This window comes from Anabrus simplex, chromosome 1, assembly GCF_040414725.1.
Source record: "Anabrus simplex isolate iqAnaSimp1 chromosome 1, ASM4041472v1, whole genome shotgun sequence".
NCBI classification, from domain to species: Eukaryota; Metazoa; Arthropoda; class Insecta; order Orthoptera; family Tettigoniidae; genus Anabrus; species Anabrus simplex.
The window spans coordinates 1243778524-1243922702 of NC_090265.1; the positions used below are offsets into that span (position 1 = coordinate 1243778524).

The following is a 144179-nucleotide window of genomic DNA, read 5'->3' on the forward strand; positions in this document are numbered from 1 at the left end:
CTTGTGATAAAAATTGTGACGGACAATCACAAAACGCCTTCATGTTTAGACATTTTGGACAACCTCAGATATTCAGACGATAATATTCCAATCGAACTAGAAACAGGAAATCAAATCCTAACTTGCGGGTACTAGGTTCGTGTTGTTGAAGAGAGGATGGAGTGTGACATTTGTGTCAGCAGCATCTCACTGCCTAGAACTTCGACACCTCTAAATGGAACTGATTATACATCAGGACAGTGGAGGAGTTCGATACCCAAAACCTAGTTTTGTTGCTCTGGTGAAGCATCTCCAGGAGTTCGTTTAAACTGATGTGCCCTATTGTCGAAGTCCTTCAAGCGTATGAGCGTAATACGAGGACTTGCGACGTCTTCCCTTTCAGAATACCGGGCGAGTTGGCCGTGCGGTTAGGAGCGCGCAGCTATGAGCTTGCACCCGGAAGGTAGTGGGTTCGAACCCCACGGTCGGCAGCTCTGAAGTTGGTTTTCCGTGGTTTCCCATTTTCACACCAGGCAAATCCTGGGCTGTACCTTAATTAAGGCCACGGCCGCTTCCTTACCATTCCTAGGCCTTTACTATCCCATCATCGCCATAAGACCCATCTGTATCGGTGCGACGTAAAACAAATATTTTTAAAAAACTTTCAGAATGTGTTTTATTACAGTGTGAGGTCAAAGAACATCACCAAAATGTTAGTGATATTATCTTAACCAAGTTCGTAAGACCTCTATTATTTGATATTGCGTTAGCAAGAACACAAAAAGTACGGTACCACTCCAAGCCTTCGTCCAGGAAAATCTTTAAATTGTGCATGAAGAGGCCAACTGCGACTTCGTGCAGGTAATATTGCCGATATTTAATATTACTGGTGTAATTTACGAGCTTCAGTGAACATATGACCATACTGCATAGTGTTTTGTATGCTGTCGTCATTAGAATAAGCTTAGACCATTGTGCGTCTATGTCTGCCATCTAGCGGAGAAATTTTGTTGCAGCGTAGTCGCAAAAAGGCTCGCATAGAGCAGGCAGTATAGGAGGATCGAGACGGCGGTGCAGAACACATTCGTGCTGCACGTATTTACGTATCTGCATCACAGATGGTGCTAGTAGTTCCTCGGAATCGATTCCAGAATCGGGTACCCGATTCCCCAGGCCAAGACCGACTACAATATATCAGACCTTAATGTTACTATCGATTGGGAGGAAAATGGCGACTTCGTGGGCGAGCTTTTGAGACATGTGGTTGGTTCATATCTGTGTTTACATTCTGTTAAAGAGTGTTATTTAGATCCAGTTATTGAATTATAAAGTATATGTTAGGTAAAATAGTAATCTATAACGGTTTATCAGTATGGTGTTTTGCTAGAAGTTTATTTTATGGTATTTTTAATGTATAATAGTGTTTATATTGCCGTGCTGTAACATAGCACAAAATGGGTCGTTCCTGCTGCGTTCGTGGTTGTAGATCTAATTATACCGTTGCTGAAGCTTTTAAATTCCCTGAAGATAGATCTCGACAGGAGAAATGAATAAGGAATATTCACCGGGAAAATTTGGAAGTCAAAGACCAAACTATCGTAGGCTATGTGTGTAACCAAAATTTGTGGTTAGGGAAGACCTCTTTCCAACCGATAATGGTGAGCCTATTCGTTTTTGTTTTCTTATTCAGTCGGAGTAATTTCATGTAAGTTGACGATAAGTATTAGTTTCTATGTAGAATATAAGTGTGTGAGTGTATTTATATGGGTCAGTGGTCACTAAGATCTGTAATTATACGCAGTCATGTGAGAATATGTTTGTTTTGATCGTGTTGTGAACCAGATTTAAATCGAACTATGGCAATGGCTCTCATACATCTATTCTTAAGTTCGCTAAGGAATGAAACATTAAGAGAGAAGTGAATCAGGAACATACATCGTGAATATTTCTACAAAACAGTAGTGTGCATATGTCATCAGACAGTAAGTCTGAGATTAGGGAAAACTATTTTTCTAATGGTGGACCTATTCGTATTCCTCTACAAAAAAAATCATTTAAATAGTGATAATTGATATAGTGTGTATGTGCTTCAAAGTGTCGTGTGATTTAGATGCAATTGTATTTTGAAAGTATCTGTGCTTGCCTGCGGGAACATTTGGCTAGATCTTGGTGTATAACAAAACTTATAGTGTGACAGATGGAGCAATCTGTATACTGTTACACAGAAGAAATAGTGACTTGCAGGGATAGTGGTGGTGGTGATTATTGTTTTAAGAGGAAGTACAACTAGGCAACCATCCTCTATATAACACTATCACAGAGAAAGAATGGAAGGGGTCCGACACTTCGAAAAATGAAGGTATCGGCCGAAGGAAGACAAGGGGCACGAAGGGCATGAAAATGAAAGACTCCCTAGGAATCCATACGTAATACCGTTGGGGTCTGAAAAGAACAAGTGTTGGCCAAGGGAGGTCGGATAGGATAGATGAAAGTGAGGAGCCTGGCACAAGTAAGTGGACGCAATGCAAGGACTCAGCTGAGGGCCTCGTGGTTGCCAACCCACGCTCCAAAGTTCAGAGCCCCTGGGGCCCCTTTTTAGTCGCCTCTTACAATAAGCAGGGGATACCGTGGGTGTTATTCTACCGCCCCCACCCACAGGGGGACTTGCAGGGATTAGCTTTGTTTGTAACTCAGGGGTTTTATTATACCAATACCTTCCGATTCATGCTGTGGATATCTGTTATCTAGCAGTCTACACCAAATTGTAGCTCGTCCATGTAGGTTAAAGACATCATTGTTTAGAGTCAATAGAGTTGTTTTACTCATGTTCTTCAATGGGGAAAATCCTATTATATTTTTCGTGTCTGAACGCTTCATTGCTAAGTTTACCATCATGGTTGGAAGTGCTACTATATCATATGTCAACATACGATTTAAGAGTTTCCAGTAAGGAAGGCTTAACATCACCGGGGCTGTTCATTGAGCTGGCGTAATCATTTCGGGTGTACTTCATTTTCATCGAGTGCTGAACATTAGAAATTGTCCACCACTTCGAAACTAAGGCAACACGTTATGTTTCATAGTTCTTATGAGAGTGAATAAATTGAGGAATTTCGAACCTTAAATTATTTTTAAACATTCCAAATGATGTTATAAATATCATTTTAACAGTTTTATAATGTATTTCCATCTATCCAGCGAAGTGTAATCTAAGAGAAAACGTTATTTGACTAAGTGAAATTTCGAAATAATCAGCTTGTTGTTCTCTTTTGCTGTGGGGTTGTCCATCTATTCTAGCACAATATGTGTGATTCTAGTTGTTTATATATGATGAGTACTTGCTCGCGAAGCGTTTCATCGGTGCAACAGTGATTTTCCCTATGATGTTACATTTATCATGTTAAATTATCTACCACCGTTCACAAAATATGTACGTGATCCTTTCGTAATTTCTGGCTGATTGAACCAGATATTGTGTAGCTCTTTCAATGGTGTCAACACAATAATTTAATGTGACGCCGGGCTGAGTGGCTCAGACGGTTGAAGCTCTGGCCTTCTGACCCCAACTTGGCGGGTTTGATTCCGGCTCAGTCCGGTAGTATTTGAAGGTGCTCAAATACGTCAGCCTCGTGTCGGTAAATTTACTGGCAGGTAAAACAACTCCTGCGGCACTAAATTCCGACATCTCTGAAAATCGTGAGTTGGTTTATCGTCGAAATGAAGTTATTGCGTGCTACCCTAACCTTCATCAGTCGGCAGCTACTGCGCCCACGACGTCCACCATATTGGTTTTGATATTACGGTCTGATATATTGTAGTCGGTCTTGCCCAGGCATATGGAATCGACTCTTCGCGATTCCAGCCGCAACCCATCACTACCTTACAGTAAAGTTCTGATACAGGTTACTACAGTACTGATAACGCGGCGCGGTCGCCCCGCTGTGAATGACGACATGCATAAAAACTAATGTCCAATCACACCTGACTACGGGCACGGGGCCGCGACTCACTACGAACAAATACAGTAGAGACAATACGCAACACTGAGCGAGATATCGAGGGACAGCTATTGGAGCTCTCTCTAGCGAGTAGACCTTACAACTACTGATTCTGTCATAAGAGCACGTGTATTTGTGTGTGAAGTTTTTGGTGTTATTTATGCCTTTTCAGTGAGTTGACATAATTAAATAGTAGCGTGTGTCATTCGTTGATATCTCCTCTCAACATGAGGGGAAAGGTATGTGCTGTGTTTGGCTGCAGTAACTATGAAGTAGAGAAGAATGCGCGGTCATTCTTTCGCTTAGCTCGTTACAAGAAAATGTAAGTAATATTGTGTTTGTATATATATTCTTCCAGTGACAAAGAGATTTTTATAGTACTTCATAAAGTTCTGACCTGCTCGATCCATATTTTAACTGGCTTAAAATAGAATACGCCTATTTTATTGTATAGTGCAGCAGTTAACCTTCAATACCGATGTGTTGTAGATGTGATCTGTGGGTTTTGAAATGTCACAGAAGTGATTTGGATAAGGTGTACAAGAAAGAAGAGACGTTACGCTTATATAAGAATTATAAGATCTGTTCAGATGATTTCCAGGCCAGCGAGTTTAGAAATCCTCGACTATACAGCCAAGTGTATGTTACATTTTTACTCTAATTGTGCGTAAATATTCCTCAAAGCATCACTATCGACAACATTTTCATATTTTTCTTTCTTTTATCCCTCTTGTCAGATTAAAGCCGGGATTTTATAGATTTTCTTTCTGTTAGTAGGCTTCATGTTAAGAGGAAAGTTGTCCAGCTTTCAGTGGCGGCGCGTGACTTTCATCACTGGGGGTTCAAAAGAAGAAAAAATTGCCTTCCCCCCCCCCAACCTCTCCTCTCCCCATCTCCGCCAGCTTCTCTTCCGTCGTGGGCCGTAACCTCCTAAACTAAGATGACATTTCTAGAAATATGATCAAATACGAAAGGAGCAGAAAATACGGTAGGCCTACATGCCGAGTTTTACCACATGCAAAATAAGAAATAACTGCTTCATTGAAGTCCACAGAGTCTCGAACAAAGTTCCTTTCAATTGACAACATAGCAAGAGCAATAAGTCTATCCTCGGTTATTGTGCTGCGCTAGAAAGTCTTTATTCTCTTCAGGGTAGAGAAACACCTTTCTGCTTCCGGTGTCATGGGAATAGTAACAACTATATTTAAAAGTTTTCATTGGTATTACCTTGCCGCTATTCTTTGCCTCAATGATTTTTGAGTTAAGTTTCTCTCCAAATAGTAATTATTCCAAAGAAGGCAAATTAATAGGTGTTTAGTAAGTAATGATATATTTGGGACAAGATATTAATTGGAATTTGACAGTTTAATGTGGCTTTTGGTAGTAACGATGCTTTTCAACACTAGCGCTAGTTACGTGCACTATTCTCTGTTGCCTAGTCAAATTCCCGTAAGGCCAACAGATGGCAGGCACATACCCCAACCCCAACAACACGACTAGCTAGTCTTGAGACAGTGGCCTATTGCGCATGCGTAAAGAACAGAGATCCGTTTCTGCGATATCCTGGTCTTGCCTTAGTGCTGGCTTTCGTCCCCCCGCACCTCGCCGCTCCCTTCGCCTATGTACGGACGGAGAGATCGCTTTGCAAGGGGGTTCATTCCAGACAAGTATCCAGCCACAGACCTTGCGCAGCTCACATGAATTGAAAGCCAGTACGAGCATATTACGGATAGAGGGATTTAGCAAGAGCTTCGAGATTGACAAGGGAGTTATGAAAATTACGTAGTTGATTACAATTTGATATAAACTGGAGGTTCATTGCTCCATTGCGCTATACCAGAAACCGCCACTGCCAGCTTTTAAAAGGTTAATTCATTGCATCATGTGTATAAGGAATGTGCCGATATTTTTATTGACAAGTGTCTTAATGTGATGATACCCTGTTTTTTAAATGAGAAAAAATACAAATCTAACCGTAAAAGTTCAGGCAGGAATGCTAAAGCAAAAAAGTGATGCATAAATGAAAGATCAAGCCATTTCACAGCAGTCCATTTCACATCTTGTTTATGTCTAATTTCAGTCTTTAAATAATAACCTTTTAAATAATTCTTAATTCATTTATCCAGAATTGCTTTAGCAACTTCGAAGTTAATATCTCAATAACACTTTATTTCTAGACGTAATTTATTTATCCATTTTCGTCTATGCATTTCCAATGATATTTGAATTTAGCCCGATTTTTTCAGGTCAAGTCACCAGGAGCGCCACAGTCGATTTGTCTCCCATTTTAGCAAGGCTAATCCGTAAGTGTCGCGTATTGTCTCTACTGTATTTGCTACGAACTCCCCGCTCAAAGATTTCTTCACGCGCGGCTACTTTCCGTCCCCGCGTCATCTGAAAGATTCTATTTGAACAAGCAGTTCTTATTTTAGGCGGTCCCGCGGCTAAGCGCGCTAAACCCGCGCCGTCTGAAAGGCTTTAAGATACAGTCTGACACGTCGGTATATGCCGCTTGAAAAAGTGCTCAGACAGGTGGACAGAGTGGTGAACGAGAGATATTTCACCTCACAAACTCTTCGCACTTCCAGAATTTGCATTTTCTGTTTTGCCACTCCCTTATTCGAATGCTTGTTGTGAAAGAATATTCAGAATATTCAGCAAAATTAATCTCTGTAAAGTCAAAAACAGGAATAACGTCTACGGTTACTGTAATAGAGGCTTGCTGGGCAGTCAGTGTGTTCGAGTCAGCCGAACGTGTAAAAATTTCAAACCGTCCGAAAACATGCTCAGAAAGATTACTACGGTAGAGTTGTATAGTAATCAACCAGCAAGCTCAAGTACCGGACTGTGAATGTGCCTAGAGCTTCCATGGAAGAAGAAGATGATAATGACGATTTCCAGCTATGAGGTAAGGTACTTCAGTGACTTTGTATCTAATGTTGACTACGGTACTTCTTGCTAGTTGTTTTACGTCACACCGACACAGATAGGTCTCACGGCGACGATGGGACAGGAAAGGGCTAGGAGTGGGAAGGAAGCGGCCGTGGCCTTAATTAAGGTACAGCCCCAGCATTTACCTGGTGTGAAAATGGGAAACCACGGAAAACCATTTTCAGGGCTGCCGACAGTGGGGTTCGAACCTACTATCTACTGGATACTGGCCGCACTTAAGCGAGCTCGGTGGTACTTCTTGACAAATTACTCAATCCTTGAGTACCGGCAATCTATATACAATTTATTTTCGTATCCTTGATATTGTTTCTTACATATTGGTACAGTGATATAATTATTTTCCATCATAACCTGTATAAATATGCTGTTGCGGCAGTGGGACACCTACAGTAATAGCTATCGTGTTGAAGGGTAATCCGCGGAACGTACAGTTTTACGTGCGACACGAAGCAGAGGTGAATCAATCAATCAATACTCCACTTTTCGGAAATCTCATATTATTAACCAAGAATTGAACCAGTCAGCTTCCTGAGTATCAAGCTGCTGCGTAAGTGAGCTGTTGCGTCTGTAAAGAGACTTAGGCCCCATTCACAACGCAAACGTAACCGTAAACTTAACGACGTAACGTAACCGTAAAATTAACGTAAAATTTGAGGTATTCACAATGGAGGAACGTAAAGAGTACACAGCAGCCAATCAAAACACTGCCATGTTATTTAGCACGGAAGTTTTGGGCTATCTCGCAGTTTTATACTTTAATAATGGGTGAAATAACGAGTCCACATCAAATTATACTTTAATACCTCGATGGAATCAAACAACGTGGTAGTGGAATTCATATTACTTCAAACACCTCTTGCTTTGCTTCTGGGAGCTGTGTGCATGAGAAGGCGAACTAAAGCAACGGTGCAGAAAATGGGTTCATCCATTGAATCAAAGAAGGTTATCTCAGGGCGATTTCGGTAATCTACTGTAAGAAATGACCCTCATCAATTCGTTTTGTACATGTGGACGAAACCTGAGCTATTTGACACTGTCTTACGATTTGATTCCCCTTTTCTAATAAAAAGAAGTGTAAGGTCTCCTGTGCCCCTAGCTATCACACCCCGATGAGATGTTTGTATCTATTTGTTTGGATGATATCGTTTTCGTAAACTAGTAGTCCGTCATAATATTAAGAAATATACAGGGACACTGTTTTATCTATGAGAGGGAATGTCTCTCGTCCGTTCGCCAGCTCTGCGAGCATGCCTCCCGCCATTTACCGTCATATTTCATTGCTACAGGATATTTATTTCCATGTATTATTTTTCGGTACAGCGTCTTTGTAATTCTTTTTCCCTTTTATCCTACATACACACAAAGATTCTTTTGAAATAGAATTATAAGTATTTCATCGAAAGAAGTCATTATATCGTGCACAAAATACAATGTTTACATCTGCTCTGATTGGCTGGTTCTTAAAGCTAACGTAAAATTAACCGCAAGAGTTTGGAGTTTGCAATCCCTTAATTTTACGGACTCGCTGTTAAGTTTACGTCGGCGCATTGTGAATGGTTCCATTAGATAACATAGCCGCTAACTTCTAAGTTAACGTTAATTTTAAGTTTGCGTTACGTTACGTTTGCATTGTGATTGAGGCTTTATAGTGAATATTTTAATGGTCAGATATTGGCAACGCTGCCAATATGTCATGTTGAGTACAGTTGGCAACGCAGTACATCATTAAATATAGTGATGGGCTAGCGACGGAATCGAGTAGAATCGAGTAATGTGCTCTTAGAATCGGTATTACTCGACTCCAGACTCGAGTCCAAGCATACTGGTGTCGCTATCTGTGGACATGCCTTAGAACTAAAATCTACTGTACTGGAGTGCACGGCATTCAGGGTCACCCGCAGAATATTTTTGTGGTGTGGAGTGCAATATGTTTGCTGCTGATGATTGATGTTGTTCAGTCATCGGTCGTCAATAATTCGATTGTTATGATTATTATTATCATCATCATAGGCACTAAAGGTTGTGACTTACTAACAAACTGTCAGCTGTTTAGCTAGAACAGAATGACGTTCTGTCCGCTGATTTGCTGCGTGAACGTACGTCACATTCTGGACGCCTCATCTTAATACCCGACATTATATCTGCCGAAAGTATGATGTACATATAAACTGCTGTAATTCACCTGTTCCCCCGGACGATTGTAGGCTTTGGCGCGGTTAGCAATAGGCTATGGTTACAAGAAATCTGTCATACTACCGATCATATTAGCACATCTACGCCCGTGTATGCATAATGGCCACATGAGATATAATTTACCAGTAGCGAAGCAATACAATGTGTGCAGAAATACAGTCTATAGTCTACAAATAGCACATGTTTCAATTACACTAATTACATCATACATACCGTGACAGGGATTTGAAATAATAATAATAATAATAATAATAATAATAATAATAATAATAATAATAATAATAATAATAATAATAATAATGTTATAACTTTTACGTCCAAGTACGTACATTTGTATGGTTTTCGGGGATGCCGAGGTACCGCATTTAGTCCCCCGGGAGATTTTTTACGTCCCAATAATTCTACCGACACTAGGTTGACGTATTTGAGCACCTTCAAATACTACCGGAATAAACCAGTATCGAACCGGCCACGTTGGGCTATGAAGGCCAGATAAGCTATATTATCAATATTAGAATAGATGGCATATTCAGTGAAGTGTGTGCGAGACGCCGTAAACGGATATTTTCATATCTTATTATGCGTATTAAGTGGCATTATTATCGTTCTCAAGTAATTATCAAATTTAGGTTATTCCTTTTGCGCATTCATTCAGTTTTTTCATATCGTACCGCGCTGTCGCAATCCCATAAACCCTCAGCGACCGCTTGTACGCATGCTTCATCCATCTACGAGCCGGCGAGTGAGCGAACGTGTGACGTCATGCTATCATCGAGCCTTCGCAAGCGAAGCGAGTCCGAGCCTGGACTCGAAAGAATCGAGTACCGCGATTCCAGGCATCACTCGCGCACATCACTAATTAAATACGATCATTTCTCTTATATGATCCTTGAATACGATAAAGCGGTTGATTTCATTTTCGCACCACATTCATCTGGTGTTGAAGAGCAATCTGTTGTTAAAGGTTTAAGGTGTTATGTTAGCATAGGTTACATCACGCCACGCTGTTGAAATGGTGCATTGTAAAGAAGTTACCTTAAAGTTTACAATCATGTCTCCAATTGGGGACCTGTATTTAACTGTGTGTCGGAAAGGATTGCATTCTCTGGAACATACCACCAACGTTGCAGAAACTTTTACTCCAGACATGAGGTTAGCGAAGAAGAATTCAGTTGAAAATATCTCTCAGCGGCGGAGAAAGTAATTGTTAAATCATACCTGTATTTCCCGGACCACGGCCTACAAGCCCGGAAAATACGCCATTAATAGTAGGCCTAAACATTGTTACTTCAAAACCTTTACCAAAATTCAATCGAAAGTGAATGTTAATTTTCCCTTTTCCACCAAGTGATCATCAGTATGTTTTTCATTTTGCTTTCTACATTTCCATTTGAAAAAAACAGTCCATGAATTGCAACATATCTCTGGGTAGGCCTAAACATCCTCCAGCACATCTTTTCAGCACAGTGCATCAAGTTAACGACTCATCCCACAACTCCAACTGGGTAAATCTACTAATTGTGTCCGGCTCCATGGCTAAATGGTTAGCGTGCTGGCCTTTGGTCACAGGCTTCCCGGGTTCGATTTCCGACAGGGTCGGGAATTTTAACCATCATTGGTTAATTTCCCTGGCACGGGGGCTGGGTGTATGTGTTGTCTTCATCATCATTTCATCCTCATCACGACGCGCAGGTTGCCTAAGGCCGTCAAATCAAAAGACCTGCACCTGGCGAGCCGAATCTGCCCTGGGATCTCCCGGCACTAAAAGCCATACGCCATTTCATTTATTAATTGTGACTGAGACCTGAGTCCTACTGTACTTCAAAATAATTAATGATCATTTGCAGCCAATAGCATTATTAATGATACAGATATACGGGTATTCCTCTATACAAAACTTTGTTAGCGTGTGCCCTATCTTTTCACGCCTTATATCTATTACATGCTACACCACAAAACTTGCACATGCAGTCTAGTCCAGGGTTGTGGAATTCATGTACTGCCAGTCGGGTCAAGAGATGGCGCAGCTCATAGTTAAGCTTCTTCCAGTCTTCTGTGGTCGTGGCATCAGTACTGTAGAAGTCTAGCCAAATTGCAGTTTTCTTCCATCACAGTTCGTTTAGCACTTTGTCGTAGCTTGATGTAGAAGGCAGAGGCAGCTTCAGACAAAGCTCCTCTAGAGGAGTGGTTCCCTTGTTAGCTCATATACTGTAAGTGAAGGCACGTACTTACAAAGGCCAGTTGCTCTTTTTGAGGTCTTACAAAGGCCAGTTGCTCTTTTTGAGGTATGCTGCTTTCACTTTCTCTAGTTTCCTCAGGCTGTTGACATAAAGATGTTCCCATACGAGTTCTAGGTCGTATGTAGCTGTTGGTACCGGTAATACTTCTTTATGGAAGAGTTTTACCGCTGCTGCCACATATATCTTTGATATCTTGTACCGACTGATGGTGGTGAGGGGTTATAGTTACAAAATGATGATAGAACATAATGAAGGTGCTTGTGCATGTACAAGTGTTATTATAAGGTCACTGATAAAAGTGAATTACTTTGATACTCAGATTGGAGTAATGCTACATTACAAAATCTTACATAAAATACAAAACAAGAACAATATGATCAAGGTCAACAGTTTTACAGTTACTTTATTTATTTATTTATTTATTTATTTATTTATTTATTTATTTATTTATTTATTTAGGCTATTTATTTATTTCATATGGCAAAAATAAGGATACACAGGAAACATAGGCCTACAATAAACTCATATAAATATTTACATGTCAGGCTGTAGGTAAAATTTGGTTTGCTAAAATACAGTGTCCGGTGTACGCAGCCAGATCACTACTTCTTCAGTGCCACTATGTATTTCTTGGATAGATCCATGGAACCTTCTTGGACAGTCCATAGCGACGTGCTGGATGGTCCGAGGCACGTTATCGCAGTCACACAGTGGACTCGTAGTTTTTCCCCATTTGAAGAGCCAGAATTTACATCTTCCATGATTTGTCCTGATTCTGTTTGAAGATGTCCATTCCTTTCTCGATAAGTTGAAACCAGGCAGAGCTCTGCATGGATTATTGATTAAACCCAGGTGGTCGGGTTTGATGAATTCCATTCTTCACGCCAGGCTTGATCAGCATCGAAATGTGAGTTGATGAGCTCACCAAGCTTCCATAATGGGTTCCTGGATTTCAACCTCTGTCGTGTCTGAAGTTTGCAGTCCTGATGTAAGGGCAATTGAGGATCACTGCGACTTTTCTGCCATTCCATTTGCAGAGCTGCTTCTCTTCGTATGTGAGGGGGATGGATGTTGGATAACACTGGCAGCCATTTCAGAGGTGTTGATTTGATGGTGCCTGATATTGTCCTCATTGTGTCATTCAACTGCTTGGCTGCTGGACCTTAAGCTCTGCTTTACGGATATCCCAGGAAATAGAGGATACATTACACTTCAACCTGTATCATGGTACATAATTTTTGTCTAAATGGTTCTCAGAACCAAACAACATCGGTAAAAAACATCGGCCCCTCTTTGAATATACTCCAATTAAATATTGAGGGTATAAGCCTATCTAAAAGTGACTACCTTTTAAAAGTTTTACAGTGGCTTCTTAGAAAATAGATTCGAGATCCATTGGTTTTCCAGTTATGTCTCTGTAAATGTTCAAAAGAGCCAACCCATTAAGTCGACTTTCACTTGTTTGTCAATTTTTTCTTTACTTTCTTTTGTAAAAATGATGGTGGTGGGGGGATCTTCTTTTGGTCCCTATCCATTCCAGATGTCGGCAACCACCTTGGCTGTGTCTTCTCTGTTGTGAGCTGTCTGGAGTAATCTTGATTTATCAGTTTCATTTTCCGTATTGACCGTTATCGTAAGTTATATTGATATATATGTTGATTCCCATAGGGAATCGGAAACATTTGTCCCGAGTGAGTAAATTTATAATACCAATATAAATGGTCTGTTATTGGACATTATAAATTTTCCAGCTAACTCATTCTTGGTTGCCAGCGTTTCGCCCTCGTGTGCTAGGGTGGGCTCATCAGTTGGTACCTAGCACACCTACCAATACGCTGGCTAGTGCATATCGTGGAGGCCACTGCGTAGGCTACATGCAGCCACCGGCAGTGCCAATGCACTAGAGACTTCGTCTCATTACCAAAAATTGATGCCTGCTTGGCCATCAGATGATATATATGTTGATTCCCATAGGGAATCTGAAACATTTGTCCCGAATGAGTAAATTTATAATACCAATATAAATGGTCCGTTATTGGACATTATAAATCTTCCAGCTAACTCATTCTGTATGTAGCTGCATGTAGCCTACGCAGTGGCGTCCACGATATGCACTAGCCAGCGTATTGGTAGGTGTGCTAGGTACCAACTGATGAGCCCACCCTAGCACACGAGGGCGAAACGCTGGCAATCAAGAATGAGTTAGCTGGAAAATTTATAATATCCAATAACGGACCATTTATATTGGTATTATAAATTTACTCATTTGGGACAAATGTTTCAGATTCCCTATGGGAATCAACATATATATCATCTGATGGCCAAGCAGGCATCAATTTTTGGTAATGAGACGAAGTCTCTAGTGCATTGGCACTGCCGGTGGCTGCATGTAGCCTACGCAGTGGCCTCCACGATATGCACTAGCTAGCGTATTGGTAGGTGTGCTAGGTACCAACTGATGAGCCCACCCTAGCACACGATGGCGAAACGCTGGCAACCAAGAATGAGTTAGCTGGAAAATTTATAATGTCCAATAACGGACCATTTATATTGGTATTATCGTAAGTTATAGACGAGAAAGGTTCCACCTTGTCACGCCAGGCAGCCAAAGCTAGCGCATCACAACCACAATAGCAATCACACACATCGGCATTTGTAGACCAGAGAAGACCCACCTTCCTGCGTTTGACACTCACAGAAAAGAAATTACATTCAATACTCTAGCCATATTCAACCACAGCTGCACACATCTACCTCAGACAATACATCAGACTTGTTATTAATGATTGATAAGTCAACCATAAACTAATGAATAAGCATAACATACAGCAGAAAGAAGAGCACCACTTACAAAAAACATAGACATTTTCCATATCATATTGAAGAAAATCAACGAATGCAAGACCGGAAACTTACTCTAAAAAATTGTTTCCTATTTATTGTAACGGATCTTACATGAATCTGCACATTTTAAGATGACATTCTACATGTAGGCCTACTATATATATTTTTAAGAGTGTTTATGTAACTATACTTTTAATAATAGTCCATTTATATGATTTTCACATCATATTGAAGAAAATCAACGTACGTTAGACGAAAACTTATTCCAACAAAAATGTTTCCTATTTATTTATTGTAACGGATTTTACTTGAACTGTATATTTTAAGACAACATTTTACATGTATCACATATATTTTAAAAAAAGTGTTTACGTAATTGTACTTTTAATAACAGCCCATTTACCTGATTTTAGGCCTAAAAAGTTCACCTACATATTTTAGATTGTACATAGTCGAATTTACCCTGAAGTATGCTCAATTAGAAGTAAGATATATCCTATCATGACTATTATTATGGACAAGGCAAATCAACTAATTTGGTTTATGTGAAGGTAACGGTGTACAGCTGAGGACGACTACATGTAAAGAGTCGAAACCGGTACTGTAGATATTTGTATAAATAAATTTGTATTGAAAAGGTGGAACCTTTCTCGTCTATAACTTACTGTCTGGAGTAACTCTGCCGATGACATGAGAGTCCAGTCTCTGGGTTTTTTTAGCCAGGAGATTCGTCTCCTGCCAACCCCTCTCTTTCCAGGTATGTTTCCTTGCAGGATTTCTTACAGTAGATGGTACCTGCTTCTGTTTTTCATGATATGACCAAGGTATTGTAGCTTTCTCGTTTTTACAATGGTCAGTTATCGTTTCTCTTCCCTCGAAGGATCTGTGCATTTGTGACACGTTCTGTCCATGACACTCTTAGCATCCTTCGGTATAGTCACATCTCACGGTATAGTCACATCTCAGAGGCCTCTAATGTTTTACTGAGCGACTTAGTTAAAGTCCATGTTTCAACACCATAATAGAGAATGGAAAATACATAGCAGCGAAGGAGTCTCATTTTTGTAACTAGTGTTAAGTCGTGACTTTTAGAACAGTTCTCCCATTTTGTTGAACACAGTCCTTGCTTTTCCAGTGCAGGACTTTACTTCAACCGAATTATCCCATTGATCATTAACGATGGTGCCAAGATAAGTGTATTTCCGGACTCGTTCAACAGGTTTATGGTCAATTACTAGATGACGTGCAGGGATAAAGTTTTTATTTATGACCATAACTTTGGTTTTCTTTATATTAATGTCAAGACCGTATTCATGGCTAGTGAATGCTACTCTTTCAATGAAATATTGTAAACTTTCTAAACTATCTGCAAAAATTACAGTGTCATCTGCATATCAAATGTTGTTTATCCATTGTCCATTTAATAGCACTCCCATTTCTATATCATCCAGTGCTTCCCTGAAGATATAATCTGAATAGATGTTAAATGGCAATGGAGACATTATACGACCCTGTCGTTCACCCCGTTGGATATGTACGTCTTCCATATTTTGCTGTCCAAGTCTTAACAGAAGCAGTCTGATTCCAGTATAAGTTGACAATGATTCTTAAATCCTTATCATCTTGACCAATACTTCTTAATATTTCAATCATCTTGTGATGTTGCACTCTATCAAAGGGATAGTAATTCCTCCTGGCTATGTCCCTGACTTCTTGAATAGTCTTATCTATGATATGTTGGTTAAAAATATTTGATAGCGGGTGAGTTGGCCAGCGGTCAGGGACATGCGGCTGTGAGCTTGCATCCGGGAGATAGTGGGTTCGAATCCCACTGTTTTGGTAGCCCTGAAGGTGGTTTTCGATGGTTTCCCATTTTCACACCAGGCAAAATGCTGAGGATGTACCTTAATTAAGGCCACGACCGCTTCCTTCCAACTCCTAGGCCTTTCCTATCGCATCGTCGCCATAAGACCTATCTGTCCGACGTAAAGCAACTATTATTATTTATAAATTTCATTTTCCGTATTGACAGACTCAAAGTATAGATAAGCAACTAGGAAAAAAAAAATTGATAGGGATGAAGAACTGTTGTCTAACCAATTTTCATCCAAAGATGAAAAATAAAAAATAAAATAAAAAAGAAAGCATATAAATACTTCCATAAATTCTACAAATTGAACCCATAAATTCCAGTGTGCGAACACGGGGAAAGGAAATACTTCTGCTGGAAGATTTGGATAACTTTCCCTGAGAAAATTCATAAAGCACCTTTCATTCTTCTTGGATGGAAGAGAGCCATTTTCAGTTTAGATACAAAATGGTTTAGTTCTGACATTTCTTAAATACCACCTCCATCTAAGTTTACCTCATACGCAAAACATTGAAAGTGCATAAGATGGTCGCCAATTATAGTCTTCAGTGTTTTAAGGCATGTCCCCACATATTGAGCTGAATTTGGTGCCAAACCAAGTACATTTTCATCATCATCCTAAACCATCTCCAGTTTCCCGGGTGTGGTATATGAGCCTCCATCTCATCCTGTACTTGTACCATTCTTCCTCCACCAATTTGTCCCAATCATGACCTCTCGGCACTACATCGTTCTTAACTAAATCTATCGATTTCCTTCATGGCCTTCCCACGGGTCATCTTCTTTCTACTTTTCTGTCAAATTCCTTCCTTGCAGTTCTGTTTACTGGCATCCTCTTCATTTGACCAAACCACTTCAGTCTTGATATCTGAATCTTATTGAGGAGAGAATCATCTATTCCTACTTCTCTAATTTTCTCATTCCTAATCTTGTCTTTCCTGGTTTTCTGGATCATAGTGCGAAGGAATTTCATTTCAGCTGCCGGAAGTTTGGAATTATCTCTATTGGTCAGTGTTGTGGTTTTGAGACTGTATGTAAGAATTGGTGTATAATAGGACTTGTACAGTGTCATTTTTGTTTTCATGGGTATTTGCTCATCCCACAGCAGGTGTCTTACCTGGTGGTAAAATTGTGTTGCCTTATTGATTCGATTGTTCACCTCATGTTTTGCTAGGTTGTCATTTGATATAACGCTACCCAAGTATTTGGAAACGCTGTCCAGTTGGGCTTCATTTAACATGACTATTGGTTCTGCTCCTTCCCCATACACTTTCATCACCACCGTGTTGGTCCTGCTGATGTTTAAACCATATTTCTTAAACTCCTCATTCCAGCTTTGCATTCTCTCTCCCAATTCCTAATGGAAAAATACTGGGAGAAGAACAAGCCTTTATTTCTAATATTTTTGGACATTGAAAAAGCATACGACATTGTACCAAGGGAAAGAATTTGGCAATGCATGAAAGAACTTCAAGTGCGAGACAGCCTCATAGACAAAGTGAAAATGTTGTATAATGGGAACAGAAGCTGTATTCAAGTAGGATGTGGTTTGTCGGACTGGTTTGAAACAAAGAGAGGAGTGCAGCAGGGCAGCTCATTGTCGCAACTTCTATTTATTATTGTGATGGATGTAGTAATGAAATCCATTAAAAGGAAAGAACATGGAGATATCAAAGCCTTCACATTTACAGATGATGTTACATTTTCATATGAGATATATTCATTCAAAGTGTCAGCGATTGCCCTGCTATGAGTAGTACCATTTGATTTGTCAAGAAAGCTACAACTACCCAGAAATACATCTTGGTTTGCTTTGTTACACATTGCTGAGAATGAAACCACAAAGAGGCAACTTCCATGCCTGTCTGAAGTCTGCAACTACTGCATAACAGTGGATTTTCTTCTAGGCACTCCTTAGTCTCAGCTTTTATTCGATCTCCACAGTGAGGTACCGGTACATACCGTATTCCTGTTGCATTCAGATGTCTCGGATCTTCCGATCCTGGCATGTATGTGAACACATAATTGAAATAAATTGGCTAAAATGACTTAAGCACAAGATCTCTACCATGCTACAACAATTAATATTGGTCAGTTAATATGGTTTTATGTTACCTGACACCCCTAAATTAAATTTTTTAGTTTTCAGACATTTTATACGTACATATACACATACATCTTCATTATAGACTTCCATGCCTTTCAGCGTTCAGTCTGTAAGCCTCTGAAGTTAGTAAATACCTTCACAATCTTCTACTTTAACTATCTCTGTAGCCTTGTTTAGTTCCATACCTCATATCTTTAAATCATCAGATACTGAGTCTGGCCATTGTCGTCTTGGTCCCCTCTATACTTACCATCCACGACTGAGTCAATTATTCACCTAGACATCCTCTTCCATTCTCTTCAGATGACCCCCACTACCGAAGCTGGTTTATGCATACAGCTTCATCAACAGAGTTCATTCCTAACTTAGCCTTTATATCCTCATTTTGAGCACCCTCATGCCATTCTTCCCATCTATCATTTTTTTTGCTATATTCATACCTGTTACTTCTAACTTACAAATAAGATACCCATAGTCCAACCCAGCTTTCACCCTTGTGAGTTACTGCGATGTTGGTCTAAAAACAGAACGGTGTAAAGATAGTTTCGTCCAGGAGCTGACTTCTTACTTACAGAATACTGTTGATCACAGCTGTGAGCTCACTGCAGTGTTCTGCCTAGGACCTTTGCTGGTTTTGCAGACCACCCGGCTGACATAACCTAGATATATGCTAGGTACATACATATTTGAATCATAGGGTGGTCCGAATTCAAACTTAAATACCAAAAAACTGCTTATTTAAATGATAAATCGTCATCATTGTCGGCATAACATCGATTACATCGGAGTTTAAATGTTTAGCTTGACTGTCATGTAGTTTCTTTTGCAGGCGGTGTCTGGATTAGCGAGGAATCACATGCGAGAGCTTGATTCTGCGTGACGTCACAAAGCCGTATTGCACTCCACAGCAACAGAGTAGCAAGGCCCTGTGTTACATGATTGTGAATGAGCAGTAGAACACTAGAAGTTCAAAATACTCTGTTACATCTTGTTCAGGATAATACCACTAAAATAGTTCAATTTTGATGTTAATGTTTACCTGTCTGATATTATTGTTAATGCCATAAGGGGAATAAATTGGAATTGTATCATACTCATTTTCTACGTAGTATTCCCCGTCCGGCTACTGACAAACATTTCTAGCGAAAACACTGTCACTGCATTAGCTTTGCTGCACCTTGATTCAATCTAACTATAGGCTATTACCATTCTGGGTGAATACACATCCTAAATACTTGAAATTATCTACCTGATCCAGTTTCCAAAATATTAGATTCATTCAATCCATCACCACTGATGTGCATTTAGGGCAGTCACCCAGGTGGCAGATTCCTTATCAGTTGTTTACCTAGTCTTTTCTTAAATAATTGCAAAGAATTTGGAGATTTATTGAACATCTCCCTTGGCAAATTATTCCAATCACTAACTCCTCTTCCTATAAACGAATATTTGCCCCAATTTTCCCTCTTAAATTCCAACTTTATCTTCATATTGTTATCTTTTCTACTTTTATAAACATCCCTCAGACTTATTCGTCTACTAATGTCATTCCATGCCATCTCTCCACTGACAACTCTGAACATACCACTTACTCTAAAATAAGACGAGGTTTTCCATCTTTTCAATACAATTCTAATCACACTTTGCGATTAAATTACATAATCAAAAAATTGGCAGTACGTTTTGGACAGGTAAACATTATGATATAGATGTTGATTCCCATAGGGAATCTGAAATATTTGTCCTGAATGAGTAAATTTATAATTCCAACTAGCTGATGTACCCGTGCTTCGCTACGGGATTTTCAAAAAGACTGACTTTGTGGTTTTCCTAACTGAAGTCAACATCAGAGAGAGAGAGAGAGAGAGAGAGTCATCTCTGTAAAGGCAATGAAGGCCCTGGGAGGGGTGGAAGGTAAAGGCTTCCACCATCCTTAACCTCGGCACTTGGTGGGGTAGAGTGGTTAGCTCTACGCCTGGCTGCCTTTGCCCACAGGAATTAGCCTGGTACTCATTTGTGATGTAGGCTGAGTGAACCTTAGGACCATGTGCACCTCCGGAAGTGGAAATGTTTCTTAGATTTTACGACTTCTTGACGGGGATTCGAACCCACGTCCTTCCGGGCGAACCGAGTATGCCTTTACCCCCTCGGCCAGGAAATATAGGTCATTACAAAAACGTCAGTAGGAATGTAGCAACTAAAAGCAATGTTGTCATATAAAATACTCGATTAAATAAAAAACGGAACATTTTCTCACTTTTAACGAACAGTACTACGGTGCCAATCTAACAGTCCAGAGTTTCACAGCTGGAATGACCAGGCCGCAGACAGCAGTGAATACTTCTCTGCCATTATTCCGTGAAATATGCACACTGATCATTCCAATAAGTGCCTCAGAGTAGGGATTGAATAGCTCGAATGCTATGATGAACCAGTGTGTTACATACCGGTAGTCTCAGATGAACCAGAGGAATGGCATCCTAAAGAAGAAAGTTATCTAACTCCCCAGCTACTTCCCACAAATATTCAGGCAGGCTGTTACACTCGGTACGACCGGGCGATTTGGCCGTGTGGTTAGGGGTGCGCAGCTGTGAGCTTGCATCTGGGAGATAGTGGATTCGAACCTCAATGTCGGCAGCCCTGAAGATGGTATTCAGTAGTTTCCCATTTTCACACCAGACAAATGTTGGGGCTGTAGGCTACCTTAATTGAGGCCAAGGTCGCTACCTATCCCATCGTCGCCATAAGACCAATCTGTTTCGGTGCGATGTAAAGCAAATTTTAAAAAAACTCGGCCCGCAGCAGTAATCCTATATATCGGAGATGAGTGCCAACAGAAGACACAAAGCACATCACAACAAGCAATGGTCAATGAAATGTTATTGTTGATCAATTTTATAAGCTTTCTCTATTATAGCCCTTCACATTTAGTTTTCTTTCGAGTCTGCGATATTAGGGCGTCTTATAACATTATTTATAGCGTAGACTGTAGTTTCTCATTCTCCGACTTTACATACCGATTTTTATTAAGTTTCGTTTACCTATTTTCTCGTGACTTTGCCCTGATATGGACTTAGTAACAAAAATCAAATTTCATGAATCTCTGTGATCATCGCCGGGATGGTAACAATGTATAAGACATAAATGATCGGAAATTTAATACTATATAACTTTAGTTATGTAGTATTTGATACAATCACTAATAACATAAATATTTGAGAATACAATTTTAGGCCTACCCCTAAATTACCATTTCACTCAGCGTGAATAAAATTATTTATGGCCTAGATTATAGCGAACTATTCCCCAACTTTGTATACCGATTTTCATGAAGATGGGACCGCTAATAACATAAATATTTTAGACTTAAATTTTAGGCCTTTCCCTAAGCTACCGTTTATAGCCTATTATTTATTATTTATAGCCTAGATTGTAGGGACTTGTTCCCTGACTTTGCCTACTGATTTTAATTACAATACGGCCACTAATAACATAAATATTTGAAAATTACATTTTAGGTCTTCCCCTAAACTACCATTTCACTCAGTGTGAATAAAATTATTTATGGCCTAGATTGTAGCGACTAATTACTCGACTTTGCATACCAATTTTCATGAAATTCTCTTCAGCCGTTTTCTCGTGATGCGTGTACATACAAACAGACAGAAATTACGGAAAAGTAAAAAGTGCATTTCCTTGTTACTGTGGACATGACCGATACAGAAATGCAATTTTTTTCAAATTCTGAGCTATGTACAGACAAAACTCTTATTTTATATATATAGATATAAATGGTCCGTTATTGGACATTATAAATTTTCCACCCAACTCATTCCTAGTTGCCAGCGTTTTGCCCTCGTGTGCTAGGTTGGGCTTGAACTATTTTAGTGTTGTTATCACGAACAAGACTTAACAGAGTATTTTGAACTTCTAGTGCTATAGTGCTCGTTCATAATCATGTAAACACCAGGGTTTACCACACAGTTGGTGTGGAGTGTGGTGGTGGTGATTATTTTAAGAGGAAGTACAATAAGCAACCCTCCTCTATTAACATTAATCAGAGTGAAAAATGAAGTGTTTTCCGAGTTGCTGAGAGCAAGAAACAGATCGCCCTGATGACAGCTGACATCCAGTGAGGATATGGTGAGAAGAAGAAGAAGAAGAAAAATGAAGGGGTCTGACACTTCGAGAAATCAAGGTATTGGCTAAAGAATAACAAGGGTCACTCAGGACGTGAAAGTGAAGATAGATGAAAGTGAGGAGCCTGGCACGAGTGGAAGCAATGCCAGGACTCAGCTAAGGCCCCGTGGTCGCCAACCCACGCTCCCAAGTAAAGAGCCCCTGGGACCCATTTTAATTGCCTCTTATGACAGGCAGGGGATACTGTGGGTATTATTTTACAGCGCCGACCTACAGGGGTAGATGCCACTGTGTTAGCGACGTCGTGCAGAATTTAGTGCTCACGTGCAATTCCATGCTAATTTCCCCTTAAGCTTTGCTTTTGTTTTTTTGCATACCTTCAATTGCTGCTTCCACAAATGTCTGTCTTAAATTGTCCCACTCTTCTTCTCCTCTTCGTATTTCTGTGTTAGGCAACTTCTTTTTTATACAATCTTGGAATGCCATTCTTTTATCCTCCTGCTCCAATTCCCAAATCCTGATCTTTGGTTTCTTCTTCAATACAATTTTAGGGATTTTTTCTTGTTTTAGTTCCACAATTAATAATCTATGGTCGCCCTCCATACTTTCACTGGGGATTATCTTCGTATTCATGACATATCTTCCCGATTCTCTGTCTGTTACCGTATTATAAAATCAATGAATGTTCCATACTGTCCATCCCAACTATATCAGCTAATCTTATGGCTATTCCTCTTCATAAACAATGTGTTCTTTATCATCAGGTTATTTCTGATACAAAAGTCCAACAGTTTCTCTCCATCTTCATTTCTATTGCCATACCCATGTGGGCCAAGGTGGTGGTGGTGGTGGTGATTATTGTTTTAAGAGGAAGTACAACTAGGCAACCATCCTCTATATAACACTAATCAGAGGGGAAAAATGGAAGGGATCCGACACTTCGAAAAATGAAGATATCGGCTGTAGGAAGACAAGGGCCACGAAGGGCGTGAAAAGGAAAGACTCCCTAGCCCTCGCAAACCTAATAGCGTCGGGGTCGGAAAAGAACAAGTGTTGACCAAGTGAGGTCGGATAGGATAGATGAAAGTGAGGAGCCTGGCACAAGTAAGTGGAAGCAATGCCAGGACTCAGCTGTGGGCCCCGTGGTCGCCAACCCACGCTCCAAAGTTTAGAGCCCCTGGGGCCCCTTTTAGTCGCCTCTTACGACAGGCAGTGGATACCATGGGTGTTATTGTACCGCCTCCACCCACAGGGGTTGTGGGCCAAGAACATTCTCATATCCCATTCTATCAGTTCCCACATGATCATTCAGATCTCCCGTTATCATGTTCCCATCTCCAACAATATGCGTTTCCAATTTATTGAGGAACTCTTCTTTCGTTACAGTTCACAATCACGCTATCTCCAGTTCACTTGTAGGCGCCGTCATATGCTATCAGATATGTTCATTAGGGTACAAGGAAGGAGTAGAGGTGCGAAAATACTAGGTTTTTGTACTATTACCTGCCATATTGAACACTGAAGAGGACACTATATAGGATTGGTAGAGTACATGGCGACAATGTTTACTTGGTGATTGGGGGGGGGGTGATAACGTCATACCTGATGTCACAGGCTATAAGAGAGAGACAGGGAATTAATATCCATAAACTAAGTCCGAATTTTTGCTACCGCGCATGCGCCACCAATGTAATTATTCCACATTTCACCGTGAACAAGAAAAATAAACACACATAAACAGTACATGTGGTACACCGTGAGAATGTGACGTCAGTCAGGCCTGCCAATTCTTCCTCGCAGGGGGGGGGAGGGGGGTGTAACGCGGTCCCGATGAGCGTGAGTTCATCTAAATAAGTACATACCTATGGCACATAATGGAATATTGAAACTAATGCATACCCATGGCGTAAAACACTTGTGAATAGTGTAAGTAAAAATATTTGGGAAACAGTTTTCTTCCACGCTACATCCTGCCTGTGGAGCATACAACTATACTATCTTCTATATTTCCTTGTTTACATGTATGTGCATTATTATAGTTCTTTCATTTACATACTCAACTTCAGCTATTGGTTCAACATTCTGGTTCACTACAAATTCCACTCCATTTCCTTTCTCTTTACTGTTATTCATCCAGTACAAGGTGTCACTATTGCCTGCCTCACTGGGTGCTCTCGCTGGGATCAGCCAGTCGCCATCTTGGCTTCGTGCTTGTATCACTAAGATTCTTCGTTCACATACACCTATAGTTTCATACTTATAGTAGGGCCCACGAGAGTTGAAGTCTGACAGGTGAGCGGCGAAAGCTGTAACTACGAAGTACGCTGCGTTGTCATAGTTACCTCCATTTGCAGCCTACCACCCTTTCAGACAGGCTGAGTGTTTAATAAAACAGGTAGGCCTAGGCCTAATACAATTCATTTACCCTTGACCGGTTCCTAAGCTAGTGTTAATAATTCCAGCATTTAAGACAGAACACGACATTATCGATATATATAAATGATTTCATAATCACTAACAAAATCATCAGTTTCTGACAATAACCTCAACAAATGCACATGTTAATCACAGAATAGAACAATACTACCCGCATTGATAGTTTTTTATTATTTAACTCGGATTGTTAACGGTACCTGTACAATTCAGGAATAAACTACTGTATAATAAACACAATAGGAAGACGATACTTCATCGAGAAAAGAAATCAGTCAGAATATGAACGACAAAAGTGACTGAGAGCAAGCCAATCCACGTGATTATAGCGTCCTAAAATGTTGCAACTCTGTTATCGTTGCCATAGCAACAGGCCATTTTCGAGCAGCGTTAGTCCACTTTTTCTCGCTGGTGGCGCTAAACGTCAGACTTCAACTCTCGTGGGCCGTACTGTACATTTGCATCAGTGTGGTGTGGATTTCTTTTACAGTTACTTAATAAATTCATTGTACTCTGTCAAACTTTGGTATGTGTACGACTATAAAATAGACTACAGCACAGCGAAAAGTTTGTACGTATAGGGAATATGTTTTCTGAACCAAACGTCTAATGGGCTAAGGCTTCACAAGCCTTAAACACTTTTTATGAAATTCATAGAGGGGCGCTAACAATACGACATTGCTGAGGTTATGGATCTCCACATTGTTTAAAATAAATATTGTCAACAAAGAACTCAATCCAAGAAACAGTTAAACATCCCTACAATCAGAAGAAAATTCAAGCTATCCCATCAGTGACAGATACTAGTCCGACACATTGCACACCCTCGACATTGTCAGACATGTATGCTAGGCCTATACAGACAGTGATTCAGATTGAACTGTACCAAATTCTTGGTATTTAACAATGTTATTGATTTAAATTAACCTACTCTTGGTCTTTTCAAAGCCATGATGTTTTTTATTTCATAATAGGCCAACAAAAATTATTTGTATTGAACTTTGCTAAATTTTTGAGCCTTACACTGATTTAACTGAACAGTAATTTTGTTTTCTTACAGTATAGGACTACATACTTCTAATTTTTCATACTGTAATACCTTCTATTGTATTTCATAAACACAAAATGTTCATTTTTGTATGTTAAAAATAGTTTTTATTTATACCCCCTTGTTTAAACCAGGGTTTTAAAAATGACCTTGATAATCTGGCATATCTGATAATTTGGCATTGGCAGACCCCTAAGCATGCTAGATTATCGCGGTCCTACTGTACTTCATTCCTGATTTTTTTCTTTCGAGTACTTTGATTCGTTCTAATGAATCTCATTTTAGTGATGGACAACAGTATGGGGCTGACATATCTCGGCCAGGTTACCCTGGTGACAGTGATGAGGACGTGCAGCTCTGGACTCGGTTTGCTTTTAGTAAGCATTTTCTTATATTTGTAGAAAGGAGTAACCATCCTCTGATATTACTCATAGACTACTAAAACAGGTAGACATCAACATTTTATAATAAATAGAACACCACATAAAAATATAGGAAAGCAATTAAAAACATTAAAAGGAATATGAAGCATAGCAATTAAACGGGGGGAAAACTCATGATATTGATATGATATGATATTGAACACAGCTGTGAAACATAAGCTGGTGCATAAATGCAATACATATGAACGTTGTTTCTTTATTAATGGCAATTATGAACTACAACCTGTACAAAAAAGATATCTATGTGAGATGTCTATATTACCTCAGTATAGTCCCAACATAGTGTAGAACCCATTGCTAGTGATGAGGAAGAAGTTCTATCCCTGTAACAGTGCCTGTTCTCTGGATGGTGTGAATAGTGGTACATCATCTGCAAAACTTCAGGTTTCTAAGTGGATGCCATAAAGTGGTGCCTTCATCTTTGGTATCAAATTATCAAAATTGCTGAGGCTTAAGCCCAGGGTGTATGAAGAATGATGGAGTACTCCCAGCCCCATCAAGCTTATAAACCAGTCACTAGTTGCATGATATTCACCTGGGCATTGTCCTGCAAAATGAAGGGAGGCATCTGCAGAAACTGTCATCGCTTCTTGTACAATGCTGGTCACAGGTGATGTTCCAAAAATGAATAGTAATACGGTTCTTCAGGTTCGGTATCTGTTAAGATGTCCGGCCCCGCAATGTAGGGGCCAACGCGTCTGCCTGTCACCCGGCGGCCCCGAGTTTGATTCCCGGCCGGTTCAGGGGTTTTTAATTGTAAATGATTAATATCCCTGGCCTGGGGACTGCGTGTTTGTGTCGTCCTTAATGTTCCTTTCCTCACATTCCACACTTTACACTTCCGCCATTTCCAAATACACGCAGGTTCACAACATATGGTGCAAAGTAGGGCAAAAGATCTTCTTAGGTTGATGCCCCGAATAAATAGCATTAAAAAAAAATCTGTTAAGATAATTCCATCGCAGCCGTACACCAGAATTATCATCACCTCATTTCTGAGGTTCTTTGCACTTTTGACTTTCGTGTGGGCCCGTAATGATGCCATTAATTTAATTGGCGTTTCACTATGGGTCTGTGTGGTTGGAAAATTGTCTTGTCCATAGTTATGATATGACATAGGGTAACTTCCTTTTAATCGTAGCATTCCAGGTGGGTTTGCGCAGCGTCGTCTCGTTACCATTTCTGCAATTTGATTAAATAGTGGAGGAACGTGGACGCGGAATGCCAGCTTGACTAGTCGTATTCAGGCATCTACCAGCAGACAAAAGCATCATGCTACATAAAGTGAAGCAAGTGCTGATAGAGAGCTTGGTGAAGCAAGCTGTCCAGGATGTGCTGTGTAGCAAGGACATCCTGAACACCCTTGCTAACCTAGTGCAAGAGTAAGTGACAAAGATAGTAGTGGAACAATTTCAGAAGTCTATGGACATTAATACAAAGGTAATTGAAGATTTACGGAATGCTCTCAAAGATAGGGACAAAGACTAGAGTCCCAATTATAGGAAAAAACTGACGATTTGGAACAGTACACAAGGTGCCACTGCTTGCGACTGTTCGATGTAGGTGAGTCCGCGCACGGGAACACGAATGACAAAATTTTAAATATTGCTGTGGAAATTGGGGTTGATCTCTGTCTAGAAGATATTGATAGGTCACATGGAGTACGGGAAAGAGAAGGTGGTCATCTGAGACCAATAATAGTGAAGTTTGTGTCCTATCGGAAGAGGAATGCACTGTTCATGAACAAGAAAAGATTGAAGGGCACGAACAAAACTATCCATGAAGATCTCACTCCCCTGAGACTACAGCTCCTCCAGGAGGGAGTTTCAAAGTACGGTGTGAAAAATATGTGGTCGAAGGACAGGACAGTGATAATGAAACGAGGTGGCAGAAAAATTCAGATCACAAATCACCAAGAACTAAACAACATCAGTAAGCCATAAGCCTAAGCTAAAACTAGTTGAAAACTATTGGGTCGATGCATAAGTTTGTGCGGTTCTTATATTTCATTTTTTATTTCATTGTATTTTACTGTCCCTGTCACGCACTAAATCACAATTACTCAGTGATGTATTCACCTTCACTCTCTGTGACCTGCCAACGTTCAGGTAGCGGTTGAGTGCCTCGCTTGTAGAATTGTTTTGGTTTTGACTGGAAGAAATCTGTTAGTCATCGGTCAAGAGAAGTTTCGTCAGGAAACACTTGCCCCTGAATGTGGTTAGAAAGAGAATGGAAAAGATGGTAATCTGAGGGGGCAAGGTCAGGGAATATGGAGGATAAGGAAGAGGTTCCCGGCCAAGGTCAGCAATCACACCTTTGGTCAATTGCGCTGTATGCAGACGAGCATTATCATGGAACAATAAGACTGGTTGTTCTCTTTGTCTTTTGTTGTCAATAGCAATGGCAAGCCATCTTAGCTGGTCACTATACACAGCAGAGATATTCGTTATGTTTTTTGGAAGAAGTTGATGGTGAAGAGTGCCATCTTTGTTCCACCAAACACACAACATGATTTTCTGTGGACGGGCACTATCGGGCCCAGGGAGTTTCTTTTTTTGATGTGCTGAGCCACTCTTTCCTCTTATTCATGTTGATGTACAGGCACCATTTCTCGTCACCGGTAACAGTGTTCGAAAGGAATGCTTCATGCCTATCACAAGCCAACCGGTGCCGGGCAAGCAATGATGAACAGATGGTTACTTGATTTTTTGTTACTGTCACTTAGCACATGTGGTACCCATATACCCAATATCTGTACCTTACCCATTGAATGCAAATGGCTTGTAATAGTTGACTGATCACTAGGGCCTGGATGTTGATGACATGTCATCTTTTTACTGAGCTGTCTAAAACAATGCTGAAGCACATATAAACTCTGGCCGGGCTACCCCATCTTCACATAAGTCATTTTTATTTTGCGACTTTTTGCATTTTTTACTACTTTTCCATTTTAAGAGCATTTTTTAAGCTTGGTAGATTTTTTGGGTTACATTTTAGAGAAATCGTCCGTTTAAGGTCATTTTTTTCCGATTTAGTCATGTCGCAGCTTTATATGAGGGAGTTACGTCTCTCAGATTTAAGGACAAGCTCAGTATTGCTATTAGTAGTAAAGTATATATCTTGGATGCATAAGGTTATGGGAGTAGGTATACAGATACTCTTGTTTTCGTCCCAAACCAGTTATTAGCAGAATGGAATGTTACCTGCTCTGTTGACGAAGTTCAGCTGTGGCGAGGTAGAAAGGGGAAGGGGTGGATATTCTTGTCTCAGTTCCGAATGATTCACGACAAGAGATATTACAGTGAGTCACCTTAATATTCGGACACCATATGACATGTGACAATCTGAACATTATATTTGTATTTTTTGATACATACAGAAAATAAAGTTTGACAGTACAAAACCCTAATGTTTCCAATATGATTACATAATAATACAAGTGTCTCAGAACAAAAATGACATGTAGATAAAAAATAAGTCATCACTTTATCACATAACAAATCCACTTTAATATTCGGACACAAGAATCATAATGATGGTTATGAATTTCATGTTTTTGGTCCGTATTGAACTGAGAATAATGTATAAGTAATAATAATAATAACGTAAATGTTTCCACCTTTTCAATACAATATATTCACAAAATTACAAAATTATACGGTACTAGTTTCGACCCATCTAGGGGTCATCATCAGCCGTATTGGAGCAAAGATCAAAGATAATATTGTCTTAGGATTTCGCCACAAATGATCTTTGCTCCAATACGGCTGATGATGACCCCTAGATGGGTCGAAACTAGTACCGTATAATTTTGTAATTTTGTGAATATATTGTATTGAAAAGGTGGAAACATTTACGTTATTATTATTACTTATACATTAGAATCATAATGACCGGAACTGTAGCGTAACATGGAACTCAAATCAATCTAGTACTTGGTGGCATTGCCACGGATTTCTGTCTTTGTGGCATAGAACAAACTAAATTTTCCGTGTCCTTAGGGCTCATATTAGCCCATTCTTGTATCAGTTTTCGTTGCAGTTTCTTCTTTGACGATATTCTGGAATTCTTCACTCCCTTGTCAAGTTCACTCCATAAATTCTCAATGGGATTGAGATCCGGGATCTGGAGTGAAGTTTCAAGCACCTTTACGCAGTTCAACAACAGCCACATTCGGACATTCTACGCTTTATGCTTGAGATCATTATCTTGACAGAAATGAAAAATGTCCCTTATCCCAAGCTTTGTTTCACTTTGGTGTACATTCTGCTTCAGGATGGCTAGATACTGTTTATGGTCCATTGTATGTTCAATAAATGACATTTCACCTACTCCAGCAGACGAAATGCACGCCTGTACCATTGCATTCCCGCGTTCATGTTTGACAGTTGGTTGCAAATGTTTCGGTTTTAATTCGTCATTTGGTTTGCACCAAGCCATTCTCCTCCCACCCGATCCATAAATATTAAATTTGCTCTCATCACAAAATAACACATGTTTCCAGCATTCTGTGTCCTTGTGTACATATTGCAAGGCAAACTTCAGTTTTTTGCCTTCGGTTCATTTCACTGATAAATGGCTTTTTCCTAGACACCCTCCCGTTAAATCTGGTCTTTGTAAGAGTCCTGCGCACTGTTTCAGGGTGCACGGGTTTACCAGCATCCTCTTCTGATTCCCGTGCAAGTTGTGGCACATTCAGTTTAGGATCGTTCCCTATTTTTCTTAAGAGAAGTCTGTCTCCAGGATCAGTTCGCTCTTTCAGTTGACCCGTTTTGCGGTATAGAAGCAATCCTGTCCCCTGCTTTAAATCGCCGTACAATGTCATTGGCAGTACTTTTACTCCTACACAACATTTGTGCAATATCTCTGCAACTACACCCCTTTGCATCGTGGAAAATAACCAATTGGCGCTGTTCAAACGTGTTTCTGCAGTACAGTTCAGGGAAACTTATCTTACTCCTTACATTTCTCCCTTGCCGCAATTGGGTAAGGTAATCACATGCAAATGGAGTAACGACGACATGTCCGAATAATAAAGTGATGTGTAGTATCTCATGATTTCCTTTCCTATTACTATCAGAACACTTCACCAATTCGCCTGACATTTAATTTTGTTGTGATACGTGGGGTATATACTCATGAATTGTTGGACGTGTGTTTGTTGTATACACATTTGTTTGCGAACGCTGTAACCGTACAACAGGGTTACAGATTCCATTCATTATTTATTATTATTATTATTATTATTATTATTATTATTATTATTATTATTATTATTATTATTATGAACCCGGTTCATGAGATTTTATATTCTGTTTCTCATCATTTAGACTGTAATAATTAGGTATCACGTATATTATTGTATTTAATCATAGGTTAAGTGAATTTTGTTTGTAATAAGTGAGATTTGTTGGTTTCATATAGTCATGCTGTGGCTTGTAACTCTGGCCAGATGAGCTGGCATAGTATTTTGCAATCGAGGCTATGTTTAACTAACAATGTAATGTGCAAGTAGGTTTCCCGGTGACGCATGCAGCATAGTCATCTGTAATCCGCTTGGGCACGCTTAGACGACATATGACTGATGACATCAGTGCGTGGGCACGTGATTGCAACCAAGTGTCTGTATTCGCCAGCTACTGTATGTTGAGGTGGAAGGGATGACCCGAGAGTAGGGAGATGAGTCGTCATCGCGAGGTTATAAAAGTCGATGCAACGGTGGTGAGAGGTACCAGATCATATCATATATGAATCAGATGGATCAAATGGTAGAAGTGAAGGAAGAGTGATGGTCAGTGGTTTTAGGGTAGTGGTCAGAGCTAAGAGTTGTGTTTGAAGAGGTTTTGGAATCATTGAGGAGGTCTACAAGTGGTAGTTGGATTGGAGTAGAGACTGGTACTATGCTGATAGTGAAACATCATTTACTTGTGAGGATGGACTTCACAAGGTGTTTCAATAATATTTTCCAATTTCTTACGATCTATTGAGTGGGCATACCGTAATTACATTGGAGCTTCCTCACGCGTACATAGTATGTAGGTCAACTCCTTGTTACATAAGAAGATAACAGCAGACTGCTCCCGACTTCAGCTCATAGGTTTTTCCAGGAATTTCAAGTTCATCAGCGGTATATGCAGACATCGTGTAATTAAAGTATCAGACATGTTATGTATTCATAACACGAAGAATGTAATCAGTGGCGATATCACATTTCACTTCAAGTTCATGCCAATAGCTTTCTTTGTTTAGATTAAATTTTCTTTTTAAATGTTATCGCAAATCTTACTGTATATATTTTTTTGTTAAATTAAAATACGTCAATGCTTGTTCATTGTGACGTAAATTATAGTCATAAACTCAGTTTTATTTTAACTATAATAAGTGATTCTAGTTCCATGTACAATCCTCAATTGTGGAAATGCAACCGTAATCTAATATTGTCCTGATCCATATCCCTGTATATTGCCAGATGTGTGAGTTTATCACCGCATGCCTTGAGATAATTGATATAAGAGGTATGCTCTACCAAATTTTGTTGTTTTTTCTTAAAAAGCAACTGGCGCTCAAACAAATGTTATGTATATTGTGTGAAGGAGATGGAGGTATAAGAGTAGTGGTAGGAGTAGCCACAACACGTTATGTCAGGAAACATTCCATTATCTGTGTTGTCCGAAGGTGACCCACTGTAGTTCGTTGCCGCTTTCAAAATGCCTTAAATAAAACCGAGTGTAGTATCTGAATTTGGTGACAATGTGTTTTCTACCAATGGAAGCATATTGTTTTGCAAACTGTATGGAACTAAAGTAGCTGCTGAAAGATTTACTGTAACGCAACATATCGGTCGCGATAAACACATTTGTGCTCTTCAGCGCGTTTCAAATAAACCTGCAACTCAGCGCTTACTGCCTTCAGTTGCTTCGACTTCCGGCAAGTCCTCACAGTTCAGTAAGAATTGTGTGATGTATTTGTATCTGCAAATATTCTGCTTTATAAACTCAACAGCCCGAAATTACGTGGATTTTTGGAAAGCATACGACTTTATGTAAGAATTATTTGCTGCAGTGTTACGAAGACACATTAAATATAATAAGATCTGAAACTCGCAGGAAGAAGATATGGGTGTCAATCAACGAAACTTCAGGTGCTATGCGACGTTATATAGCCAACGTTGTAATCGGAACTTTAGAAGTGCATACACCAAAGTGCAAAGACCAATTATTCTACCATATCAAAACTGTTTGATATTGCTATGTTTCTCCTGTGGTGTGAGGGCATCAAACATGATGACGTACTTTTTAACTGATGCTGCATCGTATATGGTACGAGCAGCTAATTCATTGAAGGCACTCTATTCTAAAATGGTGCATGTTATATGCCTTGCCCATGGACTGCACATTGTTTGTGAAGAAGTAAGGGCTCTTTACCCCAGTGTAGACAGGCTCATAGCAAACGTTAAGAAAGTTTTCTTAAAAGCACCCTCGTGAGTCGCACATTTCAGAGCTGAAGCTCCAGACATTGCATTACCTGCACAACCTATCATAACACGCTGGGGCACGTGGTTAAACGTGTGTATGTATTATTGCAAAAACTTCAAGTTAGTTAAGGAAATAGTGCAGAGTTTTGACAGTGAAGAAGCTGCAGCAATAAAAATTGCCCAGGACGTGCTATCTGAAACAAACATTGAAGGTAGTTTGGCATGCATAAAATCAAATTTCACCTTATTGACAGCAACAATCACATCGTTGGAGAAAATGGGCGAGGAAATGGTTGATTCCATTTCCTTAATCACCTGGGTGAAAACTAGTCGTAACAACAATCGTGGCAAAATTGCTGCGGGTATTGCATCAAAACTGAAAAAAAGTGCTGGACAAAAACACTGGTTATAAAACATTATGAAAAATCTCAGACATTCTTTCTGGTGAAAACTACTGCATGGATGGGATTGAGGAGGATTTAGCAGCAAACAACCTTCCTTACTTCAAGTATGCTCTGATCACATCAGTTGATGTTGAACACAGCTTTTCAAGATAAAAACTTATTGGCTGATAACTGCAGATCATTTACATTTGACATCAGAATGACATTCGTAGTGCAGTGCAACTCAGACTAAAGTGAACATAAACCTTTTGTTAAGTGCTAGAAATCTATTTTGATTAACTTTTCAGTTTGAGCTTAAGATGTCATTTTTGAAATATTGGTGAGTTTATTATTATAAGATCATTTTCTCCATTTTATAGTGTATTTTTTGAATTTTTAGATCATTTATTAAAGTCACTTTTAAACATTTTAAGGGCATTTTAAAAACTTTTTTACGGCTTCAACATCTGGGCCCTACTGATCACATTAGAAAACTTGTGTCATTTCCCGCATTATTTGACGAGGATTCTCATCAGGCAACTCATTCAAGCGATTTTCGTCAAAATCTGAAGGTCTTCCGGAACGTGGATATTCAGACAAGTCAAACCGTCCTGCTCGAAAGTGGGAAAACCATTTTTATGCTGTTGTTTCAACAGTTGCTTCATTCCCGTGCACTTCACAAATTGTTATTGCAGCTCCTGCTGCATTGGATCCTCAGTTAAACTCAAAGAGTAAAATGTGTCAGAAATGCATGCTTTTCTCAACTTGATATTCCATTTCCATTTATCTGAAATATACACAAATAATACGTTCACAATCAAGAAAATCTGTGTTTCACAACACGCAAACTCCAAACTCAGTTAAAACAATGGAATAACGATAAGCAGTCCCTTCACACCGCATTGTTGCCAACCCTAAAGAATACTGCACGACTAACTTATGCATCGACCCAATATAATTCATTAGGAATACTGACTAGAACTTGTAAATATTTGTTAAATTTTATTGATAACTTAGATTAGGCTCAACCAAATTCCCAGGAACTAGTTCATTTAGTATTTAGAAACTGTCAAGTTGGCATTTCTTAAGTTAAAGGGAAAAAAAAGTCTCTAATTACATTCTGAAAATCTCCCCTCCTCAAATGCAGCCTGGTCAAATTTCAACCTCCCCTTCCCAAATCACTGGTAACTGCCCCAACGACATTCCTCCTGTACCTCAAGGCTACGTGCAGGTGGGTTGAACACACAGAGCCTACTTTCCCATTTCACTGAATTCTTAGAAATTTCTTTAACAACAACTTCTATGAACACACAGAGCCTACTTTCCCATTTCACTGAATTCTTAGAAATTTCTCTAACAACAATTTCCATGCCATATTAATATCAGAGTCCTGGTTACAAGCTGATAAGAAATCATAGAGTAGGAAAAAATGGGGGAGGCATAAAGGGATATATCTGCACAACAATATTAAATTCAAAGAATTATTCAAAACACCACGTGAATTTCACAACGGGCCAGAATTCCTATTTTTTGAGTTGCAGATTTACGGTGCTGAGTGTTTATTGGGTGTTCTGTATCGTGCACCAAAGACTAGGTATGTTGAGAATCTGGAGGAAGCACTGCAGGACCTATTACCCAGGTATGAGCATGGGATTTTAGTGGGTGACTTTAATACTGACAGGATAAAATGTGACTGCTGAAACTAGATGACTGAAAAGCATGCTTACTTCACTCAGTATGACGATCCTTCTCTTTAATCCTACACACCACACAGCTACTTCCTATACACTAGTGGATCTAATCCTTATGAACAATACTGATAGAATGCAGACTCGTGGACAACAGCCAGCTCCTGGACTTTCCCAACATGACTATATTCACTGAAATGCCCCAAATGAATAGCCTACCGAGACTTCAAAAACCTAAACAAAGAGGACGCACTCGGGATACTGTGGGCACAACTTACAGCTTGTACATGACATGACAGAATAACCCTGTTGAATCAGCGTCTGTTAGGACTGAATGACAAACATGCCCCCATATGGACAGCACGAGTAAAACGAAAAGGGTCACCTTGGCTGACACAAGACATACGGGCAGAAATAGAAGAAAGAAATACAGCTTACAAATATTAAATAAACACAGGGCACCTCATTTGTATTTTTATTCCAGGCTTTTCAGCATGTTTAGTGTACTTGTATTATTTAATGCTTACCAATGTCACACGTAATATTTCAATTTCTTTTGCAGCATTTTGAGCTCCATAGCCCTTGCCCAATTCAACCACACTTCATATGGTAAATTGTATGTTCATAAGATTCCTACCGCTTAGAAACATGTTTTAGGATTTCATCAAATTTTGTGTTTAATATGGCTGATGGTGACCCCGAGTAGGGTTGAAACTAGTCCCATGTAATGTAAATAACATTGTAAATACAACTTAGTATTGAATAGGTGGAAACCTCTCCTGTGTATAATTTATGTTATCTCAGTTCAATATGGACCAACAACATGAAGTTCATAACCCTTGATAAAAAATTCAACCACAGACAATTTTGAAAAGTACAGAAAATTGTGTAACACAACTCAGACCATCAGGAATGCTAAGATACACCATACACATGACATCTTAAAATATAACAATTCTGCCAATGTGTGGAGTTTTTTTTGCAGCATTGGTTTGACAAAAAAAAAAAAAAAAAAAAAAAAAAAAAAAAAAAAAAAAAAAAAAAACTGATGTAAACAGCACTGACTTGACATTAGATGAAATTCCTGCTCTCCAACTCCACATACAGATGAACAGACAAAAGGGGAAACGATCAACAGACTACATGTGAAGAAAAAAAAACACGATGGAGAAGAATTTTATTTTTCACACGTAACTCTTAATGATGCCAGAAATGCAATCTATGAAATAAAGTCAGAGGCTACTGGATGTTACAGAATAAATTTGACATTAGTTAAGACACTCAGAAATTGCTCTCCCAACAATTATGCATATAATAAATACTTCACTCATGACAGGAATCTTTTCCAAAATATGGAAAAATGCCATAATATGACCGATAAGAGAAATTGATAATCCAACAAAACCCAAAGATTTTCGACCAGTTTGCATACCTCCTTCTCTTAGTAAAATGTTAGAAAATGTCGTTCATAAGGGGATCACAAATTACCTTAACAAACACAAATTACTTGACAAATACCAATCAGGATTTAGACCTATAGTCTATAAGTACGGGCCGTGAAAGCATCAATGGCAACAGGATTTAGACCTAACCACAGCACAAGTTACAAATGACATTCAAGTAGAAATGGACAAATCACTAACATTGTACTTTTAGACTTCAGTAAAGCATTTGACTATGTGGACAGGGAAATATTATTAGCTAAGTTACAAGCTCTAAAAAATTTTATTCACGCACGCTGACGTGGCTGCACTCGTATTTAAATGGGTGGTAACAGTGCATGTAAAGTACAAAAGTATCACTATGGCAACAAACCAGAACATATAAAAACTTGTAAATACCATTTTTTCTATGCAAATGACATTCATACATCATTATAGACCATTATGCTCTTCAGCATTCAGTCTGCAAGCCTCTGTAAATTTACTAAATGTTGCCACAGTCCTCTATTTGCAACTAGTGTTGTGGCCTCATTTAGTTCTATACCTCTTATTTTTAAATCATTAAAAACTGAGTCTAACCATCGTCATCTTGGTCTCCCACTGCTTCTCTTACCCTCCAAAATGGAGTCCATTATTCTCCTAGATAACCTATCCTCCTCCATTCGCCTCACATGACCCCACCACCGAAGCTGGTTTTTGCATACAGCTTCATCCATAGAGTTTATTCCTAACCTTTATCTCCTCATTCCAAGCACCCTCCTTCCATTGTTCCCACCTGTTTGTACCAGCAATCATTCTCGGTACTTTCATGTCTGTTACTTCTAACTTACGAATAAGATATCCAGAGTGCATTCAGCTTTCGCACCCGTAAAGCAAAGTTGGTCTGAAAACAGACCGGTGTAAAGAGTTTTGTCTGGGAGCTGACTTCCTTCTTAGAGATTACTGTTGATCGCAACTGCGAACTCACTGAATTAGCTTTACTGCACCTTGATTTAATCTAACTACTTAATCTAACTATCTATCTATCTATCTACTCACCGTCAGATAGCTCCTCAATTCTAATCACGTAGGCTGAGTGGACCTCGAACCAGCCCTCAGATCCAGGGAAAGATCTCTGACCTGACCAGGAATCGAACCCGGGACCTCTAAGAGGCAGGCACACTATCCCTACACCATGGGGCTGGTCCTTGATTCACTCTCACTTACTGTATTATATTACATCCTGGGAGAACACACATTCTAAATACTTGAAATTATCTGCCTGTTCCAGCTTTGTATCACCAGTCTGACATTCAGTTCTGTTGAATTTTCTTACCTACGACATCAATTTAGTCTTCGAAAGGCTAATTTTCATATCATACTCATTTCATCTATTTTCAAGTTCCAAGATATTAGACTGCAGGCTTTCGGCACAATCTGACATTAAGACCAAGTCATCAGAATAGGCCAGACTGTCTACTACATTTCCACCTAACTGAATCTCTCCCTGCCACTTTATATCTTTCACCAGATGATCCATGTAAACTATGAACAACAAAGGTGGAATGATTACAGCCTTGTCTAACCCCAGTAAGTATAGTACCCTGAACCAAGAACTCATTCTACCATCAATTCTCACTGCAGCCCAATTGTCAACATAAATGCCTTTGATTGATTTTAATAATCTACCCTTGATACCGTAGTCCCCCAGTAGGGTGAACATCTTTTCCCTCGGTACCCTGTCATATGCTTTCTCTAGATATACGAAACATAAACACAACTATCTATTCTTCTTGTAGTATTTTTCAGTTACCTGGCACATATGGAGAATCTGATCCTAACAACCCCTCTGTGGTCTGAAACCACACTGGTTTTCATCCAACTTCCTCTCAACCACTGATCGCACCCTTCCTTCCAAGATGCCAGTGAATACTTTGCCTGGTATACTAATCAGTGATATACTGTACCCCGGTGGGGGTACAGGCTCCGTCATTCAATTATTTATAAGGGAATATACAGTCGAACCTCCCTTCTGCGGACACCGTCGGTTCTGAGAAAAAATGTCGGTTACGAGAGGTGTCCGCTAAAACAAGTTTGTAAAAATAATCGAACATTTTAACGGCAAAGAACATCCACCTTAAATATAAGCATACATATCTTTATTTTTATTATTCTAAGTCATTTCTGTATTAGTATTTTAAGAGTTATTATAAGTGATTTTACATCATTTACAAACATTACAGCTTCGTGAAGTAATCGTGAAGCTTTGTCTGTGTAAATTTAGCACAGGTTTTCTTAACTGCGATATTCTCGAAAACTGAATAAAGTCTGTTAAATGGCTCCATAGTGTACTCGCGGTCCAGTGTGACACACAATTCTTTATCTATTTAAGCATATTTAGTCCCTGCTTCATTGACAGAACTTCTTGTTCTTGTCCCTTGTTACTTGTGTTAAACAGGCAACTGAAATGCTACGGTATTTCTGTCTTGCTAATTAGCGCCTGTACTGTCTTTTCCTTCTAAGTTGACTACCTGATCTTGACGTTATCAGCGACAGTCCGAGTTAAGAATAGAATGATGCAAGAAGGGATGAAAATCCCCAGGTAACTTGTGAGTCAACACTCTCTGGCAGCATTTCTGGGCAATTAGAATTCTCGGAATAGGCCTATACACCACTAGGTAAAACTGCATTCCGATGTGCCTTCTCTCCCCTTGCACTCGAAATAGTACAAACATACAAAAGGGATTTCCTTATGTCTGAAGAATGGTTTTAAAAGAAAGGATGACATGTGGTCCGGCGTAATAAATTGTCCTGCAACGTTTAAAGTGTCCGCTTAAGTCAAGTGGACGGGACAAATGGCGATGTCCGCTGTCCGGAGTTTGAGGTGTCCGCTTAAATGAGGCCAATTTAACACTTGTCTTATGTAAAATAAAATCAGTTCCGAGGAAAATTGTCCGTATAGCGAGGTGTCCGCTGAATAAGGGTGTCTGTTAGGGCAGGTTCGACTGTATTACAGATACGCTAAGCATAAATATTATTATACATTGTACAGGACAATCCGTACGAGGTTGTGATATCCATACAAACTTCTGTCTCCACTAGGATTACGGCATGAACAGGCAACACAGTAGCAAGCAGAAATAGTGTACCCAGAAGTCTTATCAAGATGAAATGAGAATGCGATAGTTATTTCCGAACCCAACAGGGAAATACAGAGCCTCAGGGCCGGGAGATACGCAGAACAAGGAGCACATCATTTAGGATTTCTTGGAAATGACGTCACGGAAAATCCAGCGGCTGGAGATGTGTTTGAAGGCTGCAATTGGCAACAAGAGGAATAAAGTGAGATTTCACACTCCCTCTTAGCTATGGGCCAATGACAAAATTCACCAGGAAAAGACAGTCATGTCAACATTATATTATGAGAGGCACTCCACAGATCAACTTCACAAATAAAATTAATAAATCAAAACTGAACACAGATTCAGAATATGGAAGAATTTAGAAGCATGACTTGATATTAAAATTTGATAATTTATGTAGATTTAGAGTGGTAATTCTTGGAAATCAGTGACGCTATTCTCTGATTGGCTAAAACCAAGGGACGCTACAAATGGTGGAAACCTTTCTGCCAAGAAGACAGGAGCTGAATTCATAATTATTATAATAATCTGCGATGGAAATGAGTTCAGATTTCACATAGAAGCAAGAAATAAATAATCACACAGGTGGACCATGAAGTGAAGCCACAGGCAGATCTGTGTGTAGCCAAACGTTAAGGTTGGAGTTTCTCACTCTAACGTAACCTCCCATGAACCTGGAAAAGGCGAGAAATTGGTATAAATAGAGAGGCGAGCAGCTCACAAGACCACTCTAAAAAAGTTTTCTTCGGGCCGTCTCTGCGCTCGTTAGTACGGTGGTCCAGTACACAAAATAGTACGTGTTACAGACTTGAACATTCGACAGTATCATGAGTTTGAATATCAGAGAAAGTTACAAGTAGTTGCCTACAGACAAATCAATAGAAATGTATAAACATTTACAGGAGGAATTTGAAATAAACCTACGGGTAGGAGTGATATAATATATCTGGGGAGCAGTGCATATTTCACAAGAACGGCCACGGTTGTTCAGAATAATTAGACGCCAGTGAACAGTCGATTACAAACTGATGCCTAGTCAGCCAAGTGAATGTAAGCAGGCAGGGAACGCGAACAATCACGGAAGTTCCGGGTTCGAAACTCGAGTGCGCGCCAAGCTGTTGAAGGTGATACCGCTGTATCACGAGTTCCTTAGTGCCGGGGAGGAATGAAGAATGTATGTTTACATAAAGTGGGCCGGATAAAAGGCCAGAAGTGTAAAAATGACATTGTTAATATTATAGTGTAAAATTATCAAAGTGTTAATTTTTGTTTTATAATTTAAAATGTGTCAAATTGATAAGTGCAAAGGATTACCTCTACATGCTGGCATGGAGACCAGCAGGCTGGCGTGCTAAATTGGGCAGGCCATATGCTCCTCGTCCGGTTTAGCGAACTAGAGTCAGGGATGAGTACCATATCCATTTAATTATGTAGATTTGCTAACGTCAATGGGGGGATTATATTCTTTAATAATGGTAACTTGTCAGTCAAAGATAAGGGTAGGGTTTTCCACCTGTTCAATACTATAAAAAATCTGAAATAATTAAAACGTCACATTTTTGTCATTTTTGGTACCGGTTTCAAAAATTTTATTTGTCATCATCAGCCTAGGAGGAAGTAACAAGGACGTTTAACTAGTTACATTAGAATATCTATATAAATGCAGATCAGTATTGATTGATTGATTGATCATACAAGAAAGAACTGGTAAATATTTCTGTTTGCATTCCTCATACACATTCATTTGAGCACAATCTCTGTAATTTTAAGACTACCTGATTCTATTTGGAGAAGTGAATGTGAAATTTGTTGGAAATGCCTGTTAGCGTATGTCTGTATGCTTAGAAGTAGTTACAAGTAATTGACAGAAGTAGCACTGTAACCCTCATGTGGAAGTGAGGTCTGGACCTAACATCAGAGCATACGGTGTGACTGTGTTACGTGTAATTTCATGATGGTGGTGTATGCATTTCCTTCAGTTTCTTTTGGCGATACTCGCATTGTTCAAAGAGTCGGACAAGTGAAACTTATTTCAACTTCTCCTAATAGAATTTGATCATAGAAAGTTGACACCTCTGATACTATACAAGATTTTTCACTTTAGGTCTAGTACAACAAATTAGCGATTGCTATAGAAAGATTGGACAGGAACACATTAGTGACAGGTCGGTATGGGGAAAGGGAGCAATAGAAACAAGAGACGTCATATTGTCAAGTATTCACAAAGTCTATAAAAGTGTCTACATTTCTTAGAAAGACCACAAGATCATAAATTGTAGCTTTCAGAAATTTCATAATGACTTTGTTTCCTACAAAGTTTAGTTTAAAAAGCAGCTTTTAAGAGCTGGAAAGAATTTTCGTTATCTAATCTATTTTCTTTTCTTAATTGCTTGTTGTATTTTTTCTTTCAGTTGTAAAATTTGCTGTTTGGATTTAACAGACTCGACTACTCCAGATTTGAAGAAACATGTTCTTGATGGCATAGAGTGGCTGAAAGTCTATTTTTTTGATGTGAAGTCTTCTAGTTCAGCATGTTTTCCATCTGTGTGTACAATTTCAGAAACAGGTATGCTATTGAAGTGATAGATAATAATTGATTTATAAAAGTAATTACATACATTTACAGACCTCATTAATATTGAATATGTACATGGTAATCACAAGATGGCGAAGCGTATTGTTGTGCATGAATTATATCATAATGCTGAAAATCACATAAATTTCATAAAGGAGGTGCTTAACTCTGACAAAAGGACCAACTAACAGTGGAACAGTAAAGCACTTATTTCAGCAGATGATATCAAGAAAACTCTTGATTCATTAAAAGAATAAATACTCTAGGTATGGGAAGAGCTAACTACAGCTGAAAGCAAACAACAGAACTACTCGGATGTTCTTTAGGTCACTCCACAGTCCACTCAGCCAGCTTCACAGGAAACAGCTAATGTTGTGCTGATGTCTCCAAAGGACGATACTAAAATTAAAGATTTGCAACAAACTCTTAATATACAGTATTGCAATCTGAGACAAAATTGGCTTCACTGCATGTAGGAGTTATAAACATCAATAAAATTCCAAATAAGAGTGTTATATTGGAATTAAGAAATAATGACGAGTGTAAGAACTTTGTAAACCATCTTCAGGAGATGGAATCTAACTTGTCTGCATGAATTCTGAAGAAAAGATATCCTTGAATTATGACACATGGCATCGAGGTGGACTTTCCGGAGGAGGAGCTGACGGAAGCCATCTTGGAACAAAATCCTTTCGTGAAGCACAGCCTGTTAAATACGAGTGTGTTCCTGAAGAATTACTTTGTAAGGAAGTCAAGGAATGGAAGATCACAGTACTCCATGTATGAAGTGTCACAGAGTGTTTATAACCTCATAATGCGATCAGAGAGGTTATATTATCAGTTATTGTAGTTGTCCAGTCAACGAGTATACATGTATGATTCGGTGTTACCAGTGCCATGGCTTCAATCATTTTGTGAAAGAGTGTGAATAGTCCTTTAATCTGTTCTCAGTGTTCTGATTTACATGAAACAAAAGACTGCCCTAAAAGTAAAAACTGAATGCATTAATTGCAAGAACACAAATCAGAAAATGTCTTCTAGAACAAGGTATGAACACTTGAAGACTGATCATCAGCTGACTGTCCAATTTCTCAAAGAATCATAAATATTATCAAATCAAAAATCAATTATGGCTGAAATTAATATGTATGAGCAAAACTTACATAAATCTGTTGTCGCAATGCATGAACTGATACAAAAATAGAACTTTAATAATTAAAAACTGAAACATGTTATAAAACTTCTATGTGTACAGTTCTTACCAATAATAATGTGCAAAACGGCGATAGACCACGTGCTGCTATGACAACAACTTTGTCTGTTTTTCAGTTGATACAATACTGTTCTCCTGACAGGGTTGTAGTGGGTGTTCACTTAAATGGTAGGACTTTCTATATATGTAGTATGTACTGTGAATCTAAGGATGATTTAAGTGAAGTTTTAAATGACCTCCATCAAGAATCTTTATTTGCCATTGACCATATACAATGAAATAGGCTTCGTCAACTGATAATAATTTAGTACTTACTGAGATTAAATGAACATACACCTTTTATTAAAACTTAATACTAACATTATGGATTTCTAAGAATTCATAGGTATTATAAAATGGATTTTCTATTAACCAATCATACATTTTTCTTTTAAAATTACTTAAAGGAGTGGACCGTGCAGAATGTGGTAATTTATTAAATTATCTTAAACAACTGATTTTATGTGAGTGAGCAGTTTTTGACAGCCTGTGAATTGGGATGTCAAATGTCTGCTTTGCCCCGAGTATCATGAAGGTGAATGTTTTCCCTAGTACTGAATTCATTTATGTTGTTTTAACATATGTCAAAGATATATAAATATACAAATTTATACAGTATTTTAAGCTAAATTAATGAAGAGAGGTTGACAATGCTCATTTGCACCAGCCCTACACATTATTCGGACAACTTTGTGTTGATTTGAAAGATAAGCCCCTCTTAATTATTGGAGATATTAATGCTAAACATAGTGCATGGGGAAGTCGAGTGACTGACAATCGTGGAAATAAGTTTTTCGATTTTTGCTCTTCCAATAATCTAATAATACTTAATGATGGACGAATTCCAACTTTCAGTCTAAATGATAGTAATAGTTTTGTAGATGTCAGCGTCTGTTCACCTGGACTTTTAAAACGCATTCTGAAATGGGAAGTGAGTGAAGTTCCTAGTCTTCCTGATCATAGACTTATTACTATAAAAATTAAAACAGATGTAAATACAGTTAGTACTAATGATTCCATTACACGTATTTTTAGAACAAAGAATGTTCAGTGGACTCATTTTCAGATGGCTGCTCAGAAACTTGAAATAATAGCAGAACAGGTGCTAAGTGACTACGAGGAAACAACTTAATATTATGATAAATGACCTTACACAAACTATAATATCTGTGAAGCTCATCTTCCAAAATTGTTGCAGAAACCTGCAAAAAAAAAAAAAAAAAAAAAAAGAAGACTGGTGGAACTCTGAACTAGATTGGATGAGAAAGAGGGTCTTAGTATCATACACTAGATTCAAGCGATCTCCTTGTGAAATACTTCGTTAACAATATGAAGAGGCTTATCATAGAATTAAATTGGATTATAAAATAAAAATAATTAAAACAAAAAATGAGGCATGGAAAGCTTTTTGCTCTGCACAACAGACCAGTAACCCTTGGAACATTGTATATAAAACTAGCAAATGTACCCGTGCTTTGCTACGGTATTCTATACTGTATACGGATATCTAAGTAAATTACTGTACATGCAGTGAATAAGATCTTTTTTGTTTCCATGTCTCACAGCGTTACCCGAGAAACAGCATAGGGAGGTCCACATGTACGTTGCTTCTAATATAAAGAGCGAGTTGCGGAGTTGTGACCATAACGGCAGGTCCACTAACCTACTGCCATTCACAGTCGATTTGGGAATATTCATTATAATGATGGGCCCCATTGCCTGCTGCGCGGTCACAATATATTTGGGGAGTTTTCGTTGCAATGAAGCCCCATTTCCTACTTCCAGACAGATAACAATCGAGGAATTTTTATTATAATGGCAGGCACCTTCCCTACAGCCAGTCAAAATTGAGTTGTGCTGTTATCAATATAATGACAGGCCCCTTTTCCTAATGCCAGTCAGCTTACTGCCAGTCACACAGAGTTGGTGAGTTTCCATTATGATAGCAGGCCGCTATGCCTAACGTCAGGCATATTTTAGATGGGCAGATTTGTTTATAATGGCGAGCACCTCAGCCTGCTGAGAGTTATTATCGATTTGTAAAGTATTAATTACAAAGGCACGCAAACTCCTTCTGGATTGCTACAAATAGATTTCAATGAATAAATAGAGATCAACTTACGAAAGTAAGTGCATTTTTACCTTCATTTGAAGATTAACTGCTCTAAAAGGTACACCATATCGACAAAAGGATTGTAGGCCTACGATAAGATGCCATGTATAATGGTCTAAATGGCTGGTCATATGATATGTTGTCGTATGTCATCTATTTATGGGTAAGATTGAGTTAGAATGTTGAATACGGTGAAATTTTGGTAAAGTTTTCTCACATTGAATTACTCTTCGGACACATATGTGACAACTACAAACAAAGAATTTGGTACACATATAGCTACTACGTGGGCCAAGGTTTACGTAGAAGTTGATGATCCTATCTTTCGGATAAGTGAATCAAACTACCAATTATACGTGTAAAAATGCAAAAAATATGTACAATCCAGAAATACAGTCAAATTTAACGTATAAGGGATAGAGATACGACAAAAAGTCATAAGACCAAAGTTGTAGATTACTCCAAATTGAACGGAGAATGTGCCATCCGTTTTGTTATACGACTTACCGTTTAGCCACCAAATACCTCAAAAGGAAGGTCTGCACCGTCTTTAAAATTGCCTCCATATTTCAATATTTTTGGGGGGTAAAAAATAAACATTTTTAACATCTCGTAATTTTTCTATCGATTACAGGCTAAAAGCTATAATTTTGCTGAATTTCAATTTTCTAGCTCGTCTGGCAGATTTTGCTGCCGTCTTGATATGGGGGAGGGAATTAAAAATTAGGACTTTCAGGAGACTTTTAAGCCAATGAAACCTATAAATTATCGTTTAGGATAAATATATCCGACTGTGTTCTTATGCTGAGCCCCAAATTTGAGACTCCCAGTGAGGCCCCTCAGGATATTTTGAAAATTTTCTATTTTTCTTGGGTTCCTGAAGTCACCAGCTTCTGTGGTACCAAGTTTTAAGTTTCTAGGATGCCTAGAAGTGCCTCATTAATTCACGTCTATTTTAATTTTAATACCTTAACTTATATATACAGTACAGTATACTAGTTACAAACCGACTTCCATTTTTTAATATGGGTTATACTTAACCCGTTCACTATGGGTTCTAGGGGCGTCCTGCCCCCACAGTATATTTTCCAGATAGTAGGTAATATTTGTACGCCTCCCACCCCAAAGCGGGCCAAACTTGTACTTTAAAAATATCCTGAGTGACGCTATTCATCTCAGCAACCCCGAAAAGTATGGATTCGACACTGTTTTTGATTATTTTCATATATCACTAACAAATCCCCCCCCCCCACACACACACGAAAGTGGACTGAAGTTGGACTTAAAAAAATTCCGGAATGTCACTATTCACCTCAGCGACCACGAAATCTATAGATTCGTTGCTATTTTGGATTATTTTTATGTATCACTCCCCCTCGGGCCCCCCACTCCAAAGGGGGGTGAAGTTGGACTTTAAAAATGTTCAGAATGTTACTATTCATCTCAGCGACCCCAAAATCAATGGATTCGACGCTATTATCAATTTTTTTATATATCACTGCCCTCTCGCCTCCCCTTCACGAAGGGGGCTGACTTGGACTTTTTAAAAATCCGGCGTGTCACTATTCATGTCAGCGAACCTGAAAATTATGTATTCGACACTTTCTATTAATTTTATATATAACCCCCCCTGACCCCCCCATCCATAAGGGTGCTAGGGATGGCTTACCCCCACAGTGCTCATCTCCAGTTATGAGTGTACCAGATTTCTTTGATTTTTCTCCAGTGGTTTAGGAGGAGATGTGTCATTTACATACATACAAACAAACATTCATTTTTATATATATAGATGATACGAAGACCTGAAAATTTCAATAATACTATCACAACCTTACAAACAGTGCGTGGATTCACAACAACCATTCAAGAAACAGCAGACGTACTTTTGAGGAAATTCTTCCCCGAAGAATAATTTAATTTTCAGAAATATACCAGAAATTCCACAAACACTGCACCAGGCATGATAAATGATTCTCCCTTTACACTTGAAGAAGTTCAAGGTGTAATAAACAAACAATGTGATAATAAATCCCCAGGAATAGACAGAATTTCAGCCAATATAATAAAGAATATCCAAATGTGTTGCCCAAAATTACTTTTGAATATGTTTAACATGTGCCTGAAACCTGGTGTGTTTCCTGACTGTTGGAAGGAGGCTGCAGTGAAAATTAAAACCAAATTCTTCGATTAAGAAACACAAAATCATATAGGCCTATATGTCTATTGCCATTGTTAGGAAAAGTATTAGAAAAACCATTAAATGATCAAGTGATGTTCCATCTGTGCAGTAACAATCTTTTAAATGACAACCAGTCAACAAAGGATGCAATACGACTGGTAGTCGAATGAATAGAAGAGGTATTTACAGAAAGGAAGACCGTTTTGCTGATCTCATTAGATATCTCAGGAGCACTTGACAATGCCTGGTGGCCAGAAATAATATATCAGCTGAAGAAAAAATCATGTCCTAGAAACCTGTATATAATAATTAGGAACCATTTTAATAATCAAAAGGCGAAGCTTACAGTGGGCAATAATACGTTTAACAAAAATGTCATAAAAGGCTGTCCTCAAGGTTCTTCATGTAGTTCAGGATTCTGGACAATTCTCTATGATGATTTACTGACTTTGGAATTACCTACTGAATGTCACATAATTGCTTATCTTCTTCTTCTTCTTCTTCTTCTTCTTCTTCATGTGCCATGTCCTCGCAGAACGTTGGCGATCAGTAGCATGATCTGTTATTTGTTCATAGCTGTTCTGAACAGAGTAAGCTTTGTCACCCCAAACCACTGGCTCAAGTTGCCGAGCCATGATGTCCTACTTCTCCCTGGACCACGTTTTCCATTAATTTTCCCTTGGAGTATTACTTGCAGAAGGTGGTATTCAGAGTTCTGCATCATATGACCAAAGTATTCTAGTTTCCTTCTCTTGATGGTAGTGAGAATTTCTGGTTCTTTATTCATATGGTGCAAAACGTCTATATTGGTCATTTTAGCTGTCCAAGGTATCTTCAGCATTCTTCGGTACGTCCACATTTCAAATGCTTGCAATCTCTTGTACATGGTCTCAGTTAGTGTTCATGCCTCAACGCCGTACAGCAGAATGCTGAAAACGTAGCACCGGAGTAGTCGTGTCCGTAGTGAAATGGAAAGGTCACGGCTTGTCAAAAGTTTCCTAAGTCTCTGAAAAGAAGTTCTGGCCTGCTCAATTCTGCATCGGATCTCATGAGTAAGGTCCCAGTCATCATTGATGTGACATCCCAGGTATTTAAATGTTGCCACTCTCGCGATCTGTTCCTTCGCTGTTGTGAGATTACCTCGAATGCCATCTTCTTTCCTACTTATAACCATCCACTTGGTCTTCTTTACATTAAGCTTCAAGCCCATTGCGCTGCTGGCTTCAGTGACAGCATTAAGTAGTTCCTGTAGATCCTGGAGATAGGTTGCAAGTAGCATAGTGTCATTGGCGTACCTGATGTTATTTATGATGAAACCATTAACCACAATTCTTTGAGTCTTTCCGTAAAGAGCATCTCGAAAAATCTTTTCTGAATAGATGTTGAAAAGCATGGGGGAAAGAATACAGCCTTGGCGAACTCCTTTCATAATTGAGTCTTCTTTCGAGACACGACCATCAACTCTTATGCCAGCACTGGTTCCAGTAGAGATTACCAATAATACGAATGTCCCGTCCATCAAGTCCTAATTCCCGAAGAATGTTCATAAGTTCATCATGGCGGACTGTATCGAAAGCCTTTTCGTACTGTTGTTTATAAGTTTCATTTCCGTATTGATAGATATTACTTTACAAAAAACAATATAAATATAAGTCACCACCTTATCAATACAAAATTTATTCACATTCAGCTAGTAAATATGGTCAAGACCGGTTTCGACCCCTAGGGGGTCATCTTCAGTTGACATGCATAAAAGATATATTTTACAAAAACATCACATATAATGATTAAAACTTAAATTAAATCGAACTGATCATAAATGTTGGTGTGTATGTCTTGGTACATTTGAGCTATTGTATGTGTCAATCCTAAGTTTTCCAGCATACAGTGTCAAGGTAAGTAGTTAGCTAATATACATCATCCATGAAATTACATGCTATTTTTCATGTTATCACTAATTTGGGTTGTACAATGTGGAATGAGATATACATACTATGCCATATTTTTGATTTGCGACCTTTATCGGCATCTCTATCTCATGTTATTGGAGTATTACCTGAGTATTCACATATTTAAATATTGCTCCGGCCAGTAAATTCTAAGTATCGGGTCGCAAGTCATACAAAGATTCCAAACTGGAATAGTGTTTATGAACATAAGTTCCAACATATGGCATATAATCATTTCTCAGGGTAAAAATTCGCTTCGTTGTTCCTATATGCATTAAATAAATCGCGGATTCCGTTGAAGAGTCGCCATCCGTTGAAATAGTCACACCATATCCTTATGTTAAAAGAAATTATCCGATCCGCACCTAATACTCAGTGTAAGCTAACTCAATAATTCCGTATACTATCCTACTACTACCTACTTAAAGAGTAGAAATGCAAAATCAAATCTATTTCTAATTTATTAGCATGCTAATGTATAATAAAATTGAATAATATATATTCATTGGCAATAAGGAAAGGAAAATCGTGGAAATATAAGTATCATTCTCAAAGTGCTTGGTTTCTGAGATAAACATATTTGAAAGAACTTTAAATCTTTAACATATTTGCTTACATATTTGTTAATAACCAAATTATACCATATCTTCCATGATCAAATTCATATAAGGGGAAAAATAGGGATCAGAACTTTATTAAATCAAGGAGGAGTGGAATATCTTTCATTTGATGTTGTTTGGGCTTTTCATTGGGGCATAAGTTAAGTTTCATTTTTGATTTCGGTCTATTTGACCAAAAATTTATCCAAACACATGTTTGGATTCTTGTTTGTGACTCACCACGTTACGAGATAAGCATTAGCATGTTTAATTATGGGTTCAAAACACACCAATATTCCTATCATAACCCAAATGAATAAATTAAATCAGTACATCACCATCTGTACAACACAAACCAAATAAATCTAGTACGGAGTGCCATAGATTTGTCGGTCCTTCATCCTAATCTGCGAAAATCGTGCCATACAATCCTATTCATGTGCCAAAATATTTACATACTTCCAAATATTTCTTCGCTGTGCCATAGTTTCGATGAAGCAAACCGTACTCCGTATAAGCGCTTACGTGCTGACCTTCAAATACGTAAATGTGCGAGATTTCATTCTATTCCCAAAAATATATATATCGTAATGCATAACAAACACGTAACCTCTCCATATCTTCCTCCGAAAGTTACAACGAAACACGTACAGCTTGGCTCGAGACATGCATTCAACTCAACATGGCCTATATTTATTACTTGCAGTGCTAACCCAAATCTAAATATAATATGTAACACAGGAATCCGCATTTCAATTATCTATCCCATTCTTCAATAACGAACAGAAACATGTCTCCTCATTCTACTTATAACATGCCACATTAACACTTCATTTCCTCTGTATATATATATATTCTTCCATATTTAAAATATATCATCATTTAATTCCACTAAAATAACCTCTGTGTTACGGACGCAATATTCAATAACCTGATTATTGTCTTATACACTGCAACTTCGTAATATTTCAAACACTACTTTACCATATTATTATCATACTGGCCATGATTGGTATACATATCGACCTGAAGTTCTAGGTTACGACTTAAATCTCGCTTACATTTATACATCCATAACTGGTTAAACGCTTCACGGTCTATATGTATTAATTGGCACAAAATATGCATAAATACTCAGTCAGATCTAGTTTCCAATAACCTTAAAATTATCACATTAGCACTGTAGTTATATAGCACAAAATAGCACATTTCATCGGCTAATAATTGGCATTTATATTCATATATCCTTTCATTGGCACTTGATCTCTTATATCTAGCACTCCTGTACACCTATAAATATTTTTCATTAATTGATTTGAAATTCATTACGATGCAACTCATAATACTTATCTCGTAACAGGATTTTTCTGCTGGATCTCTGCTGGACTACGGCATCAAGGAGTAGGCAACCACTGCGATCCGAAGACTACGTCATCTGCGGCTTCATCTTGGGTCTTGGCTTGAGCTAATCAGTCTTGAGCAAAACATTTCCTCTGTTTAAGCTGAGTCCATCTTGTCACCAGTCATCATGCAATCATAAGAGAACAGATTCACAGTAGAGTTCATAGTATACTGGTGAAAAATAGGCAATTCAATTTGCAATACTTGTTTTTGGAAACTCGTGTTAGACGAAAATATTCCTTTCTTTAAATTTATAAATTTCTCTAATTTGGCCTATTCCTTGCTCTTTCTTTTGCTTAAACAGATATTGCCTCCCTCCTGGAAACAATAAATTATGCCGCTATGGTACTAATTTCGGCAATGTGTAATTCAGCTGAAGCTTCCTTTCCGTTTCTGAATTCAGATTTCACAGTGACGAATATTTCTTTCAAATCTAGTCTTTTTCTGTATTATATTCTTGCAGATATAGTCTTCTACACTGTTAATATACTAATATTTTCTTATTTGACATTGAGTTGATCCTTTTTATAATCTTTCTATCAGCCGTGCAACTTCCCTTCAACTTGTAGCTTTATCTTTCACAAAGTAGTCAAGAATCGTTCTCTTTCAAATTTTTCCGTCCGTCATTATTTAACTCTTGAGATTCTTTTCTCTTGCGGCCGAGCGATATCGATTTATTAGATCACTACTCTGTGTACCTGCACCTGAAGTTATTGTCCGCCATCTTTGTACACGGTATCCATTACATTGACGGCCGCTAATGTAACGTAATGGTACAATACATTTGTGTAAATTAATAGTAAGTTCAGTAATATACATTAAAAATTGGTTCTTAAATTACATTAATTGATTATTGATCAGTCATATGAAAATGTAGAATTATTGGTTTGGACACTTGTGATTAAAATATTAGTATGCAATACCTTGTTGGCATATATCTTAAATACTAAAGTATCAGTTTATAAAGCCTATTATTCTTATTTTATGTCTTGGAATAGGGTTAAACTTTTTTTTTTAACTATTTGTTTTGTTTAGCATAGGCATTGGATAATCTTGTTAAATTGGACACATAACTAAAACAGTGGTATATATATGCCTGGTTAAAAATACATTGCATTAACATTATTGATGTGTGGTGCTATATATACATTGTTTGGGGTAAAATGGGGTTAACGAGGTTTACACAACAGTATTTGATTAGTTATAATGTTCCGATAAAATGGGTCCGTAAAAATATATAACTATATACAAAATTGCGGTTAGGTAAGTATTTGTATAATCTGCTTGCAATTCAGGTAATATTTGGTTATATGTCTGGAGATATTTTAGGCAGCTACTGTTGTTAGAGCTATTAAGAGTCTTGAATATATTGATGGAGCATGTTCTTCTTTTCGTGTGCCGTAATATGTTGAGTTGGTGACATTTGTAAGAACGCGTTGAATGTTATGCGTCCTGGTAGGGTGCACGTTGATTTTATCGTAGAAGCATATATGTTGTGAAAACAAAGTATCTGGAAATAGAAATAATGAGTGTGAAAATGGTGTGGTATGAAAGTGTAATAGTAAATCGTATGTCGTTTCACTTACATTAGGTGTTGGAACCGTGCATTCTGTGTAGCTGCCTGTTGAGATCTGATACATGTTGCTCTGAGATTGTAGTTGGCGACGGTAGAGGGGAGGTTTGGGGGAATGGGTGGAGTATTAGTAACGGGAGTGGGGTTGGAGGGGAGGAGGTCTGGGAGTGGTTGATTTGAACGTATGGATTTTTGTTTATTAATTCTTTTAAGGTAGAAATCTTTTAGTAAGGGAATTACTGCATGAAAAAGAATATTGTTTCTGTCTATGCTTTCATTTAAGTTGGAGTTCGGATTGACGTATTTGTCTAAATTTATGTAAAATTCTTCTATTATACTGAGCAAGGGACTTTTTGGATTCATATTGAGGATTTGCATGTCACTATTAATGTCCGTGAAATTGTGTTTTTGATCGTCAATGTGCTGACCCCTAGCTGAGAAGTGTCTGTGTTTGACGGCATTTACATGTTCATTATATCGTATTAAAAAACTCCTACCAGTAAGCCCTACATAGCTGGCTCGGCAGTCGTTGCATTTGAGGCGATAGACTCCTGAGTGATTGTATTTATTTATGTTATTAACTGATTTGGAATTGTATAGTATGTTGGTGTTATTGCGTGTAGTTTTGTATGCTATTTTTAGACCTTGTTTTTTGAAGATATTTGTTATGGGATGTATATGGTTATTGTTGTAAGTAAACAGTGCATATTCTTTTTTATCTTTGGTGATTCTGGTTAGCTTGGTTTTCGGTTGGTTTTTGACTTTGTTGATGATCCGGTTTATCATTTCTCTTTTATATCCGTTTTGTTTTGCTATTTCGTGGATTGTGTTTAATTCTTTATTTAGATTTTCCTTTGAAAGTGGAATGTTATATGCTCTGTGAATCATACTATAGTATGCAGCTCTCTTGTGAGTATGTGGGTGGGTGGAGTCTATCTTTATTGTATTTGATGTATGGGTAGGTTTTCTATATATGTTGTATGTTAGGTGGTTGTTATGTCTGGTTATGGATATATCCAAGTAGTTTATGGTGTTGTTATATTCAGTGTCCATGGTAAATTTAATATGGGGATCTATTTTATTTAGTTGTTCTAAGATTGTTTTCATTAGTATGTCTATTGTCCATGATTATGAATGCATCATCGACAAACCTGCACCAATAGATGATATTTCCTATTTTTTTGATTTCTTGGTGTTCTAAATAGTCCATATATATATCAGCTATTATGCCTGATATTGGTGATCCCATGGGTAATCCTTTCTGTTGATAGATAGTGTCATGGAACTTGAAATAATTGTTATTGATAGCAAATTGTAATAGTTTTATAAATTCATCTATTTCCAATTTGCTTAGCTTACTATGGTTATAAAGATTGGATTCTATGATAGTAATAGTTTTTTGTGTGGGTATATTAGGATACATGTTTGTTATATCATATGTTGCTAGCTTGTAGAAATGTTCTATTCTTATATTCTTAGTAATACTGCAAAATTCTATTGAGTTTTTTATGGTTTTATTTGCTTGAAAGACATAATGTGTTTTGAGGAATTTTTGTATGTATTTGGATAATTTATAGATAGGGCTTGGCCTGTAGTTTATTATGGGTCTCATAGGAATGTTGTCTTTATGGATTTTAGGGTAAGCTTTAGCTGTAGGTATCCCTGGATTCATGGTGATTAATTTTGTAGTTTCCTGTACGTTCAAGAGAAAATTGATGTTTTTTAGGAGAGTTTTTAAGTTCTTTTGGATACTGTTAGTAGGATCTTTAGTCTTAATTTGAAAAGTTGAAAAGTTATATATTTTTACGGACCCATTTTATCGGAACATTATAACTAATTAAATACTGTTGTGAAAACCTCGTTAACCCCATTTTACCCCAAACAATGTATATATAGCACCACATATCAATAATGTTAATGCAATGTATTTTTAACCAGGCATATATATATACCACTGTTTTAGTTATGTGTCCAATTTAACAAGATTATCCAATGCCTATGCTAAACAAAACAAATAGTTAAAAAAAAAGTTTAACCCTATTCCAAGACATAAAATAAGAATAATAGGCTTTATAAACTGATACTTTAGTATTTAAGATATATGCCAACAAGGTATTGCATACTAATATTTTAATCACAAGTGTCCAAACCAATAATTCTACATTTTCATATGACTGATCAATAATCAATTAATGTAATTTAAGAACCAATTTTTAATGTATATTACTGAACTTACTACTGTTAATTTACACAAATGTATGTATATCTCATTCCACATTGTACAACCCAAATTAGATAGTGATAACATGAAAAATAGCATGTAATTTCATGGATGATGTATATTAGCTAACTACTTACCTTGACACTGTATGCTGGAAAACTTAGGATTGACACATACAATAGCTCAAATGTACCAAGACATACATACCAACATTTATGATCAGTTCGATTTAATTTAAGTTTTAATCATTATATGTGATGTTTTTGTAAAATATATCTTTTATGCATGTCAACTGAAGATGACCCCCTAGGGGTCAAAACCGGTCTTGACCATATTTACTAGCTGAATGTGAATAAATTTTGTATTGATTAGGTGGTGACTTATATTTATATTGTTTTTTGTAGAGCCTTTTCGTAAGCGATGAAACAAGCAAAAACATCGACATTGTCATCTCGGCACCGTTGGACTAATACCTGCAGACTGAATAATGCCTCTCTAGTACCAAAACCATGTCTGAAGCCAAACTGCGAGGTTCCGATATTCTCCTCACATTTATGATAAATTCTCGCATGCAAGACTTTTAGGAATACTTTCAGAACGTGGCTCATCAATGAATGCCCTTCTCCTACTTAAAAGTGATGTTTCGAGTTTGACTTTTTGAGCGAATACAGCGCTAAATATAATTTACAACTGGGGATTTGAAAATAAATTGGAGCTCAAACCTGAAAAAAACAACTGGCATGTTCATTACAAGGAAGAGGAAAGGTGAAACACCTGTAGTTCACATGAATGGACAAACTATAAAACTGGTGGATCAAATGTCACACCTAGGTGTTGTTTTAGACAGAAAACTAGCATTTAGAGCTCACTTAAATGCTCTGTCTACCAAAGCTAGCAAATTGCTGCCTGGCTTCACTATTGCTACTGGATTGACATGGGGTCTTAATCCAGAACTTTAAAGACAATGTATCATGGAGCAGTTGAACCGTTATTACGGTATGGTGCATCTGCTTATCATAATGTATTGAATAGGAAGTGGGTTCAAGCCAAACGAGCCCAATTTCAAAGAGGTTTTGTACTCAGAATTATTCGTGCATACCGTATAATATTCACGTAAGTTGCCCTTGTTGTGGTGGAAATCCCACCTCTACATTTAACAACCATTGCCAAAGCTGAACTCACATTAACAAAAAAAGGTGTTTTGTATCCTGATAGGATCTTAAGGGTTACTCCTGTGCTGCAAGCTAATGCATTGTCAGCAGGTCACCCAAGTAAATTTGTCAGTAATCTTGTCCAAGAAATGTGCAATACACAACATCATTATAATATTTATACGGATGGGTCCTGGATTAGCAGAGGCAAAGATGGTTGGTTCGTAGGATGTGCTTTTGTAGTGCTACAGAACAACAGTCAGGTGTATGCTGAAAAATTTAAACTATTTCCCTCATGTTCAGTCTTTCAAGCGGAACTGTGCGATATACAACAGGCAGTTATGTAGATTAAGAAACACAGTTGTGCTGCACAAATATTGAGTGATTCTCAGGCAGCTTTGAAAGCAATCCAAGAAAAAATATAACATTCATCCGGTAGCTGTTAATATATGATCACACATTAGGCTACAGTAAACATATCTGCATGAAATGGGTCCGAGGTCGTGACGGACTAGAAGAAAATTAGAGAGCTGATGAACTTGCCAAAGTAGCTATTTCTTTTTCTGACGCTTTGTTGATGTATGAAAAGTGCTCTGTGTCTCTTGTAAAAAAAGAACTGAGAGAGTATACACAAGATATGTGAAACAACCAATGGATCACCAGCACAAACAGCTGGCTAACAAGGGACTTGTTCTTTCCAAATATTCAAGACAGGCTTCAAAGTAGGTTATTGCAACATGAACATATTATAACTCAGTTTCTGACAGGACGTGAAAAGTTTGGATCGTACGTCGAGAGGTTTAGAATCAATATTCAGAAATGTACCTGTGAAATGCCACAAACTGTACCTCATCTTTTATCTGGGTGTCCAATTTTTGACAAATCACCACATCATCTACAAATATCAAAGCATTCACTTTATCGCTATTGATACTCTGTTTTACACGTTTTGTGATTTCATCCATCAATATAATAAACAATAATGGCGACAGTGCACTTCCTTGCTTGAGACCTTTTTTATATAAAACGTTTCAGAGTCTTTTAGAGAATATTATATATAAATAAATTCTGGTAGCTCGGTTGTAAAGGTACCAGTGTTTTGCCCCAGTCACAATGGTGTACTAGCCGACCAGTGTCTTGCAGAGGTGCAGTTTCCAACTCACGAGCCTATTCCATTTTGGGGTGAAACGCTGGTACCTTTACAATTGAGCTGTTGGAATTTATTTGTTAACCTTGATTATTCATAATTAAAATGTATATTAATGCTAATTCAGAAAAATGTAAAAATGAGTACATTAAATTTTCCATTTCTCATTCTTAACTTATTTTTTAATGGTGATATTTTATAACTATTTTGCAGGTTTATTTCGGGAGAAAGTGTTGTGGACACTAACTAGAAATGTTGGTGTTGGTGAGGTCATCAGTTATGGAGATTTGGCAAAGTTGACTTGTGGTCGTCCAGGTTGGTTCTCTGATCTTCTTCTTCTACTACTACTACTAGTACTACTACTATCACTACTACTACTACTACTACTACTACTGCTGCTGCTGCTACCACCACCACCACCACTACTACTACTACTACTACTACTACTACTACTACTACTACAAATCTTCCATGACCTGTCAGGATCTGCGACAGAAAGTAATCTTATTACATGTTATAAACCTCATTTTAGGTCCGTACTGAAAATTTATTCAACAACAGTAAAGGTGTTTTAATTTGTTCCACCTGTTCAGTACTTTTATTTTCACTTATAGTGGTTACATAAATAGACTCTTAGTTAAATGGGACATGTTTCGCCCTCTTGCAGAGGTGCAGTTTCCAACTCACGAGCCCATTCCATTTTGGGGTGAAACGCTGGTACCTTTACAATTGAGCTGTTGGAATTTATTTGTTAACCTTGATTATTCATAATTAAAATAATTATTGTTCTAAAAACAATCATCAAGAATACAACTAATATTAAAGGTGGAAGCTAAAAGTTTAGCCAGTTATTAAAATTCGGAACATAAAAATGTGAAAAATGATATAATATATAAAGATGCTAATGGAAAACTGTCTTATGATTAAACTATAATCTTGTCGGAGACTAAAACTTCTTCCATTAAAATTCTAATTAAAAACAGTTCATTTAAAATATTAGTTGAAAACCAAAGTGGTAATAATATAAAGCCAACAACATGAGGGCGTGAACACAAGCATAAACATGATTGTCATAAATACAATCTTTCCAAGGCCGGTGATGAAATTCGTCAGCATAAAGTGAGACAGAAGCATCTGTTGAAAAATTGTAAGTGGCCCTTAGCACCGGTAGGTAATACAATTGGCTGAAACCTTGCCAGGAAATGTCAGTAGATGCAGAAATAATGTTTTCTGTAAACGAAGGAAAAGAAGAAATAAGTTGAACATAAGGAGAGAATTCGGATTACATAAATTGAAACAGATGAGGACTTACATGTTAGTGGAAGTTATTTGTTATCTACTGTTGTGTTGGTTGCTGCCCGTCTGTTGGCTCTGAGTCTGGTGTTGTAACTGTGCTGCAGAGGCGGCAGTGAACTCGGAGGGAAAGTAATAGGGGAGTGTGGAAGGGAGGAGAGGTTGGGTGGAGTCAATTGTGACGAGGCTGACAAAGGGGCGGAGTCAACCGCATTGCTGGAAGCAGACCTAATATCTGTAGGTATGGGAGGAGTATTAGAGTTTGAAGAATTAAATATATTAGGTATCCTAAATTTATTCGAACTAACTGACTTTAATAATTTCGTCATTAATTCATGTAACATACTTTTATTGTCCGTGGTTTCATTAAGATTCTGTTGCTTATTGTACGTCTGATCTAAATAGATGTATAAACTTTCTAATTCGTTCAACATTCTCCCTTTTTGTATGTTTCTAATTATCACTAAGTCTTTCTCTATGGATTCAAATCTGTGACCAGTCTCCTTCATATGCGAACTCATCGCTGAGTATTTCCTATGTTTTTCCGCGTTAACATGTTCGATGTATCTTGTCATAAAACTTCTTCCAGTCTGCCCAACATATGAGAAATTACACCGAGTACATTTGAGTCTGTATACTCCCGATCCCAAATAACGATTTTTATCATAATGAACTTTTTTATGATTAAAGAATATGGACTGGTTAGTATTAGTTCTAAAAGCTATATTAAAATTATGTTTCTTGAATACGTTAGTAATCTGGTGTATAGCTGGATTATTAAAAGTGAATGTAGCATACTCAGTTTTTTTGGTTTTTTTTCTGGTATGAGATTTTTAGATAACTTGTTCTTAATTTTATTGATTAATTTGTTAATCATTTCTATTTTGAAACCATTTTGTTTAGCAAGGTACCTAATATAATATAATATAATTCTTTCTTCAAATTCTTGGGAGATAGAGGGATTCTAAGTGCTCTATAAATCAGACTGTGAAAAGATGCTTGTTTATGTGAATTCGGGTGTAAAGAATTGTTTATAGTTGTAGATGATTGTATCGGTTTTCTAAATATTTGGAAATCAAAAGTGTTAACCTTACGCGTAACTGTTATATCTAGAAAATTCCATGAGTTATCGACTTCGTCCTCTTTCGTGAATTTCAAATTAGGTTCGATTTCATGTAATTTACTTAAGATTTCTTGACTATTAGTGACATCTTTGTTTATGATTACAAATGTATCATCTACATATCTCAACCATAAATCAATTCCTTTAATTTTTGCTATTATTTCATTGTGTTCGATTGAATCCATAAATATGTCGGCAAGGATGCCCGATATTGGGTCACCCATTGCTAATCCATTCTGTTTATAAATATTATTGTTAAGCGAGAAGTAATTATTGTCTAATACGAAATTTAACAATCTAGTGAATTCTTCTACTTCCATTTTACTAAGATTACTGTGTTTACAAATATTATCATGAATGATATTAACAGTTTTATCTGTCGGAATATTCGGGAACATATTCACTACGTCATATGAACACATCATCTGTTTTTAATTAGAATTTTAATGGAAGAAGTTTTAGTCTCCGACAAGATTATAGTTTAATCATAGACAGTTTTCCATTAGCATCTTTACATACTGTATCATTTTTCACATTTTTATGTTCCGAATTTTAATAACTGGCTAAACATTTAGCTTTCATTTTTAATATTAGTTGTATTCTTGATGATTGTTTTTAGGCTGAAGATGCCCTTAATTGAGGGCGAAACATGTCCCATTTAACTAAGTCTATTTATGTAACCACTATAAGTGAAAATAAAAGTATTGAATAGGTGGAACAAATTAAAACACCTTTATTGTTGTTAGAAAGTAATCTACCTGCCGATGTCTACATTTAAGCCAACCTCCTATGTCGGCTGTTAGCTTCTTTGTCCATTGGCCAACATCGGTTGTGCCATCCCATTGGCCTTACCAGTCTAGTAAGAGCTGGTTCCTCAAGGCTTTCCTTTCTTCAGCAGATATAGCCGCACCTCTTTCATGCCAAAGTTTTCTCTCTATCACGAGGAGGTCAATGGGAATACTGGCAGCTACAACTTGTAAAGCTGCTGTTGAAACAGTTCGATGTGCACAGATAACTCTGAGCAGCATTTTCTTCTGTACTCTTTACATAGCTCTTCGGTGAATCTTCCTCCTGAGTGCATTGTGCCAGATAGGTGCAGCATAAAGTAAAATGGAATATACTGCAGAGCACATAATCTGTCTCTTAACTGTTCTTGGTCCCCCGATGTTAGGCATAAGTCTAGCTAATGCCGATGCCTTCTTCTCTGCCTTTTCAGTTGCTGCCTTCACCTGTGCACCAAATGTGCAATTCCTGTCAATAAGAACCCCAAGGTATTGTACAGACTTCCCTGGGACAAGCTCTGTATCATTTAATAAGAATCGGACATTCTTCTAATTCCTGGAACCTTTCAAAATTACAGCCTCACTCTTATGTGGAGCCAGTCTCAATTTATTATTTACCATCCAAAGGTTAACTCGTCTCAGTGATTCATTTATTCGGAAGGTCAGTTCCTCTACATTCTCTGCTATTATCACTATTGCAAGGTCATCTGCATAACCGATAGATGTTGTCCCTTTTGTCAGTTGCAGGTGTAGGACGCCATCATATAGAATGTTCCACAAGGTGGGTCCTAGGACAGATCCCTGTGGAACGCCAGCACTCATTTCAAGATCTTCTAAATCATCAAGTCGTATTCTTCGTGCTTTGAAGTACTTAGCAATTATTTGTTGTAGACACTGAGAAATGTTCTTCCTACGAAGTTGTCTCAAAATAATGCTCCAAGAAGCAGTGTTAAAAGCATTTTACATCTAGTGTTATCAGAACAGCCCATTTCTCACTGCTTTCTGTCTGTATTTGAATCACCCTCTCAGTAGCTTAGGTTGTGGTTCTGCCCTTTCTAAATCCAAACTGGTTCAAAGAAAGTCCTCCCTGTTGTTCACATTCTTTCTCCAGTCTAGTTTTAATCAATCCTTCGTAAAGCTTGCTCAAGGTGTTTAATATGCAAAGTGCCCTGTATGCTGATGGATCTAATGATAGTTTCCCTGCCTTCAATAACAGCACTAGCTTGGCTACGTTCCACTCATCGGGGAATTCATGCTTTTTCAGTAAATCATTGAAGACTGATAAGATCAAACCAGGTGCCACCTCGACAGCTTCTGGTGGGATGCCATCTACACCAGGTGCCTTACCAGTCTTCATATTTGTCATGTACGCCATGAAGATGGGAAAGGCGCAGGGAGATGGTTGTTGGTACTGTTCTGAAAGGGATACAGTAGAACACACTTTTTTTCTACTGTGTTCGATGGGAAGAAGAACGAAGGAAAGCCTGCCAACAACTTGGCCAACGACTCACGCCAGAGAATATGGTTTAGAAGAGCCCGCTTGCCTGGAACACAGTAAAGGCAATGGCGACATGCATTATGGGAATGAAGGAGAAAGAAGAGAAAGGAAGATAATAATGTAAATCACTCCATTCTGATGTCATGCTGTCAAGCAGTTCCAGAATGGGCTAAGTGAAGAGGGCAGGAGTTTTAGTTCGTGGATATCCAACTCCGTGTCTTTAGATATTCCCCTGCCACAACAAAATACTACTACTACTACTACTACTACTACTACTACTACTACTACTACTACTACTACTACTACTACTACTACTACCTTATGTCACACTCATTCATGCATTTCATACTCAAATTATACTACATTGTTATTAATGATTAGATGTAATATGAGGCGTTTTTTAAGGAAAGACGATTTTTCAAATACCACATTATTTGCAGATTCTACATATTTTGCTCTATTTTTCAACATAGCCACCAAGTTTGTTTAAACACTTATCGTCCCGTACAAGTACGTTTTGAATACCCTCTACATAGAAACCTGCTGCCTGCTTCGATAACCAAGAGTCCATGGCCGTTTTCACTTCGTCATCATCATTGGGTCAGAGTCTGTTTGGCCTTCAGCTTTACAGGTGAATGTGTCTCTCCATTCTGTGCTCTGTTGCTTCGATTTGGTCATGAAATGCGAAACCCATGTTTCGTCTCTCGTTATGATCTGACTCAACATGACTTTCCCTTCTTCGGCATAGCAAATCAAAAACGTCATCGAACATTCAAATCTTTTGTTTTTGTGGTCCTCCGTTAGGAGTTTGGGGACCCAACAGGAGCACAGTCTCCTAAAGTTTAGGTTTTCAGAAACAATTTTGTAAAGCACTGACCTAGACATGTCAGGAAAGGAGTTTGAGAGAGCTGTTATTGTGAAGAGTCTGTCCTCACAAATCTTCGCTTCAACTGAAGCCACCAAATCGTCTGTGATCAGAGATGGGCGACCGGAGCGGGCCTCATTATGGACATTGTAACGGCCATCTTTGAAGTCTCGTACCCATTTGTGCACTTTGCCTTCACTCATAGCATTAGCACCGTACATTTCGCAAATATGTCGGTGAATGTTTGCAGCAGACGGGATTCTTGCCGACAAAAACCTCATCACTGACCGAACCTCGCATGGGGTGGGTGAGTCGATAATCTTGAACATTTGAGAAAGCACAGAGAACTGTACAGGATAGCAACAGAGCTGCAACTGAGCACCGCTGTTCCCGAGGCATGCCAGCACACGATGCATGCGCTCATTGCGAAGCATGCGCAGACTACTAGTGTCTACAACAAAACGTCCCTTACTTAATACATGCCTCATATTTACTAGCTACAGTGGTTGAAATTGAATGTATAGTGAGTGCTCAGTAAGGTTGAAAGGGGCACGATTATTGGTAGCCCATCGCTTCGGTCATTCCATCTGTGAGATTTTTGGTAAGTTTCAGATACCACGTTCAACAGAGTGAGTGATGTACTGGTGAAGTGGAAATGCAGGGAAGTTACGAAAAACTAATTTTGTCCAGAGACATTAAAGTAGATCAGTTTTGTGTTCAGTATTGATGATAGATAATTATAGCAAAGGTTTTGGTTCCACCTAATCGATGCCAATTTGGACATCAAAACAATTACCAGATAGGGACTGTTGATGACTTTATGTAGTGAAGTCGAACCAGTAAGCTTCGTTAGAAACCGTGGCCATGGACTTTAGATTTGCATGGAAGTGATCTTGGTCCCCGTACCATTCATTGAGAGGCATTTGTACTGGGTTCCATATGCGAGCTGTAGCACATAAACTAAGGATCACTTAGCTGAATGCTTGCCATTGATTACAGTGGTGCAAAACATGTTGTCTGTTGACTCTAGAACAGTGAAAGAACATCCTGTGGAGTGATGAGTTACACTACATATTGTGGCAATCCGATGGACATATTGTATATGGACTTGTAGGATGCTAATTAATTTATTACTTAACCACCTATTCAATACATTAACAAATGTATTGAATGTATTGAATAGGTGGGTAAATAATAAATTAATTAACATCCTACAAGTATAGTATCTTCAATACAGAACCATAATGATATTTGTCACTTGCAAATATATGGACTTGGCGAATGCCAGGTAAGTGTCACTTACCAGAGTGCATTGTTCCCACTGTGAAATTTGGCAGAGGATCATTATGGTGTGGGTCTTCTTTTTGTAGTTTGGTTTCAGTCTACTGGTTATAGTTCCTAGAACCATGTATCCTGAACCCTATCAGGTAATTTTGGACAGTTCAATGCTAGTAGACTCTTATATTCTCAACATGACAGGGCACTCATTCATAAAGCAAAGGCTATGACATAGTTGTTTGTCAAAATGAGAGTAAATGAAAGTGAATGGCTGGCTCAAAGCCTTGATCTTAACTCAGTTGAGCATTTCTGGGATGAGTTACAGCACATGCTGACAGCCATACCAGGCTGCCCCAAAGCAGCTACAGAACTGTTCATGATGTTGCAGGAGGAAGGGAAGAAAATATCTGCAGACATGCACAGAAACTTAGTGGAAAGTCTCCCTAGAAGGGCAGAGGCTATGATAGTAGTGAAGGATCGACCTACAGTTTGTCATACTGACACAATTGCAGCTCCAGCTAAGCCAATACCTATGGGTGTCCAGACAACAATGGCAGTGTTTTGTATGTTTCTTGTGCATGTATCGTTTTTGTTTCAGGCAATGATCCAAATGGGTTTACGTTTACAAATGTGCCAACTTCCCTGATATAAGTGGGGGTGTAAGGGAAGAGCATACTGTGTGCTTGAGTTTTATTGGGGGTTGGCTTTAAGGGGAAATTGGATTGGGAGAGAGAAGAGTGCTACCTCAGCATTCATTTCTACAATACTACCAATCAACAGGAGTGAAACATACAGGGAAAATAGTAAATCAGTCTCCATCTGAACAATGTTTACTTCATACATTCATAATTATTAATGCTTATACATGAAGAGAAAAATAAATTGAAAAGAAATACAGGCAAGTTTATAAAGAAGTGTAGTGCTGTAGATACAGAATTTATGCCTGTCTTGCATGCATTTTACAGTCCTGAGAAATCTTTTCAGTAGTATGCCAAAATGTACATAGGGAATTCTAATTCTGCTCTATAATATCTTATTGTATTTCTCATGCTAAATATAAAATCCCTGAAGTTAAATGTTTCATCCAACATGACAATCTCATACTTCACTTTGAATTTAGCAAGTTATGCTGCTTTTACCTCTTATTGAATATCTAAGAAGTTGAAACTACCTTCATTAGTCAGTTACGGAATAAGTTAAATAATTAACACACTATTGTATTTCTCAATTGTTATCAATTTTCTGGGGCAGGGACTGCTTAGCTGAGGCTGTAAAGGCTTACTCTTTTCATCCTGAATAATGTGGGTTTGATTCCCCAACAAAAAATTGAAAAATTTAGAAACTAGGTTTCCTCTTCTGGAGAGGCATGTAACCCTGTGGTTCACTCAGCCTACACACAAAAATGAGTACCAAACTACTGGGAGAAAAGATATCCAGGCACTGGATCCAAAGCAATCTACATAGACTGCCCTGCTTTTGCAGATGACCTCAACATTGCCCTCTTCCAGGTAAAACATTACAAGAAGTAGCTGAAGCTGTAGGTCTCCAGATATCTTAAAAAAAACTGAAGTAATGATGTCTGACCATCATAATACTACTGCATTTCTTGAAACCAAATATGGAAAAATGGGTTGCATTCATTTTAAGTATCTTGGACAAATCATTTCTTTTAATGCATCAGAGGAAGAAGCTCTGAAATATTGGGTTGACCACATGGAAACAGCTTTTCATCTTTGCAGATCTACTTAACAGTCCAGGCCAATCTCATGGCAGGCAAAATACTGCCACTATACCAGAGTAACACGTCTTAAGCCTTAGATGTTGCTGAATGCTTGGCCCTCACTCACTATGTGAGCTAGAATCCAAGTGAAAGAGAGGAAATTCCTAAGAAAGATCCTCGGCCCACTTGAAAATTCTGAGGGCAAATATTGCCTAAAGTCATATGCAGAACTGTAATCTAAATTTGAAAAACTTTCACTTGTTATGAGGAAGCTTTGTGTTATATTTTACAGTCATTTGTCTCGAATGCTGAACACCGGATTATATCAAAGAATTCTGATCTTCTCGTGACTCGGAAATGTGCATCTCCATAGACAAGTGCGGAAGATCTTCCTGGTGTCTCTGAGACGCTAGTTCAAGGATGAAGTAAGTTCAGGACCTGAGTACTCCAGTCAAAGGATTGTCCGGAAAGAGTGAAATGATGACCTGATGCTAAGTGGTCTGTAGAGCGAAGAACTGCATTCTCCATGAAGATGAAGCAGTACTGGAAATCTCGAAAGTTTGACAAGTGTGTTAACTGTGTTCTAAGAGACCGAAATGATATGTTAAAGTGGTTTCCAGTGGGACTTACAACCTCCACAGAGAGTCGTCTCTGTACTCTTTCTTCACCAGTTCTACAACAAAGTGTTGTTCTTGGCTGCAAGTTCCTGTTCTATAGATATTCTCCATGTCATCTGTAGTCTCTCTTGTCTCTTCTGTCCTTGTGGATTCCACTCCAAAGCTTGCTTCACAATAATTAATGGATCCATCGCCTTTCCTCAGGGTGTGCCCAGTCCATTTCCACTTTCTCTTCTTGACCTGCTCTAATTGCAATTCAAGAAGTTTTTTTTCTCCCAAATTTAGCATTGGTTTGATGTCATATTAGGCCACTCACTATACAAACAGTGATTCAGGAAGGTCTGGAGTATGTTGTTCAACTCTTTGGTAACTTTCCATGATTCACATCCATATAGGAGTCCTGATCTAACATTGAAAATAAAAATCCACAGCCTGTTTCCAGTCATTCGACCAGGTCAGGAATGGAACGAATGAAACCCTCATTTAGTGATGAAGATAGGAATTGTGCCTTCTGCCGAAGCCTGTCACACTCCTCTGGGGCAATGATTGACTGCCAGATGAAATGAAATTATATTGGTGAGTGTTGCTAGAATGAAAGATGACGGGGAAAATTGGAGTACCCAGAGAAAAACCTGCCCCGCCTTCGCTTTATCCAGCACAAATATCACATGGAGTGACTGGGATTTGAACCAGCGGTGAGAGGCCGGTGCTTTGCTGCCTGAGCCACGGAGGCTGTAGACCAGGGCCATCCAAATAGTGCTCCCCGAGCGCTAGCGCTCTGGCCGAGCGCTTAGTTGGAAGGTAGTTTCGGTAGTGGTGGGAGGAGCTTGGCTGGCTTAGTGAGCTGACGATCCATCAATCGCTAGTCTATTCCACTGCGCTTTGTTGACAGCATGTAACTAAATCAGTTTCGCAGTTGTCATGACGGAACATCATACAAAAAAGGAAAAGGAGTGGTGAAGCAGCAGCCTTTAAAGAAGAATGGAAAATTTTCTTTTTCTTTTTCTGTGCAAGTTATAAATGGCATACCAAATGTTTAGTGTGCCACTGAGTTTCAATGTGTTTAAAAACATGCAATTTGGAAAGGTACTACAGTGCCAACCATAGGAATGATTACGGTGATTTGACAGACGCCTGTCACCAATCGAAGTTGGAAGAATTGAAAGAAAATTTCAAGCGGCACTATTCTGTAAGTATTATTGTTTTAATTTGAAAATGCTTGTTTACAAACGGGAATGAAGAAATGATTGAATTATCTGAAGAACACTAAAATTGTGACTTGCCGTATTTTTGTTTGACAGGAGATTGAGGAGAGTGAGGTTGGTGGATCCATTTTACGAGCAAGCTACAAATGTTCGATGCAAATTGCCAAAGCTGGGAAACCCTGCACGGAGGGGAATATAATCAAGGAGTGCCTAATGGATGTGGCGGCATGTATTTGTCCTATGGAGCTAGTTGAGAAGTTTGACAAAATTTCTCTTTCTCAAACTGTTGCTCACAGAATAGACGATATGACCGTTGATATGGAACAGCAGTTAATAGAGAAGGCAGCAAATTTTGTATCCTTCTCCATCGCCCTCGGCCAATCAACCGACATTGCGAACACAGCTCAGCTCGTTATTTTCATTCGAGGGGTGGAAGGCAATCTCCGGGTCACCGAGGATTTCCTAGACTTGGTAGCTCTCAAAGACACCGCTACCGGTTTCGATATTCTCCAAGCTGTGGAGGGTGTTTTTGAGTCAATGGGATTAAAATGGGAACAGTTGATGAGCGTAACGACGGATGTAGCTCCTGCTTTACGGGGTCTACGCACGGGGTTCCTCAGCTATGTAAAATTAAAAATGGCTGAGAGCGATAGAACTCTAATGGCGGCGATCCATTGCTTGATACACCAGGAGGCAATCTGTACAAAAGTCGCCAAGCTTAAACATGTAATGGGAACAGTTGTGCAAATGGTAAATTTTCTTCGCTCCCATGGACTCGCGCACCGTCATTTCATAGAGTTCTTGGATGACATTGAAGCGGAGTATCCGGATATCCCGTTCTATGCAGAAGTAAGGTGGCTGAGCAAGGCGAAGGTGCTTATCGTGTTTTTTGCTTGTGGAGCGCAGTATATACCTTTTGTGACATGAAAGGGCGGCCCGAAGTTCTTTGTATAGACAAGAAAAGGTTCCACCTTATCAATACAATTTTTATTATTGTAAGAATTAACTTACAGGACTGGTTTCGACTTTTAAATAGTCATCATTAGCTGTACATGAATACCTTTACATTTGTGTCAAGCATTAGTTAATATGTCCTTTCTTAAAGAGAGATACCATAAGGAAGCATTATGTCTAAAGTGTCCAAATTGGGCATGTTGAATGTGAAATGGTTATATATTATGATTCAGGTACTTAGGTATAGAGCTATCTCTTTAGGACTATAATTTGTTTGTAAAACCTAACTTAAGCTTAATCTAAATTACGAATACATTAAACACATTAAAATACACAGTGCATGTTAAAATCCTTTAAAATAATGAATATAAAACATTTCATAGAAATGAATGTATGCGTCTTGCGTGTATGTATGTTCTCGTTTGAGTCCAATGTTATAAATAATTCAGTGCTTGCGTTCATAGGCAATGCTGTAGCTCTCTTGGGAAGTCTTATTGTATATTTAAATGTCTCCACTTGTGTGTGTGGTGAAAAGCTTCTATTGTTAACAAAATCCAGTATATAGATGGAGGTAAGTGTGTGCAGCTGTGAGTGGAATATTATCTTTAAGTATTGGAGGAAGTTGTGGTCTAGGTTGTACGTAAGTATTTCTTGATGCAGAGTGGTGGCTCCTTCCTCGTCTATAACTGTATGCTGATGTATGTTATCTGTGGAAGACGAAAATAAAGTATGAGTAGAGTTATAAGCTGAAGGAATGCCTATATATGTGTGTGTTAAGTGAATGTGTACTTACTATTGCTGTCGTGGTTGGGTTGCGTTGGACTTGAGTGCTTGGCGTGTACTGTATCGCGTTCTCTTTAGGTTTGTTTCTACTGCTGCGAGGGGAATGGATAGAGGGGTAGGGAGAGTTGCTGTTGTGGGGGTAGGGGCAGAGCTGGGCATGTCGTTCGTCGGTAGTATGGCGCGTGTTATGTCCTATTTGTTGATTATTTTGAGATAGTCATTTTTTAAACCGGGGATGGCTTTATTGAAAATGGTATTGGTTTTTTCTGTAATTTCATTTATATTGTAATTCAGATTGGCGTATTGGTCTAACAATATGTAAAACTCTTCTGTTATATTGAGCAAGGGGCCTTTAGGATTTATATTTAATATTTTCATGTCATTTGCAATGTTCGTGAAGCTGTGTTTATAATCTTCGATGTGCTGGACTATTGCGGAAAAATGATTATGTTTTACGGCATTTAAGTGTTCATTATATCGGATTGTGAAGTTTCTACCGGTACGTCCAACATAGCTGGTTTCACAATTGTTACATCTGATACAGTATACTCCTGATTGATTGTACTTGTTGTTACTGTTGATTATCTTGGTATTGTGTAAGATGTTAGTGCTATTGTGCGTGATCTTGAATGCTATTTTTAAGTTGTTTTTTGAAGAATTTTTTTTTTGCTAGGGGCTTTACGTCGCTCCGACACAGATAGGTCTTATGGCGACTATGGGATAGGAAAGGCCTAGGAGTTGGAAGGAAGCGGCCGTGGCCGTTCTTAAGGTATAGCCCCAGCATTTGCCTGGTGTGAAAATGGGAAACCACGGAAAACCATCTTCAGGGCTGCCGATAGTGGGATTCGAACCTACTATCTCCCGGATGCAAGCTCACAGCCGCGCGCCTCAACGTGCACGGCCAACTCGCCCGGTTTTGAAAGATGTTAGTTATGGGATAAATGTGTGCGTTGTTGAAAGTAAATAATATGTAATCCTTTTTTAGGGTTGTCTATTTTTGTCAATCTGGTTTTAGGTTGAGATTTGATTTTATGAATAATTGTATTGACCATTTCTTTCTTGTATCCATTATTTTTAGCTATTTCGTGGATTAGTCGTATTTCCTCTGTTAAGTCATCTTCTGTTAATGGTATATTAAAAGCTTATAGATCATGCTGTAATAAGCTGCTTTTTAATGAGTATTGGGATGGATGGAATCTATTTTGATCGTGTTCGATGTATGTGTGGGTTTTCGGTATATTTTGTATAAGTGGATTTCGTGTCTTAGTTATTGTTATATCCAGATAGTTCAAGATGTGATTGTTTTCAGTCTCTTATGCAGGGGTCTATTGCGTTAAGTCTATCCAATATGATATTTTCGTCAGTGGATCTATTATCAATGATGACAGAAATATCGTCAACAAATCTGCACCAAAATAATATATTGTCTATTTTGCTGATAGATATGTATTCTAAGTAGTCTGTGTAAATTTTGGCCAGTATGCCATAAGCAGGAGACCCCATTGGTAGGCCCTGTTGATAGATTGTGTTGTAAAATCTAAAATAGTTGTTATTAATGGCAAATTCAAGTAGCTTAATAAATTCTTCAATTTCTAGAGTTCTTAAATTACTGTGCTTTCTTAGATTAGATTCAATTATTTCTATAGTTTTCTTGGTAGGAAGATTGGGATACATGTTAGCTATATCGAATGATGCAGTGGTATGATACTGCTCTATTTTCAGTTCTTTGGTTTTGTTGCAAAAATCTATTGCATTCCATATAGTTTTATTTGCTAGGAATGAGTAATGTTTCTTAAGGAATTTTTGGATGAATTGTGAGAGTTTATATGTTGGGCTTGCTCTGTAATTAATGATAGTCATTGGTATATTTTCTTTGTGTATTTTTGGATAAGCTTTTGCAGTCAGTAGTTGGGGGTTCATTACTATAAGATTTGTAGATTCTGTTTCAGTTAGTAAAAAATGTGTTCTTTAGTAAGGTTTTGAGATTTCTTTGTATGTTGTTAGCTGGGTCTTTACGTATGATTAGAAAGGTGTTGTCTTGGAAGCATTTTTTAGTTTTTGTTATATACTGGATTTTGTTAACAATACAAGCTTTTCACCACACACACAAGTGGAGACATTTAAATATACAATAAGACTTCCCAAGAGAGCTACAGCATTGCCTATGAACGCAAGCACTGAATTATTTATAACATTGGACTCAAACGAGAACATAGATACACGCAAGACGCATACATTCATTTCTATGAAATGTTTTATATTCATTATTTTAAAGGATTTTAACATGTACTGTGTATTTTAAAGTGTTTAATGTATTTGTTATTTAGATTTAAGCTTAAGTTAGGTTTTACAAACAAACTGTAGTCCTAAAGAGATAGCTCTATACCTAATAATGTTACTTGCTTTACGTCCCACTAACTACTTTTACGGTCTTCGGAGACGCCGAGGTGCCGGAATTTAGTCCCACAGGAGTTCTTTTACGTGCCAGTAAATCTACTGACACAAGGCTGTCGTATTTGAGCACCTTCAAATACCACCAGACTGAGCCAGGATCGAACCTGCCAAGTTGGGGTTAGAAGGCCAGCGCCTTAACCGTCTGAGCCACTCAGCCCGGCGCTCTATACCTAAGTACCTGAATCATAACATATAACCATTTCATATTCAACATGCCCAATTTGGACATTTAGAAATAATGCTTCCTTATGGCATCTCCCTTTAAGAAAGGACATATTAACTAATGCTCGACACAAATGTAAAGGTATTCATGTACAGCTGATGATGACTATTTAAAAGTCGAAACCGGTCCTGTAAGTTAATTCTTACAATAATAAAAATTGTATTGATAAGGTGGAACCTTTTCTTGTCTATACATACGTGAACTATCAATACGGAAATGAAACTAGTAAATCAAGACCGAAGTTCTTTTGCGTGATCCTAAGTGGGTGGCGGACTTGGCATTTTTAAGTGACGAATACTTTGAACACTTTGCTTCAGGGCGAATAGCACAATATCTGCGATTTGGTGGAAAAAATTCAAGTGTTCAAAAGAAAAATTATTTTGTGGGAAACTCAGTTGCGTGCAAGGAACACAAGACATTTTCCATTGCTTGAAACAGTGAAGTAAGGTGTCGACTTTGATGTGTACTTGCAGGTAATTCGCCAATTACAAGAAGAGTTTGAAAAGGAATTTTCAGAATTATCAGAACTCCAAGCGGTGTTAGATGTATTTGTTCGACCATTTTATCTTAGTGCAGACAGTGTTCCACAGCTATTTCAATTAGAGTTGATTGAACTGCAATGAAATGATCGTCTTAAAGACCGCTTCCTAATGTCACAAAGTTTAGAAGAATTTTACAGCGGCTTTTCGCAAGAAGAATACCCCCTTTTGTATAAACATACATGTAAAGTTCTGTCAATGTTTGGCTCAGCGTACATTTGTGAGCGTTTCTTTTCGGTTCTTAAGCTTACCAAAAGTAAACATCGTGCAGCGATGAGCGATAGAAACTTGTGTAATTGTTTAAGAATAGCTGTGTCCAGAAATATTGTACCCAGTTTGGAGAAGTTTGTTTGCTCTAAAACTAAAACCTCGTAAAAACGACTGAGCAAATGTCACTCAAGGCCTGTACTATCTGTTCATATTAGTAAAAGTTTGTTGAATTTTCCTCTCAGATATGTTCAAATTTCAGTTTTGAATAAATCACACTATTCTTTATTTAACACTTGATTTTGCTTTCTGCATATTTCATACATCAGAGTACCTTTCGATTTGTATATGCGGTATATTTGTTATGGCAAAACAGCCCCATCAATATGATGTCAACAAACCCACAAAAGCCGTTGGCCGCACGACTGTACCTACGTATTTAGTCAGTGCGGTCCGAACATCGTCCCTCTGTCTCAGGTCTCCTCGCTGTCACACTGTGGTGGTAGGGGAAGGAGCACTAGTCCGACTGGCCAGTGCTCCCCGAGCGCAGGCGCGCTCTCAGAGCGCAATGACTGGGTGGCCCTGCTGTAGACTGACTTCACATTATTGTTAACATTACTTAGTATTACGGTGAAGCTGTCTTGATCACCTGACATGTCTTAGCTGTGTGAAGGCTCCCCTTGCCTTATTGATACGGTTCTGAATGTCTGACAAGGCCATGCCATCTTGTGTGACATAACTACTAAGATAGTAGAAAATATCCATTTGCTCAATCCTATGTCTGTGTAGCGAAACCTTCTCTGCAAATTTTAGATTGACTTGCATTTTCTTTTTCTTTCTAATGTTGATTATGAGTCCTGATGTTCCAGCTTCCAGTTTGTTAACATGTCTCAGAAGTCTTCAGCAAGCAGGCATAAATTGTCTGCATAGTCCATGTTCTCAAGACTAGACACTCGGCCCCATTGAATCCCGTGGTCAATACCTTTTGTTCTTTCTTCAAACCAGTATCGAGTACTATCAAGAACAATATAAGGGAAAGGAGGCAAGCCCGTTTCATTCTGATTTTTACACTGAAAGCCACTGACAGCAAACATGGCATGCTTTATTGTACATGGCCTCCATCAGCCTAATAATCTTGTATGGGATTCTGAAGGTCTTCATAGTCTTGCACATCTGGCTTAGTTTGATGGAGTCAAATGCCTTCTGAAATTCCACAAATCCCAGTTACAAAGATGTTTGGAACTCAGTAAACTGTTCTAAGATGATTTTGAGGGTGCTGTTATGGTCGGATACCTGCTTGTTCCAATTGTAGCTCGTCATCAATGGAGTTTTTGATCTCGTATACCTCTCCAGTTGTTGCAGTCTGATATATTCCTCTTCTTGGGAACCTTTATGCGGATGCCTTTTGTTCCAATCTTTTGGAAGTTCTTCTGTACCTGAGATCACTCTCAGAAGAGGTTCCAGCATAGTTGCAGTCTGTTCAGTATCAACTTTCAGTGCTTCAGTGGGATATTGTCTAAACTGGGAGCTTTCCCATTTGTCAGTTGCTGAATAACAATGGCTATTTCAGTTTTTGATGGTGGTGGAATATATGTTTGAGGTTCAGGCTGTTCGTTGTCGTTGTCATCATCATGATCATCATCAGTGAAATGACCAAGAGCCTTTGAGAAGTGTTATCTCCATCTGACAAGTTGTTCAATCTCAGGATGCAAGGATGTTTCCATTTTCGTCTTTGACTGGCTTAAATCTTGTTACTAAGCTGTTCAGTGATGAAATATGGCCCTTTCAAATTGCCACTCACTGCTGCTATTTCAGCTTGGTCTTCTTGCTAGTGCTCATCATATTTGAAGTTCCCCTTTATATTCCGGTTGGCTTCTGTGTAATCTGAGCTCAGCGTGGTTCTCTTTCTGCTAGTAGACTTAGGTTGTTGAGCCTTCCTTTCAGTTCTGTCTTCTCCATCTTTTCCCAGGTATCATTTGATATTTGATCTGGTCTTCCTGATTCTTCAAACACAAGCAGATTACATGTTAAGTGAAGGTTTTCTTTGCTTTGATCCATTCTTCATATGGATCTTGTGGTTCAGCTTGTAGCTTTGAAGCAGTTGTGGGTGAGCCTGAAGTGGTTTTCGTTTCAGCTGACTTCAACTTGATTACGTCGACATTCTGTTTCTTCTCTGCTCTGTACCTCCCTTCACTGCTGTGATCTTCAGTATTATAGTGGACAGCACAAGGTGGTGGTTGTTGCCTTTGTCATCTTTTGTTCCTGACATCCAGCAAGGATCCTCTCCATCATTTACGTGTACCGAACTCCATCCTACCCCAGCCCTGCAGGGACAAAGAATTTTGCATTTACATTTTGAAGTTATTTCTTAGAATGTTTTTAATCAAGTTTTAAAAAATCTGCAAACAGCTAAGTCATGCTAAGTATGATCTACTCTACAGTAGTCCAGCTGTGACAAGCGAGTTGAGATTCCTTGCAGGCGTGAAAGAAAGCTACCCTAGCAGAATTAAAGTTGTTGAGTTGACACATGCGCTTTAAGCCACCTTGTCCTGTCAAGGTGGGGTATGCCTTTGTGCAGATTCACAGAGTTTTATGGCGACAGACCAGCTAGCTAGGGTAAGGTACGGTTGTGCCACAATGTAGTTGCAATAGTTAACATACAATGTGTTTAGCACCACACGCAAGAAGCTACAAGAAAAAGAACAGTATATTAATAGTACAGCCACTTGCACATCATTTTGCTAATAAAAATAGAGCCATTTTATTAAATCAATTGCAATAAAGGTATTTATTGTATTTTTTAATTTTGGCATTTATAAAGTTTTTGGGATCTGTCCATTGATGTCACAAGTAAGGAATGTTTTTCAATACACATGGAAAAATATTTAGTTTGCCCAGCATGAACACAGAGCAAAGCACCAGGTACAAGAATTTTGTATTTTCTTCCTGTGGACACGTTGGTTTGCCTGTCTTGGTGGTAGAAATTGTGAATTTTTGTAGTCTTCTTCTTGGATTATAGGTGACGTTTTCATTAGTTTTGTGGCATTCTTCATGAATATATCAGTTACTCATAGGGAGTAGTTTTCCATGTCTGCCGTCATTGGGTGGTATGAATAAAACGTGAGTACTTACTCAAATTATATACTCATGAGCATGAGCATTTAGTAGGAGTATATTCTCAGCCCAAGTAGTATGTACTCCATTTGGTAAGAATAAAAAGATTCTCCTCTGATGGAGTAGATACTCAAGTGCACCGCTATGTGGATCGTTTGAAACTGAGTAAATACTCAAGTTGTGTACGATTATTCAACTGTTATCTTGTTTGGTTCCAATCGGAACATAACCTCAACTGGATCCGGTTTAGTTTGTAGTTTGCACTGATTGTCCGTTCGTCAAGTTCGTTGATATGGAAAGTATTCATCCAATAACATTTGCGAATATATTGCGGGAACATGCGGTACTTTTTAGTAAGTCCCAACTGCCGGCGGTTTGGAAAGAAAAATCCGAATCGTTGGAGGCAATTCAAACGAAATTGATAGCCATATGCGGCAAGTAAGTTGAGTTACAAGTAATTACAAGTAACAACTTTCTTGAACAGGTTTATAGAGGTTGTAGAAAGTTCAGTATTTTGTGTGCCAACACTACAAACTTTAAGGTTAAGATATTTCTATTCATTGCTTTATAAGAACCAAATAGCACCTAGGCATTTGGTTCAGAGTACCGGGTTTGAATCCTGGGCCTGAGATTTTAGCTCCATTTAATTCAGTTGTCCGTAGAAAACTGAATTAGTGAATTAAAACATTTTTTCTTTTTTTTCTTTTCTTTTTTCTTTTTTTTTTTTTTCCCGTAGGAGCAACTGCGGTTGAAGTAGGGCTTCCTGAAGTTCAGTCACAACACATTCCTCCACCTGTAGTGGAATTTGTAGTATTGGACGAGGGAGGAGAAGGAGGGAGTCCTGTAGAAATCGTCAACTCTCTAAATGTAGCCACCCCTAAACGAAAAAGAAGTGTTTTGGACGACTATGAAAATGACGAAACCAGAACTCTAAATAATACAGACCTGCAGTGCTTGGTGCTGCTAAAACAGATAAGTGTGTTGGAACTCACAGAAAAAAAGTTAAAATCAGAGATGAAAGAATGATAGTAGAGTGTATATATATATATATATATATATTTAAAAATAAATTATTTTGCATACATTTTTTGATTTTTTTTTTTTTTTTTTTTTTTTTTTTTTAGTGAACAATAAACCGAGTGACACTGGTACTTGCTGCAATTCAAACACCTTGATATATTATCTCTGCCAATTCATTTCGCCTAGCTTCACCATTCCACCTGATATTTGCAGCAGCTGCCATGTCATCTTCATTTCCATCTTCTAACCTTACATTGCCACCTAATGGTTGTAGTTCAGTGTCCTCATCGTGTAAATACTTGGCAATATTGTGCAACACACAGCAACAAACGATCAGTTTTGGCACTTTATTTAAAGATAGGCGTACTTTGTGCTGAAGAATTGGGAAACGTTGTTTTAGTTGCCCAAAACATCGTTCAATCACAACTCTTCTTTTGGTAATGCACCTGTTATAAGCAATTTCTTGAGGTGTTTGTGGATTTCTGAATGGTGTCATAAGCCAAGGTGCAATACCATAGCCACTATCCGCTAACAGTAACGCATCTACCCTATTCAGACTTACTGTTATTTGGACAGCTGAATTTCTCCAGACTCGAGAATCATGCACAGATCCAGACCATGATGCGTCGACACTGGTAAAAACTTCCTTGGCATTGCACGTTGCCTGTACAGTAATATTTGTATAACCTTTCCTGTTTACATATTCATCACCATAATGTGTAGGCTTATTAATTCCAACATGAGTGCAGTCAAGAGCACCTACCACTGCTGGAAAGTAGTACTTTTCCTGCCACTCTTGTTTCGCAACTTCAAATTCCATATCTGTTTCAGGAAATTTTATCCACACTGCAGCTTTAGCCATGATGTGGTCCATAACCTCAACAAGATTTTTAGATACAGTTGTTTGATGGATTCCAAGATCTTCTCCTATGCCACACTGGAATCCTGGGTCACCTACCAATCTTAAAAATGCTTTTAATTTTACTATGTTTTAACAGCACCACCTCTTGTTTCCAGTTTCTCCAGTCCAAATAAGTATAGGTTTAACCAGTCCACATTAACTTTGGAAAAACAATATAGACTTCTAAAATTATTAGAGTTCACATATTCACTTCTCTCCTTGTAAATTTTTCCACGAGGCACCCCATAATTATTAATAAACTCAGCCATGTTATTTCTCCTCAGAAGCTAAAAATTGGTATATACTCAAGTTTGAGACAACTATCAGCCATACTCAAAACAAAGTGAGTATATACTCATCAATCTGAGAAGGTACTCCCTTTTATTCATAGCACATATGAGAAACTACTCTCAGACTCTTAGGAAGGTGAGTATATACTACACCATCTCCATAACATGAGTATATACTCAGCTAGTGGGTACATTCTCAAGTTATGAAGTGGAGTATATACTCAGAAAAGTTGAGTACATACTATATTCTCATTTTTATTCATACCACCCATTGTATCTACATGCACTAAATAAGTGAAAATGGACAATTCAGCTTTGGTAAAATGTCTCCTAAATTTTGCTCAATTAATTTAGTTCAGGATTTTAAGTTAAAAACAAAAAGTAAGTTCCAATATATTTCTGTGAAAACCATGACTACGATTACAAAGCATCACCGGATGAAACTGTAAGGGAATAGTTTAAAATCTGCTGTAGCTTCTGTTATGATGGTGCCATGAATACCAATTTGGAAATGGTAATGTGGTGGGGCTGTAATTACATAATTTTTTGGCAGCTGGGTTAGCGAAAATGTTCACCGCACGCCATTGCTCTCCATTTCCAACTTGTAGCAATGTGGTCAGTTTGGTTCTGGGTCTTCTTGTCTGGGGATATCCATGTTACCTTGTGATTGTCTTTGTAGGGGAATAATATGCCTCCTATGACTTAGTCTACATTTCTACACAGGTCAACAATATGCTCTTTATTATCGTTCATCACTCTCAGATCATGCTTCGTAACGATTCTCTCAAAACCAACATTGTTGCTTCCGATCTTTTGCATTGAGATCTCCCATGAACATGATAATGTCCTCCTTGACCTTCCTCAGAATGGATGTTGACTGCCCATAAAACTGGCTCTTGATGGCTTTATGAGATACCTCAGTAGGAGCGTAGCATTGAACCACAGTGGCAGGGTGTACTCTGGTCTGGAACCATATGGATACAATATGGCTCGATACTGGTTGCCACTCCAGCAAGCTACGCTGGTATTCTGCTACATCAGAATGTCAACTCCCGTACTGTGATCTTTGTCCTCGTTCCTTCCTGAGTAAATGAAATTTTCTTTGTCTTGGACACTAATCTCACCAAACCAGTCTGTTGGGTTTCACTCAAGCTCAGGATGTCAATCTTGTATTTTTACAAAGGTGAAAAAATGAGTGTATCCTCCTAATTCAATACATCATACAGTATATTCCGTCAGGCTTGGTTTCTCAAACTCTTTCGCTCCTGCTCCCCTCATAGCCAATTCGATGTGATGGGTTTCTACAAAGATTTTCTGCCTGAATTTTCGACAGCGATTTCATCCTGTTTTGTACTGTTACAAAACCAATATTTTGTAAACTAGGAGGTCCGCAACCTCACTATGTGCACTTGTTCATTTCTATCTGTATCATTTGTTTTCATTTCTTTTCTTAGGTTAACACAGTTTTTAGTTTCAATTATGTTTTGTATTAACCCCTGCTTCTCTGAATTTTGTCGCAGTGAGTTGTTTTTTGCTCCACATGATGATGTAAATATTGTATATTGTGCTAATTTTGTTTCCGTCTCTTTTGTTTTTATGCTTTTGACATTTTTTAGCTTGTATTATGTAAATTATTTCAACCCCCACCCCTTTTTCACTGAAGATGGCTCAAACGAGCCGAAACATGTTTGAATTTGATTACTCCGTCTAATGATGGAATATATGATGTATTGAATTAGGAGGATACACTCATTTTTTCACCTTTGTAAAGTGAAAACCGTCAATACAGAATGATTCTAATACCTTGTAATCTTGTATCTCCTCATCTTCTCGGTGACCCCTCTTACTCAGCCCATTGCCCAGTATGGTTCCAGTGGTGTATGGGACCCTTGCAAGGATTACTTGATTTGAGAACTGGAAAAGATCCAGAGGAATGCAGCATGATTTTCTTCAGGGTGATTTCTGAAAAAAGAGTAGTGTTACTAGAATGTTGCAAATTTTGGGCTGGGAAGACTTGGGAGTAGGTGATGAGCTGCTCGGTATTTTCCGAGCTGTCATGGAATGTCATTAGTAGACGAGTAAGCTTCAATGAAGTTTTTAAAAGTAGGAAAGATCATAATATGAAGATAAAGTTGGAATTCAAATGGGCAAATTGGGGCAAATATTTGTTTAGAGGAATTAGGGATATGAATAATTTACCAAGGGAGATGTTCAATAAATTTTTAACTTCCTTGAAATCAGGGCGACAGCCCTAAATGTAGACTAGTGTTGATTGATTGATTGATTGATTGATTGATTGATTGATTGATTGATTCCCCACTTTCTACATACATTCCTGCATCAGATAAGTAACATGCTCAGATGAATTAATCAGGTTTAATAAATCTTTCAGGAGCTGCTCGAGCAGTGGGTACAGCAATGGCTACCAATCCCATACCAATTCTTTTTCCTTGTCACAGAGTGATTCGCAGTGATGGCTCCATGGGACAATATGCAGGAGGTTGTAAGAACTTCCTGAAGGCGTGGTTGTTAGAACATGAAGGTTTAAACCCAGATAAATTGTGTTAATTATTTGATCCTTGTTTTTGTAGTGTTATGTTAATTACCTTTAAAAATCTATTCTAGCTGTGTAAAATATCTCATACCTATTTTCATCCATTTGAAATTACAAAAAGATTATAATTATATTAAATATAGCCTAGTGTATATTATATTTCAATATAGCTTTTGTACAAATGGGAATATGTAAGTTAAATCAGTTTCATTTATACTTTCTTACATGTACTGAATTTCCAGTGGTAATGTTTAGTAATAGAACTGGAAAGTTACTTTGTCATGTTAAGTGTCATACCTACTCCTGGTCATTAGATAATCTAGCTGAATATCTCCAACCTTGAGGTTAATAAAAGGTAGGTTATCCTGTTCCTTTTCGTTCTTATTTGCTAGTTAAGGGGATTGACTTACTTAAACTTCTGCTAACGACAAGAATAATATCTCAGGCATCAAGACCTGAAGTTGCACTTGCCTAACGTTTATGTATAACTATGGTTAGTTTTCTTTTCCTAGTCAGTTTACAAGATTGTAGTTCAATATGTGTTGTGATCACTACATACTTATGTGTTCAATTAAGAGTTAATGATTTCTGTTAAATAGAAGTTGCAGTAACCTTAAACTAAGTGCTGTAGTCAGAAAGTTAGCATTTGTGGGTTGTGTAAGGAAATAACAGTACCAACCAACTAGCAGGGGCATTTTCTATATCTTTGTCATGAGTTTCTAGCAAATAAGGAGAATGACGCCTGTAGACAATAGACCTCGCCGTCGATTTTGTATTGCCCGCCGTAATTTCTTTAATGTTTCACAATACGCATTAGCATTAATTGTGTCTCCACGGGCCATAAAAACAATGAGCAATATACCTCGGCGATCCCAGAAAACGGTTGCCATGAGTTTCCTGGTGGACAGAACTGTCTTCAATTTTTTTGGTTTGGTTGGTGAATGAGCATGATACCATTCCATTGACTGTTGTTTACTCTCAGGTGATGCATAACAAACCCATGTTTCGTCCTCAGTAATGATGCGAGTCAGGAAAGAGTCTCCTTCATCGGAATAACGTCCCCGAAACGTCAGTGCTGCAGCCATACGCTTGGTTTTATGCTCCTCTGTAAGCGTGCGAGGGACCCACCTTGCACAGATTTTTGAATAATGCAGATGATCTTTGACAATTTCATGAACAATTGTTCAAGACACATTCGGAAAATTTTCACAGAGTTCATCAATAGTGACGCCCCGATCGTTCCTCACGCATTCGTCTACTGCGCTCAGCAGTTGGTCTGTAATCAATCAATCAATCAATCAATCAATCAATCAATCAATCAATCAATCAATCAATCAATCAATCAATCAATCAATCAATCAATCAATAGATCTGCATTTAGGGCAGTCGCCCAGGTGGCAGATTCCCTATCTGTTGCTTTCCTAGCCTTTTCCTAAATGATTTCAGAGAAATTGGAAATTTATTGAACATCTCCCTTGGTAAGTTATTCCAATCCCTAACTCCCCTTCCTATAAATGAATATTTGCCCCAGTTTGTCCTCTTGAATTCCAACTTTATCTTCATATTGTGATCTTTCCTACTTTTATAAACGCCATTCAAACTTATTCGTCTACTAATGTCATTCCACGCCATCTCTCCGCTGACAGCTCGGAACATACCACTTAGTCGAGCAGCTCTTCTTCTTTCTCTCAATTCTTCCCAACCCAAACATTGCAACATTTTTGTAACGCTACTCTTTTGTCGGAAATCACCCAGAACAAATCGAGCTGCTTTTCTTTGGATTTTTTCCAGTTCTTGAATCAGGTAATCCTGGTGAGGGTCCCATGCACTGGAACCATACTCTAGTTGGGGTCTTACCAGAGACTTATATGCACTCTCCTTTACATCCTTACTACAACCCCTAAACACCCTCATAACCATGTGCAGAGATCTGTACCCTTTATTTACAATCTCATTTATGTGATTACCCCAATGAAGATCTTTCCTTATATTAACACCTAGATACTTACAATGATCCCCAAAAGGAACTTTCACCCCATCAACACAGTAATTAAAACTGAGAGGACTTTTCCTATTTGTGAAACTCACAACCTGACTTTTAACCCCGTTTATCATGATACCATTGCCTGCTGTCCATCTCACAACATTTTCGAGGTCACGTTGCAGTTGCTCACAATCTTGTAACTTATTTATCACTCTATAGAGAATAACATCATCCGCAAAAAGCCTTACCTCCGATTCCACTCCTTTACTCATATCATTTATATATATAAGAAAACATAAAGGTCCAATAATACTGCCTTGAGGAATTCCCCTCTTAATTATTACAGGGTCTAATTCTCTGAGATCTATTTTCTAGAAATATAGCAACCCATTCAGTCACTCTTTTGTCTAGTCCAATTGCACTCATTTTTGCCAGTAGTCTCCCATGATCCACCCTATCAAATGCTTTAGACAGGTCAATCGCGATACAGTCCATTTGACCTCCAGAATCCAAGATATCTGCTATATCTTGCTGGAATCCTACAAGTTGAGCTTCAGTGGAATAACCCTTCCTAAAACCGAATTGCCTTCTATCGAACCAGTTATTAATTTCACAAACATGTCTAATATAATCAGAAAGAATGCCTTCCCAAAGCTTACATACAATGCATGTCAAACTTACTTTCCTGTGATTTTCAGCTTTATGTCTATCACCCTTTCCTTTATACACCGGGGCTACAATAGCAACTCTCCATTCATCTGTTATAGCTCCTCTGACCAAACAATAATCAAATAAGTACTTCAGATATGGTACTATGTCCCAACCCATTGTCTTTAGTATATCCCCAGAAATCTGATCAATTCCAGCCGCTTTTCTAGTTTTCAACTTTTGTATCTTATTGTAAATGTCATTGTTATCATATGTAAATTTTATTACTTCTTTGGCCTTAGTCTCCTCATCTATCTCGACATCATCCTTGTAACCAACAATCTTTACATACTGCTGACTGAATACTTCTGCCTTTTGAAGATCATCACATACACACTCCCCTTGTTCATTAATTATTCCTGGAATGTCCTTCTTGGAACCTGTTTCTGCCTTAAAATACCTATACATACCCTTCCATTTTTCACTAAAATTCGTATGACTGCTAATTATGCTTGCCATCATGTTATCCTTAGCTACCTTCTTTGCTCGATTCAATTTTCTAGTAAGTTCCTTCAATTTCTCCTTACTTCCACAGCCATTTCTAACTCTATTTCTTTCCAGTCTGCACCTCCTTCTTAGTCTCTTTATTTCTCTATTATAATAAGGTGGGTCTTTACCATTCCTGTAATGACAGATGGTCTCCCTGAACGCTCCTCGTCGTGTGTATTTTCCCTCCCCAGGTTGAAGGTGCGACACCAGCGCCGAACAGATGATTCGTCCATCACATTGTCTCCATACACCTCCATTAATTGGCGATGAATATCACAAGGTCGAACGTTTCGAGCATTAAGAAATTTAAGCGCGGCCCTCACTTCACAACTAGCAGGGTTCTCAATTTGTTTAAACATTTTAAACAATCACAGACACAACACAGGCAATGCTAACGTCGCGCAACCTTGGACAGAGCAGGCAGACAAGCCACTGACGCGGTCTGACCTTGCCCAGCGGCTACCCGAGTCATCAGCGCTTAATGCGGCGCTAATGGGTACTACTTTCCGGATGGCCCTCGTAACAACAGTTTTTATCTGTCCCTTCCAAATTCCTATATTAAGCTGTGTATTATCCTTCGGTTACAGCGAGAGCCCTGACACTGACGAATCCGTTATTACGAGCGATTAAGCGCGCACGATTTTTTCATTACCGACATTTATGCACCCAGAGATTATGTTGTATGCGATTGATCATCTTCGATATTGTTTCCTCACTATGTCTACTAGGGAGCTCTCTCGTCGACATTCGAAGGCAATGGAAAATTCTAAATTCCTATGGAGGGAATTAGATATATTCGAGGGCAATGTCGAAGTGTATTAGTAATACCCGTTGACTTCTGTTATGTAAAGAAAAATGGAAATGGAAGAGGAGAACGTGTTCGTAATAAATGCGTAAATAACTTGTCCGACAGCAGTTGTTACCTATTAAAAATAAAAGCTGTAGTAAACAATCGCCTCATTTGGTTGGTGTCTAATAAACTGTTCAACATAGGTGCTCAAGTAGAACTATGATATAAATAAGTCTTTCTGGGCTATTTAAAGAAAAAAAGAAACTTATTCACTACTTTTGAATAAGATTATATCAAGTACATTACGAAAATTGGCACAGTGTTGGAATGCATTTTCTTACTATTTTGTATATAATCATTTGCATGTTCTGTACCCATTTTCATCATTTTGTAACAGTATCTTTAAACTTTCATTTCATATTCAACATTGACTCTAGGTCATCAGTATTGTTAATTCTCTCTTGTACCTAAATCAAACTACTCATATAATGACAGCTTTTTTAAGTGAAGTTTTTTAATGTATTCCTTTTTTATAGTAGATTTTAGATCAATTTTATACAAGGTACCTGATATGGTTTGGATGTTTTTTAAAGTATTCAATTTTGTAGTAGATTTTAGATCAATTTTAACCAGGGACATGATATGATTTGAGGTAAATGATACGGCTGATTTTGCACCACAGGAAAGGGCGAAACATGTCCCAACTCTCATTTTAATGAGGATTTAACTTAACTTTATTATTTTGAGTTGTATTGAATAGGTGGAAGAGAAATACATTTCTTACATTTGTCATAAGATACTTGTAAATAAAACTGCTGTCCTGTAAAGAAAATGAGAAAGGAAAGAGAACATGTTTTTGTAACAAATACATAAATAACTTGATCGATAGCAGTTGTTAACTCGTTAGAAATAAAGTCTAAGAAAACAAGTGCTTAATTTTAATACTGTACACTGAAATGAAGTAAGAATGTGATACACCTCAAGATATGGCAGAGCGCAACACTGATTTCTGAGGTTAAATTGTATTTTCTCGCGTCTGGTCAAAGTTTGGTAAGGTTATCGTTAACGCAAAGACGCACACAGGAGATGCTGTCAGTTGTGTACACTGTTTTATTTACAAATTATATACACATTATACACACACACACTAATGAACTGCCATCTTGAACTGACTCGAAGAAGAATAAGAATAAGACTGCCACATTAGCATGTCAACCAACTACCAACACAACATACTTGCAACATGAGTTCACACACTTATTAACAACTCCTCACTTACAACTAAACTCCCAAGACTGTCTCTTTAAATACCTTGCCTGGCCAGGCCTGGCCACTGCATAAGCTACTTGGAGCCACCGGCAGTGCCAATGCACTATATTGGTATTATAAATTTACTCATTCGGAACAAGTATTTCAGGTTCCCTACGGGAATCAACATCTATTATCCTCTGATGGCCAGGCAGGCATCAATTTTTGAAAATGGGACAAAGTCTCTCGTTGTGCATTGGCATTGCCGGTGACTCCAAGTAGCCTACGCAGTGGCCTCCACGGTATGCACTATTGCGTCTTGGTAGGTGTGCTATTTACCAACTGATGAGCCCAACTTAGCACACTGGGGCGAAACGCTGGCTACCAGAAATGAGTTACTTTGAAAATTTATAATGTCCAGTAACGGACCAACTATATTGGTATAACACAACATGTTTTCTGATATCTTCTCGAGTCTCCGATAACCTATGTACAAATGGATAGAACATTCTATAAAACTCGAGTGACAAAGGTGCATTGTTCTGGAAGCTTACCCTGTGTTGCACAACATTACATCGGATTTATATATCATATTTACAGGTAATAATAAATGATATACTATTAATTATGTGTTCTTACATTAAATAAAGTCTTATTAATATACATACAGCAAACATATAGTGACATACGTTTTATTGAAAATGTGTTTAAATTATTCTTAATTTAGTCAAGGCAATCTTGGTTTTTTAATTGTTAACTTCTGGCTCGGTGAGGAAAGCAACGGGAAACTACCTCACTCCTCATTTCCCTAGTACGCCTCTTCAGTGATGCCTAGGCCATTTATGACAGTTGATGGCGGAGCTGTTGAGGATCCAACCAGCCTTCGGGCTGAGGACTAAACATACATACATATATTATTTTGTACATGTAGGTACCATTTATATATTGAATGTATTTTGTACCATCCATTGTAATTGGGGATATACCCTGTTATGGATGTATTAATAAATAAATAAATAACCTTACATGTTTTGTTACAAAAGACAGATCATACAACACATAAATAAAAAATGATACGACCACAATTTCAACCAAATAGTGTCTGTACATAATAATGATTCTCGTAGACTTCAACGACTTCATAGCCACACCTTAATAATAATAATAATAATAATAATAATAATAATAATAATAATAATAATAATATTAACACCTACTAATCGAGCTCGATATTTCCACTATTTTCCCATCGGTTCAGAGAATTGTTATTACACTTGCATCAATATCCTCACTATAAATTGAAACAATTTCAACAGTCCATCACACTCGTCGACTTTGTCTTGGTCGTAGATTAAATCTTCTCTCTTCCTCAACGTCGCTGGATGTACTCTCCTCCTCTTAACCGGATCGTGCTGAGTCGGGTGTCGGTGTTGCCTCACTGCCAGCCTCCTTGATGATAGTCGATGTGTTCTCTTCCTCATATCCAGATTGTGCCGTGTCATTAGTAGCCTCTCCTCCAGGTGGACCTGTGGCAGTACCAGGCTTACTCTGTATGCGCAGTGGTTGGGTGATTCACCGCAATTCCGATGCATGGACCTTGACAGGAGGGTTGGTCTTTAGTAAGTAGACCCCATGGCCCAGCTGCTTATCGACCTCGATGGGACCAACCCACTTAGATGCGAGACTTGCATGAAACCCTCCAATCTTATTACTGACTGGGTGGTTACATCGCAGTACTTGTTGGCCTGGTAGGAAGATCTGGGTCTCTTCGACATCTTGAGCCTTGGCGTAGGTAAGGGATCTCTTCTTGGCCAATGCTTGCTTTTCCTTGATGTCCTGCTGCTGCTGCTTATGTTGTCACTCTGCTAGGGAAACAGCTGCATCATCTTGACCAGAAGTGGATGGTAGACAAATCTCCCAATCCCCGGTGCCGTATAGCTGTCGACCAAGGAACAGCTCTGCTGGGGAATAGCCAGTGACACTGTTGATGCGTCGTCGCAGGGCAAAGAGTGACTGCGGTATCTGACAGTCCCACAGTCGATGTTCCTTGTCTATTAAGTGGACCTGTACCATCCTTTTTAGCTCCTGGTTCTGTCGTTCTGTTGGATTGGCCCTTAAGTTGTAGATAGGGGTTGTCCAGTGCTCCACACCCCATTCAGTCATCATTTGCTGCCACATCCTTGACGTGAACTGACTCCCGTTGTCTGATAGAATGCACCATGGATAACCGTAGCAGCTAAATACCTCATCCTGTAGAAGACTGGTGATGCGTCCTGTCATGGCTTCTGGTATCGGAAAGGCTTCAGTCCATCTTGTGAAGAGGTTGGTGATTAATAGGAGTCCTGTTTTACCCCTGGTGTTCTAGGGTAAGGACCCATCAAGTCCAGGGCTATGACCTCCCAAGGGCGTTGTGGCCGTCTTCCTCGCTGACTGGAATCTGCCTTCCTGTTTCTCGCCTTGCTGCAGGCACAGATGTAGCACTCTTTCGCATAGTCAAGGATGTCTTTCCGCATGTTGACCCAGAAGAATCTTCGTCGGATAGACTTATATGTCTCTTCAACTCCTGGATGTCCGGCTTCATTGCTATCGTGGAACTTCTCGAGGATGTCCGTCGTGTGCTGTCTAGGGATCACCACTACTGCAGGCATGTTGGAGAGGTGAGGTCTGTACATTAAGTGTCCTCCGTCAACCCGGAAGTTTTTGTAGCGCATCTTGAATTACCTCGGTACGAGTTGACTGTCTTCTAATCCACTGCGTCATGACCCTACAGGGCTTGTCTTGTTCTTGCCATTGCTTGAGTACTCCCAGATCAAATTCCTTCCTGATGATCATAAGAACAGGTTCATTGGGTTCGCGTCGGGTGTTTTTGTGGTAACTCCCTCTCGACAATGACGCTCCTAGCTTCAGGTTCCATCGTTGGGTGCCTAGATAGACTGTCTGCTCCTATGTTTGTCGATCCTGGGATGTGACCCACTTCAAAATCAAATTCAGAGATTAACAGAGCCCATCGCATCAGTTTAGATTTTGAGTCAGAGACTGAGTTCAGCCATTTGAGATCTGCGTTTATCAGTGTACAACTGGAACTTTCTTCCCTCCAAGTAGCCTCTGAATTTGCCCTTGGCCCACACTATGGCTAAGGCTTCCTTCTCGGCAGTGCAGTAGCATTGTTCGGTGGGAGATTGCTTTCTGCTGGCATACTCGATGTCCCTTCCGCCGTCACTCCTCTCCTGGAATAACACTTCTAAGCTGGAGTCGCTGGCGTCCGTCTGCAGGCACACCTTTTGTTGAGGGTTGGGATGGGCTAGACCGAGAGCGTTGCATATCGCAGCCTTAATGCCTTGGAATGCTGCCTCTTCCTTCCTGGTCCATCGGAATGGGCGGTTGTTATGGAGTAGATCGGTGAGTGTTGTATTGTATTTATTAGTGAACAAAACAGGCATTCAGCCCCGAATACATGTTCACAATAATAATAATAAATAACAAATAAAATTAATAAGAATAGTCCAACCTGAGCCACCCCTCTCCCCTATATACTAAATAACATCAAATGAAATAAACAATACCGTCCCGGTTTTATACCAGAACCAACTCCATCTACATCAATTCACAACAGCCTGGTCAATGTTTACATTCTACTGCTGGTGTTACAACTCCATGCTTGTTATCACTCTCACGTACTCAGCCTTCTTACTTCAGCATTTTCTACACCTCTATTGTTCCCTGACCTACTCCAGCATAAGCTGCAAGCGCAGCATTACCAGGTTGCATTCCAAACCCGCCATTACATGATTGCATACCAACCCGGCCATCCTATTCCGTCATTGCGTTCCAATCAACCATACCGCAACTTTTACCAATCTGCGTTAACATTGCTTCATTTCATTTCATTCCGTCATAACACCCATAATAAAATTACCTCTCATCTCCAGAAATTTCGACAATGAATAACAAATACCAATCACGCCTCCAAAAATTTTGGCCAGCAATACTCCAACACCCATTTTAGCAATACCACACCAACCCTACCTCATATACCACCTCTACTTCTTCTTCACCTTCTGCCATCCACCATCTTGTACCACCACTTCTCCAACACCACATTTCAACCCTATAACATATCATAATTTAATACTTCATACCAGCTCTACTCCTTCCACAAATACACTCACCTTCTGCCATCCACCATCTTATACCACCACTTCTCTCACACCACATTTCCACCCTATAACATATCATAACTTACATTTACCATACACTCATACTCATCCTACCCGTCATAATTACCTACTGAAGACTCCATCTTCTACCAAACCAAAATTTACAAATAGCCGAGTTACATTACTACATCTCCATACCTTTCCAACACCACATTTCAACATATACCACCTCTACTTCCAACACCACATTTCAGCCCTAACACGCACTCGTCTGCCATCACTCAGCATTTATACCAGTCACCAATACAATACAAAATGATAATAAACTCACCTGTTTCCAGCCCCAAAAATTAAATAGCTATCAACACCACATCTCAACCCTATAACATATCATACTAAGCCTCCAATACTTCCAACACCACACTTCAGCATACCAGCTCTACTCCTTCCACAAATGCACTTACCTTCTGCCTTCCACCATCTTATACCACCACTTCTCCAACACCACATTTCAACCCTATAACATATCATAACTACATCTCCATACCTTTCCAACACCACATTTCAACATATACCACTTCTACTTCCAACACCACAATCCAGCCCTAACACACACTCATCTGCCATCACTCAGCATTTATACCAGACACCAATACAATCTCAGTACCACCATCTCTACTTCTTCTACAAATACACTCACCTTCTGCCATCCACCATCTTATACCACCACTTCTCCAACACCACATTTCAACCCTATAACACATCATAATTTGCTCAATTTGCCATACACTCATACTCATCCTAATATCCATCATAATTTCCTACCAAAAACTCCATCTTCCCCCAAACCAAAATTTACAAATAGCCAAATTACAACACTTATCCAACACCACATTTACCATCACTCCTCCAGCTCCAAATATCAACAAACTGTCATCCACCATCTTATACCACCACTTCTCCAACACCACATTTCAACCCTATAACATATCATAACTACATCTCCATACCTTTCCAACACCACATTTCAACATATACCACCTCTACTTCCAACACCTCAATTCAGCCCTAACACACACTCATCTGCCATCACTCAGCATTTATACCCTACACCAATGCAATCTCAGTACCTCCATCTCTACTTCTTCTACAAATATATCTTCTATCTCTCCCTGCGCTCCAACCCAACTTCTGATCGAGGTACTCATAGGTTAACACTGGCCTTACTTTTATACCCTGATCTTGTCTAACTACACCACTACACTCAGCTCTCTCAGCTTCTTGTTGCTCACTCTCCTTTCCCCCATCACCCCTTTGATCTTCAGCCTCTCTCCTGCATTGCCCGTCCACTGCTCTTTCCTTACCGTTGTTCATACTTCCACTTAGCACCTCGTTCTGTCTCTCTTGACACTTTTCAGTACTACTTCCTATAATTACACTTCTACCCTCGTTATCTTTCACTTGCCTATTATCTTCCACTCGTTTGTCATCCCCGTTATTCACTACACTTCTCTTAGCCTCCTCATCTTGTTTCATCCTTCGTTCTAGGTCCATCAGTCTATTCACCGACCATACTCTCCTCCATCTGTTGCCTGTCACCACTAATTCCTGTCCTCTGATGACTGCATTCAACCCTTGCTGCCTAGCTCGTATCATGTGTTTTTTAAGAGTTTTTTCATTCCTCCACTCTTCAGCTCCTATGTCCCTCCTTATCCATATTTTTTCTCCTTGCACGTTACCTGCATTACGCACCACTGTATCAGCCATCAGTGTAGAAAATAATTGCACTTTGATAGGCCTATTACCTCTAAATCTTCCCACTCTTGTCACATCATCAATGTCCACTTCACTAAAATTTATTTTCATTTTACCCTGAATTAAGTCCACTACTTTATAAACTATACTCGTCTTATCTTCCTTCTTACCCTCTTGCACTCCATATATAAACAAGCATTTATTTCTGCGACTTCGGGTGTTAACAACTACGTCGGCTTTCAGTTTCGATACCTCCTCTTGCAATCTCCCTATCTCCTCTCTTAATGCTGAAACTTCTTCACCATTTCTTCTCACCTGTGAAGCTGTGTCTTCTATCTTTTCCTGAAACCACCCCTTCATTTTTTCAAACTCCCTCGTTTGTTCCTTGATCATGTTCTTGATTTGTTCGAGGGGACATGTCTCTGCTACCACCTCTGTTACGATTTTTCTGATTGTTTCCATGTCTTCCCAGCTCATATTTCCTCTGTAAGTCGGACCTGGGTTCAGTTCTACTCCCCCAATCCAAAGCAATATCAAAATCACCGCTGCAGAAAGTATAAAGTATCCTATTTTATCCAGTTCTATTCTGCATCTTCTTGTCTTCACTTCTTCTTTCTTCTTCCTTCCCTCCCAACCACCTATGCTCGCCCTGTACTGCTCTGTACCAATCATTGCCTGTAAGCACCTCGCTGACTTCCAACACTCCTCACTTACACTACCTTCTCCCACTCCAGGGACCCTCCACTCCGTACGTCTGCACTCGCCGGTGGCTCTAGGTGAACTGAGATCGGTGAGTGGTATTGCCTTCTCTTCAAAGTGTGGCACAAAGCTGCTTTACCATCTACACAAGCCAAGGAACTGACCTACTTGTCACTTGGTCCGTGGGCGTTCAGTTTCTTTGATAGCTCGATTCTTCTCCGGTTGCCTTTCTAAACCTTCATATGTTAGGATATGGTCAAGATATTGTACGCGGGGCTGGGCGAAGTGGCACTTCTCCAGTTCGCAAGTCAGTCCATGAATTTTCAGTTGTTCCAGCACTTTCTTCAGATGTACAAAGTGTTCATGAAAATTCTTGCTGTGGATTAAGATGCCATCAAGATACACTTGGCAGAAAACTCCAACAAATCCTGACAATTTAGCCATCAGTCGCTTGAAGGTTGCAGGAGTATTCTTCAATCCAAAAGGCATTACTGTAAACTGGTACAATCCTCTTGGTGTCATGAAGGCCGTCATTGGCCTGGAAATTTTTTCGACCTCCACTTGCCAGTATCCGGAGTTGAGACCCAGTGTGCTGAAAATCCTAGATCCACTTACTTGTTTCAGTGAGTCTTTCAGGCCAGGCATGGGGTAGGCGTCACTAACGGTCTTCTCGTTCAACTTGCAGAAGTCCACACGCAGTTGATACTCCCAATTCTTCTTCTTCTTTGGTAGGACGATAGGCGAAGCCCAACAAGATGTAGAGGATTCGTGAGACCTTGCACTTCCATCTCTTGAATCTTTGAATGACGAAGTTGCGCTTATCCGGGTTGATTGGATGTGGGCGTTGCTTGATGGGTGAGGAGGTACTGCATTCAGTGGTGTGCATTACAGTGCTAGTCTGTCCTATTTTATTGGTGATGACTTCTAGAAAGTCCTTTAAGGCGCGTTTCAGCTCTTCTTCATTTGGTTGAAGATGTGTTAAGTAGATATCTTCGAGGTCTACCTCGACTTCCATATCATTGCGAGTCTGGAGATTTCCATCGTGCCAGGTGACCCTCAAACGTATGTATTTTCCCAAAAAAACTTCATGAGCTGCATAGTCTGGTATCACCTTGTATTCTACCAAAAAGTCATGACCTGATATGATGTCAGGTATTAGGTTCTGAATCACTGCAATGTTAACTACAATAGGCAGGTTCATGCATTTAGCGGTTAGGCTAGTCTGTCCTTGGATAGAATAGGTTACCCCGTCTGCTGCTCCCACTACCCTTCCTAGATGGTGAGACCTCATAGGCTGTAGTTATTTATTATTTAGCATATGATGCTACAGTTGACAATCGACTATGTACAAGTTCTTAACAGGCACAAAAGAAATTGACTATATACATAAAAAAAATACAAACTCCACATTAAAAAGGTTAATGGGTCTTCAGTCTCTTATAGACGAATGTCCACCTTTTCCAGCCAAGAGAGTACCTCAGGGGCCACTCAGTGAATGTCCTCGATGGAACCATCAAAAGCTTGCAGAGGGCAGTCCTTCAGAATGTGCAGGATGGTTTGCACTTTAGCACCACAGTCGCAAGGTGGAGAATCTTTCCAGCCCCACTGATGCAGAGTAGAATCACTTCTTCTGACTCCACAGCGTATCCTGTTGAGTGTGATCCAGGTGTAGCGAGGAAGGTTGAACCCAGGCAACTTTGTAGATGGATCCCTGATGTTGACAATGCCATGAAGGTGTGATTGAGACCATTCGTGTTTCCATATTTCATCAGGCTTGAAATGTGAATTAACTAATTCCTTTGCCATCTTCCAGGCAGATTTCCGTGACTTGAGTCTGTATCCTGCTGTATTGTGAGGTAACTGTTGTTCGCTATCCTGGTCCACAGTCTAACAAGGGCGCTTTGCCATCTGATGTGAGGAGGCTGAATGTTGCTCAGTAATGGTAACCATTGAATAGGAGTAGAGCACAATGTACCAGATATAATTTTCATTGTATGGTGCAGTTGGACATCAACCAGACTAGTGTGGGAGCTATTGAGCCATACAGAGGAGCAATATTCAGCTGGTGAATATACTATTGCTAGAGCAGTTGTTCATAGTGGACATGCATCTGCGCCCCATGAAGTACCAGCTAGTCTACCCAGCAAGTTGTTACGGCTTTTAAACTTAGCCAGTTTCTCAAGATGGTGTTGATAGGTTAAGGACCTGTACACCAAGATATTTTGGGTTGGTATTACACTGCAGCATGTGGTTTCCAAACCTGATCGTAGGTTGATAGTTTGCCAGCGTGTTATTTAGGTGGAACATAACTACCTCTGTCTTTAGTGGACTAGGTTTCAGGTGCCATTTTTTGAAATGATCACCCATCTTGTCAAGGTCTTGGGATAGAATGTCTTCTGCTTCATTGAAGTCTGTTGTTTGTATGGTGAGGTTGATATCATCTGCGTAGATGAACTTGCAAGATACGGTTTCTGGGAGATCATGGATGTATTAGTTGAAGAGAATGGGAGACAAGACTGATCCCTGTGGCAAGCCATTATTAAGTGTATGGAATCTGCTACGGACGTGTTCTGTATGAATTCGGAATAATCTGTTACTGAGTATATTTTTTATCAGGATGAAAATTTTAAGACATGGTATAGCCCTGATGAGTTTCAGAAGAAGGCCTTCTTTCCAAACTGTGTCATAAGCAGCCATGAGATCAAGGAACACAGATAGATTTTTCATTTTCCTCTCTAATCCTGCTTCAAGGAAGGAAATCAAAGCGAGAACCTGATCACTGCAGTCTCGACCATGCTGGAAACCAGCTTGCTCAAGTGGAATAAGGTGTTCAATTGCAGGAGATATTTTATTGAAGATCAGTCTTTCTAGAAGCTTATATGTAGCCCTTAGTAGAGATATTGGTCTATAGCATTGAGGTGATTTAAGATCCTTGCCTGGCTTCAAGATAGCAATAATTTTAGCTGTTTTGAATAGAGGAGGCAGGTGGCCCGATTGCAGAACATCACTGAAGAAAGAAACAAGCCAACGGTTGGTTGCTGGTCCACAGTTCTTTATATGTTCAGGGTATATGCCATCAAGTCCTGCCGCTTTAACATTTCTGAGTGTGTCCAAACCTTTTTGTACCTCTTCTGGAGAAAATGGACATGTAATGGTCATTTGGCTGGGTGTCTTGTTTTCTCTGCCTTAGTTCTGATTTAACCTGCTCGGTGAATTTCTTATCCCCTGAAATCCGCAATGTTGAGACGAGGTGATTAGCTATGGTTTCCACATTAATTGAGGAGTGATTTCTTGATGGTGTGGAAGTTGGATCGAGCTTGCGGATGAGAGACCATGCTTTTCTGCTGGAATCTGTGAAGTTGAGCTCCCTACAGTTGTTATCCGCTTCTCTCTTCTAGCATTACATAAGGATTTGAGGAGTTCGATTGCTTTCTCTTGACTACATTCTTCATATAAAGCAGACAAGCAACTGGTTTCCTTATTCCAGCCTGGAATGTAATCCTTCTGATAGCCTCGAGGAATGGTTCTTTTTTGTGGCAGATTTTATTAGTCCAACAAACCTACCGTAATTTTCTGAAGTTGGAGCTATCAATCTAATGTTGGCATCTGTGTGCAATGCATAAGCATTCCAATCAGCTTTTTCAAAGTTCCAGCGAGGTTTAGGTATAGACCTAATGACAGATATCTGCAGGCCAATTTTATAAATTATGGGTCTATGTTGACTTCGAGGGAAATTTTTCAGTACTTGCCTGTGTACTTGAGGAAGTTGTCATGAGATTGGAAGAAACGAAATGAAGATCTGGTGAGTAGTCTTTATTCCAACGGCCAGAGTGGGACGTCCCTATGTCCTTAGCATTGTAGACTAGCTTAAGGTCTCTTTTGTCCATTCATTCAAGCAGTCTGTCACCATTCTCATCACACTCATCATATCCCCATAAACTGTGGTGACTTGGAAGCCAATGATTGTTATTTTCTGTAGGTACCAGCATGATGGGATCTGGCTAATTGATTGTAGGTGGCTTATATGCGTTAGTTATCACAACATTCTGTACTTGTATAGATGAGGAGAAGAAAGTTTGATTCACAACATTTTCAAGTACATCATAGTTCACTATATCTTTCCTGACCAAAGTTGCAATGCCATATTTAGGATGATTTACTGCTGTTGCTAATTGGTATGCAGGAATTTTACTCCTATGGTTCAGTTGAAGGTCATCTTCTCTACGAGTTTCCTGAAGCACAACTTCATCCACAGAGTGATCCAGAAGGATTTTGGATAAGTATTTACTTTTTGCCTTACTGATTCCTTCAATGTTAAGTTGGCAGATTAACTGAGAGTCGAAGGTTCGGGTCTGGAAATGCGAGTCCTCAGAAGGACTGTTTTTTATTATTATTATTTGATTTCTCGATTGTTATAACCGTGAGGCCCTGTAGGGCAGTACGGCGGCATCTTATTGTTGTTATTGCTCTATTAGTACCACCCAGAAGACACGTGTAGGGTACTTTAAGGTTAAACCTACGGATGTTGAGCAACGTTGGCCCCCATAGGCGGTAGTAATCTGGCAACAATCCCGTTTACAAATTAGTGGCTTGCTTGGCTGTCGAGTATGGCTGAAACATTCTCGTTGCCTATCCTCAAGATGATAGCTGGGTGAGGTTGGTCTGTTCTGCTCACAATCTGACCAATCCCTTTCCTACTTGTCCAGGACTGCTTGCCTGTCGTGTCTTGAGGCGCATTCCTGTTCCTGTTCCCCCTCAATCCGGAATGGGCCGGACCTAGTTTTTCCGACGTTAAAGTTGGGCATTTGTTCTTCAGGTGTCCCGTTCTTCCATACTGGTAGCATTTCCTAACTGAGCTGGTCTCTTTATGGCTTTACTCTTGTGTTCTTCTTCCAACTGGGTAATGATTCTACACAGATCATCAAAGGATCTCTGTTGTGGTACTTTCACTAGGGGTCTAATCTTATCGTGGAGTAGCTCTACGATGTCTGGTAAGATCTTGTTCTCGCTTTGTTCAGGATGCAACTGCTTGAAGAGCTGGTTCTTCTGGAGGACGAACGTGCTAGCTCTCATGCCAGTGGGTTGTGCATCAGTCAATAGCTTCCTTTTCACAGAGCTCTTCACCTCTTTGGAATTAAACTTTGCCAGGAATTCCTCGTGAAGACAGTCCAGTGTAAGTTTAAGCCCTTCAAGTTATTTCACCAAGTAGCGGCTTGCCCCCTTAACTGCAGTGTGATGAGTTGAACGAAGATGTCCTCCGGTAGATTAGTCCTTTCTATTAGACTGACCAATCCCGCAGTGAAGCTAGTCCGGTTCTCTTCCATTCTCCCGTGGAATTCTGGAAGGATCTCTTTAATCACCTTCAGGTGTAGGTGTCCTGTATTAACGGTTAGATTTGAGAGGGTTGAAGGCGTAGCGATAGGTCCTGTTCAATTTAGTCTATATTCTACCACCTAAAGGATGGTCTATCTCATATTCTGTACATCTCCCTTGATGGTTGGAACCAAGTTTTTAATGTTCCTTCAATAGCAGAAATACGGCTCCCAAAATTTCCCTCAACAACAGAGATACTGCTTCCAAAATTTCCCTCGATGGTAGAAATTCTCCCCTCAACCGGTTGTTTGATGCCGGAAACTTGGATTTCCACCTTCTCCTTGAGGTTCGTGATGTCCCCTTCCAGCTAGCTTACCCTACTATCGATCTGCTCAACTTGCCCCAGTTTTGACCTGATGTGCGATATCTACTCCATTAATTAATGAATGAATTAATTAATTCATTAATTAATTTGGAAATTGATCTGCAAAATTTTATCACCTAGGTAAAAATTTTCGATTCTAGGCACTGTTCTACTTCGTAAACCTTTGTGTACACTTAAGATATTTGTCTGGTTAAAACTGTATTAGCTTGAGAAATCTTGTCATCTACCTTCGAAATTTGTTCGGAAATCAGTTCTGTTAAGGCTGAATAACGTCTGAAATTTTGACATTTACTTTTGAAATGTTGTCGGAAATCTGTCCCGTTAAGGCGGAATTGCTTTAGAAGATCTTACTATTGAGTGTCTGTATCATGCTCGTTAAGTTGGAACACATTGTGGTCATGTTTACCTCATCTTTCGATGACGAGTCCGGTTGTTCGTCCATCACGATAGAAAAAAGCTTTTCGGGATCTTCACCGTTTTTCATGAGGTCTTCTTCTAGCCGTGTCTTCAATGTTCTCTTACTACCATTCATCGGAAGATTTTGTTTTGGAAGTTCGTCTTGAAGTTGTGTTACTGTATCATTTTCATTTTACGATACCGATTTCCACTTGCACTCTTATTCACTACCGAAAATTATTCTCATGTCTTGTACTACACATGATTGCCAGTTATCGTAATCGCACAGACGCACTCAGGAGGTGCTGTCAATTGTGTACACTGTTTTATTTACAAATTATATACACACTAGCTGATGTACCCGTGCTTCGCTACGGGATTGGATTCTCAGAGAGACTGGCCTTGTGGTTTTCCTAACTGAAGTAAACATAGGTCATTACAAAAACGTCGGTAGGAAAGTAGCGATTAAAAGCAATGATATCATATAAAATACTCAATCAAATGAAAACCCGCACATTTTCTCACTTTTAACGAACAGGACTATGCTGCCGATCTAACAGTCCAAAGTTCCACAGCTGGAATGATCAAAGCCGCAGATAGCCGTGATCCGTGAACACCCTTCGTCTTTTTTTAGGCAGGGAGGGGGTTGAATAGTGGAGACTCCCACGGCATAAACTATGCCCTTCTACTAATATTTTTCCTAGGAGTGCCCGATGAGTCGGAAAATCTTAATTCATTACACTGGCGGCGGAAAAATCTATCTCATTTGGAGACAAATTTTTCTCCAAGCAAGAGGAGAAACCCACTCTTCACTGCTAATTTGGAATAAAATGAATGTAGAATTTAATAAAAGTAAAGAGGAAGAAGCTTTAATTAAGAAACGGCTCTTTTCAGGGTCGAATTTTGAGTTATTTAGTGAATTGTGGTGCTATAATTTGGACTAGGCCTAAATTGTTATTCTATACCAGGCCATACGACTACTACTACTACTACTACTACTACTACTACTACTACTACTGCCACTACTACTACTAAGTGAGCCTCTGCCTTAAGTATGCACGCTGCTCATTCAAAACAGCGCATCAGATTAGGGATCGCATAGCTGGAATACTATGATGAACCTGTGTGTTACGTACCAGTTGTATCAGGAAGTGTATGAACCAGAGGAATGGCATGCTAAAGAAGAAAGTTTTCTATCTGCCCAGCTATTTTCCGCTAATATTCAGTCAGGCTGTTATACTCGGTACGCAGCAGTAAACCCATCTATTGGAGTTGAGAGGCAGCATAAGAGACAAAGAACATCACATCAAACAATGGTCAATGTAATGCCACTGTTGATCAATGCTATGCGCTTTTGATATTGTAGGTCTTCACATTTACTTTTCTTCCGACTCTGAAATACCACTCTTACCATAGTCGGTACGGTAAAACTGATTAAAACATAAATGATCGGAAATTGTATTCAATATAACTTTTGTTATGTAATACATTTTGGTAGCACCAATAACATAGGTATTTAAAAATTACAGGCGCTTCCCCTAAACTGCAATTCCATCCAGGGTGAATAAATTTGTTTATAGCTTAGACTGTTTTATCTCATTACCCGACTCTATATAACGATTTTCATTAAATTCTGTTAACCCATTTTCTCGTGGCTTGGCGTTGATATGGACTTAGCAACAAAATTACAATTTCATGAATATCTGTTTTATCACAGTCGGTACGGTAAAAATGAATAAGACATAAATGGTCGGAAATTCAATTCCATATAACTTTGGTTATGTAGTGTTTATTGATACGACCACTAATAATTTAACTATTTGAAAATTAAATTATAGGCCTTTCCCTCAACTACCATTTCACTCAGTGTGAATAGAATGATTCATAACATAGATTATAATGGCTCATTCTCCGACTACGCATGCCAATTTTCATTGAGATAGGACCACTCATGACGTAAATATTCAAGAATTAAATTTTTTGATCTTCCCCTAAACTACCATTTCACTCAGCGTGAATAAAATTATTTATAGTCTAGATTGTAGTGACTCATTCCTCGGCATTGAATAGCAATTTTCATTACGATAGGACCACTAATAATATAAATATTCGAAAATTAAATTTTAGGCCTTCCCCTAAACTACCATTTCTGTCAGCGTAAATAAAATTATTTATGGCCTAGATTGTAGCTACTTATTCTCCGACTTTGCATACCGATTTTCATTAAGTTCTCTTTAGCCGTTTTCTAGAGATGCATGTACAGACAGACAGACAGACAGACAGACAGAAATTACGGAAAAGTAAAAAGTGCATATCCTTGTTACTGTGGACATGACCGATACAGAAATACCATTCTTTTCAAATTCTGAGCAATGTACAGACAAAACTCTTATTTTATATATATAGATTATACATACACACTAATGAACTGCCATCTTGAACTGACTCGAATAATAGTAATAGTAGTAGTAATAATAATAATAATAATAATAATAATAATAATAATAATAATAATAATAATAATAATAATACCAGAAGCCAGAAAACATCTTGAGGCAACCTCTAGGGCTAACAACCCTAGTTGTAAAAGGATGGGTACCCGTCCAAAGCAAAGTCAAGTCAAAAAGCATGATGGCACAACATTTCAAGAAACATACCCCAGGGGGTAAATCTTCGGATAAATCCCTCGTCGTGAATGCCACGGCGCACGAGTCTCGTTCGGATTCTGGGGGAGACTCGACATCATGCAAGAGACGAGTCGGAGCGTCTCGGTGTACCCCGAAGAGTCAAAAACTCAGGCCAAAATCTAAAACTTTTCTAGCAACTTTCAACATAAATTCACTTACACAAACTGGCAAGCTGAAAACCCTCACCAAAGCTCTTCATGAAAATCAGATATCCATAATGGCCCTACAGGAAACAAGGTACCCAGATGAAGATTTTTGAATCCGAAGGCTACCGATTTTTCAAGAGCAAAGCGCAAAGAGAAATCCTCAATGGAGCTGTGATGCTTGGAACCGCATTTGCTGTTAGAACCAAGATCCTTAAATTGGTTGCAAATTTCGAACCTGTGAATGACAGATTGTCTATACTCACAATTAAATGCGCGAACAAAACCTACGCCCTAGTTAACGCACATGCTCCTACAAACGATAAGAACAAGTCTGATCCAGACGAAGTTGATAATTTCTGGGACCTACTGGATGAAAAATTAAACAGAATTCCCAAACACCATGTCAAGCTTCTTTTGGGTGACTTCAATGCCCAACTAGGTCGTGAACAGAAGTACAAGAAAGCTATAGGAAATTACCCTGCTCACAAAAGAACCAATCCCAACGGCAAAAGACTGGTGTCCATTTGCGAAAATCACAACCTGCAGGTCATGTCGACCCACTTTCGCCATCTACCCAGAAAGCAAATGACTTGGCGTTCTCCCGTCCAAGCTCTCGGAGAGCTCCAAATTGATCATGTTGCAATCTCCAGGAGAAACAGCCCTGAGATTATGAATGTCAAGGTAAAGAAAGGCATCAATGTGGCCTCAGATCATTATATGTCTCTTATCAAATTCAAACCAATTCCCGCAAACACAAGGAAGACAACTAAACAGATCACACGCTTCGACAATGATAAACTTCGGCAAAGGGTCGAGGAGTTCCAGGAGAAGGCTAGACCAAATGACTGTGACTTTAACAACGTCAAAAGTCTCCTTGTTGAGGCCGCCAAAGACGTTGCAGAAATCAAGAGAAACAAAAAGCATGCCTGGTGGAATAATACCTGCGAATCAGTCCTCCAAGAAAGACTCAATGCGTGGAAACAGTACTACTCTACGAAATCAGAAAATGATTGGGAAACCTACAAAATCCAACGTGCCCAAGCAGCTAGGGTGTTCAGAACTGAGAAACATAAATACGAAAAATCTCTCATTGAAAAGATAGAACAAAACTTAAGAAAGAATGAAAGCAGAGAGTACTACAGAGCCTTCAAACGCAAACACACTGGCTATAAACCAGCATCTCTATGCTTTGAGCGAAAGGACGGCACACTGGCGACGTCAAATGAAGAAAATTGCAGCATTCTGGCAGACTACTTCAAGAATTTACTTAATTGCTCTAAACCGCAAAGCGCCATTGAGACCAAGGAACCCTTACTCAGGTACCCAGATTCCAGACCACCTGACAGAGATGAAATCAAGCGCCACATTGCCCGTCTGAAAAATAAAGCGCCGGGGGAAGACTCAGTAGTAGCAGAACTATGGAAATATGCCCCAGAGGAATCACTTGATATCTTGCAAAAGCAAATAGAAGAAATTTGGAACAAGGAGACCCTACCCGAAGATTGGAAAATAGCTTTGATCCATCCATTACACAAAAAAGGCAGCATGAAGAACATCAACAACTACAGAGGAATATCTTTGCTACCCGTGACTTACACAATTCTATCACTTGCCATCCTGGAGCGCTTGGAAGCACAAGTCGAACATCAAATAGGTGAATACCAAGGAGGGTTCAGAAAAGGTCGCTCAACAGCTGAACAGATTCAAAATCTCAAAACGATCATCAGATATTGTACACTAAGGTCCAAGCAGTATGTGTCTGTCTTTGTGGACTTTAAGCAAGCGTACGATTCCATTGACCGGGAAGTCCTGCTAAACATCTTAAATGAATTTGGAGTTGATTTGAAACTGCTGGCATTAATTAGAGCCACCCTGACCGATACAAAATCCAAGGTGAAGTTCCACGGATGTGTCTCGCATTCCTTTGACATCAAAACAGGAGTCTGACAAGGTGATGGGCTATCTCCGATACTCTTCAACTGTGTTCTTGAAAAGATCATCAGAACCTGGCGGGTGAGATTACAGGAAACCAACTACAGTCCATTGAGAATAGGAACCAAATCCAAGGGGATCGCAACAGACTGCTTAGCATTTGCCGATGATATTGCTGTTCTCTCAAACGACATAGAAACCGCTAGAGCTCAAGTTGAAATTTTAAAGGAAATTGCCGAACAAACTGGTTTGCAGATATCGTTTGAGAAAACAGAAGTAATGACTAACATCAAAGAGGCTCCACCAAAACTCCATACAAAATACGGGGACATCACCCGAGTAGACAAATTCAAATACCTGGGTGAGATCATCATGAAAAATGGACTGGACAAAGAAGCACTTCAGGAGCGAGTACGCAAACTGGAAATAGCCTACCAAACATCCCGCACAATCTACAACAAAAAATGCCTTTCCCAAAACACCAAGATACGTCACTATGAAACAGTTCTGAAGCCAGTAGTTCTATATGCATCCGAAACCCTGTCTCTAAATGCCAACAAAGGACTCCTTGAAGAACTGGAGAAAAGAGAACGCAAAATTGTGAGAGGAATCTTGGGATCAAAGTACAGAAATGGAATCCATCAAAAGAGATCCAACAAGGAAGTCTACAGCAAAATAGAGAAAATTACCGACACAATCAGAAAAAGACGGGCACGATTTTATGGTCATCTGAAAAGAATGGACGGAAGAAAGTTAACTAAAGAAATCTTTCACTTTTTTGATTCAAACCCCAAAACCACAATTCCCTGGTTTAGAAATACCAAAGAAGACCTGCAAATGCTACATATCTCAGCTGAAGACGCTCTGAATAGAGATCTCTTCCGCAAGAAAATATTGACGAACGGGCTAAACCGAGACGAGCAACCGAAGAGAAGACACGGTGCCCCTTGGACAGAGGAGCGTAAGCAGGCCCACTCACAAAGAATGAGGGAAATTTGGACTCTAAAGAAAGCCAAGTTCAGTGTCAAATGCAACAAGACTTAACGTGGTCCTTGATGGCCCCAGCGAATTATATATATATATATATATAATACTTCAACTTATCCTGCAAGGGAAAATAGAAGGATAAAGATCTGGGCAAAGAAGAATTTCCTGGCTCAACAACCTTAAAACCTGGTTCAACAAAACATCTGCAGAACTGTTCCGAATTTCAATGAACAAAGCCAGAATAGCCATGTTGATCGCCGATGTCCGAGACGGACAGGCAGGCTAAGAAGAATGCCCCATTAGTATGTCAACCAACTACCAACACAACAAACTCGCAACATGAATTCAAACACTTATTAACAACTTCTCACTAACAACTCAACTCCCAAGACTGTCCTTTTATGTACCTTGCCTGACCAGACTTCTAGAAAAGTATGACACAACATGTTTTCTCGTATCTTCTTGAGTCTCCAGTAACCTGTGTACAAATGGATAGAACATTTTATAAAACTCGAGTGTCAAATGCGCGTTTGAATAAGAAAACTGGAACATTTGCCACAAAATGCGATTGGTCATCTTTGGTTTGGTAACGTTTTCTCGTTATGTACACTTGCGAGTTCTTTCCTGGACATACAAAGGAGAATATAAGAAATAAATGGACAAGTGGGTCCACCTTTTCAATACAGTATATCAAGTGATATTATATCAGTCTGTCAATTTATTTCTTATAATTACACTCCAATACAGAACAAAACTGAAATTTAAAGCTTATAATTTGAAGGCGATGGGAGCCTCCGTGGCTCAGAGGCAGCGCGTCGGCCTCTCACCGCTGGATACCGTGGTTCAAATCCCGGTCACTCCATGTGAGATTTGTGCTGGACAAAGCGGAGGCGGGACAGGTTTTTCTCCGGATACTCCGGTTTTCCCTGTCATCTTTCATTCCAGCAACACTCTCCATTCTCATTTCATAGCATTTATCAGTCATTAACATATCACTTTGGGAGTGGTGACCCCATCGTACTAATAGCCTATATCTGCTTCATTCATCACATTCCTGACCCGGTCAGTGACTGGAAAACAGGTGGTAGGTTTTCATTTTTCATTTTCAATTTAAAGACAATGTCGGAGTCGATTAGTAATGTCCATCGACTGCTGTTCTCTAAAAGAAAATTCAGAATAAAAGAGGATAACACGTTTTCATAATAAATGAGTAAATAACGTGGCTGATGGCAGTATTTAACTCATTAGAAGTAAAGGCTGAATTAATGATCGTGTAATTTTTTATGTTGTATACCTGGTACTGAAATTAAGTAAGAATGGGATACACCTCAAGATATAGCAGAGTACATCACTGATTCAAAGGATAGATGGTTTTCCCGCTTCTAGTTAAATTTCAGAAAGGCTGTTCCCATGTAAATTTGTAGCGAGGAGGAAATCATTTCTCTACATGCGCTTGAAATATGTTTCCATGATACATATATTGTTAGATTAGGTGATGCCGTTCGAAGAAGAAAATGGGAACATTTACCACAGAGGCCTCTGGAGTGATACTATAATTTTTTCAGAATGAAATTAAACATACACTTTTATGTAGGATCGGATTTTGAAAAATAACAAACGAGCAAGCCATAATGTGGATATCATCCACGAAAACGCAAGTTTTGAACAAACTGATTGCCGTTTCATACCAATTTTAATGTGTATGGGTTTTTTCCCAACTTTTACGAAAAATGGAGATATAACAACAATCTGTTATAGCAAGTACATTTTTCGCAGTTATGAATTCTCGCTATAACAGACTTCTACTGTATTTCATTTCTGATCTAAGAGGTGGATTATTAATGCCTGTGTATAAGTAGCTATCTATATAAGCTATTCCGTAGTTTTGTGGTAGAATAAAGCTTTTGAGGTAGACCGGTTTCCTTGGCTCTATTCAAATATTTCAATTTAATGCCATGTTTGGAATACTTTTTAATTGATTTTTCAGGGCATCTTTTAATTCATGCTGAAAACTGTAAGAAATCAGAGATCAAAATATACAAGCTGCATGTTATCGCCATTACTTATTTCATCTAATTAGTATTTGTACATTTATCCACTAGTTTCTTTGCAACATTTTCCCATAGTTATTGTAAAATGACAAACCATATTTAAAACAATGCTGATGATTCACAATTCAATAGCAAACAGATTGTATTTTTCTACTATTGTAACATTTATTTAGACGTTAATCATAATATTTCAATCACTTGCCTCTAGTAAACCTATTTGTGTGTTTCATTGTTCGATTATGTTCAGTAAGTTTGATTTAGTTGAATGAATTGTGATCATTTTGTCCTTGTTCTGATTTTACATTTTTATCTCATTTCACTGCTGAGCAGTTCAGATATTCCATATGCCTCATGCAGAATGTGATTTTAATTTATTCAAATTGCTCTTTTGATATCAGATATGTTTTACAATTCCTTAACTAAAATTTGTACTGTACAATTTGTGTGGGGTTTATTTAGAAGAAAACTAAGAATTATTCAGGATTAAAGAATAACTTAATGAGTAAATATATCATAGTTAATCAAAACAATAACAGTCCATTCATTTGCTTCACATCACATACATCTGTCCCACACACTGATGGTCTCTGCTTCCCATTTGTTTTCATTCATAAATATTTTCCTGTCCGACTCGTTGGCTGAATGGTCAGCGTACTGGCCTTCGGTTCAGAGGGTCCCGGGTTCGAATCCCGGCCGGGTCGGGGATTTTAACCTTCATTGGTTAATTCCAATGGCCTGGGGGCTGGGTGTTTGTGCTGTCCCCAACATCCCTGCAACTCACACACCACACATAACACTACCCTCCACCACAATAACACGCAGTTACCTACACATGGCAGATGCCGCCCACCCTCATCGGAGGGTCTGCCTTACAAGGGCTGCACTCGGCTAGAAATAGCCATACGACATTATAATTATTATAATATTTTCCTGCACTTTCTAGATTTGATTGCCATACCCAGCCACCCTACATCTGGGTAAGATGACTTGTATCTCTCCTGCCATGGTTTCTTGAATTTGGCACATGTGGATGTCTTCTTTGAGACCCTCAAGATCATCTCTTGAAGAACATTGTAGGTATTGTTGGGTTTCATTTTAATTGCTCTGTATGGTATGAAGTATTTGTTTTTGATTTTAGTGCTTGGACCAGCATGAGTATGATTTATGGCCACCAAATTGTCTAGCTTAATTGATGTGCTGGATTTGTAGGATTTTGCTTTTCATTTTTTTATTTTAACTCTCTCTCTTAGGTGATCTCTGCTTGTCAGATTTCTCTACGAGTTCTTTATTGATGAGTTGATCTAGTCAGATCGTAGTATTATTGTGCATTCTCACCCCAGACAGAAGCTCAGTGGATGTCTTGTGGATGTTGTGTTAATATGATAAGTTAGTTGCTCTTTCTATAGCCTCAACATTTATTTGTACCATGTGGTTGAGCCCTCACTTGACAACTTAAATAGGACTGGCATAACCGTTGAATTAACCCTTTCTATTTGCCCGTTTATTGTTATGTAGTGCATGCGTATTAGTGCTGGGAGTGTCCGAGAAAATGTTCGGCTCACCTGGTGCAGGTTGTTGATGCCCATGGGTGACCTTCACGTCTGAGTGTGAGATAACGAGGAGGAGGAAGAGGTAGGAAGAGGGTGAAACAGTGTGTCAGCATATAACCTACTAATACCAATATAAATGGTCCATTATTGGACATTATAAATTTTTCAGCTAACTCATTCCTGGTTGCTAGCATTTCGCCCCCCGTGTGCTAAGTTGGGCTCATCAGTTGGTACCTAGCACACCCACAAAGATGCATGGCTAGTGCATACCATGGAGGCCACTGCATAGTATCTGATGGCCAAGCAGGCATCAATTTTTGGTAATGAGACAAAGTCTCTCATAGTGCATTGGCACTGCCGGTGGCTCCAAGTAGCAGACGAGCGGTGGGCGATAAAATTTCATGTTGGGTCTCCCCCGATGTGCGACCGGAACGGGAATATCGTAATGTCGGGCCTCACCCAACAGACGAGTGGTAAGGGTTAAGTCAGACTCATTGTGCTCAGTCAAAGTGGGCAATATTTGAAGAGTGAGCTGTGTGCGTCAACCTAAACTCGATAACAGGGTCGGTATACTAGTCCGCTCAGTTGTTCAGTCACTGGTTGATGATCATACTGCAGGTTGTTGCCTTGTTTCTGCTTCCTTATGGGCATTGGGCGTGTTACCTGCAGTGATGAAGCAAAGAAATGCAAATGATTTAAATGAAGGCATTGTGAAAGGAATCTGTGATGGGAAATACAATGTAGTAAAAGAGATGGGCAGAAGTGATGTGAGGGAGAAACTCTCCAGTGTGATAAATAAAGTGAGACATATTCATATTGGATATGTATAGTTCTCAAAAAATAGTGCATGGTATGTTCCCCACATTTAATATTTTATCAAACATATTTTTAATTATTATTGTTACGGGGATACCGTGATTTACAGAGGTGAAAGAAGGTGCAGGCATGAAAGGGTGGATATACGAAAATTGAAAGATTGATTTAAAACCTTAAAATTAGAATAGATTTTTTATTTTTTGTTTCTTTTCAGATGTTAAATTTTAACAAAACAATTCGCTAAGCGAAAAACAAGATTTCAGGTACAACAATGAGATATAGAAGTAATATAATAAATGACAAGAGCACCTTTGCTCCAGGAAATTATCTAGGAGACTACTGTTCAAACATTATACCATTCCAGCCTTCTGGAGGCATCATGCAACCTTTACATTAACCCTGGAACCGTTAAGCGGTTTACCTTCAAGCTCCAAGCATTTGGGCGAGTTTTGCAAGCAACTTTTAAAAAATTCATTTATTTTTATGTATAACATTTTATTCAGAAAAGGACGAAGAATACTATAGTAGGAAATTAAACTTACCAATATAGTATACTGAAGCAGTATGGGTGAATTATCCAACATACGCAAAGTATTCGAAAATAATCCGAAAGTTCTGGGCAACGTGTATGTAAAAAGTAATATTATATGACGATTTTACTATATACAAAATTTGCACAATTTTATGCTGATTAAAAATATGTAGAAAGGTTTCTCTACATTGAAGTACTCTAAAGTAAAATAGAACTGAAATAATACAAGCACATTGCACCAAAACGTGAGTCTACTTAGATTCATCCTCGCTAGCTTCGGGGTGGCTCCTCTTTCTTCCTGCTTTCATAGGCCTCCAGAAATGTTCTAATTTATGGTAGTACGACACCACAATTACATCCTGGGCAGCAGAAGTAGGTGCGTGACTTTTTCCTGCAGTCGAACAGACAGGGCACAACCGCAGTTTCTTCCCTGGGAGGCGTACCAGCTGATGTCTCATTTCTCCTGAAGGTCCAGGTGGAATATTTTGAAGAGTTTCTTCATCTACAAGACCTTCGACAATACTAACCATAAATTCCTCATGTTCAAGGGGTTTGTTTGTGTTCAAACTATAGAGTATGTAGGCATCGAAAATTACTATTACAAACAGGTTATAGAATATTTCTTTCCAGTCGAACGTTTTAATGACATTAGAAAACTATGGAAATATTTGTGATTTTGAAGTGCACCACTACTTTTCAATATTGTTGTTAGGGTTCATACCCATATTTATAACTAGAGATATGATTTTTTCATTTTTGATACTGTAACGTCAACCCATCTTTGCAGACGGGTATACGGACCCGTATTTCCGGAATTCGTTTTATTTCGAATAATTTCCTGTGCGTATTGATTATTTTCAGTCACTAAAAGATTCCATGGAGCCTCCGTGGCTCAGACGGCAGCGCGTCGGCCTCTCACCGCTGGATACTGTGGTTCAAATCCCGGTCATTCCATGTGAGATTTGTGCTGGACAAAGCGGAGGCGGGACAGGTTTTTCTCCGGGTACTCCGGTTTTCCCTGTCAACTTTCATTCCAGCAACACTCTCCATTCTCATTTCGTCGCATCTATCATTCATTAATATATATATCACTTTGGGAGTGGCGACCCCATCGTAATAATAGCCTATATATGATTCATTCATAACATCCCTGACCCGGTCACTGACTGGAAAACAGGTTGTAGGTTTTCATTTTCACTAAAAGATTCCATATAGCATTGGAGGAAAACAAATAGAAATATGTTAGAGGAGGACTGTTTCTCAGAGGGCAATTTCGCACACCTGCGTTTCGAACCTTGAACTTCTCTCACACTTCTATTTTTGGCTCTGGAGCATAAACTCTTGTACACTTCGGTTCTGTTTGGTCAACTGCATTGCCGTCAGTATCATTAACATCATAAGTGGCGGCTTCATTGTGTTCCGCATCGTCAATATCAGTGTCAAAATCACTTAGCCTAGGCTCATATAACTCACCACTACCTGACGAATTATTGTCAAAATCATCGTCAATTCCTTCTAAAAATACCTCACTATCACCTTTGTTGTCCAGATCAAACAAACATTTATGAATTTCACTACTTTCTGACAATTCACTAATTTTGCGCCACGAAAGGAAATGCACATCGGACAACCACAGCAAGCACAACAGAATGACAGTCTTCAAATCGTTCTCGTTTTTCCATGTGTATACCGCACACTCTGTCACACTAAACTACTTCAGAATTGTGGTGTATTATAGAGTAGAGTTTCCTCTTCAACATGTTGTAAGATATGTCATAAAGATGTTGAATGTGAAGGCGCTATCTTGAAATTAGTCAGCGCTGGTGTAATGCATCTCAATAGCGACTCTGCCGGTTGAGTAACAGGGAAATGAGTCGCGATTGCACCGACTGCCGGTTCCAGGGTTAACACCTATACATTAGTAGGACGAGCATTGTTGCTCTATCAATTTACACTTAGGAATCTATTTTCAAAAATTTCCAGGCCTATCAAAGGCACATCCTACATTTTACAAAATCAAACAGTATTCACTGTCTAAAACGCTCAACAGTCTGATATCTTTACCATGAAAAGAATGACATAGAGTTTAACAGGGGTAGCGAGTACCCATTCTACAAGGCCTTTGGTGAAAACAAAAGATAAAATTACTGGCCAAAAACCCAAAACGGAAAGGAGACAAACCCTTGCACTCCTAGAAATTCATATTACATGCATAAAACCCTATTTTGGGCTTATGGCTTAACGTTACAGAGGCTAAGCCTATGCTACTGAAGTGACTAGATAAAAAGGTTAAGTTACAGAAATTACAACATAGATTTTAAAGGTTACAAAATCATAGTCACCTCAAGATCAAGTTGAGAGGGAATAGGAGAGGGTACCTCACTCTCTATTCCCTGATTTCCGTGAAGTTCTTTCAGCTTGTTGAAATTTACATTTAAGTTTGAAATTTACATTGTAGGAAATAAAGTTACTTTACTAAAGATTTGAAACCTTCCCCTCGAGCTAGCTTTCAAAGACTTTCACAGAACTGCCATTATCTTGAGCTGGTGGACCTCTCGAAGATGGATGAGGCGCCTCCGCTTCCTTTATAATCACACACTCTATACTGGAGCGATAAATAAGACAACCTGGTCCTAAAAGCACCAGATTTTATAGCCGAGGGGAACGTTCCAGAAAATTCTGGGCTAAGGCCAGACACACCCCCAATTCTGATTGGATAATTAAATAAATACCAGAAAATTTTGATTGGTAGAAAAATAAATGTACAAAATTTGTTATTGGCCAACATCTTCAGTTGGCGGGAAGAGACAGAAGTGTTGTAAACTTCAACACACTGAAAACAAAGAATAAACTATTCAGTTTAGTAAACCTTAACATAAAAAATTACTGGACAATTTTAATAGTCAATCTTCACACCAGAGGGCATAAGTTTATAGTAGCGACATCTGTAGAGAAATGTTCAGACTTCTTGCGCTAGTTGTTGCGAGTTTTATGTTTTACATGGCATTCTCCCAGGTGCTTCATTTAAATGTACGGGGCAAGTGTACCTCCGGTACAATTATCGAAATATAATTTACCTCCCATGTAGATACAAACCCTGTGGATACCCACAACAAACATTATTATCTATGGGTTCAGTAGTTTCTGAGGAAAGTTTACCTGCGAGGAACTTGCATAGTACCATGCGCTTATCAGTGGCGAAGCTATTGGTTAATCAATGGGTAGGCACGAAATCTACCTTAAAGTTTCTTGTAGAGTAGTTCCGAACATAGAGTTTTTTTGGTTGCAAAATGGTCACTTACACGGTCCTTTAATAGCTGATCACTCGTAAATTCCTTTACAAGCTTTTTCTCGATAGAAATGATACTAAGACTGCTGAGTCTTCCATTGTATTATGCAAGTATGTTTTTATCGTTTTCAGAGTACTCATACTCCATTCAAAGGAAGCCGTGGCCACAGGAAATGTTAACATTAAGCGATTCAATTTTGACACTTCCACATACACTAGTTTGAGGTCATTGAGCACAACATAATGAAATTTTTTTTGAGGGGACAATGTTTTTCTATATTGAAATAATCATCAATTCAATGAATTATCAGTTCATTTTCCAATCTTTCTCTAAAGGGGGTAAATGTTCGTAAGACTATTCAGTTTAATAGCAGGGAAGCTCTATGTAAATTATGAAGTGAGTTGGAGCCAACAACTCAACAAACTGGATGCTTTCAACATCGACAAACCCTATTTCCATCTGTGTACTTAAGGTGTTCATATGTTCAAATTTTGAGTATTTTGAATGTCCTTTCATCTACATTTATCTCGCTGTTTATTTTACGACATTTTTCAATGTAAGAGAATACTGTGTTTTCTGATCGCATGTCCTTGAGGATACCAATGGTTTTCCTAATTTCAGTATTGCACAGAATTACATCAGATGTAGATTTATGTTACAATAGAGCAAGGAGGTAGTCTGTATAAATAAAAATGTATCTATATAGACAGAGCAAATAAATTAATTTGGCCTTCTTGAGTATTTTAAGAGACCCAGCAGCAGAACTGTACGACTCACTGTCCCAATATAAATTATACACAGGAGTGTTTTCCACCTATTCAATACTAAGTTGTATTTACAATGTTATTTACATTATATGGGACTAGTTTCAACCCTAATCGGCGTCATCATCAGCCATATTAAACATACACAAAATTGATGAAATCCTAAAACATGTTTCTAAGCAGTAGGAATATCATGTATATATATGTTTTAACCATATATAAACATAACCATGTGCAGAGATCCGTACCCTTTGTTTACAATCCCATTTTTGTGATTACCTCAATGAAGATATTTTCTTGTATTAACACCTAGGTACTTACAATGATTCCTATAAGGAACTTTCACCCCATCAACGTATTAATTAAAACTGAGAAGACTTTTCCTATTTGTGAAACTCACAATCTGACTTTGAACCCCTTTTAACATCGTGCAATTGCCTACTGTCCATCTCATAACATTATCGAGGTCATTTTGCAGTTGCTCACAATCTTGTAACTTATTTATTACTCTATACAGAATATCATCATCCGCAAAAAAGCCTCGTCTCTGATTCAACTTTTTTTGTCATATCATTTACACACACACACACACACACACACACACACACACACACACACACGCACACGCACACACGCACACGCACACGCACACACACACACACACATAAGAAAACATGCAGTTGCTGGTGAGATCTAGTGTTTATAGTGCACTATGTCTTCTGGTATGGGCTATATCAAATTTGTTACTTTCATTGACCTGTCTGTCTCATCCTTGCTTTGACAATAAAGTGACTGAGGTATGAGTGATGCTAGTAATACCATTCCTTATGCAGCCAGTCCCTGATATGAATGGTGTGAAAATATCGCTCATAGGGTCAGTTGGTGCATGCATTTCAGTGGGCTTGGCAGACTGATATGTAATAGCAGCGGCTGGCTCGGTGAGGAAAGCAACGGGAAACTACCTCACTCCTGATTTCCTAGTACGCCTCTTCAGTGATGCCTAGGCTATTTATGACAGCTGTTGACGGAGTTGCAGAGGATCAATCCAGCCTTCGGGCCGAATACCCAACATACATATTTTAAAAAAAAGTCCAATAATACTGCCTTTTGGAATTCCCCTCTTAATTATTACAGGGAAAGATAAAGTGTACCCTACTGTAATTCTCTGAGTTCTATTTTCTAGAAATATATCCACCCCTTCAGTCACTCTTGTCTAGTCCATTTGCACTCATTTTTGCAGGTAGTCTCCTATGATCCACCCTATCAAATGCCTTAGACAGGTCAATTGCAATACAGTCCATTTGGCCTCCCGAATCCAAGGTATCTTCTATATCTTGCTGGAATCCTACAAGTTGAGCTTCAATGGAATAACCTTTCCTAAGCCCGAACTGCCTTTTGTTGAACCAGTTATTAATTTTGCAAACATGTTTAATATAAGTGGAAAGAATGCTTTCCTAAAGTTTACATGCAATGCATGTCAAACTGACTGGCCTGTAATTTTCAGCTTTATGTCTGTTACCCTTTCTTTTGTACACAGGAGCTACTGTATAGCAACTCTCCATTCATTTGGTATAGCTCCTTCATGCAAACAACAATCAAATAAGTGCTTCAGGTACAGTACTATATCCCAACCCATTGTCTTTAGAATATCCCCAGAAATCTTATCAATTCCAGCTGCTTTTCTAGTTTTCAACTTTTGTATCTTATTGTAAATGTTATCATAGGTAAATTTTATTACTTCTTTAGTATTAGTCAACTCCTCTTTCTGGACATTATCCTTGTAACCAACAATCTTTACATACTGCTGACTGAATACTTCTGCCTTTTGAAGATCCTCGCATACACACTCCCCTTGACTTGCCTGAATCTGTCCATTATTATACTGTGAATCGCTTGTCCTTGAGGATACCAACGGTTTTCCTAATTTCAGTATTGCACAGAATTACATCAGATGTAGTTTCATGTTACAATAGAGAAAGGAGGTGGTCTGTGTAAATAAAAATGTATCTATATATGTTGTATGTCCGGCGCTTCCCTTCTCGCTCCGTCAGCCAGCTGCACGCGCGCCTGTGTATCATTCTGCTAGCTTCGACGCGCAGCCCTCAGTGCGCGTGCCTGACCATCGAGTGTACTATAAATAGGAGCTCCCTGCCTGCTCAATTGCCCACTTGCCCCGGTGTCCAGCTCCAGAATACACCCTACGTCGAGCACGGAGGCTACTCCTCTTGAAAATGTGCTTCGACCAGGTGGACTGAATTTCTGGCAGTACGAGGTTTCACCTCTGGTCACCGCTCCCTTACCTGTTTCCGCTGCCTATGTTCCGTAATTCTTTTACAAGCCATTTTCATTCCCTAACTTATGCAAGCTCCCTTAGTTTCGCTAGGTGGAATTTCTTCAATCAATTGAACTTGCTTTTTAGGAATTCAGGCACTTCAACAAACAAGGACTCTCATGAACATTTATGTTAGTGTGCCAGATAGTTCTCGACTATCAAAGTGTCAATTCACAAAGACTATCTTTTCAAGATAGAAGTGTATATAAAGACTGCAAACCTGTACATATTGTATAAAGACAGACTTTTCTCAAGATTCAATATTCCTTTTTTGCTTCAAAATAAATTTCAGTTATTTGTGTAAATATCATAAAGTGAAGCAATAAAAGTTGTGTTCTGTAAACTTCAACCTTGGTTACAACAATATAGACAGAGCCTTTCTTTCTGTAACATTGGATAGTGTCACACTGTAGAATTTAATACATTTTCTGGAAAGATAGCAGAGAATTTTTCAAATCAATCAAAGTACAGTAGTGTTACAACTTCAATATACCCAGAAAATGCAAACTTATCATGCAACTGGTTTGTTATGCCACAGACTTCTTTTGCTGCAATGGTCCTTGTGTCATTTACTCAACATCTTTAATTGAAATTATTGTAGTCTGTGAGATTGTTGCAATTGTATTTATTTCTTCATGTTGTTGTGTTACACATTTTGCTAAGTCAGAAATAGCATTTTTTAATTTGGACTGAACCTGTTTCGCATTTTTGTAAGTGATTGGATAATAAGTCAACATGAGACATTCATTTATGAAAAACAGAATGAATATTATACTCTCTAAAGTTCAGCAGAGTCCACTGGCTTCATTTATGCTAATAGATGTATTACCTTCTTCTATTTTGTGAAAGTACTCTTATGAGCTTCTCTGTAGTCTCATAAACTACGTTCACCGTATACCGTACGAATGTGGTGGTTCCAGTGAGTAGTGATTGTCCGAGGGAGTCTAGTCTTCGTTATTTCACTCAAGAGGTCACTTCTGTGAGACGAGTTGGGAAAAAAGTTGGGATTGCGGGCAGGTTACAGAAAAATGATTTGATTGGGGGATTGTACGAACAAGCTTTCTGCATTGTCAAATTTAGTTGGTGTCGGTATCAATAATTGAATGCCATTAGGATAGTGTACTTTCATTGTTTCCTGCACATCTTCTGTCATTCTGCTCATCACGCTGGCTCCATCATAACTCTGACAAATAATTTTATGTGCTATGTCACTTAATATGGGATTAATTTGCTCTAACAGACATCGACTCAGTCCATCCAGTGTCCTGTCAGTTGAATTCATGAATCCCCAAAACTTTTTATGCACCTGACCTTGTAATTCATGTAAAAAACAAGTACCAAATGACATTTGTTTGAAACATCTGTTGCCAAGCTGAGTGGCTGAGACGGTTGAGGTGCTGGTCTTCTGACCCCAACTTGACATGTTTGATCTCTGCTCAGTCCGGTGGTGTTTAGAAGGAGCTCAAATACATCAACCTCATATCGGTGGGTTTATTGGCACGTAAAAGAACCCCTGCAGGACTAAATTCCGGCGTTTCAGCATCTCTGAAAACCAAAAAAGTAATTAGTGGGATGTAAAGACAATAACATTAGAAACATCAGTTGTTTCGTCTGCTTCTATTGCAACGAAATGTGATTCCCCAATTTCTAAAGACATACAGTCGAGAAGCTTGTTCTGAATGTTCTTTGACATACCTTTAACTCTTTCGCTGCGCTATTTTGAAATAGAACACTTACAGAAAAATGTAATTTTTTGTGTGTGTTCCAAATGAACTGAAACTGTATTTTTTAAAGGAGAGTGACATATAAAAAACAATTGCACCATTTTAAACTCAACTTCGGCAGTTTAGCAGTGACATTTGACCTTGAAACACACATTACTGTGATGCATCTCCGAACTTGGAACTGGACACATTGTAGGCTGTCCTGGGCTATTCTTACAAAAAAATTCTGTCTGTTTTCTCTTGTACAGTCCCTTTCCTTTCTTTGAACATTTTGCTGGAAATATGGAACAAACAACACAATTAGGTTTGTGACTCTTGTCCTGGTGCTCCAAAAGAAAGTGCCTCTCTGTCAGGCGCACTTGAGGTATGTAATCAGAAAGTCTTCCTCGTTTCGCCGGCGAACTGCGCTGATACTCGCGTAGAAGTCCCATTATGACAGAATTTCTGAAGTCAGGAGTATTACTTGCCCTTTTTGAAGCTTATTGTACAATATTCTTCCATTCATTACTGCAGTTTCAATGCCATCACTAATATCACACCAATCTGATACAAAACGAAGCTCTTCCTCATTGGCACAATCTTCCGAACAATCACTATGCACTTCATCACTTGTTTCGTTGTCCAAATTTACTGAACAGTCTGAATCAGAATCGGCCACTAAAAGATTGAAGATTGCTTCACTGTCATTCCTAATGTTACGCTCGCTCATAGCTGCTGAGTGAAGCCTGCTATTGGCCAGACAGCTGACAGGAATGTTGGCGGGCGGGCGAAAGATAACAAACATAGGTCCATTATAGGCGGCAGCGTTTTCAAACAATGCTTAGTGTTATAGGTGAACAGTGTGGTGGAAGTGAAAAATGTTTATTGAAGACTTTATTTGTAAAGTGTGGTAAAATGTTTTATTTGTAGTGACCTAACCTGTACAGTGTAACATTTCCTAACATGTGGTATTTGTAAATAGTAGGATTCAGTTCTATATTTACTAGAAGTATCCAGAAAATAGTTACATGAATTTTTGAACAGGGTGTGTTGCCTTTTGTTGGTTATGTGTTCTAGAAGGCATTTTCTAACTATTCTGGAAATGGAAGATACGCGAACGTGCGTATTCGAGAAAATTATTTAAAGTTCGCGACTGTAGTAGGAATTGTGATTGGTGAACCTAGGAGGGGATAGACGGACTCATGCATTCTGATTGGCTACTCCAAGGCCAGGGTTTACCCTTATATAGAGTGCAAGGCAGCATTTCGTCGTCTTGTCTTGGTCTTTTCTTGCCCTGGTCTGCCTTAGTCTGTCTTGGTCTGTCTGAAGTTTTACGTCATGTGCGACGCCTCGCAAACCGGATGGGCCACCTTCAGGTAAGCACTCTTGAATTCCGTTCTGGCAAAAATTTCTGTAATGTTTGGTTGCTATTTCGTATAGGAGTCTGCCCTAGCCTAACCTAGATTCGCCAAATTAATTATTTATGACGCCTTAGCTTTTCAGCTGGGCTTGCCTGTTTGTTTTCGAGGCATTCCCATTTCTTGTTTCACTAAATATGTAGATTGTAGTTTAATATATTTACCTTGCGGTTTGCCTCTAGTAGTTCATTGTCACTTGATGTATGCTAGAGTTTTGGAGAGTACGTTTACTTCACTGTAAATTGCATTGTACAACTGGATTTGTAACTAGATGTATAGTTGGTTTGAAATTTTGAACTTGTACGAAGGTATTATCAAAGAACCTCAAAGTTATGTGTACCACAGAGCATATAGTTCGTAAGTTGCAAGTTGGCGTATTTTGTTCGGAATGTATTTGTAAAATCCTTTTGTAAATAATATTTTTAAATTTAAGGATCACGGTTGATCATTTCGGAGTCTGCAATCTAAGCCATGTCCATGCCCTCGGTAAATCCTAGCTCCTTCCACCTTCCTGGTTTATTATCCACTAGTTGGCCTTACTGATATTTTTGCATATGTTGTTGTCGGCGGAGATCCACGTAGTTCCAACTGATGTTCAACTGTGTGTGAATTTTTTTGGTACGGCGTAAAGGCACCTCCCCCCCCTTATGTGTTTAGTGCTTTGTTTTGTGTAACCACTGAAGTAGCGGTTACACTTAGTACATAGTCAATACATGGCTATAGATGTTTGTGTTATTAAATGTGCCTTTATTAAAGAAGCGCACGGAAAATATAGCAGGAAATTACCAAGTCGACAAAAGTTGATTACCGCAGTGAATGCTATAGGGAAGCAAGTCGACAAAAGTTGACTTCTGCAGCGAAAGAGTTAAATACAGAAGCTCGGGACAACTGCTCTTTCATAGCAATGTTTAATTGAGCTGTAAAATTGAGACCTTTGAAAATTCCAGGATTTAGGGAATTTTCTGTCTCAACGTAACCATGCAGTGCCACTTCAGATATACCACAGAACTTTTCGCTCTGAATAATTCTGATTGTTTTTTTAATGGATTGACGATAAGCAGAATCAAGTTGAGTCACTAGATTAACTTTCCCTTGCCCAGTTAATTCCATGCATAAATTTGATGTGTTAGGAGGAACTTTTTTTTTTTTTTTCCCCTTCAAGTGTGTGAGATATTTTACTCTGGTTTCGCCCAAGTCATGTCATGTCATGTCTGAATAACATACACAGAAAACGGAAAAGCACATTCCTTGAGGCACAACCACACAACCACTTGTATTATGTATACACCCCTGGCTGGAATCTACGCCAGTATTTGCTTCCTTTATATTGTCCGACTTGTTCTAGTTATAAATGAGGTGTTGGTCGACCGAGTATCTTTATCTCCATCTTTTGAGTTAGGGCAGTTGCGAAGAAGGTCTACTTAGAATATTACTCACAGAATTGTTTTAGAAGAACTATACATACTTATGTAGCCTACAGGTTAATCATATTAAGAGTACGTACGTGATGTACCGGTACCTTATGTCACACTTTATATACTGTAGATTATATCTACACACTGCACACAAGATTTAATTTTAACTACACCACACTAAGTATTATGTAATAGGATGCTTACTAATTTTGTTAGGCAGTACAGCACACTTGTCAGACCACACACAACAGACTTGCAACACAAATTTGAAATGGATGTTTTGATTCGACGAGCGATAAGCCTTCGCGTATTTTTGGATCATAGCAGGCTGGCTTTGCCAACATCCAAATCTCGTGTTCTGTGCATGATTAGAAATAGTTCTAGGCAGGCGTGAATGAGAATTGGCCTCAGAAAGAGTCAACAGGCAAGGGCACAGGCCCAGCTTGACTGGCCAGCAAGGAAGCCGCCAGAGGAAGTGAGTGAATTATGTGTCAGATGAAAATATTGACACACAAGCTGCACGCTGCACCTAGTACCAAAATTGAATGCATTATCACTCAAGTTGTCAGTACTTGTAAAACCATGCAATAATAGTTACTTAGCTGGAGGGCACATGCCCCTCTGCCCTTTAGAGCAAGCCGCTACTGCCAAAGAGTGGATGGATAACATCAGGGATCACACTTGTGATGTGGATCTCAACCCTGAAGACGTCCACAATGGAGCCCTGTGGAAGAGTGTGGCCACCTCCTCCAAAACCCAGAAGAACTATTTCCTTCCCACTTAAAAGAGTTTCATCATAAAACCATGTATTTTTTAAATTGTGTGTAGTCCCTGGAAAGGCCTGGTGCAGATCTTTCGAGTTGATGCCTTATATGCAACCTGTGTATCTGCGTATCTATGATAAATTCTAATGCTGAACATGGTACAAGCACTCAGCCTCCGAACCATTGGAATTAACCAATGAAGGTTAAATTTCCCGACTTGGCCAGGAATCAAACCTGGGACCCATTGGACCAAGGGCCAGCACAGTAACCATTTAGCCATTGAGCTGGACATAAAACCGTATGACCGAGTGAGTTGGCCGTGCAGTTAGGGGCACACAGCTGTGAGCTTGCGTTCGGGAGATAGTGGATTCAAACCCCACTGTCGACAGCCCTGATGATGGCTTACCATGATTTCCCAGTTTCACACCAGGCAAATGCTTTACCTTAATTAAGGCCACAGCCGCTTCCTTCCCACTCCTAGCTCTTTCTTATTCGATGGTCACCATAAGACTTCTCTGTGTCGGAGCGACGTAAAGCAACTTGATAAAGATGTTGGTTCTCATAGGGAATCTGAGTTAGCATGAAAATTTATAATTTCCAATAACGGACAAACTATATTGGTATTGTAAAGCAACTTGTAAAAAATAAAATAAAAATAAAACCATATGCAGAACAGTAATGATCTGTATGGTCCATCCCTCCCATTCTGGCTCTGTACTCCATGATGGCCACAGATTTTGAGATTCTTCCCTGTACTTGACTATTTCTAACATTAGGGTGACTTCTGTTGTTAGGTTTTGCTACAGAAGTGACACAGTTCGCCATAAATTTGTTTTCCTTCTGTAATACAGAAATTTTATGCTTCTTCTATTTCATATTCTTATCTCTCATTTGTGGTAGCAGCCTCTTCCTGTTTAGTTTGCCCCAGTTAAACTCAGATACTTTTTCTTACTGTTTTTTTAGTGTGAGATTCTCCTTTGCCACCACCGATACTGTCTGATGTGATGTCCATGGGCCTGTATATACATTTCAATTTCCACTGCAGAAGGCTGCAACATAGGGCAGGAAAGGGAAGGTGAGCCAAAATCTCTTGACAGGCTTTCCAAAGACCTATCATGGTGGCAGGATGTCTAGGTAAAAGGCTGTGCTTCAGCTGTAAAATTCCGAAGTTGAGCTTTCTGGTGACTTCACAGGGATTGTTCTGAAGGGTATCACATGCACATCTCTCTCTGCAACTTTCCATTGATAGTGGGTTAGGGATGATCGGCAATGTGACTGGATTCCTCTTCCAAGTGGATCCAAACTTTTCAGCTGTCGTCACCATACAAACTAGGAATTTACTATATGGGGTAGATGACATTCTCCTGGAAGGAAAGTAGCAGTTACTTGCAACTCTGTGAATCCTGAGTTGTTCTCTGGCACATTAACATGCAATAACCATGAACCCCTTTGGGAACTTTTCTTTATTCCAGGTTCACCAATACCAGAAAATTGTATGAAAACTACCTGGTGGATGATAAGTGGCAATTGGTAGTTACCCTGGATGAGGTGTGGGTGTACTTGGATGATACAAACATATTCTGCACCATTTCCATCACCTGATAGACCAAAATAAGCACTCCAACTTCATTCAGGAGCATACAATTTTGTAGGAAGAGGAATATTAGGAATTGGAATAATTTATGAAGGGAGATGTTCGATAAATTCCAACTCCTTTGAAATTAATTCAGAAAAGACTAGGTAAATAACTGATACTGAATCTGCCACCTGGGTGACAGCTCTAAATGCAAATCAGTAGTGACTGATAAAAAAAATTAAAGGACCGTTTTGTAATTTATTCTTCATTGTTTAAAATGAATTGTACATCAACCATACAAAAATTGGCCGGCAAAGATAAGTTTTATTATATACATTCTTGTAACACAAGGATTTTGTAAACTGTGGATAGCCGGTGACCTAAAAGCGGCACTTGTTGGCAGTGTGTGGAGAACATGCACCGTCACGGAAAACAGTTTACGACTGGGTGGAAGGTTGGAAAACAGGGCGCACATCGGTGGACAAGGGAACCAGTTCTGGAAGGAATGTGTCAGTGTCAACACCAGCCAACATTGCCTGGGTCGAACAGGCTATCCAAGGAAACAAATGCATCAAATTTACGGAAATGGAGGCAGCCACGGGAATTAGCCGAAACACCCTGCAGCGGATCGCACGGCCACTTACAGTTGAGGAAGGTGTCATCCCCGTGGGTGCCTAGACTCTTGTCTGCAGGCGAAAAGCAGAGGCGTGTGGACGTGTGCAGAGAACTTTTGAAACGCCATGATCATGATCCAGCCGACTTAATGGCTGTTCTTGTGACTGGTGATGAGACATGGCTACACCGCTGCCATTGATCAAATGGGATCCACGGTGCTGTCACACCCACCATACTCTCCCGACTTGGCACCAAGTGATTATTACCTGTTCGGAAACATGAAGAAACCACTGCGTGGTTGCAGTTTTGTGGATTTTGCAGAACTGGACACAGCTGTCAAGCCATGGGTATGCGGCACTCAGAAAGAATGGTTTCAGGAAGGTCTGGAGAGACTGACACATCGATGGCAAAAGTACATACAGTTACAAGGAGATTATGTTGAGAAGGTGGACGTAACATCTGATGTACTTCATTTGGGTAGAAAAAAATAAAGTGTAAAATAATATAGTATGCCCTTCGTATGTATTGTTCCTTTAATGACAAATTAATCTCAAAAATCTAAACTTGTAAATAACCTATCTGTCATTGTGTTTGAAGCATCAGTATAGAACATCTCAACTTACCTGTTTACTTCTTGAACCTGCACATTGGGAAGGACAAGCTAAACTCTTGCTTTTTTTTTTTTTTTTTTTTTTCATTGACCTGCCATCGCTGATGATGCCTGTTCAGAGTAATGAATAGACTAGGCACTAGATAACTTTCTTTTGCTGTTTGCCTCACAAATGTAAAAAATATAATCAAAAATTAAATAAAAATCTGACCTTAGTTATATTGAACCAGGTCCACATAGGACTTGAACTATGTTATTAGAAATGTCAAGAGTCTGACAAAGGACCCCAAAGAATTAAAGCGAGTAGAGAGCTGACTAAACGATAGACATAATTGAGCTTTTTGAACAACAGCATGAAACATTCTCAAATAACCATGGCCCTAAATCATTTCATAATAATTTTACTAGTTTTATGTTGTTGGGGTCATCAGTTCATTGACTGGTTTGATGCAGCTCTTATTGCCACCCTATCCTATGCTAACTTTTTCATTTCTACATAAATACTACATCTATTCAAAATCTGTTTGTCATATTCATGCCTTGATCTACTCCTACCGTTTTTACCACCTACACTTACCTCAGAAACTACTGTAACTGAGCAGGTCCTGGGTGTCTTCAGATGTGTTCTATCATTCTGTCTCTTCTTCTGGTCAAATTTTGAAAAATTGTCTTCCTCACCAATGTGATTCATTTGTGATTTGATGTACCTATCTCACCTCCAGTATTCTTCTGCAACACGACTTTTCAGGGCTTCTATTCTCTTTCTTTCTGAGCTAGGTCTTGCCAGCAAGGTGTTTTCCCTAAGTACTATTTTTGTTGATTTTTTCCTTCCTTTTTCAGCTTGGTTTGTTACCTGTATTTTGTGTTAGATTTTACGGTCAATTATATAGTATACAAAAAATATGTAACATTCATTGAAGAAGTATGTGGAATCGATGACAACTACTACTATATCAGATTGCTGCTTAGTTAAGGTATAGCATAGTAGTAGCAAGTGTAAAGGTGGCTTAAAAAATGGTCAGTGTTAGTGGTTCATACAAGCCATTTGTGTTCATAGCTTATTTACAAAATTTCCTCAAATAATATCCTACCTGCTATTTCTGCAGTACTGGTACTTATCACGTCAGTGGAATAGGGAAGTGAATACGTTGTTTCAATAAAATTATCTTCCATTCTAGTTCCCTTCCATTTGTTGATGTAATATTTTAAAGACAGAAATGAGGCATGAGTTCGGACACATTCAAATATTCTGGACAGATATATTCAGTATTACATATACTGTATATAACAGTGTATGTTTCAATGTTAAAATATGTACTTAAATATTACCTGCTTTCCATACTTGCTGTACATTTCAAATTCTCTTCCATTGATCTCTCGAGTTTCTTCTGTTTGAATTTAAATTTTGCTGTTGGATAGATTGGAGGAAAGGATTAGCTGGTAAAAAATTATTGTTGTCACGGTTCTTTTGAGGGAAGGTATGAGTTTGTAAAAATAAATAGTCCTAGAATTCTGTATCTGTGAGCAAGGTATACTGGGTTTTGCACCTCATATTTATTGTTTCACACTTTGTAAAAGGTACAGCAAGTTCAATATCTGTGTGTAGTATACATGCACATTCACTTTCTTAACAAGATACTGCAACTATATTAATTAACAGTTACAGACTTGCACTCTCCTCTCAAAAACATAATTATCTGGCAGAATCATGAAGCAGCAGATATAATTTCATGTCTATAAAAATCTTCCATGTTGTCAAATGTTCCATAAAAATATATATTAGAATTTCAGTCTAAAACATGCCATTATAAACAGTACTGATATCTAATTTTCTAGTTTTTTTGTATTCCTAATAAGATATACAAATGAAGTACTGTTTCTGAAATGTAAGGTATGGTCCTTAATTGTAAGACACTGATATGTAAAAGAATGACTTAATAAATGAAAATGCACGACAAACAAATATGGATAATTTAGAAAGGTGGAATATGAGGCAAAAAAAAAAAAAAAAAAAAAAAAGCTATTCTTCATAAATGGTCATGTATGAAAGCTAACCAGGAGGAAAATGAAAAGACATCTATTCAAATGCAGTTGATGAAGATAAAGATGAGCTCTATTTTAGTCCATAGATTTCAGTAGGCCTTGTTGTTGAAGAGGAGAAAATTTTGCTAGATGTTTGCATGTGCTGTTGGTGAATACATGAAGGGAAAACCTGTTGTTGTAGTAGTAGTAGTAGTAGTAGTAGTAGTAGTAGTAGTACAAATGGTTCCTGCACCTATTTAGTAATATATTCAATTTCAAAATCGACAAGATTTTTCACACCACTGCAGGAATCGTCACTTGCTCTTATGTAGCATATCTTTCACCAGCATTGCTACCTCCCAAGTTATACTCTCTCTCTTGATTGAATTTCAACCGATATTCTTTATCTGTGTCGTCATAAACTTGGTCCAGATTGGCCTGAATACGAACATTCTTACTAAAGAAACAATTTATTTTCATACACTTTCATTCTGAGGGATTCTGAAGTTGGATATAAATTCCCTTGGGTTCAGGGGAGCATTCACCTGAACATCAGATGATTTCCCTTATTCTTTGGCCACTTGTTCACATATGACATCTCTTTTTTCCTTCCATCCACCCACAATCTAATGTATGAGTCTGTCTAACGAATTCTTCTCTTGATTGACTGTAGTGGAGTTGATTAAGTGCTCACTTCAGTTAAGGTTACAAGATCAAATTCTGGTACAATCAATTGACTTTTAAGTGTGCTTGAATGTGTGAGATCTCTGTTAGTATATTTTCTGGCTTGTTGAAAAACCCATTTCATGGGAAATGATCAGCAGTCCAGCATGTTGGTTGAAGTACTTACTGAAAAGTTTGGACTACTGAGTGCTATTTTCATCATATACTTAAATCCAGGGATGAGCATATTATTGCACATGAAGCAACATACTCTCTGCAATCAGAATACAGTACTGCAGAACATCTTTCAACTGGACTGTGCTTTGTGCAAGAGCTTTTACGTCAAGTTGGTGGGAGGAAACTTAAAATAAATTATGGTGATTATTGTTTCAAGAGGAATTAAAATAAGATCCCCCTCACTAAAATAAATTTTAAAAATAAAAAATATTGTTTTGTGCAAATAAAAATATAAGAACCTTATAAATTAATCATCAGCAACAAATTAGGGAAAAAACAAAATAGTATGGTAGCCTATTTCAGTCATCTCACAAATTCACAAAATAATAGTTAAAAATGAATGACAAAATATGAAAACTGATTCATTTTGGGTAGTTTGTGAACTTCAAAATTATAATGGCATCTTATCTGTTCTTTTGAAAGTGGGGTATTTGAGTATCCGAAAGAAGATGCGAATGTAATCTTAGCAGTGTGCATGCATTGATCAAAATTCCTGCTGCTGTAGAGTGTACAGCATGCCAAGATTTGGATGTCTGCAAGAGAAGGTAATCAATAATCATGTATATAGTAGTGTGATCACATCAACCAATATTCTTACTGTTTAGCATAAGATGTCGTTCTGCTTGCATTATACCTGTGCATTCCAATGCTCATCCCTGCCTTCGAACATTCACAGAGCAGTGTGTTAGTAGTTTACGTTAATTTGTCATACAGTTTTTCTTATTATGGAGTACATACATTTTACATAAATATATATAACTCATATTTTCTCTTTTATATTGCCTACATTTCAAAACATGCTAACAGAGTTGTTTGGGAAATTGTTGCTCACATACATGAGTTAATCAGACTCTCAAAACATTCCATGCGGAACTTTCAGTATTAATCACAAGACTTTAAAAAGTGATAATTGGAAGATGTTGAAAGGAAATTACATGCTAAACATATTAATGCAACTCTGAAACATGTTGGGATATAAGAGCAGCCAAGAGAGGAAGATAAGAGAAGCCCACAAAAAACACACTCATTGGAAGAGTAATACAGTTTGTATAATCATTAGTTTCAATCCTTATTTTAGATATTGACCATTATTTTGAGGTTGAATTGTTCAAAGAAGTAAAGTCATTTTAAAATTCAACCTTCATCAATAGTTGATAAGTACAGAAGTGAATTCTAATGAGGTTTGTAGTCAAGAATTTTGAGTACTTTTGACAAACTATACTAAAATTAATCTGATTTTAGTTACAAATCAATAAAACCCAATTAATGAAGCTGTCAAAAATATTTTAATTTTAAATGTGTATAGTTATAAACTCTTGTGCAGTTGTTACTTTAGCAGAACATTGCTATTCTCATACAGAACAATAGCACAAGTTATCGTTGTGTAAAACCTATCTGTGTCTGTGCAGCGTAAAGCAGATTATTAAAAGAGAATTATTACAAGTTAGGTGGTGTAAGTCAAGTTTCTTATACTATAGTTTGTTGTAAGTTTTAGTGAACAATGGTTTACATGCTTTGTTACAGTATGAAGCTCTTAGTGAGGCTGGCTCCACTGTGCTTGTTTCTTGGTTGTTTTGGCTATTTTAGCAGATTTGTGAGGATTTCTCATCTATCTACAGGTACTCGGCTAAATTAAAGAACATGACAAAGCCTTGAAACCTATTTAAAGGTGGTCATTTGGCATACTTTTGTTTATTTCATTCCTGCCAAGAAAATATTTGAAATTTGCAAACCTGTGGATATATCTGATTGCTACAGTTTATAATGTGTCACCAAGTTCAATAGTAGTACAGTAGAGTCTCAATTATCCGACGTAAACGGGACCTGGAGTATGTCGGATCACCGAAAATGTCGGATAATACAGAATAACTTTGAAAATGAACTGAAACAAACAGGAAGGCTAAAATAATGACATGTTTTACGGTGCTCTACTTATTGAATTACCAATTCAGTTGTACAGTACATGCAGTATTAAACGAAAACATTCCAGATGTCTTACGAAAAAAAACTTTTCTCCACAGATATTAAGCTACCTAATACTGTACCGTTTTTGCCACCGATCACGCCACCCAGCACTGGCAGGAAAATTAGGGTCCCCTTCATTAAACTACTACTGGAAATACACAGCCTTTTCCTGCAGAATGGTGCCAGATATTGGCAGGCCCTTTTCCCAGTGTTGAGATACCAAAGAAATGGTGCTTCACTTACTTTTTCGTACTGACATTTTTCATTGTTTTTCTCTGCTCTGGTAGAGCACAACTTTTCAATTTCTTCCCTCTGTTTTTTTCAAGTCTCCCACTGTAACACGTCCAACACCATAATCTGAAGCCACATTTTGAAGAATTTCCCCTTTGTCCAGTCTCTTTAATGCACTCAATTTGTGTTCCATAGAAACAGTCACTTTTTTCCATTTACTCGCTATATTCACAGAGGATACGAAAACTATAACATCCGCACCCAACCAATACTACAATGACTGAAGACTCACTGCACCTGTCCTTGAGAAAAACCCAGTCCTACCGCCAGCGTTCAGGCCAGTGCTTGTCCCATGGTCGCACCCTCCACAGCGGGTGTGCCTGAATTCAGTCTCCATCAAAAGTTGAAATTAAGCCTAACAGTGTCGGATAACACGGAATATCGGATAAGCGAAGGTCGGATGAGCGAGACTCTACTGTATATTGATGATGCTTAATTTCCTATGTATCGCCTAGGCAGGTCATTCCATTGAGGTTTTGGTCAGCATGGTGAAAGCTCATGGACTCAGGACACTGTTGGTCATCTATGAAATGTTTTTTTCATGGTGTTCAACTCTTGGAAGAAGCTGGAATGGTTTCTTTCTCAAGGTTCTAGCTGTTTCCTTTTCATTTCTTGACATCGTTAATAAATATGCTCACCAGAACTCATACCACATTGATATGGTTTATCAGCAGAATTCTAGAATGTTGATATATTATTATTATGATGATGATGATTATTATTATTATTATTATTATTATTATTATTATTATTCACAGAATACAATGATGGCAAACAAGATGGGAAGATGATTCTAGAGGGAAATGAACGAAAAGACTGATACCTTCTCTGGGCGTATGGGTTAGCCGAAATCATGGTGAAGTGAACTATCATCTCACACAGTTCTTGACAGGTCATGGATACTTCTAAAAATTTCTTCATAGTATAGAAGAAAGACAGAGAGTAAAGCAGAAGAAGGAAGATGAAGCACAAGATGCATTAAGCACGACATCCGTCCTGAAGTAATGCGAGAGCGGTTTCTGGGGCAGAGATAATCGTCGTGGGGAAAAGGGAGTGTGGTTTTTAGTGGGTAAGAATCTCCACACACTTGTTGAGTGCGGACCCTCACAAGCGTCTTATGAAAGATTTTCCACACTCCCTCACAAAAAGAAAATTATTATTATTATTATTGTACCGGATGATACACCTCCACGCCGCTAGTTCAAATATTGCGCCAGTTGAAACTCCTCTACAGGAGAAAGCCTGAACTTTAACAAACTGTATTAACTCAATGGTTTCTCGGAAGATGTCACTACTGTAAATTTGGTAATTTTGAAGTGTTCTGAACTGTGTCTATTTCGATTTGTGTTTGTTTGCTCCGTATCAAGAAGTTTGAACATTCTCTAACAGATGTCTCTACCAAAACTATAATAACGCACTCTGGTGTAAAGGAATGTACTCTCCTGAAGAAATTTTGTATTCCTAAGTTTTGTTTTTACTAAATTTTGTTCTGTGGTTTGTGGGTTGGCAATATAAATCCTTTCTTTCCACCTGTTTTGAATGTAGCCAATCAAGAATTTTTGTAATTAATTTTCCACCAATAAGGTGTTTCTTCCTCGTCTTGTATATTAGTTTTTGCTGTTATCCAATAAAAGTTTGTGGGCGGGTTGTTATCATTCATGAAAGGTCTCGAACTTTCCACGAGGATATAAAAACTGCTGATTTTCTGGTCTCGGGGCCACTTCAGTAACATCTCTCTTAGTGTGTGAATATGTAGCAGGGGGCGGGAAGCGCCTCTTTCTTCAAGCAGAAGTTCTTCAACAAGGTAATGGCCTGTTAACATCTTTAATTCTTGCTAGCTCAGCAGTTTAACTCCCGGAGAAGGTTCGAAACCTTTAAAATGTAATCCATCTTCCTTAAAATGTAATTCCCTTTTTCTATCTATGTAAAAACTACTATTTCTTGAACTGTAAAGCGGGGATAGAGAGTGCTTCACCCTCTCGAACTCCCCTTCATTTTGAAAAGGAGGTGACTACGTTTTCATAACCGTTCTTCTCTTCTTTAATGTAGTAAGTTTTCTCATACATGTCACCTCCCTAGCTTGGGATTAGCCCCTGTATAATCGGCCTAGCGCCACATAGGTTTTAGACCAAAAACTTTGTGTAGGAGTGCAAGTTATCGCCTCTATTCAATTTTGTATTTTGGGCCATTTACTTAACCCGTTTTGTTTTCCTTCCTGCGGAGGCCCAGTAGATTGGGTATTAGATACCCCTGTTTCACTGTATGTGTGCCTTGAGGGCAGTTAGTGTAAAGTCAGTTTATGGCCTCTTAAATAGGCTTGAAGACTTTGAGAGCGCATCTGCTCTTTCTTGTGTGTGAAACGTGCCTCTAGGAGGCTTAACATGGTAATTGGGAGCAAGTGCTCCTTGGCATGATTGGGGTTTTCTGCCCCTTTGTATGAACTGGGTACATTGGTAAAGTTGGGCTCATAGCCCAAAACTTGTAACGAACTGTAATCTGTAATTTCTTAATTTGTTGATCTGCTACTTGGTACTTGTTATACTTTGTTCTTTGTTGATTTTGAAAAGAAAATATAACCTTTGTTACAGTTTTAAATTAACTTTAATTTGGTAGTTGAGACCTATTCCAGCCCGCACCTTCTTTCACCTCTGCTGTTCCACAGATACCTCGGAACTATTATTATTATTATTATTATTATTATTATTATTATTATTATTATTATTATTATTATTTACATCTTATGGCCTTCATTGGACCACTCTAGCCAACTTTATACACTGTTACAGCCAGAAACAGGGAAGACAGAACATCACGTTAAAGTTTCGAAACACTTCTTGCAGAAATTACGTGAGCTACGAGTGGACGAAGGTGACATCCTGGTAAGCTTTGATGTTACGTCACTTTTTACTAATATATCAGTAGAAGAAACGCTTGCTTACATCAGGCAATACCTGTCTGAGGACTTGACAAATCTCGCAGCAGTTTGTTTAAAATCTACTTACTTCTACTACAAAGGGGATTATTACGAACGGACAGAAGGAGTAGCAATGGGTTCACCTGTCACCAGTGGCTGCTAATATTTTTATGGAACACTTTGAGTCTGCTGCATTAACTACAGCGCCATTGAAACCTAAGTGCTTCTATTGTTATGTGGATGACACATTTTCGGTCTGGCCCCATGGAAGGGATACATTAAATGAATTTTTGGAACACCTAAATTCCATTAACAGTAAATCAAATTCACGATGGAAGTAGAAAATGAAGGTAAATTACCTTTTCTTGATGTGCTAGTATACAAGAAGAATGATGGTACTCTAGGCCATGCAATGTACAGGAAACCTACACATTCTGAAAGATACCTTCATAAATCCTCACATCACCACCCATGCCAAAAAGCAGCTCTCCTTCGAACGTTATTTACTAGGGTGAATAATGTTGCAGACGCTGCTAACTGCTCAAGTGCATTAAGAGAACTGACAACATCCATGAAGAAAAACGACTATACATCAGAAGACATAGTACGAGCTGTGAAGATCAATGAGCCTAACAGGGATAGTACCAACAAAGACTACAGTAAAAAGAAGAAAGCATTCCTTCCTTACGTGGCAGGTATAACTGACAGAATAGGGCGCATTCTTAGGAAGCATAATATAATTCCAGTTTTTACCACAGACCGGAAGATCAAATCCCTGTTTTGACCATTCAAAGAAAAACCACATCTTGAAACACCAGGCGTGTATGAAGTTCCACGTGGTTGTGGTTGCTCATACATTGGCATGACGAAAAGGCTTGTCAGCACCAGGGTGAAAGAACACATTAGATCGGTAAAGAATGTCGCCCTTTCATCCACAATGGAGTATGCCATAAGCCAGTCTGCCATAGCGGAACATTTCTACAGTACAGACCATGAAATCCACCATGGAACAGCGGGACGCACTCACAAAACCATCGACAGAGGGCGGTGAATTACAGCACGACGATTCTTGAGTCCTATTAGTGGGGTAGGCCGTGGATAGTACGGTCATGACTTCCACGTTACTTTGAATTTCTTTGCTCACTGTTGGAAGCATAATTTAACTTGCCGTGATGAAGGCCAATGCAATTTGGCTGAAAGCTCGGCTTCATTAAATAAACATAGTGGCTTTAATCCAGTGTTCATTTATTCATTTAGGTTCCTTCAGTACATCTTCATTCTCTCGGATCTTATATTTCTTTCTTCATCGGAAATCACCCTTCGTATTGTCTGTTTGTTGATTCTGGTTTGCAGTCTGGTTTGTTTGTCTGTGAGTTTCCTGATTTTATCAGTTTTGTTTTTTAGGTCTTCCACTGTACTTTGTAGTTCATCCATATTTTCCGTGATTTCTGTAATCCACTTAATGTTGCACTTATTATTCCATAATTTTTCTATTATTCTCCTGATGATCCTGTTGAATTGTTCATTGTGACGTAAATTGAATTGTTGAATTGTTCATTAAACAGTTTATTAATTATATAACTTGCAACTTTAACAAAGTTTGCCAATATTTTATTTTAAATTCCCTATCATACAATAATGTTTTTAATGTTTCTTTCCAATTTAATATAAATTTGGTATTCTGATATATTATTGTGGTTTATTATAGCTGATGATGTCCCTTAGGGGACGAAACATGTACTAAATGTAATAAATTATATATGTATTGAATAGACGGACTACTTAAATATAATATTTAAGTTAATCTTAAATATTTGCTATTTGATTATACATTCATGCAATATTTTTTCAGGATATGATTACTTTCGATTGATATATTTATGATATTCTCCCATTTTGGGGAACTGAACTAAGAAGAGAAAAGGTACTGCTATTTCCAGTACTGGTAAGATAGAAGTCTGTCAAATGCAGTCATCACAGTCACACCCTCAGGATAATATAAAAATCTCCCTCCGATGAATCCAAGGTGAGCCTACGATGATCCCAGAACAGGGAACAACAGAAACCAAACTACAGCTACAAAGTAATGTCACAAACTAGAATGTTCTAGGCAGTAACACCATCGCATTTTTTAGGAATTTCTCCTGCAGTATGTACATTCATTACAGGGTCTCTGGAAACTACTGTATAAGTATACCAGTTTGTGAATTCGTAAGTCCATTTATCCTGGTTATGTTTGTGTAACAAGCACATAGTTTAGAGATCAAACCCCCCAGGAATACATGTAAGTAAGATGTTATTGTTGGCAAATTTTAGTTTTTTTTTTTAAATTGTCATTTTCTCTTTATGAATTTGGAAGTTTTGCACATTGCTATCAACTAAATCAGATGGTTTCTTTCCCTGTTGAGTATTGATATTTGTAGTAATGTGCAGATATTAAATTAACTTTCAAGTAACACAGAAATTAGAACTGTAAATAATAATGATAATAATAATAATAATAATAATAATAATAATAATAATAATAAAGTCAATCAAACATGTATTCCAGTAAAGCAACACACATCATTGGCTTATCTACAGTAAATTGTTGAGTTCCCTCATTCGCTGCAATACACATCTCAATGCATCTTCATATTCAGCAGCATTTCTTCGTTAACTGAAACATCGCCAGCATAAAATGTCTCCTGGTTGGTTGTTTCATTAGTGATGGGCAGTCTGAGATGGGATCTCGAGATTTCTCAAGACCTTATCCCCGCATTGTGTGGCGAGCAGCGTGTCGTAGACGTACAGGTAGATAGAGCTGAATATTGTTTGTGCCAAGTATGCGAATATCCAACCACAGGCCTTCTCCATTCCATAAATACGTGTCAAAAGTGACTAGGCCATTCATTTCTACTGAGGTCTATTATTTGCACAGTTTAACATAATTATATTACTTATAAATTAATTATATTAATTATAAAGTATTTATAAAGGATACACATTATGACATTCTGTGCATCTGTAAGTGCACAAACAAGTAGGCTAAGTACAGAAACTGACGGCTACTGTAGGTGCACATGGTTATTGCTCATAATTTATCAGACCCCACATTCAATATCAACTTGACCAGTGCTTGTGTTTACAGATATTATGGTGACGAAGGAAATAATTCCTTATAGAGTTACAGAATATTCGCATCGTAATTAAGTACTTCGGTATATTAGAGTGCAATTTGTAATTAGGCCTAATTGTACGCGCTTTAAGACGATGTCCAAAATGCAATGTAAGTCATGGACGTGGAATTATTTTGAAGCGATGCCACATAGCACAGTCTGCTGTCATGTTTGTTCAGAAGTAAAATACATTTTGCAGAAATACTTCTGGGATGATCCGGCACTTAAACACATAATATCACTGAAGAGGAATTGTCACAGAGAACTCCTCCGGCTCGGCCTGCCTCACAAGAAGCTACCCTGTCGACGACAATTGCGAGGTATCCAGGTATGCATACATCCTATCTACCGTTATTAACAAAATAATTATACAGGGTTATTCAGCTAAGATGTCCACTTCTAATAACTCGTGAACTGTTTAAATACTGACATTCTGTTTTCACGTTCATTAATGGTATTAAGGGGCTCATAGTCGAACATCCAGTACTTTTCCAGGCTTTTGACAAAATTTATTGACACACACGTTTCCATATGAGAACATTATTTCACACAATAATTGCTGATGATATGCTATCAAGCTTATGCTCATAGTTACTGGGACGTTGCACAGATCACATCACAGGCAAATTGGTTTCGAGATTTTTGCGAGTGTCTCTAGATATACGACTTCAGTCTCAAGAGTCTCCAGTGAGAGCATTGCCCATCCCTAGTTTTCATACACAATGGACTTGAGATGACCCCACAGATAAAGGTTGAAAGGATTTAAATCAGTATATTTGGTAGAAAATTGGATGGAACCATCACAACCAAGTTGTGTTTGAATGTTGTCTGCATTCCTTCCTCAATGTGGTAGTACTCCATCTTGATGAAACCATATTTTTTCTTGTAATTGGAGTGGTACATGTTATATTAGTTCCGTAATGGCATCCTTCAAGAAAGTGAGGTGCATACAGTTAGTCTGTCAGGTAATAAATAAGGTCCTATGATGCAGATTTCTAAAATTTCAGCCCAGTTGTTTATGATTGGTGTTGTTGGAAGGCCCTTTCACACGGGACATAAGGTTTGGCAAGAACGCAGAAATGGGAATTGTGGATATTGAATACTTCTCAGTTTGTAAATGTCACCTTTCCACTCCAGAGTACAGAGTACAGAGTCAGTGAAGTTTGGGTCCTGATGATGGTACTGTATTTTAAAATCCATGTGCAGAATTCTATCCTCTGCTGATGATCCTGCAGTCTTAAATGTTGCACCCTAATGCAATGGAATGGGGGTAGATTTTCCATCCAAAGTATTTGATGTACAGTTGAACAAGCCAGCCTTATTTGATTTGATACATGATGGACAGATGTTCGAGGGTCATCAGACACTTCACGTGAAACACATTGGCCATTCTCTGGCGTCATGATGGACCAATTTCGCCCAGAATCATATTTGTGAGATGCTAACATCCCAGTTTCTCTAAGAGGTCAACCCAAGCATAGAAATACATTTTAGTCTGGATGATGCTTACACGTACACACTTGTAACCATGTGAATCATACATTGATGCACTCCAAATACGAGATACATACCTGTGTACTCGTCTCTACTGTGCTCTATAATGCGTGATGGACGAACAGACCAGTACCATACTTGATCCAGAATGCTACACTGATAACATTAGTACTTCACCAGTTTATTACAAGTTCAGTATTACCCCGCATTTACGTTCCCGGCTTTTACAACTTTTTTTGTTGGTCCCCTGAGATTTCCTACGCTCACAATGTATTAAAATCCTCAAATTTACGTTTGCGACATTTTATGCTTCCCGCCATTTGCGCCACGACAGGCCGTTCGAGAGGAAAACATTCGAGGTAAAATGGCGTCGCAACTAACCTAAAACGCTTTGAGTAACCATGGCATGACGACCAAATCAACCAACCATGGTCTATAACAACTCTTAGAACTCTCAGTATTAAACTTCTGATTAACCAACGCAGCGCATTCTTTGATATAAGGTGTTTTTCACAACGACTTAAACCTTATTTTCAAATCCGACAACGAGTTGAATTAACAAAACCGCAAAGGAGAAGGAAAAGAAGGAGATATCAGGTGTTTGCTTTATTGCCAGGTACAGTATAAGCCACAAGAAGGAGACGTTATCAAGTGATTCTCGTTTTAACTCTTGTATAGTTATATAGTGAATAAACCCTGTATAAGCATTGTATATTTTTCTTACTAATAAACGTGGTATACGCTAGTGATGGACAACGCTCTCGCTTGAGACTCTCGAGACTGATGTCGCAGATCTCGAGACAGATCCTCCTGTAGTGCAAGCTGTGCGACGTACCAGTAACTACGACTGTAAACTTGATAGTATATCATTGGCAGTTATTGCGTCAAATGATGTCTCATATGGATACAGTACTTTTGCATCCATCTCTTGGTGGTTCATGCGTTCATGAACGTACCATTTGTTTGCAATTTTCGCTATTTTCGGTACCTCTCCTATTTTTCTAAATTTATGTTATATGTTGTTCTTACCTTAATTAGTTGTTTCGGTCTGGTTACTTTTCGTTAATTGATTATAAGTTTCCTTCGACGTGCAATCATGTCAGGTTAAACGAACTCTGCTTGTATATTTTCTTTCTTTTCTTCGCTGCCTTACGTCATTCCTTCTTGGTTGTTGATTGGTTGCAGCACCTTGGCATGGCTGTTTACGTCACTGGCAACTTTCCTTTTGGTTGGTACCGAAAGTGTATCCTTCCGCGCTTTTCTGTCTTTTCATTGGTCATTTTTGTTATTTGCATTTAGTCTGTTATATTAATTAATTGGAAATTTTAAAAATATTATTTCTGGGCTCCCTTTTCCTCACTATTTTGTTATTTTTTGTTAAGATTTTCATGTACAGGTTTGTAATTACTTCCGTTAGTTTTACAGCACTGTTGCGTCCCATCTGGAATGTTCCTCAGCGCTATTTAAGGATCAAGCCTACGGGAATGCTTTGCCTTCACACTCCGGGTCTGGCCGGAATCGCCGCTGGTACTCTACGTCAGCTCCTATGCTGCACTTTCATTTGGCAACATATTTGCCGCACGCATTATGGAATAGCGACTTCTCGTCAGCATGTACTTTGCTGCAGTTTGTTCGAGGTCAATCACCTCTCCTTTCGCTCATGTGTTGAGCGCTACAAGCATGACTTGTCAACCAGCGTGACTGCACTTGATGTGGCCCTTGCCGGCCTTTGTATTTTCCATTTTGGACATGAAAATAACGCCAGCCTAGGTTTTGGTCTTCTTTGCAGCGAGATCTGCTGAATTTTTAATGACGATTTTAGCCAGTCGTGTCTATGGACACATTTTATTTGTATGTCGGCTGGTTCGTCTATAACATTTATTAATTGCAGCTTACTACTGGATAATGAAGTTGCTGGACAAAAGGTTCTTTTTTTCTTTGAGCTTTTTACTCCCCGGTGGAGAACTGAGTGCTGTAAAATTCAATTCAAGCGCTGGAATATCATATTTAATTATTAATTATTGTTAAAATCTCTTTAGTCTTTGTTGTTATTTCTGCATTATTTATATAATAAATCTTGTAACTGCTGATCCTTTTTCTTATTTCCCGAGAAACCTTGGAAACCCCCTCCAGCCTTTCCATTCTTTTCTCCACTTGGTACAGGCCAGAGTAAAGTGTAGCTTCCACCGAAGTCCCAGTCAACATCATGGCTGTGACAGTATGGAAGCTGCTGGGGTATGGGTAGTGCTGAGTAATGACATTCAGAGCAATACTAGTGCTTCTGAGTTATGAAAGGTGCTGCTCACAGGGTCAGTCATGCTGCTATAGTACTTTCTGACCCAATGAGGAAAGCAATGGCAAACTACCTCACTCCTCATCTTGCCTAGTACTCCTCATTTTGGTGCTGCCATTGGTTTTTTGGGGTTTCCTTATAACCCCACAACCTTTGGTGGTGCTATTTGAGGATCCAGCCAGCCTCTGGGCTGTTGACCTAACAGACAGACATGAAAATGTGTAAGGTAATACATTTTTTCAAAAGCCTGGAAAAGTACTGCATGCTCAACTATGAACCCCTTAATACCATTAACGAAAGTGAAAACCTAATGTCAGTATCTTAAAATGTTCACGGCTCATTTGAGGTGGACATCTTAGCTGAATTACCCTGCATAATTTGTGAATAACTGTAGATAGGATGTACACTTCCTTGGAGACCAGAGGCGTGCATTATTCGAACTTGAGACGGGGAAGATGTGCTTTGCTACATATGCAACCCCCATTACATATTAGTGGAACGTGTAATCCAAAATGCCCGACTTTGCTCCAATTCTTTCAGCAGGGGTGATGGGCCACGCTCTCGAGACCAATTCTCGTGTGCTGCGAGCTGTGCGACGTCCCAGTAACTACGAGTGTAAGCTTGATAGTTATCAGCAGTTCTCATATGGAAACGTGTGTGACAATAAATTTTGTCAAAAGCCTAGGAAAGCACTGCATGTTGAACTATGAGCTCCTTAATACCATTAACGAAAGTGAAGACAGAATGCCAGTATCTTAAACTGTTCACTCGTTATTTCAGGTGGACTTCTTAGCTGAATAACCCGTATAATTTGTTAACTGTTATTAGGATGTATACCTTCCTGGATGCCTCACATTAGTTGTCGGCAGGGTAGCTTCTTGCGATTCAGACCGGGCCGGCGATGTTTTGTGATTATTCCTCTTAATTTATATTGTGTTTTTAAGTGTCGGATCACCCCAGAAGTATTTCTGCCGACGTATTTTACTTCTTTTGAATAAACAACACAGCGAGCTGTGCTATGTAGCATCTCTTCAAAATAGCCGACATCCACGACTTACGTTGCATTTCGGACATCGTCTTCAAGTTGTCGCGAACAACTAGACACAATTAGGCCCTACACATTGCACTGTCATATACCGAAGTACCTAATTATTATTATTAATATTATTATTATTATTATCATTATTATTATTAACAAATACATCGCAAATGGGAAATATCCCGGTGGCAACGGTCACTTACAGTAGTGTAATAATAACCAGCATACTGATGTGGGCAAGTTTTCCTTCGTAAACAGGACCATAAGGGATTGGAATAAATTACCTGCAACAGTCTTTTACTAGATTCTTTTCCGGTATCAAATCTTTTAAGATGATGATTAGTGCTAGTGCAAAGTAAAAGCTGTAAACGACGGACACTGAATTTGTGATTTTCTGCTGGATTTAGAATGTTAAACTAGTACGGTAGTATTTCTTCTGATATTTTCTCTCCGTGGAATTGCTTGTTGTACTCTTGTTGTTGTAGTTGTTGGGTAGTTATGTTTTAACTTTAATATCACTTATAGTGTTAAGCTAGTAGTAAGTTCAACCTATAGTATTGTAAGCCATAGTGTTAAGTAATTGAAATACCTAAATTGTGTGTGAATTTTTGTATAATGATGCCGGATTTAGAAAGTTAAACTAGTAGTATTTCTTGTCATATTTTCTTTCGTTGTTGTTATAGGGTAATGATGGTTTAACTTCACTTTATTATCACTTGTAATGTTAAGCTAGTAGAAAGCTCAACCTATAGTATTCTAAGCGGTAGTGTTAAGCACTGGAAATACTGAATTTGTTTATGATAGGCCTAATGCTGGATTTTGGAATGTTAAATTAGCAGTACTTCTTGTAATATTTCTTTCCATGGAATTGCTTGTTGTTGTTGTTGGGTAATTATGCTAACTTTACGCGAATACTCTGTAACATTGTCAGGAATTATTTTCCTTCGTCACCAAAATATCTGTTGAAACCAGCAGTGGTCATAATATGATATTGAATGTGGGGTCTGATCACGATGTAACACCTACCTATCGAAAGAATTGGAGCAAACTCGAGCATTTTAGATTACACATTCCACCCATGCGTAATGGTGGTTGCATATGCAGCAGGGCGCATCTTGCCTAGTCTCGAGTTTGAATAATGCACGCCTCTAGTAGTGTATCCAGGTAGGTGTACCTACAGTAGCCGCCAGTTTCTGTACTTAGCCTATTCATTCGTGTACTTACCACTGGCAGGATGCGTCAAAATAGACCTCGCTAGAAATGAGAGAAATGGACGCCCTAGTCGCTTGTTGACACGTATTTACGGAATGGAGAAGATGCGTGGTTTGCTATTCGTATACTCGGCGAAAACAACGCTCTCGAGTTCTCGCGAGAAATAGTGTCTGCGCTAGTCTCGGGAAATCTCGAAATCTCGTCTCCGACTGCCCATCACTAGTCAACAGGGTAGCTTCTTGTGATGCAGACCGGGCCGGAGGGGGTTCCGTGACGATTCCTCTTCATTGATATTATGCGTTTGTAAGTGCCGGATCATCTCAGAAATATTTCTGCCGACGTATTTTACTTCTTTTGAACAAGCAACACAGCAGGCCGTGCGGTTAGGAACGCGCAGCTGTGAGCTTGCATCCGGGAGATAGTGGGTTCGAATGCCACTGTCGGCAGCCCTGAAGATGGTTGTTCGTGGTTTCCCATATTCATACGAGGCAAATGCTGGGGCTGAACCTTAATTAAGGCCACGGTCGCTTCCTTCCAACTCCTAGGCCTTTCCCATCCCATCGTCGCCATAAGATCTATCTGTGTCGGTGCGACGTAAAGCAATTAACAAAAAGAAATGGTATAAACTGAAGCATTTTAGATTACACATTCCACTCATGCGTAATAGTGGTTGCATACACAGCAAGGCGCATCTTGCCTCGTCTCGAGTTCGAATAATGCTCGCCTCTAGTATCCAAGTACGTGTACCTACAGTAGCAGTCAGATTCTGTACTGTACTGTACTGTACTGTACCTACCAGTGCATAAAATGCCAGAATGTGTATCCTTTACAGTTATGTTATACTGCGTTAAAATTGACCTCGGTAGAAATGAACGCCCTAGTTGCTTGTTGACACGTATTTACGAAATGGAGAAGGCCCGCAGTTGGCTATTCGCATACTCGGCACAAACAAAACTCGGCTCCGACTACATGTAGGCCTACGATACGCTCCTCGCAGCGCAATGCGGGGTCAGCGCTCTCGAGATCTCTCGAAATTTCTCGCGAGAAATAGTGCCTGCGCTAGTCTCGAGAAATCTCGAGAACTAGTCTCAGACTGCCCATCACTAGTATACGCATTGTATTACTACACAACACGTATACACTCGTTCCAAGTCGTAGGAATCTCTTCCTGCAGTTCACTGACGTAATTAGCACGTTCACCGCCTTTATGACCGCTTCTGCTGGTTATCTATGAGCAAAACTTTCTGGAAAGTCGCGGAGTAGCACGGCGCATCGAAAAGGCAGTGACAACACAAAGTAAGACTGCATTTAGGGCAATCGCCCAGATTGCAGATCCCCTATCTGTTATTTTCCTAGCTTTTTCTTAACTGATGGCAAAGAAATTGGAAATTTATTGAACAACTCCCTTGGTAAGTTATTCCAATCCCTAAATCCTCTACCTATAAATGAGTGCCGGTATTTGCCCAATTTGTCCTCTTGAATTCCAGCTTACTTGTGTAATGAACGCCACTAAAGAAATGGAAAAGCTTAAGAAAAGATCAAGACCTCCTAACTGGGATAGTACGGAAAGCGTAAGGAATTGCAATTGAATCGGTGAGTTGAAAAGTGTAGGGCGTACACATTCCAAAATCCTTACTTTCAGGAGAAAGGAAAAACTGTTTTGTAGCTAAAAGAAAGGTTTGATCAAACATGTTTCTATTAGGCATTTTCACATCATATATCTGAGTATTCAACTACAAAGTATGGAAATCATATTAAGTGCAGTTTTCAAGTTATACCTTTTTTATGTCAAGGAATATGTCCCTTTTTATACTCAAATTTGAGAAAGATCTTTGTAGAGGCT

The 144179-nt window shown here is 38.8% G+C and overlaps 1 protein-coding gene and 1 long non-coding RNA gene across 3 annotated transcripts; both read left to right on the top strand.

The window, feature by feature from the left end:
• The first annotated feature begins 10068 nt into the window (after positions 1–10068).
• Positions 10069–82051, top strand: agt (O-6-alkylguanine-DNA alkyltransferase). Of its 2 annotated transcripts, XM_067138265.2 has the most exons (4): positions 10069–10274; positions 42768–42922; positions 58730–58831; positions 81775–82051. In XM_067138265.2, the coding sequence occupies exons 1-4, from the start codon at positions 10135–10137 to the stop codon at positions 81948–81950; spliced, it is 573 nt and encodes a 190-aa protein (XP_066994366.2). In that variant the 5' UTR covers positions 10069–10134; the 3' UTR covers positions 81951–82051. The 2 variants fall into 2 exon arrangements, with proteins under 2 accessions (XP_066994366.2, XP_068084879.1); XM_068228778.1 differs by lacking the exon at positions 58730–58831.
• A 41207-nt stretch (positions 82052–123258) lies between these two features.
• On the top strand, positions 123259–139686 carry LOC136877950 (uncharacterized). The gene is made up of 3 exons (XR_010860827.2): positions 123259–123322; positions 136498–136626; positions 139218–139686. It is a non-coding gene; the product is annotated as an uncharacterized lncRNA (long non-coding RNA).
• The last annotated feature ends 4493 nt before the right edge of the window (positions 139687–144179 follow it).

Bases quoted from the DNA above. Each gene is read 5' to 3' on its own strand.
- agt (XM_067138265.2), top strand. From the start codon at position 10,135: ATGGTGCATTGTAAAGAAGTTACCTTAAAGTTTACAATCATGTCTCCA. The intron at 10,275-42,767 runs GTTAGCGAAGAA...TTTTTCTTTCAG, and splicing joins ACTTTTACTCCAGACATGAG to TTGTAAAATTTGCTGTTTGG. The intron at 42,923-58,729 runs GTATGCTATTGA...ACTATTTTGCAG, and splicing joins GTGTACAATTTCAGAAACAG to GTTTATTTCGGGAGAAAGTG.